The 144,179-nt window shown below is 45.9% G+C and overlaps 1 protein-coding gene and 1 long non-coding RNA gene across 6 annotated transcripts; one reads left to right on the top strand and one right to left on the bottom strand.

The window, feature by feature from the left end:
• Positions 1 to 40,709: 40,709 nt before the first annotated feature.
• LOC142563326 (anoctamin-4-like) lies at positions 40,710 to 106,889 on the bottom strand. Its single transcript, XM_075673885.1, has 17 exons — positions 106,879 to 106,889; positions 104,121 to 104,226; positions 99,142 to 99,202; positions 98,179 to 98,261; positions 96,802 to 96,864; positions 70,149 to 70,223; positions 67,875 to 68,033; positions 65,465 to 65,501; positions 64,219 to 64,330; positions 63,519 to 63,573; positions 61,364 to 61,458; positions 59,462 to 59,610; positions 57,258 to 57,410; positions 56,864 to 56,916; positions 52,752 to 52,936; positions 47,941 to 48,046; positions 40,710 to 40,902 (listed from the first exon to the last, which is right to left on the bottom strand). The coding sequence occupies exons 1-17, from the start codon at positions 106,887 to 106,889 to the stop codon at positions 40,720 to 40,722; spliced, it is 1,686 nt and encodes a 561-aa protein (XP_075530000.1). The 3' UTR covers positions 40,710 to 40,719.
• LOC142563156 (uncharacterized) lies at positions 73,031 to 87,843 on the top strand. 5 transcript variants are annotated; one of them, XR_012824317.1, is made up of 3 exons: positions 73,031 to 73,789; positions 74,747 to 74,811; positions 75,761 to 87,843. It is a non-coding gene; the product is annotated as an uncharacterized LOC142563156 (long non-coding RNA). The 5 variants fall into 5 exon arrangements; XR_012824315.1 differs by having other exon boundaries at positions 74,742 to 74,811; positions 75,908 to 87,843; XR_012824314.1 differs by having other exon boundaries at positions 74,742 to 74,811.
• Positions 106,890 to 144,179: the final 37,290 nt, after the last annotated feature.

The raw sequence follows: 144,179 nt of genomic DNA, 5'->3' as shown, positions 1-144,179 counted from the left end.
ATAACACAGATAACAAAAATGCAAATGCATTCATGGGTCATAGCATATAGTTCAGTTTACTCAGTTTTACAGATTTCACCGATTGTGCACATCCACGGAAACCTAAAATTTAAAAAACAAGAAAAGAAAACAAGGCAAAATAGAAATCACCAACACAGGGTTCCTGAGGGACCACAAAAGGAAGGGCAGACATGTCATGAACAAGAAATGCAGACACTTTTTCTTAAAATGCTTGAGATCGTCAGCGAGGGCCACATCTGCTGGCAAGTGATTCCACTCGAATGACGTAGTTAGAATGAAAGAATTTAAGCGAGCGGTAGTGTGACAAGGTGGAACGCCCACTTTGCGTGGATGGTCAATGCGCGATGAAACATAGGCGGGTGGAAGGAGCAAAGCGTTTTTAAAACACGATTCCGATTGTAGATCTTAAAAAAATACAGAGTCCTAAAATTTTTCTGCGCAATGAAAGTAATGGTAGTGACAAAGTGTTTTTCATTAGTGTGACACTTGATGTGCGGTCACAGTTGGGGAGGATAAAACGAGCGGCACGGTTCTCAACAGCTTCGAACGCAGATATAAGTAACTAAGCTTGAGGGTCCCATATCGACGCGGCGTATTCAAGCTTTGTACGAACCAGTGTTTTATAAAGAAGGAGTTTGACTGAAATGGGTGCATTAGAAAAGTTTCTTTTTATGTACCCGAGCATGCGGCTTGCGTTTCCAGTAATGTAGGTGATATGCTAGTTCCAGGATAAATTTAATGTCAGATGTACACCGAGGTATTTATACGAGGTAATCGGGGCTATCGAAGCATTGTTGATGCTGTAAGAGGCTGATGGCGAGACGCCTTGACGTGAAAAGCACACGGATTTGCATTTTGATGCGTTTAAACCATTTTCCATTTAGTACACCAATCAGTAACGCAGCTAAGATCAACTTGCAATAAGTGGACATCATTAGCGTTTTTAATTTCACGGCATAGTATTCAATCATCTGCGAACAGTTTGATAGAATATTTTATATTTTTTGGCAGATCATTAATGTACATAAGAAATAACGAGGGTCCGAGTACCAATACTTGTGGTACCCCAGACGTAACCGGCATTGAACATGATTGAAGATGGTTAACGTGGACAAACTGCGAGCGATTAGCTAAAAACAACGAATCCATGCTGGAACATTCGGGTCGAAATGAAGATGAGCGAGCTTATGCAACAGCAGACTATGGGACACTTTATCGAAAGCCCTGCAAAAATCTAAGAAGATGACGCCGACCTCTGAACCTTCATGAAGCATGCAATAAATTTCATTGCTGTAAGATAATAACTGTCTTTCACAGGAAAACTGTTTCCTGAAACCATGTTGTGTAGGCGTGAAAAACGAAAATGATTCAAGAAAACCAGATGACTGAGAAAATAATATATGCTCCATGTTTTTACAGGAAACGGAAGGTATTGATATGAGACGATAATTGAAGGGTGAATGCCTGTCGCCAGATTTATGGAGTGGAATCACTTTAGCCAGTTTCCATTCCTGCGGTATATCTCCTGTTTCAAGCGATTGTCACATATACTCAGTAAAAAAATTGCGTAGTACACTTTAGTATTCTTCAGGACTTTGGTTTTAATGTTATCAGGCCCGCAAGAAGAGGAGATTTTCAAATTGTTGATTATGTTGATAATTCCGTCATAACTAAACCTGACAGGGTCTATTGGAAAGCTTATGTCACATGCATAGTCTCAGACTTCTGCTAAGCTAGCCTCACTCGACATAGTTTGGGTGTTAAAGTTTGCCAAAATCAGTTGGGAAACGTTTATTGAGTGAGATATATGCGGTAGCATGTATGGGGCCTGCCCGGTGCATGTGTTCGCGGTGATACAATAGTGTGCGCTTGCTGCCGACACTATCCCTTAATGTCAACGCACATTCAGCGATTTCATCGGCTCCCATTTCGTTGTTTGTCACGTCCCTCCGTGTCGATTGATACAACGCCAGCCAAAGCTGTTAAAAACGCCGAATGTGTGTCCGCATTCCACAACCTTACACCGAAACGATGCACGTTCATAAATAGACACCGCTAACTGCGTGTACGCCGCGCCCTTCTAACCAATTCCATGCAAGATGCGGGACGCTGACATTTCACATCATGATGTACTCTGTGTGCTGTATCATATCTCGTTATGTTCGATGCCGAACATAACGAGTATGATCGATAAAGCCAGCAATGGTGCTATTCTTTATAAAAGTCCAATTCAGCCAAATTGGCGTATTATGCCGACCAGAGGAGCTGTTGGAAGAGTGCGGGTCTACTAAATCTGTCGCGATTGCAAATAAGAAAATGTAGCAGAATTTGAGTTTCCAGGATAACACTCTCATCACTTTACGTGCGCGAACCCACGCCCCCTGCCTCCACCGTGCCTGATAATTAGCGACATCATCACTCACGCCACGCCATCTATCAACGGCGGGAAGATAGACTGGCCTTCTGCTCATTGCGTGCATCCTTCTTCCTTTCCCCTTAGCGCTTTATAACGTCAGCACAAGCGCTAACCAGTCCGGGCGCTCCTTTGCTCGTGACTTCTTGTCACTAGTTGCCTCTCCTATGCTTCCTTCCCCTTACTCGCGGGAGTAATCGTATTACATACTCGTATGGCCGAATCCCGGTAATGTCTTGTACAATGCTGCCTCATCGAAGTAACCGAAAGCTTCCGCTTTGCTGTTGCCTATACTACATCACGTTGGTTACTTTACATGATTAAATGCGCCAATTCGACTAGGCTACCTTTTTGAGATCGAACTGGATTTACTAAAGATGTTTTTTTGTTTTCCTGCTGTCCGCTATCACCTCTCCGACGCAGGGAGTGCGTGCAGCAGTCAGAGAGGCTGTCCATGTACGACTACAAGGACGACCTGTTTGCACTGACCATTGGTGTGCGGATAGCGGCGAGTGTCGCAGCCACGAGCTCTGCTGGCGGGAATCTCGCAAGGACCGAGTGGTTCCGAATGAAATTCGCCTGGAGCCTGTACCGCATGTCCGAGGCGCAGTTCTTCTACGCCCGTTACGCCTACTTCCGATGCAGCAGAGACGACAGCCGCGGTTGGGTGAACGGGCCTACCAGGCACAGCGCCGACTTCTCAATGGCGTTCAAATGCCAGCCGATGAGCAACGTCGGGAATGAGAGCGGCTGCTCCGACTTTGCCACCACGCGCGGTACTTTCTGACATCCAAGTGTCGCTGATATCTTTTTTTTGTCAGCATCGTTTTGAGGACTGGCACAAGCCGCTTCTTCTAGCCGCCACCACGCGACGTTCCAAACTTGACGATATATGTTCGAGCTACTTAAACTTTCGATGTTTTGTTTTTTTTATGGTTCCGCTCAATCCAGCGAATCTATTTTCTGAGGACGCAAACTTCAATCGTCATTCGAAGATTACTCGTCCTTAACTCGTGATCTAACAGCCTAGTGACCTAACCTGTTTTTGCTACTCATTAAGTTTGACTGATAGGGTCTCCAACCATGTGTCGAACTTTGTCCCTTTGCCAAAGTGCTTCGGCAATCGGACATTTTGGCGACATCTAGGTCATTATGGTCACATTTCTGTACCATTTGCTTTAACGTTTTCGTAAACTTTCGAGAAAACTCTCGAATATATCCAATTACAGATTACACTCATTTGTGTAATTCGCCGAGTTTTGTTGATGTTTATTACTTCCTCTCTCTGTTCGACCCTGAGCAGAATTATGTTCTTGCACAGTTACTGTCTTTGGGAATTCAGACACCAAAAAAAGTACATAAAGTCGCAAACCGAAGCCCAACATGACGATAGCTTCAAAACAACAAAAATGACAACGTCGTGACAGCGGTGGCGACGCGACGACTACAATGATGACAACGAAACTACAATGACTCAATGAGCAGAGAAATAAAGACTATGCAATGGGACAAAGAACGAACACCACGGCTGGACGTATTATCTTGGTGTTCATGGATTTTAAGAGGGGCATAGTGAGTCGTCCCTGCACCAATTACACGATGAGTGAATCTATTTTGAAAACGAAAGCGCGCGACCAACTTGGGGGAAGGGAAGATGGGCTAAGAAAGGGGAGGAGAGAGGTGGCACTCTGGATCTACAACAAGAATTTCCTTGTATATTATTGTGATATCAATTACATGCACACTCCATGCACATTTTTGCCGTCGCCGTGATGTTCCGTGTAAACTGCAAGTCTAAAGACACCGTTGCCGCGCGTTGTTTGCTCTACGAGACAGCGAATGCATGCGGGGGAAGCGAACGATCGCGGCTCAATCTGGCTCGCGAGAAGGAGAGAGCGGAGTGCAAACGCGCCGTTTTCCGTCGCGCGATCAGTCGTGGGGGGATGAGAGGAAGGGAGGCAGAGCGGGCGGTGTTGTGCTCCGGCAGCAACTGCGCATATCGCGACCAGGAGCAAAGATCACTCACGATCGCGGCTCAATCTCGCGCGCCATATATGGAGGAAAGCGGGGACGCAGCACGGGAGAGGGGAGGTGTTCGAGTCCGCGAAAAGGCGCGTACTTTGCCCGGCCGGGCGCGGTCGCCCGCGCCGCATCTCGAAGAGCATCTGCTGGCGCCTCGTACCTTTCTGCGCGCTGTTCTCTCGTGGCTCTTGCGTTGAAGCAATAAACCGCACGAAGGTCACTTCTTTTGCTGCTGCTGCCGCGATTGCTCGCTACAGTGTCCAGCGTTTTCGACGGAGAGTGTCCGTGCTTATCGAGTATGATGTGTTCATGCTTGCGTGATCGCGTTAACATCATGCTTCTTGATACAGTTAGTAAAGGCATGTTTCCTAGTTTACACGGCCGATAAATCTAGTGTCCTTACTTGTCTACTAATTTGCTATCCCATTCGATGCTTTGCCTTTCGGGAGAAACTGCGACTTTTTTTATGGAGAATCGCAAATTCTTGGCCATACCGCAATAAAGCCAGTGACGTTTTAATGGCTTCGTTTTCTCCGAAAGATATTAATTTCTCATAGGAACATACGGTCATGCCGTGCGGCGCAGCCCGGCTGATTCGAGAAGGCTCTACAGTCCCAGACACGGTGACGGAAGCTGGGTGTGGTGTTTACGTGCCTGAAACCCTGATAGAGTCCTTGATCTTGGGGATACACAGGCGCCTCTGCGATGGAACTGTAGGTTTTCCACGTCATTACAATTTTACGAGTGAGCATAATACCTCAAGGCATCATGCTGCTGTCGGCGCGGTGGGTATACCCCGAATACGTTTCCCAGTGTGTTCTCAGGCGTCAGCAGTTTATTTAATTCGCTAACAGCTACATATGTTTTAGGCTGGCTAAGCTAATGTCGGCCGTCCGTCGTCATACCAGACTCTGTGCAATATAAATCAATGCCTTGTTGAGCGAGAAAATTTTGACTGCCAGAATAATTACCCACAGCAAACGCGCCGCACTTTCTCTTACGGCAGAATTCACCGAACCTGCTGGCATATACTCCAGAGAGACACCTGCGCCCCCCCCCCCTCTGACAGACGAGTAAAGATCGTGTTGTGCCAGCGTATGATGGCATCTCAGTCAACGAGATTGCTCATCTCGCGGCTCGAGGTTTCACTAACCAAGCCCCTGGCGCAACGCAGGAGCCCTGGCACCTTCAGCCTCTAGTTTCTCATCATACACTATAGGTGTATCACCATACACTATAGGTTGCGACACAGAAGATTCCCACCTCCGCATAGAAAGCTAACCAAAGGTCAAGACCACACTTCCAGGGATCTCAGAACCAACAGGTTCCCCGCGCACCCATCTATCGTTTCACCCACTAAATGTCCTCTCCACTTTGTCACATTTGTGGAGCACAGGGCACCCTATAACACACAGCATGAAGCTGTACGGTATCACTCCTTAGCACAGCCAATTTATACTACACACCTAAGATTTAGGAGAGAGCCTTATAAACAACTCCACCCTCGCAAGCAAGCGCCAGCTGGTGGCGAGGGCCGTCGACTCGGCGAAAGCCTATTGTTTCCTGGAAAGCGGAGACCACCCCGGAGATAACGCTTTAAGAATCCCTAAATACCGATGTTTATTCTCTCCCTCTCTAGGCTAATACCGCCTAAAGAAATAAACTATATATACCATGACAAACTATAATACCAATCAACTTTGTGTCATCTATATATACAATGATCACATTTTTCTAGTTTCTATTTACTTTTTCGCTTTCCTCCTCCTAGGGCTTTTGTGTTCCCGATCTCCTTCCTTATGCAGAGTAACACGTATACTACTTACAGACCCTTTTCACGACGATGTCATGGGTGCTGTTACGTTTGATCACGTGGTGACGCGTTTCAGTGCGTTTCAGTGACGCGTTTCATCACGTGGTATCAGTGCGTTTAGCTCTTCATTCTTTATTTAGCTAATACTTCTAAACTGCGGTTTGTAACGCTTTTGACTCGGTAAGTTCCCTGGGCCGTAACAATCTGTTTATTTTCTGCCTGGTCGCTCGCGGGTGGGCTAAGTAGCGACAGATCTACTCTTTCGGAGTACACGGCTTGCAACGTAGATGTTATATACTTTGTAATAGCTTGCAGCAAATACGTAATGTCCCTAGTCGCTCGCTTGCAGTGTGGACAGTTTCAGATACGGGACCTTTTCATGAGCCTCCTTCGAGTTCACCAGACCACATTGAATCGGGTCACACCTAATTAAGGAACGCAGAAGCACATCTATGACGTTTCCGAGGCCCAGCACGTCCAAACTAGTTGGCGTCCCCCATCTCATGCTCCGCATGTGGAGCCATTCTTTGCTTGACTCTTTCCAAAAGTATAGCGGGAGCATGGCACGGTTCCAGGTAACGTGGGTCCCGAGCAAAACTGCTTTGTAGCTCTGAAAGGTGGCTCGAAGACAATCCGTCTCCCCCCGTCCGCCTATTGTGACAGCGCTGGCAAGCCGCGAGGCAGGACGGCTATAATGCACCGTGAAGCCCTGGCAGCAACCCCCCCATCCGCCTTTGTAACGGCAGTTGCAGACCAGGAAGGCAATACCGCAGATAAGTAATCCCTCGGACAGGTGGAGACAATGGAGCGACCCTCTGCGCCAGGTGTGACCTACATTCGCACGGGCGCCTACCATTGGTCGAAAATGACACCACCTGAGCGGGCTCACCGGTTCGCCGAACTAGACGTCACCTCGAGACACCGAAGGGGTTCAAAGCCAGAGGCCGGGAGCAGCAAGAGACAATTCCTTCATTCATCTCTTTCAAGCTTCTTGCCACGGGCGGCAGCGTCCGAGTTGCTGCCGGACCGTAATGACTTTATGACTGTAAATTTCTTTGTACTATCACTGTAAATAATGTAACTAAAGCTCAAGTTTTAATCCCAAAGTCCTCCTCAACCTCGGCTAACTCCCGCACCCAACGGCAAGGTCCAAATATCTGGGGGAGAGCAATTGGGATTGTCCTCCAGATCCAAGAACAGTTACCAAACGTTCAGCTTTGAACATTGGTGTGCTGTCCGTGTAATTGCCGTCACCCACGCTTCGGCGCATTGATTCAATTATGTGCCCGTTCACTTATTCCTGACACGTTAGCGATAGAGTGAGCTAAGTTCGCGCGTCAATTGGAGTGGACGTGTCTAAATAACGTGCGAGAAACTTACTAAATGGCAAGAAACTGCGCTACTGCCTTTTTCACTGTGTAACGAGCGGTACTCACTCTTGCAGACGTTCTGGGATAGGAATCCTTTCCTTGAAGGTTAGCAATACAACTCTGGCGAATGAATTATTTTTTTTAGCCTCGAGGGAAGCCGTGCACCGCGAAGAGCGGCAACAGAGGCAGTCCTTATTTAGCAGCAGTCCGTGAAATTCGAAAAGCAGATTCATTCCATTTCTTAATAGGCCAGTCAATATTGGCAGCGAACTTCTGCGCACTTCTGCACTCCACCGATCCACATTTTGCGGCATGAATGGAGCACAGTGCGTAAGCGAAAAGTCAGTTGCATTTCCGGGCAGCTGATCATACAGAATCAGGGCTGAAGAGATAATGGTTTCGTATTCGTGCGCTTCCACTGAGGCAACGTGCGGTGCCTAATTTCTTTTATCTAGGGACCTTAGCAGCGAGCCGTCGAAACCGCCATCGCGCTTCTGTAGAGCAAACTGCTTTCCTGAAAGTGTAAGCATGCAAGCAGAATTCTTTATATCAGTAAAGTGTTCTCTATCGTCGCCGCGCCCGGTATGCTGTATCTGCGAGTGAAACCTGCCAGGATCCCCCGATGACTGCGGCTCAATCTCGCGCACGCAAGAGAGGAAAGCGGAGAGGAAGCGCACCGTCTTCCTTCACGCGCGAGGCACAAGGGGAGGGAAGCGGAGGGAGATGGCGGAGGGGATCTACTCCGGCGGCTACTGCGCACGGCGCGGCCGCGCATGAAAGCGACCGAAGATATGGACATGGAGAAAGCAAAATCTAAGGAGGGGCCCTGACGTCACTCTCTGTGAAGTTAAGTGACGCCAGATGTCGGCGTTACTCCGCCATCGTGTAGGGCCACATTCTCCTTTTTTGTTTCTATTTCTTGCCTTCGGCGCGCAACCTGACGAGCTACCACACGGGGCTGTGAGTAAGTAAGATAAATAAGCATGTTTTGAATAAAGCCCTCCGGGTGGAGCCAAACCACCTTTAAGATAGTTTGCCGCCTCAGCGTCATTCATTTATTCTGACGCATAAATCCTCAAACGCTTGTTTCTTCCAAATTGTATACGCCGAGACGTTGCAGCGTGACCTGAGCATGTTGCTTCAGGAACAACAGCTAGAAGCAAACTCCTCCGCTTCTTAGATGAGCACACTTGAATTGTGGGATAGTCTTGGCAGCGATGATCCTGAAGTTCGTGACGATCACTTGCTGACATTGGAGGAGCTGCTCCTGGATTCTAGCTGGGACCGAGCGCGCTGGTCGCTGTGCGGGCTGGCGATCAGATTCTGTGCCACGATCTGTTCCCGCCTTATCCGCTGCTGCACTGACTGGGGCACGTCCGGTATGAGAGCAGCCACGAGACCCGTTATGAAAAAGACCACGTGCTGCACATGCGCAATAAAATAAGAAAATGCGAGGGTCAAATGACGACAGCTGGTATTTATTTAAGGCTCTCGGATTTTAACGAACTGTATATTCTACTTTGATGTGGGCACTACGATAAGGAGTTGCGCAGATTTTCAGCAAATTAATCTTAAATATCAGTGCACGCACTCGGGATCCCTGACATCAAGTGGGTCATACCTATGAAATTTTGAAATTGGCCCATCGTGTACCGGTTGAACTTTGCCACAATACCCCACCTTAACTTACACAATACTATAGTTTACATAATTGAGCGCAGAATTTTAAAAATATATATATTGGATAAGATGCCCCGAGTTACAAGTTTCAAATAGCAACGTCGTGAAGGTTCTTCCTTTTAGTAACGTGCGCATTTACGGTGCATTGTCTGCACTTAGTGCTCCCGGTCGAATAAGTTTCGTAAGTGAGTATGATATCAGAAGACAGTACCCTGTCCATGTTGCTAGGGAAAACTTGCGGAAACGCTGCAGGAGTTCTGAAATATAATTTTTGAGAATGCCGCCTGTTCAGTTACGCTCGTGTATCGCGGTGAAGTTCAACAAATTGTGTAAGACGCAATGTCCGATATTCCTGGACATGGATCGTTGTGACCTATCCAGTTAGACGCATTAAACAGCAGAGTCGCTGGTGACACCTCGTTACGCTGTAGCAAACCATAATGCTAAATATTCTTGAGCTACAAGAATAAGGGGAAACGACCTATGAATCCGATATTTCGTTAGTCACGGCAACATGAAACCAGCAGGCAATAAAATCCTGAAGAGCGCTTATATATGAACCGTTATTTTAATTCAAAGGTATAAAGTTATTTTATATGAAAGAATTCACAAACATTTTGCTAGAAAAATCAGAAATTCGGATAAATTGGTTCTGACCTTTACTTTTCGCACGGTTATGGCAGCAGATAAATACAATAAGCAGTCGGTGATCGCTACAACACAAGTTCTGTGTGATTTCTTAAAATATAGCGTCGCAAGATATTGCCAGCCGCCCAAGCTCATCGGGGCCATTTTTTCCGGTAATCCTGCAAGTATGCGGTATATAGGATGCCTCCACTGGAGCTGTGCTGTGGTGAACCTGGAGCACTATGCGGCCCAACTTTCGTTGCCTGGGCCCAGCCCGCCATTTGAAGCCCAGGCCCAGCCCGTGCTCAACATCTGTATAAATGGACCTATCCTGGGTCCGCCGGAGGAATTCAGTGTACATTCAGTGCCTTAAAACTCCTTTTGCTTAGTTGGTGTATCCAAGGACATTACAATAAAAAGTGCAGTCACAATAAAGCGTTGCAAGAAAAAAAAATCCGGCAGAACACACCCTACGATGACGGTTGGCGGTAATGGGATCAGCATGCACCGTGTGTTGTAAACACCAATAATTACACGCACTCGCAAACGAAAGCGGCGGCTTCACCCGGAGGTGGAGCACTGACAGGTTTAGCATGGCGCTCGATCCCTCGCACGGTGTTCTGACTACGCAGGAAGGAAAATGGTAGGAGAGAGCATTGCGTCACACAGCCAGCCTTGTCAAACGAACGTTCTGTGAAGCCGGTACCTTTGCTCAATGGTGACCCAACACGTGAATTCGTGCGTCGAGATCACGGAGCAAGAATCGAGATCTGCGGAGACGTTTGGTTCCCAGTAGCTATGCCAGTAGTTTTACAGCGAAAGCTATGTATGAGAAACCTTGCGTAGTTTTTTCGCCGTCCGGCAAGTGAAAAAAAATCATCATGTGGGCCAATCCTGGTGAGAGTGCAGAAAGGGCGCATACCCCTGTGGGCTGGGGAACCCGTAACGCGCCCTTGAACTATTAATGTCACTCGTGGGACCCAGAGGGCCCTGTGTACGTGGCTCTGAGCCGATGCACGGAGGTGAATCGCCTCTTCTTCGTGAATTCGAAAGGAGACCACACGTTTCACCATGCAGACGAAAACTGGGACAGAAGCTCCGCAAGACGAGCTACACCACCTGCCTACGATAACCAAGACTTGCCAAGCACTATATACTGCAGGAGCCGCATACCATTGCAGTTGGGGCATTGAACGTTCGTTCACTGAATCTGCATACGGAAGATCTCAATCGCGATGCAATCCTAAACGAGACACCCGTCCTGTGTCTTTCGGAAACGCGGTCAGACTCGTTCGTCCAGATCAATGGCCACACGTGAGTCGTGTGGCTTGGCAGGGCAGAGTGGCGCGCTGCAGGTGTTGCTATATACGTAATGAACGACATTCAGGTGCAGCCGTTCGATCTTGGGATGAACAGAATCGTCACCGACTGTGCGGATGCTTGTGCTATACAAATGGAAGAAGGCATAGTGATCTCGACGGTGTACATCTCGCCCGCTACTTCTAAGTCCGAAATCAATGAGTTTATGAACACCTATTTCCAGTGGGTTAGAAAGGATGATACCACAGTTGTGATCATCAACTGAGAATTGCACGCGGACATTTCTAAGCCAGAGAAGAAATGATTCATGCAATGGTGCAATGTTACTCTTACCCCATGATACTTACCACGCATCACCGGATGTGCACTGATTCGATTCTAATCAAGAACCTCTCTAGGGTGCCAGTCGAACCACTCAGTGTATATCAAAGTGATCATAAAGCAGTCGTGACTACCCGGACAAAATAAAGAGTCTCAATCGAACATCACCCACTGTCTTTAGTAAATCATCCATTCAAACACGTCAACTCCCATGATCAGACACTTCAAACAAATGACAACCATTCCACTCTGTGAAGATGGAATGGAAGCGAAATCTGATGACAGTCAAAGCTCTCAAACGAAATGGAAGTGTTTTCCCTGCCATTCCATCTTCACAGAGTGGAATGGTAATATTTTTTATTCGGTGCGCGCTTGTTCGGCTACACTGCCGTGACGGCCTGCGGAGCGGGAATACTAAAACCAACCGCGCACTTTGACGTGCGATAATATGTTGGGCCGACAGGTTTGGCTTCAATCGCGTTGTGCGATTCTCCCTCCTAACTTTTTCCTTTCTCCATGGTTTTAACCACACGCCGAAGTGAGAAGGCGCGACGAAGCATGCAGGAACACTGCTGATGCGCAGCAATAACAGTGTGCTAACAAATAGAAGGCATGTCACACAACGCTACGAGGAATTTCGGCAACCCGCCTTACCGGAGTCGCGCATGAATGATGCACGAGGTGCGACCGATAGAGAACTGGGAAGAAGTGCGGTGCTTGGCCAGCGCTAGGCACAGCTTGACGTTTGCTGTCCTTTCCGCTCCGACCAGTGTATGCATCACGCTGTGCTAAGCAAACAGTTTCTCAGTGAATGGCGCTAATGTTGCTGCGCACAATGCCAGCAGTGGAAGCCCAGACGATGCTCTGGCTTCGGGCACAGCCGACGGAGCGGAGCGCGATCACTCTCGTTACAGAGTGCGGAAGAAGATGGAGCACCAGCTAGGCCGTTCTCACACCCTGGCTGAGAGTGGCTTTGCATGGCATGGCTCCGAAGCTTTTTTGCAGCTGAACGCACTGCTCATCTCTACGTTAAGCCAGCCTATCTACCTGACCCATTGTGTAATCCAACGTGACGGGGGCGCGTGCTTGTCGATGTAGTTGTAGTCGGACGGCGGTGGTATGAACGTGCCTTCAGTGAATAGTGATACTTGAAGACGAATCGAATACACATCGAATTGTGTGGAATCGAATCGAATATCAAATAAATTTCTATTAGTTTTGGAGTAATGAACAGCCGTTCTCACATTTACATAAATCAGTGTTTACGTAGTAGTATTTCTGAAGTTTATTATTATTATTATTATTATTATTATTATTATTATTATTATTATTATTATTATTATTATTATTATTATTATTATTATTATTATTAAGTTCATTAAAAGCGCAAATAGAGCATTAGGAGCAAAAAAAGTAGTTTCTTCGCATGCACAGAACTCTTCAGACAGTGCGAATGATCCCTACATATCCTGTAGAGTATGGCTACCTACACGACATGGCCTGCTGCACTACACAAGTTGTGATGTTTTACATCTGTACTACGCTCGTTACCGTACTCTTGCTCTATTTATGTTTCATTGGACGAAGCTGACGTTTGGAAATATTCGAAAACTATTGGAAAAATATTCGCATTTACGAATGCGGCTATTCGGTTCTACGATGCAATCGATTATGATACTATGTGATTTGTTATTCGAAATTTCGACTAGACGCACATCCCTGCTTTTACTTTCAAATTGTTATTGCAATAAATTAGTTCCTCTCAATAGTTATGGCAGCAAGAAATGCTTAAAATTATGCCATGTTCAAAATCAGCTGAACGTTAAAATGCCTATGTCCTAACTTGGGGGTGAAAATATCGTGGGAAGAAAATGAGCTGCCACACCAACCCTGTCGAGGGAGCAACGAAGCACATCCCATCTGTAAATTGAAAGTCCACAAAAAGAAAAACATCGCCAATGCTCTTCAGGTGGAAGCCATTCATGGGTACTGCAGCGACCATAAGCAATCGTCAATATACTGAAATAAATGAAAAGCACCAAATTAGGAAATTCCAATGAAATAATCGTATCGAGAACAATAAAATAGTGCGATCGCAAATACGCTAACAATGAGATCGCATCAAGAGCAGTTCTTAGTATGTAATTTTTTTCCTTACCGACAACAAAGCTTGCTTTTTGTTGAAACTAAAAAAATAATAATATTTGCAAGAAAACCATTAGAGTAGCTGTTTCGCTTTTTTTCTCTTTTAGTATAGCTAAGATATAATTAAGAGCCAGTTCTTACAACTAGTAACTTAGACATCACACCGAATGGCTTGCATAGACGAGCGTATGCACAGCCTCCACTTATGCTCGCTGGCCCAACCTAGGCCCATCTGCGAACGGGTCTGCCCAGAACGGAGCCGTGGCTTCCGAGCAGCGCATGAACTAGGAGCGCATCAGGTCCGGACCCGTACAGTGCTCTAGCGGAAACTTCGCTTCGCGTACTCTACCAGCTCTTCAAGTTAACCGAAAGAACTGCTTATTTTGTCGCCGCGCCATTTCAAAGGGGATGCCGATAAATTATAGCTATCACCATCAACGCCTCGTCGCCGTCGTCGTCGTCGTCATCATCATCATCATCATCATCATGATCATTGTAATTATTTGGGTTAGCTTGAAATGCAACGGTATGACAAAGTTTCTGCGTGGAAGTAACACAAAAGCAATAGGACGCACCCGGTCTCTGTTTGCGTCCTCGTGATTTCAGTTAAATTATGCACTGAAAGATTGCCTTGGGCACTGCAAAGCACCGTCAGCACAGCTCCTGCATCCAGGAATCGCATAATAAGAGACAGTGGTATGCACCCATTTTTGTTTAAAGGCATCGTAAACGCGCTTGGGATATTTTTTCAGAGCACACTGTAAAAACATTTACACCCTTAAGGGTGTTTTCTCCTCGCACAGGTAAGAACCCTACCGTTAGGGCCTTACAAAAATTTATAGAGCACGACAACGGGGTTCTAACGAGACGTGAGATGACAAAAGACGCAGTTGAAAACAATGTAATCATTCAAAAGCCTTTGGTGCACCGATATATCCGGCATGAAAGTTTCATATGTCTCCCTGTGAAATTCTCCTGTCGGATATCATACCTTCTGTGTGCAAGGCTGTCAGAACGACTACATATATTTCAACTACGTCTTTTGTCATCGCACGTGTAGTTAGAGTTCCGTTGTCGGCCTCTATAAATTTTTGTAAAGCCATAATGTTACGGGTGTTACCCGTGCGACAAGAAAACACCCATAAAGGTGTAAACATTTTTACGGTGCACAATGTACACCGGTGACCATGAGTACACGGTCTATGGCTGTCGCAAAAAGTCGATCTCGTGACAACCCAGGTACGTGAGAAGCCTCAAGGTGACAAAAACACTGCGTTGTGTTTTCATAACGTAACTCGGAGTGTAGGATTCGCAATTGCAGGTGACCATTAATAGACCAATCTCAAAACTAGTTCTGACATGCCACCTCTGCTGCAAGGGATACCGGTAGCTTTAGTCCTTAGCGGGCTGCAGGAAAATTTTTAACAAAAGTAATGTTGGTTACGCTGCGTTGCCTTTCGTAGCTGCGCACCAACCCACCCAACATAACACATGAAATTGCTAAAGAATTTTTTTCTATCTTTTTCTGGTGACAAACTTTGAGAGTTATGGGATTGTAAGGAGATGGGATTAAACAGTGAAGCTAGGTTATCCGCGCGGTTAGACGAGATGTGTACCCCCCTACCTGCCCTAATAATTCGTTAGGGAAATTCACCGACCCCATTCTGCTCGGCATTCCCGTCAATGTTGGCTTGAACCGAAATACAGCGAAAAACAAGCTCGTATGCATACGTCATGGCGCCAGCAGGGCTGGTGTGCACGAACTCTGAACGTGTTGAGAAAGGTCTACTGCACTCCTTCTTTTAGGCTATCACCGGGTTTTGTGACCGTGGGCGCTGCGGCCTGGGTGGTCACACGGTCTGGTCTATTCGTCCATTTCTGGCCGAATAGACCAACCAATCACAGCGGAATACGCGCGCGCCGCTGGGTTCCTTGCACCACCACCAGATGGAGCTCGCCTAAAGAGATACGTGGTGTCAATGCAACAGTAAGTGACACCTAAAGTCGGCGTAAGAAGTGCGGGGGAAGGAATAATATGCGTGCGTGCGTGCGTGTGCAGGCGTGTGTCTTTGAGTCTGTGCTCGTGTTTCGACTCTATATGCAATCACACAAAGCTTCGCTGTATATATATATATATATATATATATATATATATATATATATATATATATATATATATATTGTGCTGCACTTTCTTTGCGTAGCCTCTGATCTGCGTACCTTTGGTCACGGGCGTGGGCTTACCTCAAACACGACAAAGGTAAGCCTGGCGGCGAATATGTGCCAGTAGGTGTCGGTAAGCTGGTATTCGCTTTCCGAACCGGGTGGCTCGCGGTATCCGCGGTACCTGGACAAAGAAAGCAATGCGGCTTTATAGACATATATAAACCCGAACTCAGCGCATTCCTGTGACTGAACACACAGCTTGGGAAGCGTGGATTTAGACCTTTTTTATTACCATTGTTCTTTGTCATGAAGACAAGGCTTACAGAAGCGGGGCTTCATACAGTGCCACGTGGCCTGGGAGTTCGCGGGAGTGCCACCGCGTGGCATAGTGATCTTAACCTTTTCAAACTTCCAATGACGCAGTGGTGACGTCAAGGAAAAAGAAGAATTAAAATCTATCCCTGCACACTGAACTTCCCCACAAAGCTCATACTGCCGACATTACTAGTGTTCTTGAGAAACAGTGGCCGCTCGTCGGCTGGAAATTACTTGTCATTCTAAGAACGTTTAGTCGCGACAAGTCAAACCCAGCGGTGATTGATTTCAGGCTTTTCAGAGGCTTCTCGAAAGAGGACCACGGTTTTTCCTTTCTTTGATGCTGTGAAGTCAATGGGCTAGGAGAATCGTCAGAAGCACTTCGCGGTTGCTTTAGCTCGGGCAAAATGTCGCCTATGCATCATCATCATCATCATCATCATCCTCATCATCATAATCAGCTTGGTTACGCCCACTGCAAGGCAAATGCCTCTCTCATACTTCTCCAGCTACCCTAGTCATTGTGGCCATGTTGTCCCTGAACCCCCTCGCCAGCACTCATTGACGTAGGCCGCGAGTCGGAAGATTGACTCGTCGTCTAGGTTGCGGAGAGTCTTGTTGGTAACCCGGTCTAGGCGTGGCGCCGATCGAGTGTTCAGTTCGAACAGGACTAACCGAATTTCCGTTTCGCGAAATTCCGTGTCCAGTTTCTCGTTTGCGACGCCGTCGCATTCGGCGTGCTGGATGCGTTCGGCCTTCTTAAAGTAACGGTCACGTATTGCGTCGAGGAAGTTATTACCTTTAAAATCTATTACTAGTCTACGAGTCTTGTGGCCCTGAGCGGCCCGAGTCTCCTCCGGATCTAATAGGTGTCTAAAAAGGCGCCAAGCGCTCGCCCCGATCATCTGCCGTTGCACGTGTCTTCCCATTGTGCCCTGCATACCTGGAGTGCGTGTTCTTCGATGCCTCTGTCCAATTGTGCTATGCGCTTGCGCAACGCCTTATTATGTCTTTGGCATTTCTATTTCTTTAGGAGGGCTCGCTTTGCTTCCCACATGTGTAGGAGCCTGCTGTCAATTATTTCGAGGTTCGCCTCTGTCGGAACATCGCTCGCTGCTGCGCTTACGTCCCTTCTGAGTGTCTCGGTCCACTCGTCTATGTTCGTAATCGGCTCGTCGCGTCGCCCCGCTTCTTCTCGCTTCTTGCGGAACGTGTCCCACTTCACGAGTTTGAGCTTACGACCTTTGCCTTCAGGGTTAGTACCACGACCGCTCGGGCCCGTGCCTATCGTAATCTCGATCAGCGCGGGGTCGCTCCCCAAGTCTTCCTGCGTATTTTGCCAGTGCGCTGTTCTTACATTCGAAACGAACGCAAGGTCTGGTAACGTATCGGCACTCACGTTGTTCCCTCTGTGTGTAGGATCGGCGGGATTCGCGATCAGTTCAAGCTTTTGGTCTTGCGAGTCTTCCCAAAGGTGTTCGCCGTTGGGTGTTTCTCGGGTGTAGCCCCAGGCTCCGTGGGGTGCGTTAAAGTCGCAGAAAGCTTCAAATATCTCCAATCTACACTCATTTGAGGAATTCACCGCATGTTGTGTTTGTTGCTTGCCCTCTCTGTTCGACTCTGAGCAGAATTATGCTCTTGCGTAGTTACTATCCGTGAGAATTCCAACAGCAAAAAAAAAAAAGAAAACAGAGTATTTAAGGTCACAAACCAACGACATCAGAATAGACCGTAAAAGAAAAAGAATGGCAACAACGTCATGCGGCATTGACCACGCGACGCCTACAATGATGACAACACAGTGATATTAACAGTGTACGTTGATGCGGGGTTGTAACGCCTTTAAATTGTGTGAGTTTGACGTTTAGTCTAATCACAACCTGAAACCGAATCGCGCGCTTGATATCAACAATGTACTGGGGCAGAGGTGCCCTTTATCCCCACTGCGTTTCATGATGTACATGGCGAGGATGGAGAGGGCGCTAGAAGGAAGTAATGTCGGGTTTAATCTCTAATACAAACACGCGGGTATTTCAGTAGAGTAGCAGCTTCTAAATTTATTTGATGCTGACGACATTCTGTTGCTAGCTAACAAGCAAAGTGATTTGCAATGTCAGAAAAATATCTGTCGACAGGAAGGCCAGAAATTATATTTGAAATTCAGCGTTAGGAAATCAGGTATTATGGTTATCAATGAACACAGTGAACAGACAGTGGCAATACAGGGCCAGGAAATATCTCGAGCAAAAGATGAATACCTTGGTATAGGGATAAATGAGGGCAATAAATACATGGCAACACAGGAAAAAATAACTGTAAAGGGGAAGAGAAATACAGCGATACTAAAGCACGGAGTGCTATGGGGGTACAATAGGTACGAGGTGCTCCGGGATATTTGGAAAGGTGTAATGGTTCCAGGACTTACTTTTGGAAATGCGGTTGTTTGCTTGAAATCAGAGGCACAATCGGGACTCGATGGCAACCAAAGGTAAGTGGGAGGCCTCGAATTGGGCGCTCACGGGAAGTCTACAAATGAATCTGTGCAGGGTGATGTGGGCTGCACAAGATTTGAAGTGACGGAAGCTCACAGTAAAAATGATTTTGAAGAAAGACTGAGGAATATTGAATAAAGTAAATAGGCTGAAGTGTTTAGGTGTTTGTACAGGGAAAACATTGATTCACAGAGCAGGAAAAGAAGTAGGAAGCTTACCAACAAATATGAGGCCTGTGGGGTGAGCAATACCGCAACAAATGAGGTCAAGCCGAAAGTGAGAGAGGCTGAAATAATCTCATGGGAGGTAGCAATGGAAAACAAACCTGCCATGGGTCTACCTCAGGGGAAAAAACGAAATCAGGAAATAAACAATTTATGATAAATCAAAGAGAAACTCATTACTTTTCGACGTGAGATCGGGATGCCTTAGAACACGCATTTATAAAGCGAGATTTAAGAAGGAAGAAGAAGCATGGGCTTCCTACGGTAAAGCTAGGAAAACAATGGCACACGTTTTAACAGAATGTGAAGATATCTGCACAGTGGTCGATTTAGGCACCATTGGCCTCCTTGAAGCCCTTGGCTTCCGCGACAGCAGGAAGAAACTAAACATGTCGGCAATAGAGATTAGTAAAAGACAAATGGAAGATTGGTAGAAGAAAAGTAGGGAAACGAGAAAAAACGGAGACGTACAAATAGGAAGTTCACAATTGGCGTCAGAAAATTTCTCGTGCTTTCTTTTTTCTATATTTTCTTTTTGGACCTAGGTAAGGCATTACGCAGTATAATAGCAAGAGGTTGGTGGCGCAACCCACCGCCGCGTTCCAAAGGGGACGCTCATAACATCCATCCATCCAGTAGTGGCGCGGCTAGAAACTCTCTGCGGCAAGCATCCCCGCTACGAGGCTACCAAAAATATGGCCTGTATTCAGAGAAATATCCAGGGCACGGGTTAGGCTTAGGTTCCCCATGGCAGCAGAAATAGTTTTACGAATGTTTTTTTTGTTTTATTTTTCATTGAAAAGCGGGAAGAGTGGAACGTAACCCACAACACAAGTTTGTGTGAAAGAAATTCATTGAATATTTGCACAGACACAGTGTCAGAATGAGCCATGTTTGTGCGATCGCTGCTTTTCATCCACGTTTCCTCAGTACAGCCACCCTGTTCCTCCACTCATTAAACCCAGAACTACAGTGTGACCGCACGTGGCGTGAAAAATGTTAGCCCAGCAGAGATATACAGACAGGGAGGCAGCCCGCAAACTGATGAAGTTGCCCAAAGAATGCTAATCACATTAAAGCCAAAGACACAAGTATTGGAAATTTTCATCTCGACTAGTAGATATTCCCATGAATTCTCGAAATACTTCGACGATCAAGGCCTTTTGTTCGGCGTCAGCCATAGGGACTTTACACGAGCATTTATGAATACCGCTGCGACACAAGAATAGCGTGCTAATTTTTTAAAGAATATTCGGATCGTAATCATTGCAATTATTTTATACCTCCCAATTTACTGTCTGTTTGGAAATTATAGTCAATTTTTATGGCGATGGGAAATACATGGACACTAAAAGCTCATTTCTGTCATCAGCGTCACCGTCGCTAAGGTGTTCACAATGAAATACAAGTACGATAATATCGTCGCCGACGGTCGTGGCTTAATCGCGCTCAGGCAAGGGAGGAAAGCGAGGAGGAAAAGTGCCGTCTTCGATCTCCTCGTAGCTGCTGCCCCACTTCCTCACTCCAGCGTTATGACAGCGGGTGTCCGCGGTCGTCGAGTGAGATATGTTCATATCTATCTTTGTGCGCTTGACATCTTGCTTGTTAATTTAGTTAGGTAAGCAAATGCTTAGAAGTCCATACAGCCAATAAAACTACTGTCCTTACTTCATATAGCTGCCTGTTAACTTGCTATCGCAATCGATGCTTCTCCTTTCGGTCGAAACTCCAACATTTTTGTTTGTTTGCTTGCTTGTTTGTTTGTTTGTTTGTTTGTTTGTTTGTTTGTACAAGGATACACAGGTTCTAGTACGATTCCTTCCATAGCATGTCTTACCTTCTGTAAGTTTACTTCGCTCCTCCTTTTAACCGCCGGCTTCTTGGTTAGTACCCCATATCTGGTTTCAGGAACAAGACAGGAGACCAGCAATCAAACACGCAGCTCGATCGCTATTCTCCAGTATTTCGACATGAGTATGCGTCATAGATGTTTATGGTGCAGAAGTAGAAGACGAAGAGAAAGAAGTGCAATTATGGCCCGGAGCGAAGTAGCGCAGTCGCCACTTGAACAGCCCCCACAGGCCGGCTCTGGTGCGACCTCTCCAACGCCAGCGCCCCGAAGTAAATGCCCGCGTATAACCCGCGCCGTCTTCGGCATCTCCTGCACCCTCTCCATTTCCGTGGCCGCCTTCGTCATTATCTGGCTCTCGGTCCGGCTAGCCGCCGTGCGACGCCATGACACCGTCCTCCGGGACACGCCGTTTTGCTGCCCCCGCGAGGCGGCCGAACTGTTCGCCGTCATCGACAACCAGGCGGCGCCTTGCGAGGACTTCTTCGCGTACGTCTGCAGCAACGCCGTCGACCGAGACATAAGGCAGCGGAACGCGGCGCACGACATTTTGGTAAGTGTCGTTGAGCAGCCGAGCGCAGTGTCACTAAGGCTGGCATGTCCAAACCCAAGGGGGAGGCACGTTACAGATTCGTGATCCTTCAGACCTTAAAGTTTGGTCGACAACAATGAGCACTATATAATTTTAGCGATCGCTGATAAGCGCCCAGATTAACGTAGTCAAATAAAGATTACCAAAGCCTCGCTATTGGGAGTCTTATCGGCTGTTGTTCTCTAAAATCGGGCGGCTGTACGGCGCATTTCGCTGAGGGTGCATGGTACAAAAGTGGCCGCCGTGACATAGACGTGACATTTATTCCCGTATTACTAAGCTTACATGGTTTAACTTATGAAACAGCTAGTGAAGGTCGCACGGTCGACTCTCGCATCGACGCTCACTCCCTACTTATTGTGTCCCCACCGTATTCATGAGTGGCGCGCGCGAATGGACATTTCGCTGTCGTATTGCCTCAATGCCTTCACGCCATTTCTGGAAACAACCTATCGAACCAGGGCAGCGCCGTAGCCAAGCAACCGTCAAATTTCTGCATCAAATCAAACGCTTTTAAGCCTCCTCACTCCCGATAAGCATAGGGCCGACTTTAGGCGTGTCGTAGCTCTCAAACGTGACCACACTCGCATCATAAAAAGTACTGCCGAGGTATGCCTCGCTGAGGGTGTCGCAAGCGGCTAAATTTAGCTCTGATTACGCCATGAGTGACACGCCGACCACGTCTCTATGCATGCGACCCATGCATGACGCTTTCGTCCTCGACACAACGGTATCAAAGCAAGGCGCCTGGGTTGTACGGCTGCGATAACTTTATGGCGTGTTTTCGTTACATAGCGTTTTAGCAATGACGCCCCACGCTGACTGAAGTGAAAGAGTGCGCAATTTTTTTTCAATTTTTTTCTGATTTATGTTGAATTTCATCCTCAGTCGTCTGAGGACGTGAACCGGAAGTACTGCGCAAGAAACACGAGTGTCACCTGATGCTCGTGTCAATTAAGAAGCTCAGGTCTTCTGGACATTCGAAGGAATTATAGCGACAGCAGTTGGGGCTTCCCGGAAGCACGCTACCATAACTATTTCTTTCTTTTACTTCCTTTGTTTATTTCGTTGTTCCTTCATGCTTTAAAAGTCTGGATAATAATATCTAAACCCGCAGAAAAGATACGACGTAGTATACAATCGTGCAGCACGAAAGGCAACAACCATAGCGTGAGTACGTAGGCTATGCGACGTGGTTGAAAGTGCTTCATGTCGAGGACTGTTTGGGAATATGGTGGGAAACATTGTACTAGAGGAAGACTCGTTGATTTGATCGATCGAGAAACAGAAGCCCAAATAACATACCAGCACGAGAGAATCGTTAGTGCGAGCCTGTGTATTTAATTCATTAAGCTGTGCTCATGTAAACTAACGTTGTTGCCTTCCACCCCAATCGGAGCTTCACAGCGATCAATGGGAGTCGGACCCACGAACTCGTGCTGAGTAGCAGAAAGGTGTAACCACAGAGGCTACAACAGTAGCTTACAAGACTTAAAACGTGAGATCAACGTGTTTACTTCTATTCAGATAAACTAGCCCACTCTACCACTCTCACTGTATGAGTATTCCACATGAGGATAACTTGTTTGTAAATAATTGGTGAAACTTTTAACGCTTTTCGATGGAATCTACGCAAGGTATGCCACGGGGATGTCTTTCTCGCGCTGCTTATTGTAGAGGATCTGTGCAGTAAGTATAACTTTCGCTCGCTTCATTTTCTTGCTGTGACAAATCACCACAATAAGCAGATTATTTAAAGTTTTCATTATGTTTTACTATTGGCTTGCACGTATAGAGCAACAACAAACTTGAAGCTGATCAAATGTTTAAAAAGTGCCCCAGGTGTCCTTAGCTATCGCCTAAGAGATGCGAAGGAGAAAGCGTTGTAAAGTCTTCTGTAATTTGCCTTAATCCACCTTAACCCACCCTAATCCACCTTATTCTACTCTCATCAACTTTCATCATCATCATCAGCCTACGCCCACTGCAGGACGAAGATCTCTCTCTGCGATCTCCAATTGCCCCTGTCCTGCACCAACCCATTCCTACTAGCACCCGTGAATTTCCTCATTACATCGCACCACCTAGTCTTCTGCCGTCCTCGACTGCGCTTCCCTTCTCTTGGCACCCATTCTGTAACCCTAATGGTGCAGCGGTTATCTACGAGCCTTCAGAATACTCTTGGGGTTTTAATAAACCGCAGAGCAGCGGGCTCGTGGAAAGCGCGTCCGTCGAGGTTGGCTCGCGAGCAGGGAAGACGCGCGGTCTTCTTTGTTCTTTTGGGCTCGACCCACTTTTGGCCTCGACTTACGACCTACATGTGGCAGTGTCCTACTACGCCAACTAAAGGCCAACAAACCACCCGCTCTGGTGGTTTAGTGGCTTTGGCGTTCCGCTGCTTATAACGAGGTCGCCGAATCGAATCCCGGTCGCGGCGGTCGCATTCGGATGGGGGCGAAATGCAGGTACCTAAGTGTACCGTGAATTAGGTGCAGGTTAATGAGCCCCAGCTGGTCACATTTATTCCAGAGTCTCCCACTACGGCAATCCTCTTAATCAGATTCCTGTTTGGACCAATAAAGCCCTAGAATTAAATTTTGAAACATTAGCTGTGCTACTACCGTCGCCGACTCTGGTAAATCGGTCAGAAAAGTCAGTATGCAGGCGTGCCACTTTTCTCTATGAAAACACTGCAAAGACCTAAGCCTTTGGCAGAGTGCCATAAACTGGAACAGAGCTTAAGATATGCTAATCACACGTAATTCACATCGTTAGTGATTAGAAGCGGGACACGCACAGCGATATTCTAAGGGATGTCTGCAGTAAAACGTGGAATCGGGCATGTCATGTGATGGATAGATAACCAGTGGTCTGTTATGGTAGCGGAAAGGATTCCACGGCAAGTGAAGCGACACAAAAAAGAGCAAACCGGCGAGATCCTTATCGTAGCGTGCACTTTTGAGGGCGACGACGCAATAGGCGGGAGTATTGTTGTAATATAGGATCAACTCTAAAGCTGTACAATTTCTTATAGTGTCATACCTCCCTTTTTTTTCTTGGGCATCCTGTGTAAATTTTAATCTCAACCGCCGTCGATAAAATAGATATCGCACCTGATTCCAATCACGTCGCCAGCGCGACATTTAGGCTGCATTGAAAACAATTCGGTTCTGAACAATTCTCTAAAGAATTAGTTAGACAGCCTTTTTTTTTGTTCCCCTGAACTTTCTCTGGCTTAATCATGATATAAGGTGAACAAATTTGTAAAGATAAAAATTACTTCATCTTCTGTTTGAAAAAAGTGTCGCCTCAAAATCAACTACCATTATTTTGACGCTCACATTTAACGTCTAAGCAGTGCACCCACTTTTCTCGTCATAGCGATTTTATATTCGTTCTAAAGCACGATGTGTGAGAAGCACATTTATCCTGCAAAATTTGTAACTATGCCATCTTCGATGTGGTCTTAAGAATGAGGTTGATCACAACTTCTGTCTTTCTCATGGCTAACGTAACACCTAGCCTTGAATACATGACAGTAGGTAAGTTATAGAAGTCTTGTATATGTAAATCAGTTTAAGCCACTTCACAAGTTATATCCTGTTGTAGAAACAGAGGTATTGTTTCTTGCTTTACTTGATCCAAAGAACTCCAGTCTCGGGAAACACTACGCATTAGTTCTTAACCATTGCCAATTTTTTTCGAAACAAGTCTATTTTTGCTAATTAACTAGCACGAAAAATCATACAAGTGGGTGCCCCTACAGTACTATCTAGTTACGTGGTGCTTGGTACCAAATCATCGTCACTAGCCTAAGTAATGTCGATGGCAAAATAAAGGGCTTGAGTTTGAGCTCACCTATCACTCTTCTCCTTATCGAGGTTAAAATACCATACAGGTGCAGTGTTTCTTATTGTAAAACCGTACCAATTTTCTACCTTCGTTTATTAGGATTTCTTTTCAATTGCCGCATCTTCCATTGTAATCTACCACGTCATCACAAATCCCACCCAACTTGACGTCATCCCACCATTGTTGTAATCTCTACTATACCCAATATATGCTAATCCTTCTTGCTCATTGAATCTCTCAAAAGTAAGAGACAGCCTTTAAGTACTAATGACACCACGCCTCCCTCTTCGCAGTGGAACATCGATGCCCACATCATTACGGGCACCTCTAACTACGGTGTGAAAGCCGCTGCAGCACTTCAGGCGTTCTACAGATCGTGCGTCACTGAGATATGGCAGCCAGATCTGCGACTGAGAGACACCCTGGTGGCCGTTTTTGAAATCGCCAACACCACGAAGCGCATGAGCCACGCCCAACTTATGCGCTTTGCCTTGGAAGTCCAGACGCGGTACGATCTCCCATTCTACTTCACTGTTTACGACGACCACGGTGACATCTACTTCACAAGGAACTTGCTCCGGGTCGCGGCCTACAGACGTTTTTGCGACGACGCGTGTTATTCCACCGCCCTGTCCGCATTTAACGCGCACTTCGGCGCAAACTGCACGAAGGAGCAAATAGCTGCGTGGGAGCAGCTGTTTACTGACGACCACATTAAATCGGACGTCATCTCTTGGAACGAGCTTTCCGTGGTTTTCGGAGGCATGGAAGCTGAGCAGTTCAAGGCCATATTGCGCGAGTATTCAATCGACGTCGACACCAAGGACTTTGCAATTGTGTCATCCAAGCCGGAGCTGCTCGCCGACATAGCGCGGCTTTGGAACGTCGCGAATCAGCCCCTGTCGCTGTGTCACGCACTGATCATCGTATCACTTTGTGCCTTGCAATGGATCGTCTTGCGAGACGCAGACTTGAACTCGCCCGGGCTGCGTAGCGCAAAGGTCTGCCAGCTTCACCTCCGCGGAAACCAGCAGTTGTGGAGGGCCACTTATGTCGCCGCCCTCACGAGCCCCGACAAGGACCGCCAATTGCGCAAAATCTTCGAGGCGACACGGCAGAACTTCGTCGATTACGAGCCGCTTCGAAAACTCGTGGCAACCGGAAACGACACCGCGAACTTCGAGAAACTAACGCGGAGCTTCACTCTCATGCTTCCGGGTGACCTCGTTCTGCCGGAAATGGGCGTGCCCGTGTTGAACAACAGCGGTTTCGTGCGCAACATCTTCCGCACGACGAGCTTCGAGTACGACGCAACAGTTGAGAAGGAGCGACGAGGGATGCCCGCCCTCGCCGAGAGTTTCCTGGAATCTGCGGTAGAACGAATGCTGTTTGTAAACAAGAGCACTCTCTACGTCAGTGCGCCAGCGTACGCCTGGCTGAGCGCCGGTACTGCCAATCCTCTACTCGCGGATGCGCCGGTGATTGCGAGCCGCATGGCGTACTGGATGTGGACAAACGTCCGCGATTGGAGTGGCTGGTCGACAAGGACACAGAGGGCGCTACACTCCTTTCAGTAAGGTCCTTGCTGTTACCTGGCGTCAACCTAGAAATATCGATATCAATTCCTGCGTTTTGTCGAATTCGTCTTTTACGGTTGGATTGGCTTATAAATCAAACCATTTCAAATCTAATCTTTAGTTGCGTCACCATGATCACCACGATTACTAAAGACGAGTACGCTCTTTTGTACTCGGTAGATATATATACAACAGTGCGGAATTGAGCAAAATGCACAATGGTGGACCATGTTAGAGACGGGACAGTTCTTGCTCGGGTGTTTGTAGCTACGGGGTTGTGGGGGTCGACGTGTTTTGTTGAGTGTGTTGACGGTACGTATGAGCCATTCATTATTAATTTGCCTCGCTGCTTTGAGCTGTTGCGGCTCGGAATCCTCCAAGCACATCGATGGGTACGTCCGGTAGAAGCAATGAAGAAAACAAGCTTTGCTTTACATTATTTACAGTGGTTCCACGTAGGGACACCTACTCCGTGTAAGAGCACATTAAATATCTGACTTTACATCGGGACATTTCAGCACCCCTTTACTGCACCAAAGGAGTCAGCTTTTGAAACAGTCGTCTGCCTTAGCAGACCAAACTAGGGAATCTGATGAATTTATCTCGGCCAATCATAATCGTCGAACCGCTTGCAGTATCCCTCTCATGTTGCCGCACCGTTACGCCCTCGCATACGAGGCAACCACGTGACAATCTGGAATACTCAAGTCGACGCTGTTCCCACAGAAGTCCTCCACGTTGGCCCCTTTCAGTAATGAGTGAACTTGTCTGCGTCAGGTTCAAGTAGAGGGGTCTTCGCGGTAATTAAAGCCTTCACGGAGGACGGCAGCTCTGGTCGCCTCCAAGCGTGCTCCTTCACTTGCACGTCACAGTCTATGTCGGGCCTCGTCGTCATCTCTGCTCGCGCTGATGGAAGGACGGCCTTGTCAGAAACGTCCAAGCAATCCCGTATTGAGATGTAACAGGACCCGAACAATTTTCAGTGATTTCCAGCGCTGCATACGTGAAACTTTAGATCCACGTATGAAAAGAAACTCGACAGATGACGTTGATTCGAGGAAATTAATTTTTTCACAAAATCACTTCGAATTGAACCCATAAGGAAATATGAAGCGCGACGGATGAAAGCAAAATAAAGTTTCAAATTCATCATCATCAGCATCATCATCAGCTGCAGCCTATTTTATGTCTTCTGCAGGGCGAAAGCCTCTCCCTGCGTTCTCCAAATGCCCCTGTCCTGAGTCAACCGACTCCAACCACCGCCCGCGAATTTCCTAATTTCATCGGCCCACCTAGACTTTTGCCGTCCTCGACTACGCTTCCCTTCTCCTGGCACCCATTGTGTAACCCTAATGGTCCAAAGGTTATCTAACCTGCGCCATTACATGACCTGTCAATTAGAACATCGGCTATACCTCCTTGCTCTATGATCCATACCGCTCCCTTTCTGTCCCTTAACGTTCTGTCCCTCACTTGTTCCCAGGCTTATTTGTCAGTCTCCAAGTCTCTGCCCCGTATGTCAGCACCGGTAAAATGCACTGATTGTGATCACGATGGTAAGCTTCCAGTCAGGAGCTGACAATGTCTGTAGTATGCGATCCAACACATTTTTATTCTTCTATGAATTTCCTTCTCGTGATGACGTTTCCCTGTGAATAATTGGCCTAGGTAAACGTACTCCTTCACAGACTCTAGAGGCTGACTGGCGATCCTGAATTCTTGTTTCTTTACCCGGTTATTCATCTTTATCTTTGTCTTCTGCATATTAATCTTCAATCCCACTCTTACAATCTCTCTGTTAAGGTCTTCAATCATTTGTCATTAGGATAATGTGATCGACAAACCGAAGGTTGCTGAGATATTCGCTGTCGATCCTTACTCCTAAGCCTTCCCAGTTTATTAGCTTGAATACTTTTTCTAAGCACACAGTGTATACCATTGGAGAGATTGTTTCTGCTTTCTTTATAGGTCGTCCTACTTTTCTTGTGTAGAATTGGGCTAGCTGTGGAATCTCTCTAAGATTTTTTCCAAGATATGCACGTAAGCGGTCTGTAGCACTTAATTACATACTGCTTCTATGACTGCTGGTATCTCTACTGAATCAAATGCCTTTTTTGTAATATATGAAAGTCATATAGAGAGGCTGATTGTACTCTGCGGATTTCTCGATTACCTGTATAATGATATGGCTGTGATTCATTGTAGAGTATCCCTTCCTGAAGCCAGCCTGTTCCGTTGGTTGGCTGAAGTCCAGTGTTGCCTTTATTCTCTTGCAAGTTGTTTGGTGAATATTGATGAGCGGTGGCGTAGAGGTAGGGCGTCCGCCTCGCGTGCAAGAGGATCGTGGTTCGAATTCTGGTGCCGAGCAATTCTCGATAGGATGAAAAAAAATCCGCGCTTTTATAAAATTGCCTAAACAGGCCTGGAGTGGGGCTTGATCCCGGTGACCAGAACGGGTAACGCACGCCCTCACCAGAGCAAGATTGGCCCCATGGTGCAGTACTTGACCACAACCTCCTATACGAATGCAAAATTCAAACCCGCCCTCAGTCCCAAGCAGCTGCGAAGCAACTGACCACAGTGGTGGTCAGACCTGTGCCGCAGCAGAGGGTGCTAAGAATCTCTGCATCCGGACAGGCCGCCATTGTAATCTGAACCTGGCAACGTTTAACGCTAGAACGTTATCTAGTGAGGCGAGTCTAGCAGTGCTATTGGAGGAATTAGTGGGCTATAAATGGGATATAATAGGGCTCAGTGAGGTTAGGAGGACAAAAGAAGCATATAGAGTGCTAAAAAGTGGGCACGTCTTGTGCTACCGGGGCTTAGAGGAGAGACGAGAACTAGGAGTCGGATTCCTGATTAATAAGGATATAGGTGGTAACATACATTAATCCTATAGCATTAACGAAAAGGTGGCAGGTCTTGTGAAACTTAACGAGAGGCACAAATTGAAAGTCGTACAGTTTTACGCTCCTATATCCAGTCATGATGACCAGCAAGTCGAAAGCTTCTATGAAGACTTGGAATCGGCGATGGGTAAAGCCAAACAAAAATATAATATAGTGATGGGCGACTTCAATGTCAGGTTAGGCAAGAAGCGGGCTGGAGACAAGTCCGTCGCGGAATATGGCATAGGTTATAGGAATAGCAGGGGAGAGTTATTAGGTGAGTTCGCAGAACGGAATAATTTGCGGACGTGGAGGAGCCCGAATGGCGAGACTGGAAATGAAATAGACCTAATACTCTGCGCTAACCCTGACATCATGCAAGATGTGGACGGGCTCGGCAAGGTGCGCTGTAGTGACCATATGACGGTAAGATCTCGAATTAGCCTAGACTTGAGGAGGGAACGGAAGAAGCAGTACATAAGAAGCCGATCAATGAGTTAGCGGTAAGAGGCAAAATAGAGGAATTCCAGACCAAGCTACGGAACAGGTATTCGGCTTTAACTCAGGAAGAGTTAGTGTTGAAGCAACGAACAACAATCTTGTGAGCATCATTAAGAAGTGTGCAACAGAAGTCGGTGGAAACTTTGTTACACAGGATACTGCAAAGCTATCGCAGGAGACGAAAGTTCTAATTAAGAAACGCCAATGTATGAAGGCCTCTAACTCTATATTGAGAACTGGCAGGACTTTCAAAGTTAATCAACAAGCGTAAGACAGCTGACATAAAGAAGATTAATATGGATAGAATTGAGCATGCTCTCAGGAACGGAGGAAGCCTAACAGCAGTGAAGAAACTAGGAATAGGCACGAAACAGATGTAGGCGTTAAGAGACACAGCCGGCAATATCAGTACTAATATGGACAAGATAGTTCAAGTGGCTGAGGAGTTCTAAAGAGATTTATACAGTACCAGTGGCACCCACGAAGATAATGGAACAGGGAATATTCTAGAGGAATTTGACATCCCACAAGTACCGCCGGAAGAACTAAAGAAAGATTTGGGAGGTATGAAAGTGGGAAGGCAGCTGGGGAAGATCATGTTACAGCTGATTTGTTGAAGCATGGTGGGAAGATTGTTCTAGAAAAACTGGCCACCTTGTATACGCAACGCGTCATGACCTCGGGCATACCGGAATCTTCGAAGAACGCCAACATAATCTTAACCCATAAGAAAGGGGACGCCAAAGACATGGAAAATTATAGACCGATCAGCTTACTGTCCAGTGTCTACAAAGAATTTACGTAATCGCAAATGGGATCTGAATAGAATAGAATAGACGTCTGTCAAAAGAAGGGCCAGGCAGGATTTCTTTAAGGCTACTCAACAATAGACCATATTCACACTATCAATCAGGTGATAGAGAAATGTGCGGAATATAACGAACCTAATATATAGCTTTCAGTGATTACGTGGAGGCGTTCGATTCAGTAGAAACCTCAGCAGTCATGCAGGCATTACGGAATCAAGGTGTAGACGAGCCGCATGTAAAAATACTGAAAGATATCTACAGCGGCTCCATAGCCACCCTAGTCATCCATAAAGAAAGCAACAAAATCCCAATAAAGAAGGGCGTCAGGCAGGGAGATACGATCTCTCCATTGCTATCCACAGTGTGCTTACAGTGGGTGTTCAGTGATCTAGATTGGGAAGAACCGAGGATAAGAGTTAATGAAAAATACCTTAGTAACTTGCGATTCGCTGATGATGTTGCCTTGCTTAGTAACTCAGGGGACCAATTGCAATGCATGCTCACTGACCTGGACAGGCAAAGCAGAAGGGTGGGTGTAAAAATTAATCTGCAGAAAACTAAAGTAATGTTTAACAGTCTCGGAAGAGAACAGCAGTTTACGATAGGTGGCGAGGCACTGGAAGTCGTAAGGGAATACATCTGCTTAGGGCAGGCAGTGACCGCAGATCCGGATCATGAGATTGAAATAAGCAGAACAATAAGAATGGGGTGGGTGCGTTTGGCAGGCATTCTCAGATCATGAAGAGCAGGTTGCCGTTATCCCTCAAGAGAGAAGTGTATAATAGCTCATATAATAGTACTCACCTATGGTGCAGAAACCTGGAGGATTACTAAAAGGGTCCTACTTAAATTGAGGACGACGCAACGACCTAGGGAAATAGGAATGATGGGTGTAACATTAAGGGGGAATAAGAAGAGAGACGATTGGGTGAGGGAACAAAGGCGATTTATTGACATCTTAGTTGAAATCAAGAAAAAGAAATGGGGGGGGGCATGGGCAGGGCATGTAATGAGGAGGGAAGATAACCGGTGGTCATTAAGGGTTACGGAATGGATTCCATGAGAAAAGAAGCGTAACAGGGGGCGCCAGAAAGTTTGGTGGGCGGATGAGATTAAGAAGGTTGCAGGGACAACGTGACCACAATTAGCACATGACCGGGGTAGTTGGAGAAGTATGTGAGAGGCCTTTGCCCTGCAGTGGACATAGCCAGGCTAATGATTATGATTATATAATACTAGGGGTAAGCTAATGGGCCTATTATTTTTGAATGTCTTGACATCTCCTTTTTGAGGATTACTATAGTGTTTCAATTCTTCCAGTTTTCTGGGACCCTTGCAGTCGATAGACACTTCGTAGAGAGAGCCGCCTATTCTCCAAGCATTATACCTCCTCCATCATTGATTAAATCGACTGTTTTTCCATCTTCTCCTGCCATTCTTCTCCGTTTCATGTCTTGCAAGGCCATTCAGACCTCATAGCTAGTTGCCGGAGTAGTTTCTGTATGCTGTTTATTACTGTTTCGAATGGAGGTATAGTTTTCTTCTGCTGCGTTTACTATACCTTCGAGATTGCTGATGATGTTACCCTGCTTATCTTTCAGTGCATACATCTTGGTTTGTCCTATGCCAAGTTTTCTGCCCACGGTTTTAAGGCTGCGTCCATTCGTTACTGCTTCTTCAGTCTTTCTCACATTATAATTTCGAATATCACTTGTTTTCGCCTTGTTGATCATTTATGACAGTTCCGCGAAATCTATCTTATCTCATGAGTTGGACAGTTTCTTTCTTTGTCGTTTCTTTACTAGATCCTTTGTTAGTTGAGAGCTTGCCTACTGTTGCCTTGGAGCATTGCGTCCCGCTTCAATTGCTGCCTCTGAAGCCAGCCTAATTATGGCTTCATTCATTACCTCTGTGTCATTTTCATCTGTCTATTCGAAGGGTGCATACATGCTTGCTAGTACCAGCCTGAATTTGTTTTTAAGCCTTACTGCCTCTAGGTTGACCTGTTTATTCTTGGCAAAGTTTACTCTTTCTTGAAATTGTGGTGAATACTAGCCCTTAATAGCCTATGATAACTGAACTTTACCCTACCTATCACTTCTACATCCTGCATTATGCTCGGATAGGCAGAAAGTATGAAATCGATTTCATTTCTTGTTTCATCGTTAGGGCTTTTCCAGGTCCACTTTCTTTTGCAGAACTTCCTGAAAAAGGTGTTCATTATTCGCAGCTTCCTTTCTGCGCATTCCACCAGCACCTCCCCTCTAGCGTTTCTAGAATCGGCGGCATAGTTGCCAATTGCTTGTTCACCAGTCTGTGTTTTCCCCATTTTTTCATTTCTGCAGTATAATGAGTTGGCGGATTTTTCATCGATAATTCGACATCTCTATAAAACTTATCTACTTGATCATCATCGTGGCCGGATGTTGGAGCGTAGGCCTGTACTACCTTTAATCTATACCTATTATTAAGTTTGATTACGACTACTGCTACCCTCTCATTAATGCTGTAGAATTGATCAATGTTGCCCGCTATGTCCTTATGGATTAAAAATCGTACCACGCATTGCTTGTCTGGGAGACCCCTATAGCAGAGTCAGCACTGTAGAAGCTTCACCAGTTCTTCTAATCTCGCTAAGGCTAATGGTGTCCCACAGAATGTCTGATAGTTCCTCAAAGATTTTATTTATTTATTTATTTCAAGTACCCTCATGGCCCTGCGGGCATTATTGAGGGGAGTGGAACAAGACATACAATAACGCAGATAACAAAAAATGCAAATACATTCATGGGTCATAGCATTACATATAGCTCACTCATGGATTAGGATACCTACCCCGCATTGCTTCTTATCTGGGAGACCTCTATAGCAGAGGACATAGCCGTTATTCAGCACTGTATAAGCTTCATCAGTTCTCCTAATCTCGCTAAGGCCAATGATATCCCAAACAATATCTGATAGTTCCTCAAAGAGTCCTGCTAAGCCAGCCTCACTAGACACGGTTCGGCTGTTTCTCAGCGTCAGTTAGGAAACGTTTATTCAGTGAGATATATGCGGTAGCATGTATGCGGCCGGCCCGCTGCATGTGTTCACGGTGATACAATAGTGTGGGCTTGGAACCAACACTCTCCATTAAAGCCTACGCGCATTCAGCGATTTCATCGACTCCCATTTCGTCGTTTGTCACGTCCCTCCGTGTCGACTGATACAACGCCAGTCAAAGCTATTATAAACGCCGAATGTGTGTCGGCTTTCCGTAACTTTATGCCGAAACGGTGCACGTTCGTAAATAGCCACCGCTAACTGCGTCTGCGCTACGCCCTTCTAACCACTTCCATACGGTATGCGTGTTGCTGGCATTTCACGTCAGGGTGTACTCCGTCTGCTGTATTATACCTCGTTATGCTTAATCCACAATATAACGAGTATGATCGATGTAGCCAGCAGTGGTGCTATTCTTTATACAGTCAAATTCAGCCAAACTGGTGTATTATGCCAACCAGAGGAGCTGTTGGAAGAGTGTGGGTCTACTTAATCTGTCCCGATGGCAAATAAGAAAATGTGGCAGAATTTAACAGTGTCCAGGATAACACTGTCATCACGTTAAGTGCGCGAACCCACGCCCCCTGTGTCCACTGTGCCTGATAATTATTGACGTCATCACTCACGCCACGCCATCAACGGCGGGAAGATAGGCTGGCCTCCTGCTCATTGCGCGCACCCTTCTTCCCTTCCCCTTAGCGCTCAGTCAACGTCGGCACAAGTGCTAACCAATCCGGGGGCTGCTTTGCTCATGACTTGTTGTCATTAGTTTCCTGTACTACGCTTCCTTCCCCTTACTGGCGGCAGGAATCGTGTTACATACTCGTATGGCTGAATCCCGATAACGTCCTGTACACTGCTACCTCATTGAAGTAGCCGAAACCTTCCGCTTTGATGTTGCGTATACTAAATCACGTTGGTTACTTTACATGATTGAATGTGCCATTTCGACTAAGCTACCTTCTTGAAATTGAACTGGATTTACTAAAGATGTTTTTTTTTGTTTTGCTGCTGTCCGCCATCGCCTCTATCTGCGATGTAGGCAATGCGTGCAGCAGTCGGAGAGGCTGTCCATGTACGACGAGGAGGAGGACGTCCTGTTTGCACTGACCATTGGCCTGCGGATTGCAGCGAATGTCGCAGCCGCGAGCACTGCCGGCGGTGATCCCGCGAGGACCGAGTGGTTCCGAACGAAACGCGCCTGGAGTCTGTACCACATGTCCGAGGCGCAGTTCTTCTACGCTCGTTACGCCTATTTCCGATGCAGCGGCGACGACAGCCGTGGTTCGGTGAACGGACCTACCAGGCACAGCGTCGACTTCTCCGTCGCGTTCCAATGCCAGCCGATGAGCAACGTCGGGAACGAGAGCGGCTGCTCCGACTTCGCCACGACTCGCGGCACTTTGTGACATACAAGTGTCGTTGGTATATTGTTTGCCAGCGTCATTTTGACGACTAGCGCAAGCCGCTTCTTCTGGCTACCACCAGAAAACGTTACAAACTTCGTAATAGTTTTGAGCTACTCAAACTTTAGGACATGTTTTCGCCTCTTCTGGTTGCGCTCAATCCAGCGAATCCATTTCCTGAGGATGCGAAGTTCTATCGTCATTCGAAGATTCCTCGACTTTAACTCATTCAGCAGCGTAGCCTATTGACCTGACATTCTTTTGGTACTGATTAAGTTTGCATAATCAGTCTCCAACCATCTTTCGACATTTGTCCTTTTGCGAAAGTGCCTTGAGAATAGGACATTTTGGGGATATTTAAGTCATTTGGGCCACGTTTTATACCATTTGCTTTAGCGTTTTCGTAAGCTTCCGAGAAAACTCCCGAATATCTCCAATTCACACTCATTTGTGAAATTCACCGATTTCTGTTGATGTTGATTACTTGTTCTCTCTGTTCGACCTGAACAGAATTATGTTCTTGCATAGTTGCTGTCCTTGAGAATTCAGACAGCAAAAAATAAGTGCATAAAGTCGCAAACCAAAGCCCAACATGACGATAGCTTTCAAAACAACAAAAATGACGTCATGACAACAGTGACGACATGACGACTACAATGATGACAACAAAACTACAATGACTCTATGAGCACAGAAATAAAGACTATGCAATGGCACAAAGACAGAACGCACCCCGCGTCGTCACGTACTATCGTGGTGTTCATGGATTTTAAGAGAGACACAGAGAGTCGTCCCTGCACCAATTACACGATGAGTGAATCTATTTCGAACAGGACAGCACGCGACCAAATTGGGGAAAGGGAAGATGTGCTAAGAAAGGGGAAGATACAGCTGGCACTCTGGATCTGCAACAAATGTCCTCACATTATTGCGATAGAAATTAGGTGTACACTCCTCGCGCATTTTTGCCGTCGCCGTGATGTTCTGTATAAACTGCATGTCTAAAGATACCGTTGCCGCGTGTCGTTTACTGTACGAGACAGCGAAAACACGCCGGGGAAGCCGACGATCGCGGCTCAATCTGGCTGGCGAGAAGGAGAGAGCGGAGTGCAAACGTGCCGTTTTGCGTCGCGCGACAAGGCTGGGGGGGGGTGTATGAGAGAGAGGGAGAGGAGGCGGCGTTGTGCTCCGGCAGCAACTGCGCATTTTTGCGACCACGAGCAAGAGTTACGATCGCGGCTCAATCTCGCGCGCCATATATGGAGGAAAGCGGGGACGCAGCACGGGAGGGGGGAGGCCTTCGAGTCCGCGAAAAGGCGCGTACTTTGCACGGCCGCTTGCGGTCGCGAGCGCCGTATCTCGAAAAGCATCTGCAGGAGGCTCGTGCTTCTCTGCGCCCTGTGTTCTCGCGGCTCTTGCGTTGAAGCAATAAACCACACGAAGGTCACTTCTCTTGTTGCTGAGGCCGTGCTCACTCACACCAGCGTCCAGCGTTTTCGACAGCGAGTGTCCGCGCTTATCGGGTCTGATGTGTTCATGTTTGCTTGTTCACGTTAACCCCATGCTTCTTATTATAATCAGTAAAGGCATGTTTCCAAGTTTATACGGCCAATAAAACTACGGTCCTTACTTCGTGTAGCTGTCTATTAATTTGATATCCCAATCGATCCTTCCCCTTTCGGAAGAAACTGCGACTTTTTTTTTTATGGAGAACCGCAAATAATCTCGGCCATACCGCAGTAATGCCCCTGTCATTTTAACGGCTTCGTTGTCTCTGAAAGCGATTAATTTTTTATAGGAACATACGGTCATGCCGTGCGGCACAGCGCGGCTTTTTCTAGAAGGCTCTACAGTCCTAGACACGGTGGCCGAAGCTGGGTGTGGTGTTTACGTCCCTGAATCCACGACAGAGCCCTTTATCTTGGGAATAGACAGGCGCCTGTGTGATGGCAGTGTAGGGTTTCCACTTCATTATCTTACGAGTGAGCATAATAACTCAAGGCGTCATGCTGGTGTCGGCGCGGTCGGCATACCCAGAACGAGTTTCCCAGTATGTTCGCAGGCGGCAGCAGTTTCTTATTTAACCACTAACAGCTACATATCTTTTCAGCTGGATTAGCGACCTCAGCCGAAAGTCGTCGTCATACCAGATTCTGCGTAATAGTCATCAATGCCGTGATGAGAAAGAAAATTCATACTGCCAGAATAACAGACTCCCAGCAAGCGTGCCGCACCAGAGGGACAACCCCCCCCCCCCTCCCTCCCTCCTTCCTGAGAGACGAGTGAAGATGGTGTGGTACCAGCGCATCATGGCATCTCAGTCAACGAGATGGCGCATCTCGCGGCTCGAGGTTTCACCAACAAGCCCATGACGCAACGGAGCAGCCCTGGCACCTTCGCCCCCTAGTTTCTCATCATGCACTATAGGTTGCGTCATACAAGATTCACACCCTCGCATAAAAAGCTAACCAAATGTCAAGACAGCACTCTCAGGGCACTCCGAACCAACAGGTTCCCCGTGCGCCCATCTACCGCTTCACCCTCTAAATGTCCTCTCCGCTTTGCCACTTTTGTGGAGCACAAGGCACCCTTTACCACATAGTGTGGAGCTGTGCGGAATCACCCCTTAGCACAGCCAATTTATACTACACACCTAAGATTTGAATTGCTTGCCATATATTCTACATCTTCCTTCTATCGTCATCGTCACCCATCATGCACCTCTTTCTTCCCTCTTTCTTTCCCTCTTCCCCTTCCCCCAACGCCGAGTAGCTGGCTAGAGGAATATACCTCAGGCCGACCTCTCGGCATTTCGTGTCATTAAACTTCTCTCTCTCTCTCTCTCTCTCTCTCTCTCTCTCTCTCTCTCTCTCTCTCTCTCTCTCTCTCTAAGATTTGGGAAAGAGCCTTATAGACAGCTGCACCCTCGCAAGCCAGTGCCAGCTGGTAGCGAGGGCCGTCGACGCGGCGAAAGCCTATTGTTTCCTGGAAAGCGGAGACCACGCAAGGAAATAAAGCTTGCGGAATCCCTGAATACCGATGTTTATTCGCTCCCTCTCTAGGCTAATACCACCTAAAGCAACAAACTATATAGCTTGACAAACTATAATACCAATCAACTTTGTGTCATCCGTATATACAATGATCACATTTTTCTAGTTTCTATTCCCTTTCTCGCTTTCCTTCTCCTAGGGCTTCTGTGTCGCCGATCTCCTTCCTTATGCATAGTAGCATATGCTCCTACTTACAGTCCCTTTTCACGACGATATGCCATGGGCACTGCCACGTTTAATCAAGTGGTGATGTGTCCAATGCTTGCCTCAGCTGCCTCCGTTGCCTCTGTGTTTACAATCGATGTATATGACGATTGTGCGCCTCTGCAAACGTTTGTTTCGGTGGAAATCGTAGAGGATGACTAGATTGACGACACTCGAATCTTTGGCCACTGCTTTAAATGGCATGTAAGTGCTTCCGGAGCATATTGCGCTTTCCCCTAACGGCGCCAGCAGTATATACGGTACTTGTACTTTAAGCGGGGCTAAAAATGTATTCCAAGCTATCCGAATTTCCGCTTATGAACTGAATCTGCATCAGTGCATTTAACTCTTCGTTCTTTATTTAGCAAATACTTTTAAAGAGCGGCTTGCCACGTTTCTGGCTCAGTAAATTCCCTAGGCAGTCACAATCTATTTAGTATCTGCCTTATCGCTCTTGTGTGGGATCAGTTGGGATAGATTTGTTCTTGACGCGCACAAGGCTTGTAACGTAGACGTTCTGTACTTTGCAATAGCTTGTAGAAAATACGCAACATTAGTACTCACTTTCTTACTGTGTGGACAGTTACGAAACGTTCAGCTTCGAACATGAGTGTGCTGTCGGTGTATTTGCAGTCACCCACGCTTCGGCGCATTGATTCAAGTATGCGCCCGTTCACTTATTCTTGACACGTTAGCGATAGAGTGAGCTAAGTTCGCATGTGAGTTGGGGTGGACGTGTCTAAATAACGTGCAAGAAACTTACTATATGGCAAGAAACTGCGCTACTGCCTTTTTCACTGTGTAACGAGCGGTACTCACTCTTGCAGACATTCTGGGATAGGAATCCTTTCCTTGTAGGTTAGCAATACAACCCTGGCGGATGAATGTTTTTTTTATCTTCGAGGGAAGCTGTTCACAGCGAAGAGACGGCAACAGAGGCAGTCCTTATTTAGCAGCAGTCCGTGAAATTCGAAAGGCAGATTCATCCCATTCCTTAATAGGCCAGTCAATATTTGCAGCGAACTTCTGCGCACGTCTGCGCTCCACCGATCCACATATTGCGGCATGAATGGAGCACACTGCGTAAGCGACAAGTCAGTTGCATTTCCGGCAGCTGATCATACAGAATCAGGGCTGAAGAGGCAATGGTTTCGTCTTTGTGCGCTTTCGCTGAGGCAACGTCCTGTGCCTAATTTGTTTTATCTAGGACCTTAGCAGCGAGTTGTCGAAACCGCCATCTCGCTTCTCTAGAGCAAACTGCTTTGCTGAAAGCGTAAGTATGCCAGCAGAATTCTGTATATCAGTAAAGAGTTCTCTATCGTCGCCGCGCTCCGTATGCTGTATCCGCGAGTGAAACCTGCCAGGATGCCCCGATGATTGCGGCTCAATCTCGCGCACGCAAGAGAGGAAAGCGGAGAGGAAGCGCACCGTCTTCCTTCGCGCGCGAGGCACCAGGGGGAGGGAAGGGGAGTGAGATGGGGGAGGGGATTCTACCCCGGCGGCTACTGCGCACGGCGCGGCCGCGCATGAAAGCGACCGAAAATATGGACATGGAGAAAGCAAAATCTAAGGAGGGGCCCTGACGTCACTCTCTGTGAAGCTAAGTGACGCCAGAAGTCGGCGTTACTCCGCCATCGTGTAGGGCCAGATTCTCCTTTCTTGTTTCCATTTCTCGCCTAAAGTGGGCAACCAGACGAGCTACCACGCCGGGCTGTGCGCAAGTTTGCGAGGTTGTAAACCGCGCGAATAATAAATAATGTTTTCAACAAAGCCCTGCGGGTGGAGCCAAATAACCCTCAAGAATACTTTTGCCGGCTCAGTGTCCTTAATTTATTCTGACGCATAAATCCTCAAACGCTTGTTTCTTCGAAATTGTCTACGCCGAGACGTTGCAGCATGACCTGAGCATGTTGCTGCAGGAACAACAGTTCGAAGCGAACTCGTCTACTTCTTCTTAGATGAGCACACTTGTATTGCGGGATAGTCTTGGAAGCGATGATCCTGAAGTTGGTGACGATCACTTGCTGACATCGGAGGAGCTGCTCCTGGATCCTAGCTGGGACCGAGCGCGCTGGTCGCTGTGCAGGCTGGCGATCAGATTCTGTGCCACGATCTGTTCCCGCCTTATCCGCTGCTGCACTGACTGAGGCACGTCCGGTATGAGAGCGGCCACGAGACCCGTTATGGAAAAGACCACGTGCTGTGAATGCGCAAAAAAATAATAACAAAAAACAATTGCGAGTGTAAAATGACGACAGCTGGTATTTATTTCAGGTGCTCGGATTTTAGCGAAATGTATATTCTACGTTGATGTGGGCACTACGGTCACGTGGGCCTAACGGAACAGTAACGAGTCGCGTAGTTGTTCAGTAAATTGATTTTAAATATCAGTGCGCGCACTCGGGATCCCTGACCTGAAGTGGGTCATATCTGGGAAATATTGAAATTGGCACTTCGAGAATCACTTGGACTTCGCCGCAATACATTACCTTAACTTACGCAATACACTAGTTTACTTAATGGAGGGCAGAAATTTGAAATAAATATGTGTTTGATAAGATGCTCCGTGTTACAAGTTTCAAATAGCAACGTCGTCAGGGTACTTCCTTTTCCTAACGTGTGCATTTACGGTGCTTTGTCGGTACTTAGTGCTCCCTGTCGAATAAGTTTCGAGAGTATGATATCAGAAGACAGTGCCCTCACGACGTTGCGAAGGAAAAGTTGTGGAAACACAGCAGGCGTTCTGAAATATAATTTTTGAGAATCCGCCCGTTTAGTTACGCTCGTGTATCGCGGTGAAATTCAACAAATTGTGTAAGACGCAATGTCCGATATTCCTGGACATGGATCGTTGTGACCTATCCAGTTAGACGCATTAAACAGCAGAGTCGCTGGTGACACCTCGTTACGCTGTAACAAACTATAATGCTAAAATATTTTTGAGCTACAAGAATAAGGGGGAACGACCTATGAATTCGATATTTCGTTAGTTACGGCAATATGAAACCAACAGGCAATAAAATCCAGAAAAGCGCTTATATATGAACCGTTCTTTTAATTCAAAGGTATAAAGTACTTTTATATGAAAGAATTCACAAACTATTTGCTAGAAAAATGAGAAATTCGGATAAATTCGTTCTGACCTTTACTTTACTTTCCGCACGTTTATGGCAGCAGATAAATACAATAAGCAGTCGGTGATCGCTACAACACAAGTTCTGCGTGCTTTCTTGAAATATAGCGTCGCAAGATATTGCCAGCAGCCCAAGCTCATCGGGGCCATTTTTTCCGGTAATCCAGGAGGTATGCGGTATATAGGATGCCTCCACTGAGCTGTGCTGTGGTGAACCTGGAGCACTATGCGGCCCAACTTTCGTTGCCCGGGGCCAGCCCGCCGTTTGAAGCCCAGGCCCAGCCCGTGCTCAACATCTGTATTTAATGGACTTATCCCGGGTCCGCCGGAGGAATTCAGTGTACATGCCTTAAAACTCCTTTTGCTTAGTTAGGTTTATCCAAGGACATTACAATACAAACTGCAGTCACAATAAAGCATTAAAAAAAAAGATCACCGTGCACCGTGTGTTGTAAACGCCAATAATTATACGCACTTGTAAACGAAAGCGGCGGCTTCACCCGGAGGTGGAGCACTGACAGGTTTAGCATGGCGCTCGATCCCTCGCACGGTGTTCTAACTACGCAGGAAGGAAAATGGTAGGAGAGAGCATTGCGTCACACAGCCAGCCTTGTCAAGCGAACGTTCTGAGAAGCCGGTACCTTTGCTCAATGGTGACCAAACACGTGACTTCTTGCGTCGACATCACGTAGCAAGAATCGATTTGCTGAGACGTTTGTTTCCCAAGACCAATGCCAGTAGTATTACAGCGAAAGGTCTATATAACTAACCTTCAGTAGTTTTTTTGGCGTCCGGCAACACAAAAAATCATCATGTGGGCCGATCCTGGTGATGATCGCGCAGAAAGGGTACAAGCTCAATGACGCATACCCCTATGGGCTCGGGATCCTGTAACGCGACCTTGAACCATTCTTGTCACACGCGGGACCCAAAGAGGGCCTTTTGTACGTGGCTCTGAGCTGATGCACGGACGTGAACCGCCTCTCCCTCATGAATGCGAAGGGAGACCACACGTTTCACCATCCAGACGAAAACTAGGGCACAGCTCTGCAAGACCAGTTCAAGCGTTTGGAGAATCACCACCTGCCTACGAAAACCAAGACTTGCCAAGCACTGCCGCAGGAACTGCATACCATTGCAGTTGCGACATTGAACATTCGTTCGCTGAATGTGCATGCGGAAGTTCTCAATCGCGATGCAATCCTAAACGAGACACCCGTCCTGTGTCTTTTGGAAACGTGGTCAGACTCGTTCGTCCAGTTCGACGGCTACAGCTTAGTCGTGTGGGCTGGCCGGGCGGTTGGCCCGCAGCAGGTGTTGCTAAATACGCAATGAACGACACTCAAGCGCAACCGTTCTATCTTGGGATAAGCAGTAACATCACCGACTGTGCGGATGTTTGTGCTATACAAACAGAACAAGGATTCGTGATCTCGACGGTGTACATCTCGCCCGCTAATTGCAAGTCCGACATCGGGGAATATATGAACACGTATTTCCAGTGGGTTAGAAAAGATGATAGCACACCGGTTAGCATCAACGGAGACTTGAACGTGGTCATTTATAAGTCAGAGAAGGAATGATTCAATACATGGTGCAATGTTACTCTTACGCCATGAAGCCTACCACGCTTCACCGGATGGGCACTGATTCGATTCTAATCTAGAACCTCTTTAGGGTGCCAGTCGAACCACTCAGTGTATATCACAGTGATCATAAAGCAACCATGACTACCCGGACAAAATAAAGAGTCTCAATCGAACATCACCCACTGTCTTTAGTAAATCATCCATTCAAACACATTAACTCCCATCATCAGACACTTCAAACAAATGACAACCATTCCACTCTATGAAGATGGAATGGCAGTGAAATCTGATGATAGTCAAAGCTCTGAAACGAAAGGGAAGTGCTTTCGCTGCCATTCCATCTTCACAGAGTGGAATGGTTGTCATTTGTTTGAAGTGTCTAATGATGGGAGTTGATGTGTGCGTGCTTGTTCGGCTACACTGCCGTGACTCTGCCTGTAGAGCGGGAACACTAATAAACCAACCGCGCACTTTGACGTGCGATACCGTGTTTGGCCGACAGCTTTGGCTTCAATCGCGTTACGCGATACTCTCTCCAAAGTTTTTCCTTCCTCCATAATTCTAACCACAGGCGGAGGTGACATGGCGCGACGTAGCATGCCCGACAATTGCTGCTGCGCAAACACAGTGTGCTAACAAATAGAAGGCGTGTCCCACAACGCTACGAGGAACTTTGGCAACCCGCCTTACCGGAGTCGCGCATGAATGATGCACGAGATGCGACCGATAGAGAACTGGGAAGAAGTGCCGGCGTTTGGTCAGCGCTAGGCACAGCTTGACGTTAGCTGTCCTTTCCAGTAAGACCAGTGTATGCCTCACGCCGTGCTAAGCAAACAGTTTCTCAGTGGGTGGCGCTAATGTTGCTGCGCAAAACGCCAGCAGTGGAAGCCCAGACGATGCCCTGGCTTCGGGCACAGCCGACGAAGCGGAGCGGGATCCCTCTCGTTACAGAGTGCGGAACAAGATGGAGCACCAGCTAGTCCGTTCTCACACCCTGCCTGAGAGTGGCTTTGTATGGCATGGCTCCGAAGCTTTTTTTTTTTTTTGCGGCTGAACGCACTGCTCATCTCTACGTTAAGCCAGCCTATCTACATACCCCATTGTGTAATCCTACGCACCCGAGGTGCGTGCTCGTCGATGTAGTTGTAATCGAACGGCGGTGGCATGAACGTGCCTTTAGTAACTAGGAGTGATCCTTGAGCCCGAATCCAATACAAATCGAATAGTCTGGAATCGGATCGAATATCAAATAAACTTCTATTAATTTTGGAGTAATGGACAGCCTTTATTGCAATTACATAAAACAGCGTTTAAGTCCTAACATTTGTAAAGTCTCTTATAATATTATTATAATTATTTATAATTTTATATTTATAATATTTATAATATTATATTTATATAAACTTAATAAATAAAGTTTATTGAATATACAAATAGAGCACTAGAAGCAAAAAAAAAATTCTTGGCATGCACAAAACTATTCAGAATGTGCGAATGATCGCTGTAGAGCCTTTAAAGTATGGCTATCTGTATGACATGGCCTGCTTCACTATGCAAGTTCTGCTGTTTTATGTCTGTACTATGCTCGTGGGGGTGAACATTTACCGTACTTATGATCTATCTTTATGTTTAATTGGATGCAGCTGTCGTTTCGAAATATTCCAAAAGGTATTGGAAAAATATTCGCATTTACGAATAGCGACTATTCGGTTCCACGATCCAATAGAATAGGACACTATATGATTTGTTATTCGAAAGTTTCGGCTACACGCACACCCCTACTTTTATTTTCATATTGCTGTTCCAATAAAATGGTTCTTCTCATTAGTTCTGCCAGCAAGAAGAGCTTAAAATTATGCCTTGTGCAAAACCAGCTGAACGTTCAAACGCCTATATTCTAACTTTGGGGTGAAAATATTGTAGGAAGAAATGAGCTGCCACACCGACCCTGTCGAAGCAGCGACGAAGCACATCCCATTTATAAATTAGTTCACTAAAAGCATTGCGAATGCTCTTAAGGTGGAAACCATTCATGGGAACTGCACCGGCCATAAGGTAATCATGAATGTGGTGCAATAAATGAAAAGCAGCAATATGAGGAAATTCCACTAAAATAGTCGTATCGAGAACAGTAAAATAGTGCCATCGCAAATGCGCTAACAATGAGATCGCATCAAGAGCAGTGATTAGTATATAATTTGTTTCCTTACCGACAACAAACCTTGCTCTTTGTTGAAACTAAAAAAATAATAATCTTTACAAGAAAACCATTAAAATAGCCGTTTCGCTTTTTTTTCTCTTTTAGTATAGCTAAGATATAATTAAGAGCCAGTTTTTACAACCAGTAACTTAAGCACCACACAGAATGCCTTGGATATACGAGCGTGTACAAAGCTTCCACGAATGCTCGAAGGCTCAACCTAAGCCCATCAGCGAACGGGTCTATGCCCAAACCGGGGCCGTGGCTTTCCACTAGAGCCTGGCCTAGGAGGGCACTGGGTCCGGACCTATACAGTACTCTAGCTGAAACTCCACTTCGCGTCCTCAGCCAGCTCTTCAAGTTAACCGAAAGAAGTGCTTGCTTTTTTCGCCGTCCTATTTCAAAAGGGAAGCCAATGAATTATCACTATCATCGTCATCTCATCATCATCACCATCATTATCATCATCGTACAGATTTAGGCGAGCTTAAAATGCAAAGCTTTGGCAAAGTTTCTGCGCAGAAATAACACAAGAAGAATGGGACACACTCGGTCTATACTTTCGTCCACGTGATCTCAGTTTAATCATGCACCGAAAGACTGCCATGGCGCGACAGAGTACTATCAGCACAGCTTCTGCATTCAGGAATTGCATAATGAGGAACGGTGCTATGCAGACAATTTTGTGTAAACGCACTGTAAACGCGCTTAGCGATATTTTTGCAGGGTACACTGTAAACATGTTTACACCCTTAAGGCTATTTTCTTGTCGCACTCTACACACTCTAACACACACTCTACACTCTTAAGCAATATTACACCTATTGGGTCGTATCTTGCCACACAATAATCGTCATCTATCTTGTTCGCATTTCCTTTCTTTAATTAACGCAGCGAGCCCGGTACTTCCAAATCCCGAATTCCATGCACGTTATCAGCACGACAGAGCATTTTCGACAGGAAAGTAGCGAGCGCAGCGTTTTCAGGAAAGAAAACGCAGGCGAGGCTGATGACGATTATTGCTGTGCGGCAAGATACGACCCAAAAGGTGTACATTTGTTTAAGAGTATGCCGTTAGAGCCCTACAAAAATTTAAATAGGACGACAACGAAGTTCTATCTAGACGTGCGATGACAAAAGACGCAGTTAAAAACTACGCAATCATTGTGACAGCCTTGGGTGCACAGAAATATCCGACAGGAGAGCTTCATATATCTCCTTGTGAAAGTCTCCTGTCGGATATTTGCGTGTGCGCAAGGCTGTAAGAATGATTACATAGTTTTCAACTACGTCCTTTGTCATCCCACATCTAGTCAGAGATCCGTTGTCGTCCTCTACAAATTTTTTGTAAGGCCCTATCGGTAGGGGTGTTACCCTTTCGACAAGAAATCACCCATAAGGGCGTAAACATTTTTACGGTGCATCGTGGACACCGGTGACCACAAGTAGACGGTCTATTGCTGTCGCAAAAAGTCGATCTCTTGACAACCTAGATAGGTGAGAAGCGTGAAGGTGACAAATACAATGCGATGTGTCTTCATAACGTAACTCGGGCTGTAGGATTCGCAATTCCAGGTGACCAAGTAATAGACCAATCTCAAAACTAGTTCCGACATGCCACCGCTGCTGCAAGGGATACCGGTAGGTTTAGTCTTTAGCGGACTGCAGACGAAATGTTAACAAAGGTAACGTTGGTTACGCCACATTACCTTTGTTAGCTACACACTAACCCGCCCAACATAGTACCTTAAATTGCTAAAGAAAATTTTTGTTTTCGTTTTTTTTTCTTGTGACAAACCGTTCTATTTCACGGGTTATTGGATCATAAAGACAGGGGATTAAACAGTGAAAATACGATAGCATCGTCGTTAGACGAGACGTATACATCCCTACCTCCCCTAATAATTCGTTGGGAAAATTCACCAACCTCATTCTACTCGGCATTCCCGTGAATGTTCCATTGAACCGAAATGCAGTGAAAAACAACTTCGAATACATGCATCATGGGGCGGGCAGGGCTGGTGTGCACGACCTCTGAACGTGTTGAGATCGGTCTATTGGGCTTTTTTTTTTCTTCTTTGCTTAGCCCCTCAGCGGGTTTTGTGACCGTGGACGCTGCGGCCTGGCCGTTCTCTGGCTGAATAGACCAACCAATCACAGCGGAATGTGCGCGCGCCGGTGGGTTCCTTGCACCAGCAGAGGTAGCTCGCCTTAAGAGATACGCGCGTGTGTGTGCGTGTGCGTGTGTACTCGTGTTTAGACTCCATATGCCTCAGACAAAGCTTCACACACCTTTCCCCACGGATGTGTGCTTACCTCAAACACAACGACAAAGATAAGCCTGGCGGCGAATATGTGCCAGTAGGTGAGGGTGAGCTCGTATTCGTTTTCCGAACCGGGTGGCTCTCGGTATCCCCGGTACCTGGACAAAGGAATCAATACGGCTTTATGGAAACGTGTAAACCCGTACTCGGGGCATTCCTGTGACCGAACACATATCTTGTAAAACGCGGTTGTTGGAGACTTTTTTATTGTCATTGCTTCTTGTCATGAAGGCAAGGCTTACAGGGGCGGGGTTTTATGCAGCGCCACGTGACCTGGACAAGCATGGCGCAGCTTTCTTTTGGTTTCTATTGAGAAATTACCTGATTTATTTTACAGAGGCAGCAGATCCGTATTCAGCTTTTCTGGACATCAGGGTTTAGTTCGCGGAAGTGCCACCGCGTGGCGTATTGACCTTAACCTCTTCAACCTTTCGCCAGTGACGTAGTGATGGCGTCCACGAAAAAAAATGAAAAGCTGTTCCCGCGCACTGAACTTCACCACAAAGCTAATACAGCCGACACTATTAGTGTTCTTGATAAACAGGGGCCGCTCGTCGGCTGGATATTACTTGTCATCCTAAGAACATTTAGTCGCGACGAGGCGAACCCAGCGGTGAATGATTCGAGGCTTTTCAGAGGCTTCTCGAACGGCAACCGCTGTTTTTCATTTCTATTTTTTTCTTTTGTAAATGCTGCGAAGTCAACGGGCTAGGATAATCGTCGGAAGCACTTCGCGGCAGCTTTAGCTCGGGCCAAATGTCGCTCATTCAATACATGTAAAACGCAGTAACGCTTTTCTGAGATATCCACTGGCCCGATTTAATAAAAATCGTTGCAGCCGAAAGAGGATGTTAGATTATAGTGAATGTGAGAAGCAAAATTGCGAATTAATTTTGGATGTTTCATAAGGAATCTTCAAGAAACATAGAAGCACGAAGCTTACGAAGTCACAGCTCTGCTCGCAGTATAGATATCGCAGTTCTGTAAACTGCATACGTGACAGCATCCAAAGCGGACAAATTTGATATGTTGATTTCTATCTTACGTGAATTTGTTAGATCGCTTGCAATGGTCTCGCTATAATTGTACTCACAAATGAGTGTTTTTTTTTTCTTTAGAGTCAAGTGTAACATATCAATTTAGTCCGATATACATGTACGTTTAGATGCAAACGATGAACTTGTGATATACTTGTTGATTGGGGAGGAACAGGTAATTTCGTTTTTTGATGATATACAATTCTTGCCAATTTTTATTAAAAAATTGACGACCTAAATCAAAAGTTTGCAAGCAACAGTAACTATATTTTAAATTGTTCTTTTAAATGCGACAAACCTCATCAAATTTGGCGCTGTAGTCGCCCAGAAAAATGATTTCTCAATTTTCGTGTATCTAAAGAGGAAGCCCGAGCAAAATCATTCTCAACGTTGCGCAGCGTCCACGAGAAAGGCTGTTGTGGACGGCCTTTGCTTTTCACCTATCGGTTTCGTTAAGGTACCCTCCATTATTTCCCTTGCAATTTTTTTCCGTACTGATGGCCTAGAGCAGCAGCTGCAAATCGAGATAAGATGTGCTTAGGTATTAAGATGGAAGCACGAGCAAGTTCGTTTTGCTTTTTGGGGCAAAAGGCATGACACAATAATTGCGCGAACTGTTTCTTTGTCGTCGTCCATTAGCATGCTGTGGTCGAAGCTGCCCACAATATCACGCCACATTTACTGGTCACCGGGCCAGGTACACCTTTGGGCGTGACGTGTACAGTACTTGCATTTAGTTGTCAAAGCACTGCCCTGTCAGGGTTATTCACGTGCGTGAAAGACGACTACTATTTAAGATTATTGTGCAGTAATGCATGCAGGATTTCTCTGTTTTCCATATTCCCTATCATGTTGCCGTTCTGCCTTTTTAATATAGGCGCAATGCAGACAAGTAGGTATCGAACGACAAAAAGGGTGCCCGCGTACTCAAAGGCCTAGCGCACAAGTCCTTGCACTTACTTGCATTCAAGAGTTATGTGACTGTCGAGGACGTCATTAAGGGATGTCGGCAGTTCGAGTAAGCCTCACGTATTGGCAGAATTATGGGGCTGTACGTGCAAAAACCAGAACTGGATTATGAATCATACCGTACTGGCGGATTCCGGAAACTTGGACCACCTGAGGATGTTTAAGGGGCATCTAAATCTAAGTACACGGGTGTTTTCGCCTTTCGTCACCGACAAAACGCGGCCGCCGTGGCCGGGGTTCGATCCCGCAACATTGTGCTAACGACGCTATTTACGCAGCACTTTCTTCTCATGCGTAGTCGGGAATCGGAGTGAAGTGCAGGAGGATGACACGCCTTCCCGAAATGAAACATTCGGAATACCCCTTGTTTGACGGTTGGACATGTGTCAAGGGCCCACGATACGAACCACCTTCAAGTCGGTATCAGCTTGCAAAGTGAAAACTCAGATGCAGCGTTTTCAAGGGTATAGGCTTTTAATTATCATAAGGATATTCTTACTAAAATTTTCTTCCCTGCCATGAGGTGCAAGCTGACTAATAAGCATTTGAACTTTCTTGATTGTTAAGACCTCCTGTAATATAAGGTTGCTGACTTTTACAACCTCCTAAATTAAGAGGTTATGAATAAAATTATTGCGTTAAAAGTGTAAACGCACACACAAAAAAACGTCCTAGTTCATTGCCGAGTATTGACTCGATGAAAATGAAGCACGCCTATACCGTCGCGTAGTAGTGACGTGAAGATCAAGACAGCTCCGAAAGGGTGAATCACGAATCTAACTCACTATAAGGCAAGCTTGCGCTGGAAAAGAAAGTAACATTCTTAGCACAACTATCGCTGCGAGCAAAATAGCGCTTCCTCTGAATCTGATCTACAGATCAAGGCATCGGTTGATCAGATTGGAACGCTCATGTGCTGCAGAGGAATCTGGGGAGCTCATATGTGGTCGAGAATGTACGCCATTGTGGTCGAGAATGTACGCATAACGTGCGAAATCTGATTATATGACGCTAATTTGCTACTGAACCCGGGACGACCATTCCGGATATTAGAAATACACGCAGGCGCGTGTTGAGCTAACCGATAGCTTTGGAACAGTAGTTAAAGACTAAAGAAAGCTCACTCAAAAAGAAATAATGTACAGTTGCTTTAAATAATAACGGCTAAATAGTGCTCGTGGCAGAAACGGCCCCCAAGACTGCACAGCGGCGCCGCCATACCAAAAATTCAAGAGCTACACACCTTCCAAGTACTGGTATTCATCAAACCAGCATTCCGTCTGTCAGTATAGTACTGTAGTCCAGGGCCGATTTCCACCACGGGCACTGTGTCGGAGCTCACATTTCACGTGACCGAACGTATGTTAGCATTGATTGTCGCAAAATCAGTATTTTTTTTCTTTGGGTCTTAACATTAGATAGCCAGAATATATGCAGCAAAACCTCATCTTAATGCTTCAGTATTTTTCGTGCTAACATACAGGCGTGGCCACTGCTAGAGGCAACACGAGAGCCCGTCGCAGCGTTCCGTAGAGCGCCACCACCGACGCCTCGTGAAGTGTTGCCAGACAAACTCATCAAAGCAAAACACTTCTTAGGCCTTTCGCCAATCGCTACAAACGCGCCTGCGCCGCAAGACTTCGTGAGGAGCTGGTTGTGGGGGCATTCAGCAGAACCTGTGCTATGGGCTCCGTCTTCCGAATAGCAGTGTACAGCAGAATAATAATAGCAGTAGTGTAATAGCAGAATAGCAGAATAGCAGTAGCAGTACATGTCCCTGTACATGTCCGCGCTGCTCCATATGTTACAAGATACTGAAAATAAGTCCAGTGCGTTCCCCCGGGCAGCTGTTCTTATTCCCAATGGCGCCAGAACACCTAGCCTGATGCCAGCAACGCTAAGAAATCTAACTGGGAGCGTGCGCAAAGTTCTCGCCCACCTTGTATAATGTCCCGTAGCGCAGAGGTGCTTCTTGTATAATGCAGGAGAATCGATTGCAAAGACAGAAGAGCACGGTTGGGCAGATGCGTTTAAGTTCATGAACTTTATTTGCGCCAAGAAAACCTGTCCAAGCTTTCACACTTGCTTTATGAGAAGCCTACTGCACATTCAATATGCCGGCTGCTTTTAACTGCAGCATAAATAAACGAAGGAAATTACGGGACTATTGCGACCAGCGCTGCCACTGCGCGTTTTTAGTTTTCCTTTATAATACCTGACACCCTCCCCCCCCCCCAAATTACAAAATCCTACGCCTGCACGACTGCAAGAGCCACTGGGCGTTACTCAACTACTTACGACGCTACGCAATTGTATTCAACTCCATGAAAATATCTACTACTTTATACATTTGCTGCCACGCCAGGTACGACACGCTAATGCACAAGTTACGATGCTAAGCTTTAATTATAGTAAGTGCTTTGTTTTTTATTCTCTTCCACCCCCTCTAGCTGTCACACGCAATCTACACGCTCAAAATCGGATCGCGGCACCGACATACAACGCCCCCTGCACTCAGCCACACTAAACCACCACCCGCCGCTGAGTGCGAGGCAGTTGAATTATACATTTCACTACAGTCAAAGATACACGGGCACATCTAGGAGTTTGAATTCGTGTTCGTTATAAATTCGATCCACGGTCATCCCAGGAGCACCGCCTACATTTGGTGTACACACACACACACACACACACACACACAAAAGAGCTGTCAGTAATTTCAGCTATTACGGTTTCAAGCCCGGCTCATGAGTTACCTCCGGCCAAGGGCCCGGGTTCCCCGGCCTGCACCACCCACCTGCACTCTCGGACGACGATTCCGTCCAGCGTGGCGTTGTCCGGGCGCGTCTCGTTGTCGAAGTCGCTCGTGTCGAAGGCCGAGAGGCTGAAGTTGACGAATCCGCGCATGCTGAAGTCGCTGCTGTACGCGACGCGGTACACCAGTCGCGGAATGAAGTCGCTGGTGTACGCGATCTGGAACGCCTGGAACACGCGCGCGTCGCGCGTTTGTAGTCGCGCCGTGAATATTTTACTCCAATAAAGTAGCACTGGCGAGCAACAGTGAACCAGTTTACGTCAGGGAAGTGTGCTTATAGGAGCGTTCATTTTTTCACTCATCTGTCGGCAGATGCCTGCTTCACACGGGGTGTCGGGGATGCCTGCTTCATACGGGCTTCGCACGGGGCAGATGCCTGCTTCGCACGTTGTTAAAGCGGCGTGTGCAGAAAACCAATAACAACGTGCATTCTCTCTCGCGTTACAGCTGCCTGCCAGCCTGCCTATATTTCTTTTTTGGATTGGCAGAGGAGTTGTTATTGTTGATAGAGGAGTTCAAACAATAAAAAAAAAGATGTCGAGAGTAGGATATCGACAAGAAAGATACTGACTCAGGCAGCCGGCCTTGGCAAGCCAATTTTGCGCGATCCCATCCACTTCGCTTTTTCCCCTCAAACAGTCGGCCCAATGCGTGACCTCACAGGCTCAGCGTATTGGCTGAAAATCTCTCGGTTGCCGATAGCATTTAACGAACGTTGTGGAGATGCGCGACTCTCACGCGTCCCCTGATGTGTTCTTTTTCCGCGTGGCTTCCGTCTCCTGCAGTCCGGCATCGCCGCGTGGCCTGCGTGATGCCCGCGGCAGTCGGTCTGGTTGAGGCGCAGGACGAGAGATGGCGCAAGTGTTGCGCTGCTAACGCCGCCTACGGGCGGGGTTACTAGGGCGCGAAAAGGGGGAGGCGCTTCCTCTTTGGCTCGAGTTCGGCAAGCAGCGCGGACGTGCCGCGTGTGCGCCGATCCATGCGTCTGCGAGACCGTCTCGTGAGGCCTTGCGCGAACGCGCCACCGTTCGCGTTACCGTAAGCGCGAACGACCAGGCGTTAGGATCAAGCATGGGGCGAACATATTCGCTCGCTATCCGGTCGCGGTGAGTCGAACTTCTAGATTTGTCGCGCGCCCATCGGCATGTCTTGTGGATAGCAAGTCGGCTAGCAGGCATTGATCTATAAAAGGTGCAATAAATGCCCTTGCGATTGTTTGCACTACTGTGTTGTCGTTCCTTTGTCCCAAGAGCGCGGGAGGAGAATCCCACAACGTGCACCTGGCTGTTTTGCCGTGGCTCGCCCCGCTGAGATGGAGCACTGAAACATACCGCACGCTCTGACGTGAACAGCGAAAGCAGGAGCCATAAAATAATCTATTTTTTGCCATTCTGTAGCATCCCTGAATCCTGGCTTATGCACAAACCCGCATGTTGTACAGTGCAAAAATAAAAAAAAACATGATTTAACTACTTCGCGCGTGCGCTGGTGCCTTGTGATTACCAACGGGAATTTAAAACATGCAACCTCACGGGATATAATGACGCAACAGGTACTGCACGACACTACAATTTCTAAAGACTGACCAAGTTTTCCGCACCGAACATAAATGCAGCGACACGCCCGCTCGATAGAGGAACACTTTGCCACAGGCGCAAGTTAGGTTATGCACAATCCCGCTAGTCACACTAAGTGGACCTATTGACATCGTTGGCCATGTTCGGCCACTGACGCTCTTCCTTTCAACCTTTTGTCAACTGTTGCACACATATTTCCCGGGCCTTTTGCCCACAGATGTAGACAAGCTTATCGTAGCTGTAGTTCCCTGCAAATTCATTCAAACCGTACGAGATGCCATTGGCGACGGAATAACGAAATAGCCGCGAACGTCTCAAGCGCGCCCTGTGATGACCGTCGCTGTCGCACTGCCGGTGTCACTTTGATCGCTTGCGGCACCATGCAGGATAACAAACGAAGAATTCAAAATGGAAATGGACAGTTAAAAACACATGTCCTGACCCAGTTCATGTCTGCGAAATGACTGCATCATTCCCCATCAAGTTGGGAGCATCGAAATCAGCGCAGTGTCGGCAGTTTGGCAGCGCGAACCACTTCAAGTTTCTGCCTTTATTTCGTGACTTTGGCACCAGATTTAGAGTAGAAGCTATCGCGCTGCATGGTGATAAACCAAGGAAAATATCAACCCTTCTGTAGCAGCCTAGCTATGAGTATAGCTTCTTTGTCTTTCCGTAATTGTATGGGCGATCAAACTCTCGCAGAATTACTGGGTTCAGCGTTGTAAAGTAACACGGAAGCTGTGACACACATGACAGTGGCCCATTCCTGATTGATATGGTTCAATCTACTGGAGTTCTTTAACCCGCATTTAAATTTCAGCACCCGAGCCTACTTGCAGACTCTGCAGAGACCAGCTGTTTAGGGATAGGACAGAAATCACACCATGATCTGAAGAACAATGAACGTGGGCCAGTTTGATGGCATGCTTGCACTTGATGTGTGACAACTTGCCCTGCCTTGTCCAATGCGCGGAACTAACTAGGACAAACAATTTATCGGCCTTCGCCACCACGTCTTGTAGACATGCACGGCATGCACAGTTTTATGGTACCAGAACAGGAAAACTGAACGCGTACTGGATCCTACAAGACAGGCAGGGTCTATTCTCGCGGCAGCCGGAGGAATTTCTGAAACGAATTTCTCCCGGCACTTACCTCCTACTGGCTCACGCATGGTTAGGTTAGGTTAGCTAAGGTTAAAGCACACGTGCAAGCAGTTTTTCCAGGCTATTTGTCACGTGATTCAAAGCGCCAATAGGAGATGAGTGCCGGGAGAAATTCGTTTCAGAAATTCTCGCGTCTGCTGGAAGAATGGTCGCTGCCTGCAAGATATGCGTCCTGTACTGGCTAAGCTGTGTGGTCTGGCACTGCCGTCAGTTATAGAAAGCTTGAGCACACACATTTACGTACTTAAATTCTGTCATTGCGAAAGCTTGGTAATGAGTAATAGCGCAGTCTTTGATTGACATGTCACAGCGCTTAGCATGTGACTGTCGTTGAAGGCTTTCGTGTTGTTCATTGACGATATCCTAGAGTGCGTAGAACTACATGTTCAGCCATGACTGTGTACGCAATAAGGCACGCTGCCCTGTCGTCTGCATGCTACTGTGGACACGTGTGTTTACCTATTTTGTAGTGACAGGTTTACCGGGAATGAAAAAAAACTTCTTTTGGATATGTTGCTGCAAGCTATGACCAGGTGATAGGTGGTCTGCAGCCACTAAAAGTTTATTTTTATTTTTTGTCAGACCAGCGAAGTTGGGTGTCTGTGACTCTTCACACGGTATATACGTTTGCGCCTTCAAATAAAGTTGGTGCATGTTTGCACCCGCGTTGTCTAATCTTTTCTCTTTCTTTTTCGAGCTGTCCCGAAGCATACTGGCAAGCTTCTATTTTAAACTTCGTGTCAAAATTCTCAAATAATTTCTCAAATAAATTCTCCCAAATAATTTGAATTAATAAAATTCTGCTGTCACGGATTTTCTGGTATTTTTGTGACGCCGGGCTCTTTTCGCACGACAAAGTTTCACAATAGTTATTCAAGTTGATGATCAGATTAGCTGAAGATCAAACGAGAAGTACGGGTATTGAAAAGATACCTAACAAAAAAAAATTTTACTTTGTCGTAATAAAGAAAACGTGTTCCCAAATGAGAAATTGTATATGCTATTTGATAACCATATTTCTTCTACCATTTAGCACGGTAATACATGTCCCAGAATTCAAGTGTAGCCGACGTAATTTAAATTACGCAAATGAAATTACTAAGTGCACGCCGACCCATTTCTTCAGGTAGTTTTGAACACTGAGATCGTGCTAGCACCAAGTTTCATAAATGAACTTCTGATGAAGGACGTGTCTGGGAACACGTCCTGTTAACGACCGTAGGCTGTAAATGAACTTTCGGAAGATTAGCTTCTCACACACAGCGAACGCTTAGTACTCTTCCCTGCGCACACAAATGCAACTTAACACAGATGTCATTGACGTTGCGTATGCTACGGGAGGCGCACTTACGTTACAGATGACGGCGAAAATGGAAACTCCTTGCAGAATGACCTGCCATGCCCCTGCACCCAGAAAAAGAAAAAAAAATTGTACCATTGGTCACATGCACAAAACACTTCTTGTGAAAGCGGAAAATAAAGGGTGAAATACAAAGCGAAGCATCATCGTGATGGTAGATTTGAAACAGTCAGCTTAGCTGTTTCTCATTTACGATTCTTTCAATAGACTGGACGTTTGGTTCTTCTTGTAGCCTTAATATTTCACTTCATCCAAAAGAAAAAAATATATACTGTATTCGGTTCGATATTCGACGCTCGTCTTCCTCGATTATTGGTATCTGATTTGATTCCGAAATTGTTGTATTCGAACACCCCCGACGAGAATGGCATTGGGCGTTGCTCACCAATGTTTGGCACCCTCTCGGCAAGCGGCCGGCGCACCTGCGAGGTGTACTTGTAGGCGTCCAGGCGGATTTCCACGATGTTATTGAGGAGCGCGAACAGCGGAGCGAGTGGGAACGCGGCCACGAACAGAGTCACGAAGCCGAACTGGATGGCTGCGAAAGGGTTGCACAGGACGAGTTGGAACGTCTTAGAAGCTATGTGAATCAGCAGAGGACGCCATAAGGCAAAACGGCAGAAAACGTCAGGACGACATGTTGACTAAAAACGACTGACGTTATTGTCCGGAAAAATATAACGCATGATGTGACATGTATATATATATATATATATATATATATATATATATATATATATATATATATATGCGTTATATAGTTAATACTCGACCTAACGAAGCCCACGTTTACTAAGTTCCCGTTCTAACGAAGAAATTTCCATTCGCCAGCAAGCACCCGATGGAGTGCTTGCCGGGGAAAGCACTTATGGGGCAAACACCCATAAGTTTCAATGTGGTCACCAACCCGAATTCACGAAAGTATCTCCCATTCAAACCGGTTGAACGAAGCTTTCCAGAAATACACCAGTACGAAAAAGCTGTGATGTTTTTCCTAATTTTGAAGCGGACGGGTTTTTCTTCGAGCGTGCGCTGTAACTCTATCGCGTTGAATCATATATGCACCATAGTAACGGCCCTATAGCTTCATTTTGAGGATGCTGCACGCCGCGCCCATGCACGGCACAACGGACTCTGCAGTCGCTAGCGTTCTCGCGTACCAGATGGCGCTAGGGGCGGTGGCAGTTGGGGTGCCGGACTTGTTACAAGCGCAGGCGTGGGCTAGCGGCAAATACAATGACGCGCACTTTTTGGGTGTCGCTACGTTACTTCGTTACAATATTAGATTTCGAAGGACTGAAAATTCCCTTACTCCATTTTCCGAAGTTACAGATTTAACGAAATAATTTGATCATGTGCATCGCTTCGGTACACCCAGCTTCGAACATGTGTGTGTGTGTGTGTGTGTGTGTGTGTGTGTGTGTGTGTGTGTGTTTGTGTTTGTGTGTGTGTGTGTGTGTGTGTGTGTGTGTGTGTGTGTGTGTGTGTGTGTGTGTGTGTGTGTGTGTGTGTGTGTGTGTGTGTGTGTGTGCGTTTGTGTGTGTGTGTGTTAACAAAACGTTTCATTCACTGAAGCACACAAGTAACTGGAATCGCTCTTGCGACCTATGCCTCAATTACAAAAGACACCTCAGCGTTCTTTTTTTTACGATAACACTCCTTCATATTCACATGTCGTGGAATAATATTAAACTGATAGCCAACCCTGACGTCCCTCACCGCAACCATCCCGAACAAAAACTACTCTTTCGGTTTTTTGTTGTTCAAAGCGGTGGAAAGCATAGTGCAAACGTATTCATCTGAGAAAGAACAGTAAAGGAAAGCGAAGGGCTAGCAAACAATAAAGACAGTGATGTCCAGCATAGCATAGGAGAATATTACCCTCCTTTTAATTAAAATTTAGAAATAAAACGTAAAGTAAGTATGAAAGTGGACGAAGCAAGAGCTAGCTGTCGGCGCGATGTTTTACCTGCGATTGAGCTACTGCGACGTCTGGATGTTCCCCATTCCACATACTGGCTGTGAATGCCGCTGGCTAACACTGTCACGGCTAGAGCTGATGCGCGTAGTCAAAAGATGCAGGGAGTGGACGGGTCGACAGCCATCTGCGTAGCTGAATGTCACGTATCGTCGTACGTGTAATGGGGAAGGTGTGGGTTCGACTCCCGCTTGATTAGTCGAAAGAGGGGCAGGGGATTATGGACCACGATAATTCCGCTGCGCGCACTGCGTTGAAAGTACGTGAGGCCTTAGCACACATTTCCATCACTATGCTCGAACACCCTCCGTACGCACCGGATGTTGCCCCCGGCGACTTTTTCTTTCAGTCTCCAGATGTAAGCTGGCACTCTCGAGCAGCAATACGGCATGTGAGGACAAGTTGTCCTTTCGTCCACGTTCAATACTCTCTCCGTTATTATTTCTACATTTCAGAGAATAAAACAGTTCATTTCCCCCATGCTTTCTTGGCCTTCGTTGCCTGTTCGCATGATGCAGTTTTAACTTTGGCTACACCATTCCCCTTCATTTATAAGCGTGTATATCTCGGTGGTAGGGACTGGAACACAGGCACAAGACTAGCCCGCCCACCCATCTCGAGGTACTCGTCGAAGAGCGACAGCACGCTCCACTCCGCCAGCACGTAGTCCTCCTCCCAGCGGGGCAGCGGTCCACTGCACACGGCGCCGCCGCGCCTCACGTGGTCCCGTTGCCACGAGCGCCACCGGTTGGAGAGCCGCCTGCGTTGGTTTGCGCTTTAAGTCCGGGCGCGAGCATCGCGAAAAGCCCGCAAAATATGGCCGCTCTTGCTGCTCTGAGCTGCTCTAACGGGAACCAAAGCAGTCGTTTAAGGCATCTGCAGACCCCAAATATTGACCTTTAGGCATGTACAGGCTCGATTAATAAGAAGATCTGCTGTGCATCTGAGGATAAATTATAATTCTTGAAGGAGCAGAGCCCAGGAAACACCAGTTGCTTTTTTTGTAATACATTTTATTTTCCTGATAAAACAGAATGGGACGAGTTGCATCTGTAACAGTATATTAAATTAGAAGCAGGTACGCCAAAAGTTATGAAAGCCGTGGCAAAGAAAAAAAAAATCGACATCTCGACATTTTCTGGTTTCATGTTGTGCCTTTTTTCACTCATATTGTACGTACAGAAGGAGCGCTTACATACACCAAATTTAGGGGAAGTTATCATCTCCGAAGTATAGGCATTTATAGACCCCCCCAATAAGGTCACTGTTAAAAATGTCTCTAACCGCATAGTTCGTGCGTGTATGTCAATAGCGCGACAAGGACGTAAGAAATACATACTTCTGTTCTCTAATGATCACGTCACCAATGTTTCATGCGGCATGACCTCTTCGGCACGAAAAGAAAAAGTGAGGCCGAGTTCGCAAAGCTTTTTGTTTGTAAGTGCTTTTCGCCATCGACCGGCCGTCTTCACTAATAATACGACTATCTGCTGCATTGCAAGTGGCTGAATGACGTTCTTATGTGCAGTTTTATCGTAAGATAATTTCTGTGAAAACTGGTTTATAGAAACAAGTATTGTAAGTTATTTAAGGCCTTCTGACGCGTGCCAGTGTTTTTAGGTTTTGGATAGCTTGGACCTTCATTGAACTCAGTGAAAAAATTAATCATAATAAACAATGATAAAGGTTACTCCGAATCATGCCAGTACTCCTTCAAAATAGGCCAAACCGGTCAGCAGCCGCGCTACCACAAAGCCTCCAACCCACTTCAAGAAAGAAGGATGCGCTGGGTTAGCGAGCATAAAATTACGACTGTCAATGCCTTCCAATGCGACGCAAATTTATAACGACGACAAAGTAATCGCTCGTTATAATCGTTTTACTCGAAGTTCTTCTTTGCCCATATTGCAATGCACGCATTTCAGACTGGATTATTCTAAGTGCAGTCGCCCCGAACTCCGCTTAGTACGAAGCTGGAAATCCGCACGGGGAACTTAATGCACCATGCGCGATGACCCTTTCCTTTGTTTTTTTTATCAACATGGAAATGCAAGAAGCATTACGAAAGCCAGACTCAGCCAAGAGACGGCAGCTCCTTGGGACTAACTTTATCACTTGATAACCCACAAACGACTACGCTGCACGGAGGTGTCAAGAGATTCGGCATTGTCATGTCACCACTATGGTGCGCATATTTGCTTCAATATACGTTCTACGAAGTATCGCGCTGTTCTCGCTGCACTTATCCCGCGTTATTTTGAGACCCTTTTGGAGCGTCTCCGCTTCTTCTAACTAAATACCCGGTATCACAAATTTTTTTTTTGCTATCGTGATAACTTCGGTTTAACGAGGAACTTGCACATTTGCATGATCAAAGAAGAACGAACCATGACGACGAAAACGATCGAGGAAAAGAACAGCAAATTACGCAAAAGTAGGTGAAAGTTCCAAGAAAGACAAAGTAATGATTGTGCGAGGAACAGCTCTAAGGTAGAAGAAGCGTGGAATCTTACAATTGTGCAAACTCTCGGATGTTGTTGACGACCTGCTTGCCGACCATGACTATTGCCAGTTGGACGGTTACTTCGTAGAGGCAGACGCCGTCGCACTGAAAGACAACGCAGTGGTTCACTTGCAACAGGTTACAGAATGCGTTACTGAAGAAGAGGTGCGAAGTGGCTAGAACCTAAGGCGTAGAAGTGGGTTCGTGGTCTGATAAATACTTCACTGCTGTAAGTGCCAAGTGAGACAGAAGTAAGTCAAGGTATGGACAGCTGTGTGACTTCGTCTTGCTTTCTCTGTGTCCTGGTTCACTTGTTAAGCTAGTAAGCTTGTATCACTGAACATTGTTCCAAGATGGTTTGTGTTACTATAGTAGAATCAAACAAGTAGGACAAAATTAACCGTTCGAAATTGGCGCTTCCTTGCTGCTAAATTCTAACATATATGATGAATTGATGGCGAACTAGAATCCAGCAAATTGATTTAATTAGCCAGAAGGCCTAGAGCTTTTAATAACTTTCGACAAAGAGCGACTAATCTGCATTTGAGATTGTTCAAGCCAATTTGTAGTTCTCTAAGTTTTCGGCTAACAGATGCAAGTAAACAGCTTCTGTTTATATACGATGGCGATCCTTTTGCAAGGATTCTGGATTTCGAATTTGACACGCGAGAGTAACGACCACTTTGACGACAGTAATGGCCAGGAGTACCGGATTGACAAATGTGCAAGCACACGATGATGTACATTACCGTCGCAGAAATCACGGCAGCGCTTGCGTGTAAACGCGACGAATTTTATTTCTTTACAGCAGCTGTGACCCTGAAACGACAGCTCTGCAACTTCACAACACATCCTGAATCAGGAACAACAGCGTCTAGTATCGAACGACGTACAGGAATACATTAACAGCCCTGACTAACAATCAACTTTTGTTACCTATCGCCAAAAAGATTCGCCTTGCAAAGCGTCCAGTGCCACCAATGACCACAAAAGGGCACATCAGATAAGAACGGCTGAATTTAGAGGGAGGGTTGAGGTTTCTCGTCCTTGTTTTACGGAATAACGGGCACAACAGGAGATGAACATATGGCCGAAAGTTGTTCATTAAGAAGATAATTAGTAGTTCCTTTATTTGCTCGCTTTACATTGCGATTTCTCAAAGAGATCATTATGGCCAGGGGCAAATTATAAAATGTGTTCTAATAGCCGACAATTAAGAATTTAGTTCGAAATAAAACAAAATACCTTGCTTTGGTGCCAGTTGATAACTTATTGCATAGTTATGCACCAACCAGACCAACTCAGCACTTTACAGCGGTTCATTTGTAATCCTCTCCGTTTTCATACTCATCCGCTCTGCCTTTCGTTTTCCTGTGCAAAATTCAAATATTGAAAAAAAAAATAGACGAGTTTCCGCATTGCAGTGAGAAGACCATCTCTTCCTGGCCCCAGTGCCATAACTGTACAACATCCAATTTATTTCCGAGCGACAGTTAATTCTGACTTGTAGTGAATTTGAAGCCTGCGTGTTAATAAGCACCGTGAAAAAATATATTGTTGAATATTTAGCTTCATGTGAGATCTTCAACGTTTCGGCATTATTTTTCGAGCCGCGTGCTTTTGACCTAACATTCCGGTGTTGATGTACAAATCGCTGAAGTGTGGATGTCTTTCACACTGCACTAAAATGTGCACACAAAGAAAACATTTGAGAGCGCAGTTTCACATTCGCATTCGACATAGGACGTGTTTTAATGCGGTGTTCGATCTTCTGAAGTCCTAGCCTTGTGGTTCTAGAACATTTTGCGTTCACTTGCGATACGATTACTCAACTAATTGAATGTAATTGAGTGATTACGTAATTATTCAATTCAATGCAACAGCTGTTCTGTGTTTGCTCGTTTGTTTGTTTGTTTGTTTGTTTCGCATTTCAATCCCGACAAGATACCACATACGTTTCTCCTCTCGTGCGAATTCGTAAATGTGCCAAGTTCAATGTTTTCGGCCGTGCCGTGATTAGGCGAGCCAGAATCTTTATCGCCGACGTCACTCAACCTTGTGGCCTTGTGACACATTTACCTACCTTCACCCTCGGACACTGCGCGAGAGCTCAACAGAAATGTTATTCAGATGATCGTAAATTGGTGTGAACGAACCACACGCACCTTGTCCAAGCTGTACCCTAACAGAGTTCCGTGTTGTCCTGGGCGCGTCGCGAGCCTGGATCACAAAGGACATATGCGTATTTAGTTCGACTTCACTGCATGTTAGCTCGTATTCGGTAAGAACAACGTGTCTATCCTACATAGCCTGACTTCATTTTTGCCTACATTATTGCAGAACTAACATTACAATAACTAAACGCGTCATTAGAAGCGCGGCTAGCGTTAACTTAATTTCACTCCATACCTCCACCACAACCACTCCACAATTCTCACCACGATCCTACACCACACCACGAAGTTACACCACACCACGATACAACGTGACGATGTACACTGTAAAAATTCCTATTCGCTTTGAATCGCCGCTGTCACGATAAACCTCATTTTGCTGGTGTTCTATGCATCGGTGCTGCCATGAAATGCCTGTACTGGTATTCTGGACCCCATCACGCTCCAAATCCGGGTTTTAGCTTAGCTGACTATCCAGCCAATGTATGCATGGTCAAAAACACGGTGGTTGATCTATTGCGAGCATTTGTAGTCTTCAAAATAAGTACCTTGTTTATAGTGTGCGGGGTTGAGGTAGGTTTATTCGCACAACCTCGGAGCACAAGCAAAGCTCGCCGCAAAGTCTCGTCAGAACAAACAGCAACGAACTAATTAACGCGTCCTGTACAATCTTAGCTCTAGTAGCACGCACCTTCCTTTAAAGAACGCTATGTAGATAAGCGAAGAGTACGTATTGAGGAAAGTGAACAGGAACATCTTGAATGTGAAGCTGTCTTCGTATTCGTGTTGCGTCCTTGGACGTTCTGAAAAAAAAAAAAAACGAAGGATACCACGAATTTTTGTGACTTTAAGAAGTAACTGACTTCTCGTCCGCTGTTTTTTCTGCCTTCAACGTGCATGCTAAACGAAGTAACATTTCTTGAGGCGCCCATTCTGACCTTTTTCAAGTTAACCGGAGCTCTTTGCCCTGAATAATGCTAATCTGCCCCGAATAACACTAGCAACAGGCCTAAAGTTCAGATCATTCACGGTATACTTTACAAGAGTACTTCGCCAACATGTAATTGCGGCTCCATGTGCTTCGTTACACCATCTATAACGCGATGTCTGCTGCTGAAGTTAAATGTATTGTACTGTTGCCAACTTTATTACCACACATAACCCACCCAGACTTAACGTGAACATCGAACGTTGTGAGGCAATTGTTGCTATTTATGCTAAAGAGGGCTGCTTGACCGGCGAAAATCGGCAAACGTGTACACATCATTACTTCGGGGTGGCATGGCCCTGAGTGGCGAATGGCTAACACTCTCAGGGCCAGATCCAGTGCGCATAGTCAGACGAGCAGGAAAGCGGAGAGAAGGACATCCGCCGCCGTAGCTGAATTGGCAGAGCGATATGGGTTCGGCTCCCACCGGCGTCAAAGCGTATTTGCGGCCACTTTCCCTTCCATTTTAATCATTATTTTCATGTTTCAACCAAAACTACAGTTAATTTTGCCTGTGCTCTTCTTGTTCGTTGCTGCGCTTAAGTGTAAGGCAAGACTAAAACAAAGAGTAGACGCATCTCCATCTTTATACGAGGCACATCATGTGAAAGAGTGCCAACAGAATTGATGACAAAGAAAACGTTAGTGACACGTGAGCGCTGTCAGACAACAACAGGTAAGTCATGTAAACGGCAGTCAATATATGCGGAAGTGATTAAATAATTCAGTAGAAACGAGAAAGGAAACGGGCAATAAAGTAATACCAGCAGCCGTAAATGTTTTCGAGAAACAACCTTTAAACCGCGGAGGCAAAGTTGCTAGCCCTTTACATTTCAATTAGCTTCGCAGTTCAAGTTCTTCCACCATATATTTCATTCGACGCAGCCAAGCATCACCTACTTTAGCTTAAAGGGTATGAAAAAAAAATTTAGACAATGGGATAGCCTACCTATTTCAGTCAGTCGTATGGCAAGCTTCCTGTACACCTGTGGAACAAAAACACATTACGCTGCCATTTGGAAATTACTGCAAGCGACACATGTAGAATCCGGCAGAAATTCCTGGCTGAGAGCCTAACACCGTAGCGTTACTATAAGAGCCATTAACTATCTTGGCTTTCGCACCGGGGGGAATTTGCATATGCGGGACGTATAGTGTCATGCAAGCGAACACCACCGTGAACAATAGGCAGACACGCACAGACAGGCAGAGAGTAAGTCATCGCCATGTCCGCTTAACTCCGCGGCTGCGCTAGCACGCGCAGAGCGGGCGGGTGCAGTAACTATGTCGACAGAGCGATAAGTTATATATGCTAAAACTCTTTAACTATATAATTTTTTCGTAAGAGCTAGACACACGCTTATTATACCCTGCGCAGGCTCCCGACGCTTTAAGTTCTCCTAGACGGGATGGCTGACCTGACACCCGCGGTATACTGTTAAGAGTCCAGGAATTGGGTAGTGGTGATGGCGATGATGATTATTATTTGTGCCTGATCCCTATGAAGCGCGATGGTGACAAAGTCCCCTAGCCTGCTTGAGTCATCAGGTATGCTATACATTTGTTTTATTCTAACATTTTCCTTAATAATTTTTCTCTTAATCAAAACTTCTCTACCTTGTGGTTGATGATTATGATGATGATGATTTATTGGTATTCCCTTTCAGACGGGGCGATGAGACAGTCACCTAGCCTACTTGAGTTAGGTATCTCAAACATGCTTTTTATTCTAACGTTTTTTAGCATGCATCGCTTTCATGTTTTTTATTCTCTTCCTCAAAACTCCTCAAGCTACCTTGTACCGCTACTTATGCCTGTAACGGATCCGGTGGTATCAATCTCTGCCCTGCTTTTTTTTTCCATCAATACTTTAAATGGTTCTTCCTTATCTCGACTGCTTCACCGGTTGACGATTGCGCCCACTTTAAACTCAAACACTTCTGGAAGGCGTACGTTACCCACGGGTCTCACTCGGTGAATTCCTTGGTATTTCTTTAGGATGTGATGACTGATCGCTGAATTTTTGTTGCAGCATAGAGATGCCTCACCTAGTTGCGAATATTTGCTCCGGTATGTTTTTTCTTCTTGGGCAACCAGCTCCAGCCTCAAATAGCAAGCCACTTCCATTTGTATTATTGTACAAAGTTTATAATTTCCTTTTTTTATATTCTTGTAAATCTTCATGGTTTTTGTTTCCATTATTTGTATTCCATTCACTGTCTTTGTTTCACTCACTCACTTTCTTTGACTCCTGGTTGTCTGTTTACACTTTCAATTACCCTGTACTTGACTGCCAAATTTCTTGACTTCTTACTCGATTCTGTGTCCACACTTTGCATGTACGGATACTTGTGCACTTTAGCCGCCTAATGATTTTGATCCAGGTTCCTGAGTCTTTCTCCAAAAGTACGCTTCTCTGAAGTACGCTTCTCATATTCATACGAGCCTCTACCCATGTCACCCTGCACTGCTTCATTGGTGGTTTTCCCGTGGACCCCCGAAGCAGACCGGCCTACCGATCTTTGGTTAACTTCCAACCCCGACAAGATATCCGATTTGAAGCACGGCATCGCATTTACGAACGTTAGCGCTAGCTCCATTACTATTTTCGAGATTACGCGCATGACGTGAAATTTATGACGGCGCCGAAGTGGTCTATACGTTTCATTATTGCTGCATTCCGCTTCCCCTTTATTTTCTGATTATCTTGGTGGGTGCTAGAGTTGTCTTTTCCTTCGTTTATGTATACGCAGAGAAGAACATGTGAAATATTCTTCTCTGAAATTACCTTTGTTGGAAGGTCTTGTCGGAAATAAAGCTGAATATGCGGCTTCTAGGTTGAACGTATTTTCATTAAGCTTGTTACCATAATTTACCTTGTTCAGAGGAGCACTTTCAGATTTATTACAATTACAACTGCACCGCTAGTTCCACACCCGTAAAAAATCCCCGCTGACCTTCCTTGACTTGGATCCCGACGCCAACACTGCGGGCTTCCAGCATTTCACGAAATATATTGTCACATCCCCACGGTGCCGCCTTCATCTAATTTACCCAGCCTCACATTTTTTCACGCATCGATCGTAGAAATAAGATCGGTATTAGCAAATGTATCACAAACCCTTCCCCGTAATTATTTATACCACGGATTTCTGAGGACTGGAATCGCCTTCCCAGATCTATCAATTCCTAGCTTGTAGGACATTGCTGCTTTTCGTGGATTACCGGCTAGTACTGCATAACGAGAAATTTTCAGTTCTTACGTACTCTATGAGATCTACTGGCCACTCCCCTTGTAAATGCTTGGTGTCCTCAGGATACTAGGAAATTAAAATGAAAACGGAACGAAGCAAACACACCTTGTTCATGAGTAAGATGACGACGAGATTGAGCAGCGAAGCGGACACAGCGGTCGCCATGTGGGCGAGGGGGCGCAGCTGGGGCTTCCGCGATAACCAGCCGAGTGTGATGATGCGATAGGCGATGATGGCGAACACCGAGCACACCACCAGGCACAGCTGCAACGCGGGTGGGGACGACGACGTGAGCTGCTCTAAAGCGGCAACCGCATGCCTCTTATCTCGATCGTATTTATTCTTCCGTACTCAAGAAAAGCCGGCATTAGCATGTGAAGCAACACCAGGGCTGCGAAGTTTGCGCAATTGCGATTTCTCTTTTTTCGACGAACGGCTACAGCAGTCGCAAATCTTGTGCTTCGGATTTATTTTTCTCGTGAAATCAACCCACTTTGGGCAATTTTACGTAATATAATTTACGTCCGAAGTTTTGCTCCCTACAGTTTTGTAGTTTTGCTTCCTACAATCGGTAGGATTTAGCTTTATATCTTTCAAAACAAACAAATTACCAGCAATTCGTTTTAATCGGTGAATGAGATTTTGCTTTATACTAATAAGCCGTAGCAATACTCCAACATTTTTTTACAACCTTTGGGGCTTATCATCTGTTCAACATTGATTGTCATCAACCTAGCGTACAGCTCCTTTATTTTTCCTCTTCGTTCGCTAATTTCCTGTCAAGAACGTCATGCCACGCTCACGAGCGTATGCCATTCGCGACCGGAAAATATCAAGGGCGCCTCATTCAAGAAAGGCACCCAAGCTGGATGGCCACTATTGTTTGGGGACAACCACAACGTTCAAAGGTGAAAGATTCTTGATTTCAGTGAGGGATACCTTGCCCCCTTATATTCGTCTGCGCGAATAACTGCGTGTCCCATTTATTTTACCTAATTTCTGAAGGCTCTCGTACACCTCAAGCACCAACACGTTGACCCTGTTTCGAGCTAAGTAATCCTAGAGTGCGTGGGCTCTCGAAAGTGAAGTTTGACGAGGCACAGGGATTTGCTCCCTCAAAAGGAGTGGCCAGTATGCGTTATTCTTAGCGTTCGGGAGAGCGTTATGGCCATGATACCTGCAACTTGTTATGACGCAGATTGAAGTAGACGCGCCGTCGTCCGTCAATGCCACGACGAAAATACACGGGAAATATTAGGCATGTGGTCACCTCTGAGTAAAGACACAAAGATCTCGTGTTCTGCATTCTTCTTCTTCTTTTGTTGTTGTTGTTTAGGAAGCTGTTCACACAACATTTACAGTGAAAAGTTTTAATTCCATCCGAGAGCCGCAAGTAATTATTCATAGCACATTTTGTGCAATCCATTGAGAACTCGCGCCGAGGGCAGGATGCGTAAAAAAATGCAAGCTACGCGCTTTAGATGTGTCAATGCACTTAGGTATCCACAGCAAGGCAATAGCGTGTGTTTACTTTTCAGTGATATCCGCTGCCACTAGACCCCATATGAGGTTTTGCTGACGTGCCGAATGCTCAGCCTCCTTTCCACCCCTTAGTAGCACTGGTCACATTTAAACGTGACGTAATGCGTTATTTGCTGTGATCTCGGGGAGTTGATTGCTCTATAGCGTAAATACTGAGTCGACAACAATCCAGCAAAAAAAAAAAATTAAAATCCTGCACCACATTTTTTTCTCGGTACTCCGTTAACGGGCCACTAATGAGGTATATTGCTTTCAGCTGCATATTAAGCAACTTACTTAGCGCGACAGCAATGTGGTCAGTCACATAATCAAAGGAGGCCCACAAATGCACCAGACACAAGAGCAACATAGAAGCTCGCGCTCCAACTTCAACCGGACGTCAAGATTTAGAACTTAGTCAAATCTGGCCTAGCAGACTTCCTATCAGCATTGCATTACAATAGCATCAGAGACTCTACCTAGCAGGTCTAGAGCTCTCATGTGCCGAAGCGGTCCGAAATTGAAAAAAAAAATGCTTCCAAATTCGTAACGTCACATTGGCGTTCCCACGTCGAAATATTCGCGCAAAATTCAGAAAGTGAAATCTGTCATTTTATTATTTACTGCTATATCAACTTTCTTTCTCACAATGAACGAAAAGAAAGTTCTGGAAGAATGTGTTACCGGTCGGAACTGATTTCGTGTGCCTCCTCTTTGTCCATTTAAACGTTACTTTAAAAGTTGTGGTAATAGTTATTTCACTAACCTACGAGCTATCAGGCTCAACAACGATTCATCACAGTCAGTTCCAAGTTGCTTACGTAATTTGTTCTTAGATTATTGTACACTTGTACTAACCATAACCAAAACGACGGAGTTAGCGGCTGCAATCCGCGCCACTTTCTCCCAGGCGGGCACATAAGGTTCGTATATCTGCACAAAAGAAAAATGCAAATGGGTTCGTCTTAGTGATATTGATCGCGCTATCCCAGTGCAAGGTAGCAATAACTGATAAGAGAGAAGTGCATATTCCATGGTGTGACCTGAAATGTTTATCAAGCCTCTTCAATTGAGACAAAGTGCGCTACGTAGTCCAAGACGAAGATGTAATTCCGCAAGGCGAAGGGCTTGGGTACGGACAAGCTGCAAAGTAAGTATTCGAAACTTTCAAATAACCGGTTATTGTCCTAGCCAATTCGGTCCTACGATCAAGAAGTCGCTATTCGTGAATTCGAATATTTCACATTGCCACTAGAATGTGCCACTAGAATGAGCCACAGTTCTTACTTACATGTTCAATGGGCCCGATAAGTATGCAAGGAAAAGCTAGGCATATTACTTGAAGTTCAGCGTCCCTTCCGAAGGTTACGTGCCCTGTACGGAAGAGCGCAGGTAAGAACTCCGAGAATTTTGCCAAAATTTCCTATGTGGCTTGGTGAGGGGCGCTTTAAAAGAACAATTCTTCCAAAAACCGGCCCATATATTAGGTTATAAAACTACTTTTCTTCTCAGTATTCTACGTCAAATAAGATTTGGTGCATCTTGTCTGAACTTGTCTAACGTCTTTCTATTACACAAAAAAATATTCGCAGTTCCGCACGAAAGGCGAAGCTCGGATGGCGATAGCAAATTAGTAGATATCTGTACGAAGTAATGATAGTTGCTTTATCTGCCGTACAAACGTGTAAACGTTTGCTTACTAACTAAATATCAATGTTAGAATATGTAAGTGTGAATCAGCGGTTGTGTCCTGAAAGCAATCTGGGACGTTGCCAAAGTGCCCGCCCGCGCGGGCCTCATCTTCAAAGCGGTCTGCGATGTTTGCAGAGAACGTGTAGCTCCGGTAGCTTCGTATGTGCTGTGCTTTCGACGTTTCGTTTGCGTTGAAGCGACAGATGCACCAAGGTCAATTAGGCTCGCGGCTCCTGCCGCCATTCCTAACTCCAGCGTTTTCACAGACAGTTCCCACTGTGATCGAGTGAGATGTGTTCATGTTTACCTGTGTGCGCGTGATACCGTGCTGGTTAATTTAGTTAAAACACGTTGACGGTCTAGTTGGTTTCCATCCATGATAGAATGCGTAAGCGCGACTGAACAAGGACGTAGAAAGAAACAGACACACAGACTGCGCTGTCTTTGTATGTCGGCTTCTTTCTACGTCCTTTTTCAGTGCTGGACAGGTGTGTGTAAATCACACCGCGATCCATACACTGGCCTGAGCTGACGAGACATTAAACGTAAAGGCAAATATTCTCATTCTTATGCGCTGACGAACATCGGTGGTTTTCCTTTCGTCTCATTTCATGCGCCACCGCCATGCGCCTCCTGCAACGCTGTTAACTTTGCGAGCTCCTTTCAGCGCAATGCTAAATCTTGTCACTCTCGCTTTCGATGCTTCGCCTTGAGCCGAAATTGCCTGTGCTTATATTTGGTTGGTGGAGCGACAGCTATTCGGCGGGCGAATAAAGCAGACGACAGAAATCGCGGGGGTATGTATCTTGCTGGAATGGCCAAACGCTTCCCACTTTTTTCTCGAAAGCTTCGCCAGTTAGCGCCACCCGCTCGACCAAGGCAGCGGTCCGGCCACAACTTGCACGTTGCTGCTTTAAACAAAAAAAAAATGAGATTGGAGTACGCCTAAGCATCGTCTTTTAGTGGAACGCGCTAGCATTAAAGATCCCAGACTGCTTCTCGCGCTTCTTTGCAGCGGCATCTAATGTAACCGTAATGTGTGCAGGGAAACGCTGGCGGCGAACGCTGTACACGAAGGGGAGCTTTCTGGTAGAAACGCGGCCTCTTGCGTGGGCCGCGGTGCGGCGGATGCAAGTACCATCTGGAGGTATTGCAAGGAACCGGGCGGCGCATTTACATTCGCTCGCCTGTGCAGCCGGTCGACTCCAGCGCCGCCCCCGCGGCACCAACGGGAACTATATATCTAGGTAACTTTTCGCCCTAGGGGAGCGTAGGTCCCTAGGTGTCGTGTAAAAAACGCACCTAGCTCCTGAAACGCCCTAGTCCCCATGCGCTCGCTCGCGCGGGGCCCATAGAAATATACCCATAGCGCAGATAGTATGTGGTAGTATCAGCATGTATCAGTGGTAGTATTGTTTGTGTCAACTCGCCGGAGTAGCAGAGTAGGCGGTTCATTGTGCGTGCACGCAAGCAGCACGACCACGAACGAAGCGATATAAGGTGGAACGGCGCGTTTTACGGCAATTGAAGTTGTGTGTGTGTGACGCGCTTGGTGTGTGCAAAGAGCAATTTAGTTGCGCGTGTGACGAATGTGTATGCGCAAATAGCACGACCACGAACGAAGATGGAACATCGCGTTTTAGCGTGCGCAAACAGCAATCGAGTTGCGTGTATGACGCGTTCGTTCGCGCAAACAGCACGACCACGAACGAAGCGATGCAACGTGGAACAGCGCGTTTTGCGCAATCTAGTTGTGTGTGTGTGTGTGCGTGGCGCGTTTGTGGTGTGCAAAGACCACGACGACGATCGTCTTCTAACTGCGCCAGAGCAAACCGATTGTTGGATTCTACATAGGTATTGAACGGGCGTTAAACCTAGAGAAACACGGGATTGCGACGCTACTAGCCGCGATGTATAGCACTGTACACGTACGTACGTAAGTTTACAGCACAGACTTAATTCGGAGTGAAGGGACACGCCACGAGTGATTTGTATGTGGAGGTTAACTCATACGTGCATTAATTAGCGGCGGTATAGGGAAAAAAAGGGGGGGGGCGGGAGCGGAGGGAGGCGGGATTGCTGAGACAGGTGCTCGAAAGCGTTTCCACGCATGTTTTGTCGGTGTACTCGATGAACTAAATGCCGCTTTAAAGAAATTGTGACGAAATGTTGGCATGTGCGTAGTGGCACAGTTTAAAATGTGTCGGAGAGTAAATCCGAAAAGAACCGAAGCATACCATGTGTAAAAAATGTGTGAAAACTACAGCTGCAAGCTTATGTTATGCAGCATTGACCGATGTCGAGATATTGTTCTCATGAACGTAGCATCCATCGCCTTTGCACGCATGTGCTGGCTTCGGCGCACTATCATCAAGGCATTGATCAAGGTTAATAAAACTGTACCCGCAAAGAGTGCGTCGCCCTGGTTTCGGTTTCGGTTCCCAACAGTTTGTAAATTGTGCTTTTTGTTGGCGATTCTCTAGACAAGGGATGAAAACGAAAAGTGGCAATTAAAATAAGCAACACGTAGAATATTTTAAACGAAAAACTGTTTCAACATTTCTTTATGTAACTAATTCTAAGGCTCTAAGCGCCACCTATTTCCGGTAGTCAAAATGTGCCATGGCGGCTTCCTGTCAATTGGATGTGAGCGTAGCATGGGAGCTTCAATGGTACATCTCAGCTTTTTTGGTTATCCCCAGCTGTTCCTTATATTTCCTCGTAATAACTCTTTCTTGTACCCAATAGAATACCGAATATGAATCGTATAGAAGCTCAGAGGCTGCACCTGTCATTCACATAGACAGGTAAGGTAGCTGTTCGCGACCACTTTCAACTCATCTGGGACGTACATAATTTTTTTGTTATTTATGCATGCTTAGGCATCATTTTTCACGCCGCCTGAAGTTCTCGCTAAAAGTACGCTTTAAATGCACTGCACGCCTTAAATTGACACCCATCTGTAACGTGTTTGAGCCGTTATTTATAGCCCATATTTTGCGGACTACGATTTTAACCACATGCGCACTACCGCCCGTTTGTTCTGTTGCGCTCGCGATATCAATGTTTTTAGATCCAGAAGGCTGCTTCCGCATGAAAAAAGAGACTCGCCGTGTTAGATTGTACACATGGAAAGCGAACGCTGTGACACATTCTTTAAATTGGCCGACTTTGCAAGCGGTGGCATCATTGCCGTCGTCGAAGTGTGTATACAGGCACGCTATAATAGAGACATACGTATTTACAGTGCCAAATGAACAATTTGGTGTTTCGTCCCTTGGCGCTCTCCTGCTCGGTCTGACAGGCAGGTGTCACGCAGTGCGTTGCACTGAAAGCGCATGAGCATACCGCGAAATCTACGCGAGCGTTTTTATAGACAAATGCTCGAAGATTTCTATCACCAGCTGCCACTTGAAAGTGCGTTTAGCTAGCAGGCCAGCAGTGTAGTGTCTGCGCTTTCAAGCATACACTTGATCATACGAAGATAATGAGACAAAGTGTAAACACATGAATGACAGATTCACTATTTCTTGACACTCGTAAATCCTCAAACCTGCCAATTGTTCGTTAGTGCGTGAAAAAGTGGAATTTTGTGATGTTTAAAAGCAGACATTGGTTCATCCAAACGTGGCTTTGCCTAGGCCGTCGCATTGTATGAATGAATTATCAAATGCATGGGCATTGGAGCAATGAGGTGATGTAGCTGAAAAATGCACCTTTGTTCTCTTTTCACTTTGCCTCATGGTATTCTGTCTCAAGTTTAGCCATTGTCAAAGCAGCAATTTCGACTGGCACAGCAACACTCATCTGAATGGCATCTGTCAATGTCGTAAGTTGTCATTGCACCTTTCAGCACATATGTAACATGGTCTTTGACATCTTCAGTACGACCTAAATGTGTTTCACAGCTGTGATTGCCGCAGTGCATATAGAAGCAACGAAGTGATCCCAAATACTTTTGCAGAATAACTGAAATGTGGGCAAGTTCATTCGGATTCATGATTGTGGCAGATTTGAACCCAACACTGTGTAACACTACTACACAGACTGGCGTTTCGGGTAGTTGAGACACGAGTCTTATTAAAACCTCGTTGAGATTTGACAAACTGTTAGCTAGGTGGGATAAAGTAATTGTGATTCAGAATGGTAGCCTCAACATTGAGCACAAGGCAAGAGGTGAGTTTTTTATTGTGATCATTTTCTACAAGCATGCACATTAGCGTTACAGTAGTACAAGCATCTTTGTAGCACATCCTTCCCTGTATAAAAAGGGTCATGTTGCTTACTGCTTAGCTGGTGTTATGCATTGTCCACTTCTATGGTGTTGATGCCCAGGATCTCTACAAAATGGAACCTCTTCGGTACAGTCGTGTGGCTGCTTGTGTTAGTCTCCCCTAGCCAGAGGCATGAAGGGCGGTCACTGACCAAGTCTGATGTATAACCCGACGTTTTGGAACTACACACGGGTTCCTTGTTCACTGAGTAGGACAGGAAATCGTCGTCACTTATGTAGCCAGCATGTGACGTAATGAACATGTGTAAATGGCAGGCATAGTCCCTGGTGTCCGGTTCATCGTAGCTGGCGTCAATTGAACGATTAGCAATTCTAGCAGCCGCCAGGATGACATGTTCTTTTCTTTGGCAACAACAGTGGCATTGTCCCAGTCAATCTTGTGACTATGTTCCTGCGCATGCTCGGCAAATAATAGTCGTGTGACTATTATTTCTTAGATCACGTTTTTTTTTTTTTTTTTTTTTTCGTTTCCATGCCTGACCAGCCGAACTTTCATCGAACCCTTGATTATGCAGCCAGAGGCAGTGGCACTCGTTGTGTCCTGTTTGAGATGAATGGTCTTTTTGTCCGTGTCTATCCACTATCACCTGGGCTTATCTCCTGGCTGCTGAAGTGTGCCTGCATTTTCCAGGTCAACTACTCGGACATTAATGTCTGGATACAAATTGGGTAGATCTTGTATGCCATGCCCAACATCAGAGTAAGTTTTCTGTTTCTGCTTGCACTTTTGCTCATGCACTTTCATTTTCCTCGGGTCCGGGAGTTGTGGAAAGAAGCTGTTTGCAGTAGCTGGAAGTGTAGTCCTAAGCCTTTGGCTCGTAAGCATTTGCACTAGCGAGGAGCTATTTTTCAGAAGGCTCAGTCTATAATCGTGTGTCTTGTAGGCATCACCTGACGTCTCAAGGGAGTTCTTGGATAAGTTTATGGTGGCTTCTGTGAGATCATTGCGCTGTTGGTAGCGTGGACTGCACGCCATTTGTTGGAATTCTTATGAATTCTGCAAACAGCGAGCTGCGCCCTTTTGGAAGCTACAGTTTGTTGCGGTTCACGACCACTACACTATTGCACGCCTTGTGAAAACAAAGAGGCATTGAGTCGCAACCACAGGTCCTGTCAAACTAGCCAGTACTAGCTCAGGATACCCTTACTAGTATTTTGTGACGATGAGCCACCACACCCCTCCAATAGAAAATATGTCCATAGTGAACTTCTGTAACAGCTTTTCTCGGAATCCCAATTGCAGGAGTGTCACCCTTCTCTTAGCCCTGTGGTACTAGCATGTACGACATGACTTGAAGACATTTGCTGTTTGTATGTATTTATGATGCAGCACTTTGTCATCTTGATAGGCATTTTTTGATTTCAAAGTGGCCTTCAAGTGAGAAGTGCTGGGTGGGTAAGCTCCTGTAGCTTCTTGGGCGCGATGGTTTTATTGCCAAAATATCAACATGTCTTGGACTACATTGTCCTTGTAAAGCCAGAATTCTTTCAGTTTGCAACACCTTGTCCAGCTCTTTCGAGTGAAAATGCAAAGTTGGCAGCAGCATTAATCTAGCACTTGTTCTTTCTTCAATTGTTGTAAAGAAGGTGGGGAGAGGCAGCATGCATAGCCTTCAATCTTGGTAGGCCCTTGTGGTGCCTGTTATTCTCCTTCACATGAGAACTTCACAGTGTATCAGCTGCGGGAAAGTCTTTGCCTAAGATGTACATTATGCCTCGTAATGCATCAATCATGTGCTCATTTTATAGATTGGGAAACAGATTGTTGCCCCATTTATAGAATTTATCTCGAGCTTGCAAGAAAGAAAGCACTTCTTTCTATATCTGGGCATAGCCAGGCATTCTGTCTCTGCAAAATATCTTGAGGCGTATCTAGTAACATGTTGCCCATCGTCTTGCTTTTGGCTGAGCACTGCAACTAGACCACAGCACAAAGCATCAGCTGTGATTAGCAGCTGGTCTCTCATTTTGAGGAGCACCAGCCAAGCACTGGATCTGAAGAAAGTATTTCTTTCCATTTTGAGAATTCTGGAACCTGTGTGGGTTCCAGACAAACCATGCTTTGAAAACAGCATGCTGGACAATGGGTGTAGTGTTTGCATGTTAGGAGCGAATAAACCTAGATAGGTGGTCATGCCCATTAGCAGCAGTATTTCTGGAGGATGGTCTTGGCATGTCTGTGACAGCTTTGAGCTTGTTTTCGTTCATGTGCCCCAAGTAGGATGTTATTGTGATGCCAAACTTACATTTCTCTTTGTGGATGGCAGCTCTTGCACAGTGGGTGCCCTCAAATGTACTGCAGAGTTCGTTGTGTTCATGTTTAGTTGAGCACCAACTGATAACCTCTACCATATGACAAGCAACACATATAAGTTCTGGATGAATATCATTCATATACCAGTGTGTTTGATCTGGGGCACACCAGATACCAAATCGCATGAGCAGTTAAAGCGAAACCAACGGAACGGTGCTGTAAAGGTGGTCAAGAACTTTCTGTAATTTTGAGGGATTTGCCAAAACCCTGAATTTGGGCATCAATTTTTCATACACCAAGCTGTGACTTGTAGTATCTGAAGGGTATGGTCTACTGCAGGAATTGGCTCATAGGGCTTGCTTGTTCAGTTTTTGTGTAATCCATAAAAGTGTGGAGTGCTCCTGATGGCTTCGTCACCATAAGCATGCACCAAGGAGTTGGCTCTGTCATAGCTGTCGTAAAACCAGTCTTAAACCTGGAGAAGTTTGGCTTTCGTCTTCTATAAAAGCAGCCATACAAAACAGTGAAATATTAGTGCACAGGACACAGGCTCCAGTTTCAACATTGTCATGCAAGCTGCGCAAAGTATTTGAGGATGCGGCTTTGAATCTCCACAACCATTAACATTCTCAATCTGTCTAAGCACTCGACTTCAGCTTCACAATCACCTCTGTGACCTATTTAGCAAATTTATTTGGAAATAGCAGCATTCTGCCTGATGCACGAGATGGAACTTTATGTTGTGCTAGTTGCCTTACACACTGACCACAGTAACTTGGAGATCACCACCTTCTCGAAATGTCACGAACCACATTGTTTTCAGGGTGAGACAAGCAATCGTGTCTAATTATCATCTGTGACAAAAAATAACTGATGCCTGTGGCAAGGTGCCATTCAAGTGGTTGAGTTCCTCCAGGAGGTAGGGGGTGATACGAGTGAGAACCCTCAAAAGCCAATTATGGCCTTAGCCAAGCAGCCCCAGGTGACATAGTAAAGCTTTTTGGGCACAATGTCATTAGGCACCACCCTATATAATTTATTTGCTTCCACAACATCTGCATGGCTCGCGAGTGTCCGGTGGTAAATTTCTGAAGCCACATCAACCTCGATGTAGTATCCCTAGTTCCAAATACTTCAATCTGCATGCCACTATGTATGGTGGGGGTTACTGGGAAAGAGAATAACGAACAATAAAGAGAATAATAATAATAAAGAGAATAACGAACAGCTACACATAGATAAAAACTCCCTAAAGGCTGTTATTGTGGAAGGACTGCCCAACATCAACACACGCTATATGATACAAGAATGTTGCTGCTATCAAAGATGAATTCAGTCAGTAATTGAGGATGAAGATAGTTTTACTCAATAGCCTTATAAAAAATGGTAAAAGAAAGCTAATAAATTTGTAACATGTTTTGAATCTTGTCTGAAAAAAAAATCATTAGTATGTCTTCAAATATCTCGCGCAGCCGGTAATCCTGTTCTACTTCTTCATGACCTTCAGGTACGCTAGAGAAGTCTTTCTCATCATTGGGCTAAAAAATGTAGTTGAGCAAAAGGAGTAGACCTAGGTGGCTGACAGGATGGCTCTTCTTTAAGTGCTGTGCGTAGAAGAAAAAAACATGCAAACATCTTCAACACTGTAATGGGCACTAACTGTTAGGGATGAAACATGAAAAACCCTAAGGAAAACATTTAGGTTTGGTGGATATGTAGAAAATACACAGAGACTAAAGACAATGAAGGACAACGAAAAATGTTTGTGTAAGCTTCTTCAACAATGCGTTTGTTGCCTGTAGACAACACCAGGCAGAACTCGGAAAGCGACCTTCACCCCAAGTCGACGTCAATTCTGCGTGCAATTTGTGCATATTGACACAAAGGTGTGGGGCTCCTGCACTGCAGAACAGCGCGCGCAAAGGTCGGCGTCAAGAAAGATAATAAAGTGCGTAAGCTGCACGCTCTTGTTCTGCCCCACCATTAAAGAGAAGCATACATTTTGCAAGACTCTGTCTCCAATCTACGTTACATTTTTCGGCGGAGGTGTGGGGTACGTGCTACCACTCGCAGATCGAACGCCGTCTACAAGCCCAGTACGAAATCCGGTCAAGCTGACTCCCGTGCAGGTACGGAAAGCTGTCGACTTCAAGGACTGCCACCTGAGCACGAGCCTCTACGCAATCAAGTCAGAAGGATGAATACATTGGTTCCACCTTCTTCATCGGCCGCCCCGACCGAGGTCGTCCTCAACCAGCCACGAATCCCCACGTCCTTCCATGGGGACACCTTTGAGGATGTAGAGGACTGGCTCGATCACTTTGAGCGTGTCGCAGAATTCAACGTCTGGACTACAGAGCGCAAACTACGCAACACCTACTTTGCCCTCGAGGACTATGCACGGACCTGGTTTGAGAACCGTGAGGCAGGGCCCTATCGACATGGGACGAATTCCGACGGCAGCTAATCAGCACATACGCCAGCTTCGATCGCAAGGAGTGAGCTGAATCTGCAATGCAGGCGAGAGTACAGAGGCCGAACGAAAGCGTCGCAATGTTTCTCAAAGGTATGTGCCGACTTTTCCGACACGCAGATCCGTCCATGCCAGAAGAAAAGAAGCTAAGGAATTTGATACGCAGTGTCGAGCAAGAGTTATTCTGTGCCCTAATACGCAACCCACCAAATATTGTTGCAGAGTTTCTCGCGGAAGCCGTATCGATGGAAAAGGCACTGCAGCAGCGAACAAGGCAGAACCGCGACGTGTCGACCCTATCGCGTGATTCTCTCGCTATATCCCTGGACAATATTAATCCCTTGTGGGAGCTCCTTAGGCTTATCGTTCGAGAGGAGCTTCAAAAGCTTCAGGTGGCTCCAGCATCGGTACAGCGACCTGCTCTGTCTGAGGTCGTCCGGGAGGAAATCAGGCAGGCAGTCCAAGTCCCAGAGCGAAGCGAGACACCACAGCACAAGGTACGGCAGCCACAACCTCGCATGTCGTATACAGAAGCTGCACGATGTTCGTTGTCCCCGATTTTTCGCGATGTGAGCGACGTCCTGGACCTTCTTGGTGTGCGCGCCGTTGAACAAGACACTCGCCTCGTTGCACGCCATTCATGGCTGAAACACACCCACCCCACAAGAGCGACGTATGGCGCTCCGCAGACCGGAGGCCCTTGTGTTTTCATTGCGGTGAAGCCGATCACCTCTACAGGGCGTGTCCCTACCAATGAGCTGGGCTCCGTGAATTTTCACTGAATGCGCCGTGCCCGTGCAATGGTGAATGCGCCCTGGAGATTGACGCATACCTCGTTTGCTTTGCCCCACGATTCCGTGAACCCCGGTCACCGTCACCCGCTCGAAACAGGTCTTCCAGCCCCCTATTCAAGCTGAGAGCAACGAGATGTCGCTCACTCAGCCCAGCCTCCCGGGAAAACCGAGTCCAACGACCTGCGGAGGAAGAGGTCGCTGATGTTGCGAACGCTGAAGATCCTCCACTGCAAGGACCGCGATATGACGTAATTGAGACGCAAAGAAAGCAGTGTAGTTCCGTACCAGTTACCACAGATGACCACGAGGTCATGGCGTTAATCGAAACGGGTGCGGACACATCTGTTATGAGCCAGAATCTCGCGCGTAGTATACTGAACAAAGTTTCGACGCAATGGACCGAAACTCAGATTCGTACTGCAGGAGGTCATCTCATAACTCCAATGGTCCGGTGCACGGCACGAGTCAACATTCGGGGCTTCACGTACATCGGCGACTTCGTCAGTCTTCCTGAATGTTCAAAGGACCTTATACTCGGCATGGATTTCCTTCAGGCGAACGGTCCATCATCGACCTGCAAGAGTCTAGAGTCAGCTTCACTACTACGCAAGCCATAGCGAACAGTAATGACAACGACCGTGACATCGCGCTTCACGTAACTGACGATCACATCACGTTGCGACCCAAGAGCAGCATGCTTACCCTTGTCCAATGCGACATGGAGGACGCCGCCGAAGCAATTGCTGAGGCAAACATGCCCCTGCTTCTTGAGCGCCACATTTGTATAGCCAGAGGGCTTCTTCAGGTGCAAAACAAATGTTCAGTCGTTTTGCTAACAAACTTTAGCAACGATTATCGGCATGTACCGCGAGGAACAACATGGCCGAACTGAGCTCATTTCTTCACGAAATCACTAACGTTACTGACATTTCCACATTGGAAACCGCATCGTCTCAGCAGTCTGGGTTCCCCAGCCTAAAAGAACGGATTCACGTTAACGCCGCTCTGCCAGACCATCAGAAAGACCGTCTACTGAGTCTCGCGAATGAATTTGTGGACTGTTTTTCAACGTCATCCAAAGTGCGGCGCAAGTGTATCACAAAACACCGCATTATTACGGACGAGTCTGCATGTCCTGTCCGTCAGCATCCTTACAGAGATGCTCCAAGACGACGTGATCCAGCCATCCACCAGCCCGTGGGCCTCCCCTGTAGTGTTAGAAAGAAAGACAACACACTATGCTTCTGTGAAGATTACAGAAAGTTGAACCGTGTCACCAAGCGTGATGTTTATTCATTGCCACGCATCGACGACGCATCGGATCGTCTACAACATGCCAAGTTTCTTTCTTTGTTGGATCTTAAATCAGGATATTGGCTAATCGAAGTTGATGAACAGGATCGTGAAAAAACAGCATTTGTGACGCCTGATAGGCTGTATGAGTTCAAAAATTCTCCCCTTCGGTCTCTGTTCCGCACCTGCCACCTTTCAGCGGACGATGGATACCGTGCTTGCTGAACTCAAATGGCAAACCTGCGTCGTATACTTAAACAATGTCGTTGTGTTCTCGAGCACGTTTGACGAACATCTCGCATGACTCGAGGGTGTCCTGCGATCCATACTGCCAGCCTCACCATCAAGCCTGAAAAACGCTACTTCGGGTTCCAAGAGCTCAAATTTTTTGGCCATGTCGTTGGTCCTCAAGGCGTCCGACCAGACCCCGACAAGTTAGCTGCCGTCGCTGAGTTTTCACCACTCACAGACAAGAAGGCTGTCCAACGCTTCCTTAGTTTGTGCGCATATTATGGGCGCTTCGTCAAGGGCTTCTCGAGAATTGCTGAGCCTCTAACAGGGCTTACATGCGATGATGCGCCTTTCATTTGGGCGGACGAGCAGCAGCAATCGTTCAATGAAATGCGCAAGCGTTTGCAAGAGGCCCCGATACTTGCTCATTTCAACGAAGACGCTGACACTGAAATCCATACTGATGCCAGCAATGAGAGTCTCGGTGCTTGTGCAGTGGCAAGCTGGTGCGGAACGACCCGTTGCTTATGCAAGCCGCAGTCTCACCAAGTCTTGAGAAAAACTACTCAACCACTGAAAAAGAATGCTTAACGGTTGTGTGGGCAATTGGTAAATTCCGACCCTACTTGTACGGTAGACCCTTTAACGCTGTGAGCGATCAACCACGCCCTGTGCTGGCTTGCCAACCTCAAGGATCCTTCAGGCAAACTAGCCCATTGGAGCCCTCACTTACAAGAGTATGATATTACAGTTGTCTACCGATCTGGCAGGAAGCACAGTGACGCCGACTGTTTGTCACTTGCACCACTCCCTACGACTTCATTGGACCCTGACCATGACTTGCCATTTGTCGCCGTTATCGACGCCATAAAGATGGTTGAGCACCAGCACGCTGACGCTGAGCTGCTGCCGTGGATCAAACACCTCCAAGGAGTTGAAGGTGTTTTACCCTGCTTGCTCATGTGCGGCTTATCATCATACTACTTGCACAACAACGTCCTTTACAGGAAAAACTGCGGAAGCGGCCCCAATACGTACCTCCTTGTCGTGCCGTCGGCGCTACGCCACAACATTTTGCGAGCCTGCCATCATGAGCCATGCGCGGGACACCTGGGATTCGCCAAGACTTTAGGCAAGGATACGACAAATATTACTGGCCCCGGCCATATTCTTCTGTGCAACGGTACATGAAGACCTGCCATGATTGTCAGTGCCGCAAGAAAGCACCAGTTAAACCGACTGGCTTTCTCCATCTGTGGACCTTCCTCAAGCACCGTTCCAACAAATAGGAATGGATCTACTTGGGCCATTCCCAGTGACCTCTTCGCGCAACAGATGGATAGTCGTCGCTACCGACTACTTAACCCGGTACGCCGAAACCGAAGCTATTTCGCAAGTAAATTTATATGAAGTGGCCAAGTTCTTTGTACGCCGCATCGTCCTACGACATGGTGCACCGTCTGTTCTCATCACTGACCACGTTACAGCATTTACAGCGGAACTTATGCAGGATGTTCTCCAGCTGACGCATAGCTCTCACCGCAAGAACACTGCATATCACCCTCAAACCAATGGATTAATGGAATGTCTGAACAGAACACTGGCTGATATGCTCTCCACGTATGTCGACGAAGAGCACAAGACGTGGGACACGATCTTACCCTATGCGACTTTCGGGTATAACGCTGCTGTACAGGAGACTACATAGCTTACGCTGTTCGAACTTGTGTAGGCGCCACGTCAGGTCAACACTTGACGCCATGCTACCTATGGCTGATAATAGCCCGACCAGCGAACACGTAGAAGAGTTCGTACAAAGAGCCGAAGAGGCACGCCAGCTTGCTCGGCATCGTATCCGGAGCCAACAGCATACCGCCACCCTTCGATACAACCAGGGTCGTTGCGACATCCATTACAATACCGGCGGCTGCGTGTGGGTCTGGACGCCCGTCCGCCACCATGGACTCTCAGAAAAGTTGATCCGCTAGTATTTTGGTCCCTACAAGGTTACACACCGCCTCAGTGACGTGACCTACGAAGTGGTCCCCTGCAGTTCTGAGCCCAGTTCACTACGTCGTCGTCCTCCCGCTGAAGTTGTTCGTGTAGTGCGCATGAAACCCTACTATACGCATACCTGAATGCTGAGATGCACCTGAGGAGCTCCATTTCTTATGTAGCTGAAAGAGCTTTTTGAACCGAGACGGTCGCTCTTCTCATGGGAGGCAATTGACACAAAGATGTGGGGCTCCCGCACCGCAGGACGGCGCACGCAAAGGTCGGTGCCACTAAAGACGATGAAGTACGTAAGCTGCACGCTCTTGTTCTGGCCCGCCATTAAAGAGAAGCGTATATCTTGCAAGACTCTTGTCTCCAATCTACGTTACAATGTAATCGTTGTCGGGTGTAAAATTAAGCTTTATATTGCATGTTTTACACATTACTCATCTGATGCCTTAGCAGCGAAGGTTTTTCCTCTGCCTTTCTTGTAAAAAAATTTTGGGAAGTGCCCACGTGCATCTACTTTTATTTTTTTTTTTTTGTGCATGGCACATGTGCTGTTGGCCTGGAACTGATTCACAATGGTATTAACAGCCATAGCGTTCAGGGCACCGTGTCGCTGAAAATCCAGCAGTGGTGTTGGCGACCTTTTCCATATGAGAAAATTTATCCCGAACCATGCATCCTGATTCGTGCAGGCCCTCCACGTGGCATATAGGCGTTACTGAACTAATTAAAATTCTCAAAGTATAATGTGTCAAAATTTCATAAAGTATGGCTTGCACACAACTTTGAGACATGATAGCGTTGGATTGTAATTTGAATATGCGAGAAAACATCATTCTGTTGCGCGGAAACTCAAACACAAACCCCTTTTCCAGCTGCCATTTCAGGTATGTCTTAGGAGTGGCATGCCCCAGAAAGCTCGCCTTCGCGCATAGCGGGGCGAAACGCGAAAACACCCGTGTGCTTAGATTTAGGTGCACGTTAAAGAACCCCAGGTGGTCAAAATTTCCGGAGTCCTCCACTACGGCGTGCCTCATAATCAGAAAGTGGTTTTGGCACGTAAAACCCCAAATATTATTATTATTATTATTCGCGCATAGCGTTTGCCACCGGCATTTCAAGGGAAACATTACAGAAGCATAAGCTGCAGTTGCCCGGAAGCGTGAGAAGCAGCCAGGGATCTTTTAATGCTATCGTGTTCCACTCTTAAAGGCGCAGCTTAAGTGTCCTCCAACCTTTTTTTTTTTTTTTTTCGCTGTTTGGGGACTGCCTTCTCGAAGGTGTTGCTTCGTTTCCTTTCTGCTGTAGGGTGAATGCAATATCTGCTTTGAACAACAGCAAAGCCACGTTTTGATTGCACTTGATGCTGGCCGCACTAGCGCGGCATCTCTCCTATCCAACAGTTCACTATGATGTTATCACTGAAATAGAATACACAGGACACCTTCGTGTACCACTTCATCTACCTCGAAGTAATATGCCATAGCTCTATGATCATATCCTTAACATCCACTACTTTCTTGGATTCATTTCAGATAGCTGGAATGTACAGACTAAAAAAGCTCGGAAGCACTTGCACTCTTTGGAGAATTTTGTATGAGCATTTTCAGGCTGTTCTGGTGACAATAAAAAATACTGGCTCTCCTGTAATCGAGAATAGATGTAAGCATGAAATGGCTGCCGACAAAGCAGATTGATTGTAGATGTTACTAGCCACAATCTTAAAATGGGTGTAGCGCACATTCGCAATGGCACACCCCACCCCCTCCCCCGCATCACGCAACTGTACACTGGTCCATATGGAAGCAAGTTCCCTGTCAAAGACAGAACCCCATTGCAAGTCTCGTCTCGGTCCACCATATGCGCCGTGGACCTCGCGGACTGCTGGCATTGAAAAGAGCACAAGCAACTGTGTCTCAGTGCCAAAAAATGACAAGTGTACAGTGCCTTGTATCTGCCTCTGAACGTTGCTATTAGAAGTGACAAATAAAACTTCAGCATACTAGAAGTTACAGCTTGAGTGATATTGTGAGCAAATATTTAGATCTCAAAAGCAATATTTTTTTAACATGTTTGGGAAGTAACTAGCATATGTATTGCAGTCTTGACTGTTTGCCCGGATGAGCTGGTTTGAGTGCCAGGATAATGGCTCTGGCTTTTGGTTCATTGAAGGTGGCTGACAACAGGAGCTAAAAGCATTTCATGCTTAAAATGACTGCAGCAGCGGCACTGTTCGGTTAGTCAAGGACCTCATTTCATGGCCCTCATTCTGACACCTTCGAACACTGTTTCTGCCTTTGTAACGCTTCCTAGAATTTGTCCTTCAAATTCTTATGTGAAAGAACCATGCATCAATTTTGGCATATTTCTCAAACTGTACGAGCAGAATTGCTGCTGATTTCATAAATACAACCTGTAAATCAATACAGCAGAATTGTTAGTTGAAATATGTAATCCAAATCAAGGAGCCATTCTCAAGACGATGTTCCCGCTGGCACTAATGCGTGTCATTCCTGGCGTTGGTGAAATCTTTATTCTACATTATAAAGCATGAAACGTTCGCACATGCTCTTATTTCCTTGTTTTTTGGGCTTTGCTCTTTCAAGGAGCTTTGCCCTTTGAGTGGCAGCAGCCTGATTGACATAACTTCTGACTCGCGTATTTAACATTTTTGCACGGATTGGTCAAGGAGTAGCCAGATTTTGAGAAGTACATCTTTAGCAGAGTCTATAGGTGCTGGCTTTTGGTGTGGAGAGAAAAGCAGCTTCATAGCTTCCCTCCTGTCTCTTGTCATTGTGTCAGCAAACTGAAATGAAAACTCTCGAAACAGTATATTTGTTAATGAGGAATCTTTGCAAGGCACATTGTGAAGCACATGCCGATGAATTGCTTCAACCTTTTACATTAAACAAATTATGCCATGTGCTGTCAAGAGGCAAATAAAGCTGTTTGCTTTAAAAATTAACAATAATCTCCACAGTTTGTGAAGTGATTGAGATATTGTTACCCAGTACCTTCAACAAAGATGTTATGGGAAACAGTGCAAGGAACTAGCATACTTACACTAATTGCATGTATTTGGCGGAGTTGTGTGGGAGACAAGATAGCCAACCAATTTTCCTTTAATACATGTGAGCTTTGTCATCTTCATGGTGTAATGTAATCTTTTCAGGTAGCAGATAAAGAATGTGTGGCAACATGAAATGGCCTTTGATGACACAGGCGAGTAGTGGATGCCACACTTCAGTTCTAATTAAAGTTACATCAGCACAGAGCATGTATGCTACGACCAAGTTGGGTCCATACTTTGGATTACCGTGTACAGTGTCACTCTCTTCTGCATTGCAGAAGATGGAAGCCAGTGTTTCTTTGCTGTTGCTATTTCAATTTAGTATATTTTCATGTTTTCATGCTCTGCAATATACAGCCAGAGGTTGCACGGTCTTGAAATGAAGACTACTTTTTGTGTTTTCAAGATAAAATTTTAGCTATAATAAACGGAATTTCCAAAAAACAAATTTTATGTTTGGCCTGCCTTCTTTTGGGTGATCAGACATGGGAGCTATTGAGGCATCATGGCTCATACGTGCTGCCTTTATGCTTGAGAGGTGTGTGCACAATGCTCCTTACATGTTGAAAAAAAAAAAAATGGAGACCATCCATAATTGGTCTTGGGTTGCTTTCTTAGCCACAAGTGCTATCTGAATATATAGCTGCTTTTTGTTACTCTTTCTGGCGGTGCGTTTTAGATACATAAAAATTATGATGGACGTGCATGTTCAGTGTGATTGCAGGAACGAAAAACTTTACTGAAAGATCCTTTGCAAGAGATGCAAGTGCTTGCCCATTTCATGAAAAAAAAAAGGCTTTGTTTTCATTGTATACAGTAATCTAATGGTCAGGCAGACTTGATCACAAAAGCAAAGAGAGAAATTCAAAGCCTGCTGACCACATCGTAACTGTCTAGTGCATAGACAACACTTGCACGTTGGCCAACAGCATGGGAAAGGAGAAAGAGATTGCCATGAAGCACATGTGGTGAAAAGGAGAATGAAGCAAAAATTGGTAGCATTCAGAAAAAGCTAGATATTCTTGATGAGAAAACTGAAACATTGGACAAATAAATAATAGCAAACTTTATCAAGTCTTACCACCGTATTCAGCAATACATATTAAAGCTCATGCTTGACTTGATATAAATGACGCATGGTGTGAACGCGCCCAAGATGCTCATTGTGTTTCTTTTGGTGTGTTCATGACAGGCGTCATTTAAATCGAGTCAAGCATGGGCTTCAAGTTAAGATGCATTTATGAATACGGGGGTTCGTGTTCCGGCATGGTGAGGCTCTCTGGAATGAAGACTTCATGAACTAGAGAATAGATGTGCCCGTGAGAACCTACTTTTACGTGTTACCGCAGACATCTGAACCACAGGAGCAGTCTGAAGCATGTGATAGGTTTGTGAAGACTTTCCGAGAAACGTGCATGGGTTTTCTCTGCAACAGTTTGCTACAATCGGGGGTATGACTCATTTTACATTTCCTGATCACCTTGCATATTTCCGCACAATGCTTTCGTCATTACTGTTCAGTGGTTCAGTGGCACTGAAAAGGCAATACAAGCATGAATGTCAAAAGAGGCACTTGTAGGCAGGGTAAATGCAAAATTACCTTGTTTACATGTCCATAGTTTGTGCTTACAAAGAAGGCAGAAGAAGGATGCCAGGAAAAAAAGCATTTCGTCTGAGGTTCCTCTCATTATGAAGATGTTTACAATGATGAGAGCTAAAGACAAAAAGTGTGGTCCTAATGAATGGACACATTCTCCCAGTTGCAATTCATAGTTTAAGATATTGAGGGACTTCAATCGCACTTCAAAAAGAAGTCCATGATCAATAAACAGTGCAGGAAGCCAGTATAACAGTTTTCATTGACAGTGAATTGGCCCTAGGATATGATCCAGTTTGCATCTTCAATAAAATGGCTATTGATTGGCTACTATTGATCTGTACAATAAGTGCAGCACGCAGTACCATTTATGCCTTGGGCCTCACTTATGCCATGTCAAAATTGTGGAAATACAACAGATTCATAAAACCAGCTCTCTTTATCACCTTATCTTAGGGAGGTACTTGTCAATGTTACAGTGCAGAGCAGGAACATTTCCTTAGGAGAAACCTTCCAGTTATTTATGAATTATATGGGAGAGGTTCATTACCTCTGGAAAACTGTTCTGCATAACACTCTTGCTTCTTCACACATCTATCATGATCCGTCAAATACGGGATAAGTTGGGTGCTGCAGATAAATGGTTCCTGCAGAGCCTAAAGCTACAGCATCAATAGGTAGCTAAATTTTCATTCTTCAAGTTTGGTCCAGTTCTCTGAAACATAGACATAGAACTGAAACTGTTCAATCTGAGTACCAATATTAAATGTGTTATTTTGGAGCTTCAATGATTTGCTGAAGTTGATGGAAAGTGAAGGACTGTATAAAAAACATGGCTGTAAGGTCAGCTATCATCTTCTGCGCATAAACTTTCAGATACTGCACTAAATATAATCTAAAACACATGAAAAGTTTTTATACATTAAAGTACAGCCACACTGGATCACGCTAGCATCATTATCATATGTCACTGGTGTGGCACTCAACACAATGTGGGAACTACCATGGCTCGTACAATGCTCCGAAGGATACATTGCAATAGCGCAACTATGCTCAATGGCATTTGAACTGTTTCTTGCAATTTACAACTTCTAGCCATGCACTTATTCATTTATGACTTGGATGGTCGTGAAGCCTAAGTGCTTTTCTACCTAGCAATACTGCAAGCTTGTCTGCTGACACTAGCTGCACAAAAGAGCAACAGTAGCTTGTGCTCCAGCAGAACTTGAGGGCGGATTACAAGTTCTTGCCACACTATAGATGAGAAATATGAACATACTCCCAAGCTTCAATATCTTAGCCGGTGTAAAGCTGCAATACAGGTACTGCACTCCCTTAATTGCACTGCTTACAGCTGTCAAACTATACCTCTGGTGCTATGCACATTTTGGGGATGGCAAGAAGTTCCACTAGACAAGGTATCAACCACACAGGCATTTAAAACATTGAGTTAAGGGTGTTTAAGACTGACTAAACACAATTTGCCACTTGGCTTGGATCTCGATTCCTTTCCCCTCTAGTGTCATTGACTGAAGAGCCACAACAGGAGTAGAGTAGCAATGCTTTGTTGTCTTGCCTGTTTACTAATAGCAAGAAACTACGCTCTAGCACTGTAGCATAATCAAAGAACAAAAGGTTAAGTGCAAGCTTGATCAACCAGCTCTCCAGTAGTCTGGGCCCCACGTCAGAGGGTATCGTCGTATGGTGTCAGGACTACAAAAGTGCATGAAGACTACTGGAGGCTGCAGTTTCAGTAGAAGGTAGGGGATAACCCCTAATTAAGGGTAAGCCTTTGCTTTTGACAATGATCGGCCAAATTTAATCACGATTTCCCACTTCTCCGCCGGTGCAGAAATGCCATCGTCCTTTTAAGATTGACCACATTACAAAAACGTACGTACGTACGTACAGTCCTATACACTGCGGCTGGTCGCGTCGCAATCCCGTGTTTCTCTAGTTTTAACGCCCGCGCAGTACGTATGTAGTACTCAACAATCGGTTTGCTCTGGCGCAGTTTTAGAAGACGATCGTCGTCGTGCTCTTTGCGCATCACAAACGCGTCACACACACGCACGCACACACACAACTCGATTGTGCAACACGCGCTGTTCCACCTTGCATCGCTTCGTTCGTGGTCGTGCTGTTTGCGCGAACAAACGCGTCACACACGCAACTCGACTGCTCTGCGCACACCAAACGCCAAAACGCGATATTCCACCTTCGTTCGTGGTCGTGCTATTTTGAGCATACACATTCGTCACACACGCAACTTAATTGCTCTTTGCACACACCAAGCGCGTCACAAACACACCACCCACCCACAAACACACACACAGCTTCGATTGCCGTAAAATCCGCTGTTCCACCTTGGTATCGCTTCGTTCGTGGTCGCGCTGCTTGCGTGCACGCGCAATGAAACTCCCACCCTGTTGCTCCGGCGAGTTCGCACAAACCCTGCGCTAGCGCATATTTCTATGGGCCCCGTGGCGCGCGCATGGGGACTAGGGCGTTTCAGGAGCTAGGCGCGTTTTTTACACAACAACTAGGGACCTAGACTCCCCTAGGGCGAAAAGTTACCTAGATATATAGTTCCCTTTGGTGCCGCGGGGGCGGCGCTGCAGTCGACCGGCTGCACAGGCGAGCGAATGTAAATGCGCAACCGGGCGCGCCTCCTTATGGCCTCTGAGATTTGCGCGCGTAGTCGCGCGCGAATCTCGGAGGTAATGGCTGCTCTATTAATTTTAGAAATGCTGGAAAATGGGTTTGTGTTTGAGTTTCCACGTTAACAGAAAAATGTTTTCTCATATGTGCAAATTACAGACCGACGCTATCATGTCTGCTGGTTGTGTACAAGTGGTACTTTACGACTTTTCTGAAGTATTTTACTTTGAGAACTTCAATTAGCTCAGTAACTTTGCGCTACATGGCGGGCCTGCGTAGTTCGACATGCCGGACGGCGATACAGGGCCCTTAACGCTTTCGCGTTAAAATTATCTGGTTTTTCGAGCCCTTACCACAATCTGATTATGAAGCACGCCGTAGTGGGGGACTCCGGAATTTTTTGGAGTACCAGGGGCTCTTTACCGTGCACTTAAATCTAATGGCGTTTTTCACTGGTCGATCTGGAGCGGCCGCCGAAATCCTCGAGCGAGCGCTCGGGTTTCACAAATCCGAATCGGCCAGTGGAGCGCAAGAACGCTCCGCGGCGGATCACACAGGAAGTCTGCGTACACGTCGCACGAACCGGTTCCGAAAACCATGCCCTACTTCCGTTCCGTACGTTTCCACGGCAACCAAACTCGCCGTTCCCCGTGTGTAATTTGACCGTGGCAGTCGCATAGTCCGTCATTTCCATGTCGCGCCCGCAAGGATTGTGCATGGACAACGTGCACAGAAGTCTTCGTACAGCACCTGCGTCCCTTCGTAATCGCTGTCGTCTGGGCTCTCATCGCTCGCGAGCGCTACAGCAGCACCGAACGCAGCCATTTTGCGAAGCAACACAATGTTGTGCGTACCAAGCGGGTACCGATTTCGCTTGAAGACGGAAGTGACGCGAGCTATTTCCGCCCGAATCCGCGCCTCGGCGGCGGAGCAAGTGAGAGCGATCCGGCGCGGAGCGAGTTGATCCGAAACGACCAGTGGAACGCGCGAACCCGCTCCAGATCGACCAGTGAAATTCGGATTCGTTGCCGCGGAGCAAGAAATACTGCTCCGAATCGACCAGTGAAAAACGCCATAAGTATGCGGGTGTTATGCGCGTTGGAGCTTTACAGAATGCGATAATGGATGCAAAATTATATATGTGTATTTGTGAGGATACAGTGCGGCCTCTGCTAAAAATTATTAGACAGTTTTAGTTTAGCGTCCGCAACTATAGCGTACGCTATACGCTATAATAGACAGTTTTAGTTTAGCGTCCGCAACTATAGCGTACGCTATACGCTATAATATAGCGTACGCTAAGCAGCGCACGTTTTCTACAATTTTAGTTGGCCGGCGATATCTTCGGATCTCAGAGGCCATATGCCGTCGTTGCGGCTATTTCGCGCCTTTAGCGACAGGTGGCGCTGACATCTCGAACGTTTCTTTCGTTAGGCTTCGACTCGTTCGAAACGAGAAGCGATCTCGAAAACACCACGAGGTTATCCATAATACTCTGTCGTCGAAGCGGCCTGAGACTAAGCGAAAGCCGTTTACACAGTCATTTTCTACGAACGAAGTGCATTTTACAAAAGCAACGCCAAATTCAATTCGAAGTGGGCAGCCGGGACCGCCGCCATGTTTCCCGCAAGCTCCGCAAACCCCGCAAAAACGCTAACGCTAACTCGTTTGCGTTGCGTACGCCCGCTATACCCGCTATTTCGTTTAGCGTTCAGAGCATGCGCAGTGACGACCCGCTATTTTTTAGCGTACGCAATGGAATAGCGTACGCTATACTAAAACTGTCTAATAGAGAGTATTAGTATAGCGTAAAGCAGCAAACGCAAAGAGTTAGCGTTAGCGTTAGCGTTGCGTGCACCACACTGCGCATGCGCTATACGTAAACGCTGCTGGAGCTGTTACGTACGTACGCTATTTTCAGGATTTAGCGTTGAACGCTAACGCACGCAAGAGGAGCCTTACGTACGGCAAGATGGCGGCGCCAGTCGAAGTGAGAGCAGCCCGCTTCGGATCTATCGAGTCGTCTGCCTGCACTGCTAGGCTCTATCCTTCCCCACTAATGCTCGTGTTCGCCTTAGGTTTGTGTGATGATGCTTCGGCAGCGGCGCACAGGTGAAAAATGGGCGTTGTTTGCGATATACGTCCTCGATTAGCCGGGCAGTAGGCTTAACTAGAGAGTTTGCTAATGTTTGCTCATGTTTGCTGTATCCGCCTCGAGATGGCGCCCAAGTGTATTTCGCTCGTTCGCTTGGTGTAAAGCCGCATGTGAAGCCGATGCATGTCATGTTTTCCGCGGCAAAACACAGTGGTGTGGTCGGTGCTGTGGTCACAATACATGTGCGTTTTACCAACGACGACGATATGAACCTCGTGAAGGAGGTTTTCGCCTTGAACCCGTTCGGATGGACGTCAAGGTGGGCGTCCGTTGCAAAAAATTGGAAAGAAGTGGGAAATCCGCTTTCTGGAAGCGAAATTGCCGGCGAAACGTCCCCTCCGGTACAGCTTCGACGTTGAGTGGATCTTGAGGACACGTAAAACCTGCGCGGTCGCTCTCATTCCCGAAGCATAAGGGCGTCTATGTCATCCCAACTTAAAAAGGACACGTAATATGGGTCCCACAGAACACTCGATCGCGGCACGCCAAGATTAATCGGTGTGTTTCGCGACTCTCGACAAAACAACGCTCAAACCAAACACCTACATTCGTAATTAACGCAGCGACTGTGGCTTTCGATAAGCTTGACTTAGGGACACACTTGGGGATTCGGCATTGGATAAGCTCGACATATCGTGTGGATTTGGCTTTCCAGTACTTTGTGTTTTTACATCTAGATGGCGGTGTATTTGTTTGCGTTAACGTTAACGCTTTTCTCCGTTCCGCTATTCTAAAACACTACCTTGTGCCGCGCTGTGCAGTCTTTCTTTGCGTTAGCGTTGCGTCGCACGCTAACGCTAACGCAAGGATTTTACGCTATACTAAAACTCTCTAATATAGCGTACGCTAAGCAGCGCACGTTTTCTACAACGTTAGTTGGCCGGCGATATCTTCGGATCTCAGAGGCCACATGCCGTCGGTGCGGCTATTTCGCGCTTTTAGCGACAGGTGGCGTTGACATCTCGAACGTTTCTTTCGTTAGGCTTCGACTCGTTCGAGACGAGAAGGGATCTCGAAAACACCACGATGGTATCCATAATACTCTGTCATCGAAGCGGCCTGAGACTAAGCGAAAGCCGTTTACACTGTCATTTGCTAAGAACGAAGTGCATTTTACAAAAGCAACGCCAAATTCAATTCGAAGTGGGCAGCCGGGACCGCCGCCATGTTTCCCGCAAGCTCCGCAAACCCCGCAGAAACACTAACGCTAACTCGTTTGTGTTGCGTACGCCCGCTATACCCGCTATTTCGTTTAGCGTTCAGCGCATGCGCAGTGACGATCCGCTATTTTTTAGCGTACGCAATGGTATAGCGTACGCTATACTAAAACTGTCTATTGACAAAAGACCTCGGCAGTGTTATATGCGGGCTGCATTCCTAACGGGTGAGTCATTCATGGGCAATGCTTTACAGTGTGGTGCAATTACGGGCAACTGAAGAAGAAGAAGAAGTATTTTAATGATTGGAAAATGTAGAGAGGTCGGCCGCATAATGGAGCATCTGGCCTGCTACTCTACGTAAGGGAAGGGGAAGAGGGGAAGGAAAAGGGTCACAATGGGGGATGATAATGGGAGGAACGAGGTGAATGACACATTACACAACTCTCCAGACCGGACATCACATGCCTCCTGTCGGAATTAATGAGGAGTGCGACGAGAAGATACTGGGCCCAGCCAGACGCTCGTCACGTCCGCCTTAAAAGCCTGGATCCCGATATGAAATTTCCCATTCTGCGTGGAATTCCACGCCCTCATACATGCCTGATACACAGACTGCGCTTAGGCGTCGCCTTCACGCGCAAATATTTGCACATTATTGGACGGACAGACTCCCCGGACTGTTCAGTGTGTGGCGCTGTAGAGACTATAGAACATGTGCTCGTGGTGTGCCCTGAGTATGCGCGAGAAAGACTGACATTAGCAGATACATTGAGACATTTACACAATGGACCACTGTCGGAGGACCTCTTGCTAGGCGCGTGGCCACAGAGTTGGCAGACGACAGAGACAATGCGTGCACTTTCACGTTTCCTAGGTGACACGGGCGTGGACTCACGGGCAACTGAAGTTCGGTATGCAACAACTCGGAATAAACAGCTTTGCTTTTTATGGGGCTGTCATTCTACAAGGTCACACACCGTCTTATCTTTCAAAGTGACACCTTTGTTTATCTACCTCGTCCACTTTGTATGGACGTCGGCCGATTTCGCACAATAAAAACCGGTAGGATTATGTACTAAGGTAGCTATTTGGGCCTTTTGGTATGCCATAAGTAGGTACACTGTCGCGCATAACCAACAAGCACACAAGAAACAACGATGGGACACAAATACGCCTTGCGCGTCCCATCGTTCTTTTTTGTAACCCTGTCCTTTGTACGCAACAGTCTACATGTACAATGTACAGCAGTGTACAGTGTACACCAGTGTAGTCAAATTGGGTCACTAAGTATACACTGGTTGTTGCACTGCCGACCAGACATGGGCCACGGGGTACGTACCAGGATAGAAAATTCGCACAAGCCCCGATCGCACAGGCGAAAAAATTCCCGCCAGTATAAGTTGTAAAATTTCACTTTTGTGTCGCACCTAATGTGAGAGGAGCGCCACTGCAAAGTTACTTCCACGTTTCGTAGCTTATCTATAATTCTAGAGGCGTCACCACCTTGAAACCTTTAGGAGAAGTTGGGAGTACTGAACTGCTGAAAACACAAATCCGGCGCACTTAAGACCAGTCATTCGAAAACAGTAGTGAATAAGCTGCGTAATTCTCTGCAGTAGTCAATAAGCTGCGCTTATTCTGGTTGGACCAAATGAGATCTGCCAGTATCGCGCATATAAGAATTTGGATAAATATTATTATAAGGCGTGGAATGAGCTTCCATGTATAAACGTTCAGGGACATTTCGCTCTTGCTAATACACCTTTTGCCCAAAGGTAGTAACACAGCGGTTGTTGTCATATCATGTCTCTCTTCCTTTGACAAGGTTCTTACCATAGTCACCGGATTCAGCTTGTATAACGTCGCTTTGGCCTCGTAGTCCGGATACACAACGTCCTGCGAAAGGAAAGTTATGGTAAAGGAGAGTTCCAAGTACTTCTACGTGAGTAGTTTGAAAGGCGAAAGTACTTTACATGAGTACTTCTAAGCGAATTGGGGAGCAAACGCGGAAGCTCCACGGCACGTTAAGAGGAAATGTGCACACTTCGGCAGGCCATGAACTGCGTCCGTTTAACTCAGTAGTGTTCTAATGAAATAACGTAGCGAACGCCGCAGTAAGGGAAAGGCAGTATGGGGCGGCATAGCTTCAGGTAAAGTGATCAGACGAGGAAATTTGCATGCATACACGCGCACATGCATGCACACACACAAACTCGTATGCACACAAGCTGACGCAAAACGAGGCTCAATGCACATAGCATAAAGCGGTGCTTGTCTTGCGAGTGGGCCTAAACTGCGATGAATAAGACGACGTTGCTTAAAAACTAGCACCTATTTAGGTTAATGTGCCTCAAAAATTAGGGCTGTAAATATGCTCGCTGCGTAATAAACACGTTAGTGATGTGTGCCTCCTTCACGGCGCACTTTATAGTCCTTTCTATTTTTCAGTACTGTTCCATTCTTCAGTATGCTGTTGATCTATACCTTACTTTCACCGGATTCGTTTTGTCTTCAGAATTATAAGAAAGGATGCAGTTAGAAAATAGATTAAAGATTTCAAACTGTTTAGTTAGTTTTGTGAAGTTTACAGAATGTGGATACCATACAAAAACTCACTACTGGAGCATCAGATATGTGCACATCAACTAATTCTTCCCTAGCAGGCTTGAAAAGCACAAATCTGACCACTTGAAAAATAAGTATGTTGCAAAATATTGTGAAAAAGAATGGGAAGTAAAATCAAAGAAGCTGCATCTAGCAGAAACACCTAACCATCTACTTTTCCACTCGTTTTACTGAAATACCTTGCAAATTTTATTCATATTTGCAGCACAATTCCAAACAGACGTTTTTTTCAGGACGTATGGAGCACATCTGAAATACATTTAAATTCGTCAATGCATTGGCTGTTGATGCACATCTTGGCATACGCAATTGTGAACACAGCGCCTGAAAAGGTTCAGGCAGGAATGTCTATGCGACAAGTGAATAGGTGTCACAACATCTACGAGCAGTCTATGTATGAACCTACAATGCGATGATTGATCTGATGCGGAGGGTGTAAGTTAAGGTGCATAAGGTGGATATTTTTTATGACAAGAGAAAAAAAGTTTTCAAATGACTTTGTTCATACTTTCCTTTTATAATGTTAAAGTTGACTTGCTGCGCCTATGTGAGAAAAATTATGTGCACTGGCACTGTAGTTCTCACCGGCCGCCTGTCGACGTCATTCAGGTTCCACTGCAATGCCAAGACACTTTGACGACGCTTCCAGAGCTCCATGAAAATAGTTGCTGCGAACATTATAAATACGACGATAAAGGTTAATATTTTTGTTTTCCTCGAACGCTTTCTACAGAATGCGCACCATGCTGGCAGACTCTGTAAACTGTTTCTATTTTTGGTGGTATTGTGTCTAAGCACTGTCTCGCTTTAATGATGGCGATGGAAAAGATGGTTTAGCGAACAATAACGAGTGCGCTAGCATTCACGAAGATACTTATACATAATATTTGTCGTCGACTTGCCTGCTGCATATCCGACTTTTTGGAATCCGCAGTTACTGCCGCATATGCGATAGTAGTGCATATGTGCTAGAGTCGGCGTGTGCTCCACTATTTAAGCACCTATAGTGAACAGAACCCATGCAAGCACTGAAAGCTGTTGGGCGCCCTGGCTATTAATTATGTAAAATAACGGTATACAGTACTTACTGCAACAAGTATTCGACGCCGCACAAAACTAGCGACTATAGTCAGCAATGTCACGAAACATTAAGATTATTTGCATAATGACTTTCAGTCACCAGATTCTTTAGGCCTGCTTTATATTCATAAGTGCAAGTCATGCGATGACTTGGGCGCCGATTGGATCGAAAAAAAAACACGTTCCATTTCTGTTGCTTTAACAAGGCATCCATCTGTAACTGTTTAGTGACATAGTACTCTCGCGGTCGCAAATAAGAATAAATATTATTAATTATCATAGTAACAGTACTCAGCTTTGCGTAGTTAGCAAAAAAAAATCCAGCTTCTTTTCACACGTCCAAATGATATGAACTGTGACAGGCCCGTTCTCAAACCCTCAGACTGTAATATTTCATTCTATCTTTACACAGACAAGCAACAACCGTGCTATTGGGAGAACAAAGAAAGCCCAAATAGTCGTACTTACCCCACAAGGCCATAAATATTGCAAAGCCCACTGTGGCTCCATTGTCGACAACATACTTGATCTGCAATAGAAATCTGCAACAGTTTACCTTGAAGATTGCGGCGTTCGCTACTTTTTTATAGACGCTTGTGTATGCGTTTGCAAGTTTGCTCAACGATTCGTCACTGCAACACACACTCGCCACGCTGCGTGGGAAGCACAGAAGCTCGCCATATTATAAGCGCGAAAGATTCTGTAACAATTTGATATTTCAGTGGACGAATTCAATGTATTACTCTCTTTCGGCTTCGTCAGAAAATCAATGTATCGCACGAAATTAGTAACTTGAACTGATTAACAGTGGGTAAACCAGCCAACCTTTTCACAAGAAATTTGTCTCCGTCAGGGCCTTGACGATGCCGCGTCTCTATATCAAAGTTTTTGTTACCGGGTTTAAGCTTTCTTAGTAGTAATCGGTTACTAAATCAAAAATTGGAGGACGCTTAAGCTTCGCCTTCAAGAGTGGAACGCGACAGCGTTCCCGTCGACCCGCCAAGGGGTGTAAGACAATGGGCTACGGCGCAGCGACTACGCGCCCCGCATCGGACGCGGTGAGCGTCGAGCAACGCAGCGTTCGGCGCGACAACGAAATGCGCGCCTGAGCAAGCGACGCACGCCTGAGCCTTAGAAACAGCTCGTTTCTAAGGCAACACTGCGTTCACTAGAGGCGCTTTTGTACCGCTTTGAAGCATCGAACTCGTGGCTCAGTGCACGGTATACGCACTTTCAAGGTGATTCCCATGCGAGGCTTGATAGAATATACGTACCGGCGAAGTTTGTACCACTGTGTTTCTCTTATGAAACACAATATCTCAGTTTTAGCGATCATAGTTTGGTCTCGATTACGATTGGCGAAAAACAAAAGAGTGTCAAGTTTAATTGGTTCCTGTGGAAGTTCAATGAAAAACTGCTGCAAGATGAATTGTTTGTCACGAGAGCCAAGGAGTATCTTTCAAATGCCCTGCATACGGAAACCAACTGTTTCATATCAGTGTGGGAGCAGTTTAAATGCGACATTAAAATTGCTGCCATCGATAGAGCATGCGTATTGCGTCACAAGGAAAGGCAACAAGAGAAACAGTTACACAGTGAACTGGTGTACATGTTAGGGGTAGAACATGAAGTGCCTGGAGCGTTTAAAAAAGAAATACGAGAGGTGAAAGCGAAACTCGAGTTGATCGACGAAGATAAGTACCGCGGCGCAATGATAAGGGCGCGCACTGACAAGTTGTGGCTGGGCGAAACGCCCACTAAGCGTGTGCTAAGTGAAGAAAAGAAGCATGCGGCAAATAAGGAGATAAATGAAATTCGATATTACAACAAAATTACACGAGAAAGCGAAGATATAAAACGTGCATTTGTTGAATTTTATACCGAACTTCTTGGAGGAAGAATTTATGACCCCGAGTACTTCAAAGCCCACTTTCTAACTCTTATGCCAAGATTAGAGGACACGGTTAGAGAATCACTGGAATCTGAAATTACCGTGGCCGAAATTGAAGCGGCAATCGATGACTTGGGTAATGGCAAGTCACCTGGGCCAGATGGACTGGGTGCAGCCGTATACAAATTTTTTAAGGCAGAAATGGCAGTGGCTTTACACCGAGTGATCGCTGAATGCTATGAAAAAAAGCAAGCGCCTCTCTCGTTCAGGACAGCGCACGTAGTAATGATCCCCAAAACTGACGATCCTGCAAAATTACTTTCAGTTGAGTCCTACCGTCCCATTAGTTTGACCAATACAGATTATAAAATATACATGAAAGTGTTAGCTAGAAGGCTCCAAAACGTTATTAAGTCCCTCGTTGGCCCGCATCAAACCTGTGGCATTAAAGGTAGAACAATTTTTACGAACATACACATAGCAAGAAGTATTCTGGAATGTTGTGACGCAATGCATGACCGCGTAGCTATGATTCAGCTAGATTTACATAAAGCGTTCGACAGAGTTGTACATGAAGTTCTGTTTTTATTGCTGGAGCACGTAAATGTTGGATCTGTAATTACTGAAGGTGTTAAAATGGTGTATCATGATTGCACAGCCAAATTAGTGATCAACAAAGAATTAAGTATGTCAATTCCTGTGCGGTCGAGTGTGAAACAAGGATGTGCGTTGTCCCCTCTACTTTTTGCGATATACTTGGAGCCGTTTTGTTTACGTTTGTTTGCAACACCATGTATTCGAGGCTTCACTTTTTTCAGCAGTGAAGTTAAGGTCTTAGCGTACGCGGACGACATAGCCGTGCTTTGCACTGATGCTAGAAGCGTGCAGGAAGTTGTCAGTGTTGCTAAGGCGTTCTGCACAGCAACTGGTAGCGTGATCAGTTGGCCGAAATGCCTTGGATTTTGGCATGGCAACTGGCAGAGCACACCCGAGGTGTACTGTAACATGAATTGGACCGTCTCCCCCGGAAAGTACCTCGGTGTCCCGCTAAATAACTACCTCAATGCTGATGAATATTGGTCTGAGGAAAATAAACGCGTCAAAAATGCTACCGATAAATGGGGTGGCCATAACTTTTCAATGTTCGCAAGAGCTTCCGTTTGTAATATGTTTTTAATTGCAAAAGTGTTCTACGTGTTGCAAGTGATGGCCATGGCAAGAACTTCGGTTCAAAAAATCCACCGAGTGTTTGCGACCTTTATTTGGGGATCGCAATGGGAGCGCACAAGCCGGTGCAATTTGTTTCACAAGGTGAAAAATGGTGGGCTAGGGCTCTCACACCTGTTTTTCAAGCAGCTGGTAAGCAGATTCTTCTTTGTGTGGGACCAAACTGATGTGTTTTTGAGAACTGTGATCCAAGCACGAGTGCATGATTATCTATCTGACTTTGTCGTGTCATCTGTTTCGTTCGGAGCTGGACCGCTCAGTCCTTATTTGCGTGAAGTGGTTACTTCTGTACGCCTGCTCAAGGCAAGGTTCTCATATGAATACTTGTGTGATGTCACGAAAAAGCGTTTGTATTCTGATATTCTCGATGTATTTTTACCATTACCCGTTTACCGAGCTGCCTACAGGCTAGGTCCTGAGCGCGATGTGCTAAAGCGCGTTAAAAAAATGCCAGTGAGACCCTCTGCTAAAACGTTCTTTTTTCAATTACATACTGACACTCTCCCTGTAAAGCCATGGTTACAAAGCAAAGGTCTTTTTGTACCTTGGTTGGTAAACTGCTTAATCTGTAATAAGCCAGAATCAATTGAGCATACTTTTATTGACTGCCATGACGCCGTATTTCTGTGGGACGTCCTACAAAGAACACTTAAAAAAGAATTGCCGATAAACCCTTTTGGAATCCGGTTTCTTCCACGTGCAGAAACAGGGGAAGCGCCGAGTGATATGCTAATGCTGCTTTGCATGCACAGCGTATGGAAGACGAGAATGGACATCAGGCATTGTCATATACAGGCTCACTCAGCAAGACACTATTTTGTTGAGAGCATTATATACACGCGCGACTTGTTCAGAGCACTATGTGAACCCCCGGAATGGCTTCCTGTACTAGACCAATTGGCTTCTGTGAAGCCCTTTTAAACACCTTACACTGGCCGAGCTGTGGCTGGTGTTTTTAGAATATGTACATGTCGTGTATTTGATCTTTTTCTTTGCGTTTGTGAAAAGGCAATAAAGAAAAAAAAACTCGTGGCTCAGTGGTAACCTCCCCGTCTCACACTCCGGAGACCGTGGTTCGATTCCCACCCAGCCCATCTTGCAAGTTGTTTTTATTCATGAAGTGCCTGCTGGGATTTATCGCTCACGGCCAACGCCGCCGACGCCGACACCGACGCCGACGACACCGGCTTTTCTGCGACACGAGCTCCTTAACGCTGTCGCGTTAAAATAAATAAAGAGAATAAAGGGAAGGAACTTATTGCTGACTGCACTGCAACTGTCTAGAGCTGCCTGCGGACATCTGAACGGCGGTCAACAGTGGAGAGATCGAAGAAGCGGAATAAAAGAACTGCGTGAGAGGATAACAAAGATAATAGAGTAAAAGAAGGGAACTATTCCCTTATATGCAATAATACGACGACTAGGTAAAAGTGGATCCTCCTAGTTCGCCTGCGGAGCTACTTACTCAAAGGATCTTGTCACCCGGCCTCGCACATAGGTACTGTAAGGTTTTCTTCGAAGATTTTAAATCAATGTTAGAATTTTTTTTGTTAGCACCACAGCACAAAAAATGGTCAGTGGCTTAGCTCGGCTATGCCAGGTTATACGTAGCGAAAGTCAAGGCATATATAGCATGGATAGCCTTGGTTAATCTTGATTGCAAGTCCAGGTTAGTCTGGTTGTCTAGCTATGTTTCGGCGTTTAGCCAGTCGTTCGGCGCGCTGTTCGTCTGTTTCCTGGGCGATTCGTTTGCTCTTCATCTCGTTCCGATGTCGATTCCAGGCCTCCTCCTGCTTATCAGAATTGTTGCCGTCCACACTGACGCCTCAGCTGTGGTTGCGGCGCATGGGACTCTCCTTTTCAATCCTACGACATGTTATCAGGCATGCGACGCAGTTGGCGAAGCGAGTCGAGGCGACTGCAACGACGAGGAACGCGGTGTGACGTCATACCAAACGGCCACGGCGAAAAGGCGCGGCGCTGCGCAGCGGCGGAACACCTGTGGCTCGGTGCTACTAGTGGCGCATGCGCAGTAGTGACTAGGGAGCGAGCGAGAGAGAGAATATCCGCGGCGAGGCGCGCGTTATGACGTCATGTACCTCCTCGGAGCACCGCCACGGCGAAATCGCAAATTCGTTGCCAGTAAAGCTTTCGCTTTAAAAGTGACAACACACACACAGACATAGCGTAGCATGAGGACATTCGTACTGAGTTAAGGCACACCTTCATAATGTCACGCCTCTACACACTCGCCATTTAGAATGACTGTAATAAACTAACATTCGGCCACTGGCTTTACTTTTTTCTTTTATGTCAGAGAGATACTTGCCCTGCTATTTGTGCATTTGTTGTACAGGTACTCGTAAGGGCAGGTTTTGTTACAGGCTGGGCACATCATGAAGTCACCGGCGATGCTGCGGTCGCAGACCTCAGTACTGCAAAGTATTTAGAAGAGGCACAGGCTCGGAATGTAAGCAAGCTATTAGAAAAAGGAGGATATACTATAGAAGGCTAGATGGTGTTTGCTTGCGTTTACGCTATACGTTTATCTCGCCCGGAATACATAATCCATAGTTTCATAAGGCTTAACTACGTGGTGTTCATCAGAGATACGAACAACTGCTGTTGGCCCTTACGAAAACTGGTGATTATTAGCTTCAAATACAGTTGGTTATTCAACGCTCATGCTTAAACAAATATGTGGTGAACGTTTAGTCGCAAGAAAACTATAATACATGCTGATTCTGCCACTTTCTTTGTAGTCTTTAGCACAACAGGTTTCCCCTGAAAATTTATCTCAGGCGCAACACCGATGCCGCGTTTTGAAATGCATATAAAACGCCGGAATGCTTTTCTGAGATACCCTGGGCCAATGTTAATGAAATTTGTTGCATTTAAGCGAAAAGGTTAAATCTATTGACTGCCGGAAACGCAAATTTTATTTAGGACCTGAATGTTTTTACAAACATTGCCAATAATTGGTAAATGGTAAGAACAGGAACACGACATTTAAATATCCGTAACTCTGCATGAGTAAAAGACTACAGTTCCCCAAACTGTTCCCGTTAGAACATGCAAACCCGACAACTTTGATGCAATAATTTTTATCTTACGTATATTTTTACAGTGTTTGCAAGGGTTCTGCTAAAGACCTAACCACATACTAATGGTTTACTTAAGAGGCATGTATAATTATTCCTTTAGTCCGCTATAAATACATTTAGTCCGCTATAAATCGGCTACACTTTTAATTTACAGAATTGCGATATAATTTACATCGCTAAGGTACAGTTACAGGTAGAGGTACACTTTATAGTTTTGTTTCCTCAAAACTTGCAATCTTTTTTTTAAAGACCTAGCCACATATTAACGGTTTACTTACGAGGCATGCATAATATATCCATATTGTCCGCTATAAATTGGCTAAACTTTCAATTTACAGAATTGCGATATAATTTACATCGCTGAGGTACAGCTACAGGTACAGGTACACTTGATAGTTAACTTGACTACCGGTAAACTTGATAGTTTTGTTTTTTTTAAACTTGCAATTTTAGACAATTATTATATTAGAAATCGACGGCCTAAATAAAGAATACACTTCCAACAGTCGCCACCTATTAACTTATTCTTTCAAATGCAGCAAAAGTGATCAAATTTGGTGAAGTGGTTGCCGACTAAAAAGAATAATACTTTCCCATGTATTAGATAAGTGATCCGAAGCTGAAACTTCTTCTTCAGAGAATTTGAAAATTTTGCCCACAGAAGTGATCAAGAACTATATTTACGAATATCACTTACTTTGTAACTGTTCGTAAGAGGATATTCCAGCCAATTATGATGCTGGACAAATTATTGCGAAGCGGGTCAGCCAATAAATAGCAAATTGTACGCAAGCACAAAAATATTCGTGAATTCATCCCCAGCGGTCCAGAAATTATTTTTGAGCATTATTTGCCAAGTACCCTACGCTATAAGTAGCGAAACTACACTATGGTCAAGGCTTAAAGAGAACGTGTCCTCCGCTATCGGTTACAGCTGAGATAAAATGCGAAGCTTCATAGGAATACTTTTTTAATGCGTTAGCATCCTTAAAGTACTTCACGCACTTTCCGGAAGTTTTGTGCCTGTCTATGCTTGTACGTATGCATGTATCTACCGATGTTTCTCTTTATCTAACCGGTTTTCCCGCCTGCCTTGGTCCCTCAGTAGTCAGTGGTCGAATGGTAAGCGCATGGGTATGCTGTGCTCCCATTTACAGTAGACTTGTCCTACTAGAGGACGTTGCGTTGTCGCTCAGAGAGCCAGAGTTTTCCAAATAAACCCGATCAGTAGCCATAAAGTGTTGTTTAGACCTGGCCGTTTCGGCAGTGGGTATTGTTTGCCACCACTTGTAGACGCAGAGCCTGCATCTGCCCTCTCACCAGATTAAATATGACAACGTTTCATTGCGACATACTTTATACGATAGCTGCGCCCTCTGCTACGACCATTCGAACTAAACAAAAGGCGCCCTTCGTTCGGCCTGCCATTGCCGTACATGGCACACATTTATGGATAATTTCGAAAATATACACTGATAGCACCTGGCGAATAAAGACGCCTTTCTATGCAGTGTATAATAATACATGACCTTACATGTTCCGAAGAGCCTTCAGTTTTCGAAGAAGCTGTTTTGCTAGTTGTTCCTAATGCTACCTTTCTGCTTTTAATAATACATACACTTATTGTTGGCATTCTTTTTTCTTGAAAACATTAACTATGAGCTTGTGACCTAAATTTGCCTGGTGCTCAGCGCCAAGGTAGGCACGCAACCTAGATAATGATCATTGTTTAAGGACACGACAAACCCCAAAGGGTTCAGAATTTTGTTAAAGTGTTCATTGCCCGAATTTGCCCCTACTACTACTACTTCTGCTGCTACTACTACTACTACTACTACTACTACTACTACTACTACTACTACTACTACTACTACTACTACTACTACTACTGCTACTACTACTACTATTACTACTACTACTACTACTAATAGTGCACCCCAAACTGCACTGCAAACCATGCAAGCTGTCACGTTCAATTCCCACCTTCCACCCATGCTTACGTGGGCGTATTCGTGGTCATTCCGAGGACGCCGACGAATGTGGTCAGTAGTCCTAGTGCCGCTGGGAGGAATAGCATGGACGTGTAGAAGCCTAGCCAGGCAAAATAAAGGCCGGTCTTCTCGCCAAAATATCGTCTGCAAGACAAGATCCCGAAAGCAATGAGCGAGAGGGGCATCTCTTTGTATAAAGGAGTAAGGACTGCAGAATATAAGGCATTCGCAGTTTACCGTTAAGAATGGCATCATTGCTCAGCGTAATTATTCAATGTAATACAATATTATATAGAAAGCACACCGTTTTACTGTCGAAAACCGCTACATATATCGAGTCGTTGCGGGTACGACTTTTGAGATTTCGTCGTTCAGCATGATGATTTCAGCATGATTTCGTCGTGCATGATGAAAAAAGAACAGGAGGCACCACGATGTCATGCATTCAGCCATCGCTAGGCAACCTCTTCTCATGACGTCGTTCTGTCCTTGCTTTCACGAGCGGAATCATGCCAAACGCGCAAATCGCGCGTTGAATTCTGGGAAGAAATGCCGTACGTGTAGCACGCGGCCTAGTTCGTTGTAGGTTTCAGTGGGATAACATGATCTTGGATTGTAGCGTGAAGTGACACGGACAGAGACTAGAGCCAGACAGGTCGAGCGCTAACTCTCAACTACATATTTATTGAAACTAAACCCATACATCATCATCATCATCATCATCATCATCATCATCATCATCATCATCATCATCATCATCATCATCAGCCTGCTTACGCCCACTGCAGGGCAAATGCCTCTCCCATACTTCTCCAACTACCCCGGTCATGTGCTAATTGTGCCCATGTTGTCCGTAACCCGTAATAACCATCGGTTATCTTCCCTCCTGATTACATGTCCTGCCCATTCCCCCCCCCCATTTCCTTTTCTTCATTTCAACTAAGATATCATTAACTCCCGTTTATTCCCTCACCCAATCTGCTCTTTTCTTATCCCTTAACGTTACACCCATCATTCTTCTTTCCATGGCTCATTGCATCATCCTCAATTTAGGTAGAGCGCTTCTCGTAAGCCTCCAGGTTTTTGCCCGTACGTGAGTACTGGTAACACACTGCTGTTATAAACTTTTCTCTTGAGGGATAATGGCAACCTGCTGTTCATGATCTGAGAATGCCTGCCAAACGCACCCCAGCTCATTCTTATTCTTCTGATTTTTTAGTCTCATGATCCGGATCCGCCGTCCCTACCTGCCCTAAGTAGATGTATTTCCTTATCACTTCCAGTGCCTCGCTACCTATCGTAAACTGCTGTTATCTTCCGAGACTGTTAAACATTACTATAGTTTTCTGCAGATTAACTTTTAGACCCACCCTTCGGCTTTGCCTCTTCATGCCAGTGAGCATGCATTGCAATTGATCACCTGAGTTACTAAGCAAGGCAATACCATCAGCGAAACGCAAGTTACTAAGGTATTCTCCATTACCTCTTAACCCCAATTCTTCCGAATCCAGGTTTCTGAATACGTCTTCTAAACACGTTGTGAATATCACTGGAGAAATCTTCCCTCCGTGCCTGATGCATTTATTTATTGGGATTTTGTTGCTTTCTTTATGTCGGGCTACTGTGGCTGTGGAGCAGCTATAGCGATCTTTCAGTGTTTTTAAAATGGGTCGTCTACACCCTGATCCTGTAATGCTTCCATGACTGCTGAGGTTTCGACTGAATCAAACGCTTTCTCGTAATGAATGAAAGCTATATATAAGGGTTGGTCATATACCGCACATTTCTCTATCACCTGATTGATAGTGTGAATATGGTCTATTGTTGAGTAGCCTTTACGAAATCCTGCCTGGTCCTTTCGTTGATAGAAGTCTAAGGTGTTCCTGATTATATTTGCGATTACCTTAGTAAATACTTTGTAGGCAACGGGCAGTAAGCTGATCGGTCTATAATTTTCAAGTCTTTGGCGTCCCCTTTCTTATGAATTAGGATTATGTTACCGTTCTTCCAAGGTTCCGGTACGCTCGAGGTCATGAGGCATTGCGTATACAGGGTGGCCAGTTTCTCTAGAACAATCTGACCACCATCCTTCAACAAATCTGCTGTTACCTGATCCTCCTCAGCTACCTTCCCCCTTTGCACAGCTTCCATGGCTTCCTTTACTTCTTCCAGCGTTACTTGTGGGATGTAAAATTCCTCTAGACTAACCACTGGTATTGTACAAATTACTATAGAACTCCTCAGCCAGTTGAACTATCTCATCCATATTAGTAATGATATTGCCGGCTTTGTCTCTTAACGCATACATCTGATCCTTGCCTATTCCTAGTTTCTTCTTTACTGTTTTTAGGCTTCCTCCGTTCCTGAGAGCATGTTCAATTCTATCCATATTGTACTTCCCTACGTCAGCTGTCTTACGCTTGTTGATTAACTTCGAAAGTTCTCCCAGTTCTATTCTAGCTGTAGGGTTAGAGGCTTTCATACATTGGCGTTTCTTGATCAGATCTTCCGTCTCCTGCGATAGTTTACTGGTATCCTGCCTAACAGAGTTACCACCGACTTCTATTGTACACTCCTTAGTGATCCCCATATGATTGTCTTTCATTGCTGCAATACTAAGGTCCTCTTTCGGAGTTAAATCCGAATATCTGTTCTGTAGCTTGACCAGTTATTGCTCTATTCTCCCTCTTACCGCTCATTCATTGATCGACTTCTAATGTACCAGTTTCTTGCGCTCCCTCCTCAAGTCTAGGCTAATTCGAGTTCTTGCCACCCTATGGTCACTGCAGCGCACCTTGCCGAGCACGTCCACATCTTGTGTTATGCCAGGGTTAGCGCAGAGTACAAAGTCTATCTCAATTCTAGTCTCATCATTCGGGCTCCTCCATGTCCACTTTTCGGCTATTCCGTTGGTAGAAGAAGGTATTCATTACCCGCATATTATTCTGTTCTGGAAGGTCTACTAATAACTCTCTTCTGCTATTCCTAGAGCCTATGCCATGTTCCCCCCTGAGTTTTCTCCAGCCTGCTTCTTGCCTACCTTGGCATTGAAGTCGCCCATCAGTACAGTGTATTTTGTTTCGACCTTACCCATCGCCGATTCCACGTCTTCATAGAAGCTTTGGACTTCCTGGACATCATGACTGGATGTAGGGGCGTACACCTGTACGACCTTCAGTTAAGTTTCACAACAACACCTGCCACCCTCTCGTTAATGCTACAGGATTCCTGTATGTTGCCAGCTATGTCCTTATTAATAAAAATTCTGACTCCCAATTCTCGTCTCTCCGCTAAGCCCCGGTAGGACAGGACGTGCTCGCTTTTTAGCACTGTATATGCTTTTTTTGTCCTCCTAACCTCACTGAGCCCTACTATATCTCATTTGCTGAACGCCGTTAATTTCTCCAATAGCACTTCTAGACTCGCCTCACCAGATAACGTTCTAGCGTTAAACATTGCCAGATTCAGATGGTGGCCTGTCCGGACCCAGGTATTCTTAACATCCTCTGCTGCGTCACAAGTCTGATCGCCGCCGTCATCAGTTGTTTCACAACTGCTGGAGACTGAGGGCCGGGGTTTGATTGTTGTACTCATTTTGGAGGTTGTGGCCAAGTACTGCACCAGGGTGGCCAATCCTGCTCAGGTGAAGGAGTGCATTAACGGTTCTGGTCACCGGGATCAGGCCGCACTTCAGGCCTGTTGATGCAAATTTATTAATACGCGGATTTTTTAATCCGGTAGAAAACTGCGCGACACCGGGATTCGAACCAGGGTTCTCTTGCATGCGAGGCGGATGTTCTACCTCTGCACCACCGCTGCACCGCAACATATATTAAGGTGATTGCAAATACCACAGCATATGAACATGACAAGGTCTAAAGCATCAGTTAAACATATCAAGAGGTAATGAAGCCGAAATCCAAACAACAAGCAGACACTACTTGAGACTAACACACGTGCTGTGAAGATACTGAAACTGGCATTCTAACAGAGACAATGATGCGTGGCTAACGCAAGTCTCTCCTAATCTTTTGATGCGAAATGCCTCGATTATTTCCCGCGTGGTTTGGCATTTGTGTCTTGAAAGGATTTTTGTGTCTTCAAACAAACGTTTGCAACCGCAGTTGAAACAATGAGACGCTAGATGTGAAGCATTAGGGTTGGGAAGTGATTGCTTGTGTTTTTTCAGTCTAATAGCATTACACCTGCCGCTCTGTCCAATGTAAGTTTTCCAGCGCTTAAGTGGAATTTGATAAACTATACCAATGTTAGAAGGCCCAAAAGGGGGACACATGTATAACGCCGCAATCATTTTTTTTTTCTTTTTTTGCCACCCTGTTTAAGTTTCCTATTTATCATAAGGCACATGACAGACAATTTGCAGGGGGCCGAGAAAACTGTATTGACGTCATATCTATTGGTCACGTTCCGTAGACCATGTCGCCTTTGTTCATAGTTGGTTTTTTATGTTTATATGGCTTTGTTGTTTAGAAACACGGTTGAGGGAGCTGCAATACAGACACGGAAGCGTGCACTGATGTCATTTCTATATATTTCGTGGACATTCCGAGCTTAGAAAAAAAAAACAGTCACGAAAATTCTGACCACATGGAATCAACTTCATTTGTGTGCTTATGAGCGGGATTTACAACTTGTCAAATGTAATTTATGCCCTAAAATTAATACTGAAAACTTTGCATAATTTAACGCAATTAATCGCACTTCAATGAGCAACTCAAGACGGATACGAAAGATACGGCGTTGATCTCACTTGTTCAAGCTGTACCACTTTATTTCTAATGTTTGGTTCTAACTACGTGATAAGCACACAGAATAGGCAACACAGCATGGAGGAGCTTCATGGTGAAACCAAGGAATGCTCGGCTGTTCATTTAAGCATGACTCCCAAGGGAGTCTCATCACCACGTTCCCGAAAAAAAGGCTTATTATTTTGTCGCAGCAGGGCACGAGGCTATACTTGCGCAGTGTTTCCCCATTTATGATGTAATTTCGTGAGTGGTGACAGCGTAAAGGCGGTGCAGCGAATGTAGAGTGTCACAACACGAAGACCGCACATCCGTAATCAATGCAGATTCCCTCTGATGCCTGTAAAAATTAGAGGTGAGTGTATTCCAGAGCATCAGATGACCAATGCTGAAGCGTCACGCAAAGCCCAAAATCGCCAGAAAATGCCAAACCTGATGAGTCCCAACGGCTGTTGTTTGTACCATGCTGCCGCGCGGGCCCATTCACTGTAAAGCAGCTGTATTGGAAAGGGAGAAAAGATACGTGAAATTTATTGCACAGAAGCATATCTACAAACGAATATTTTTTTTTTCGGGATGAAAGCCCTAACTTGGGAGGAAAGTGTACTACCTGATGGTTTACGATAATAACTTAGTGTGCAACAATAAAATTACACACCAGAGCGACAAGACATTGTCACTTTGTGGAATGAAGGGGGAAAGTCAAACGCGGCCTCAATAGTGAGCTGAGAATTTACCGGTTTATTAGGCGCGCTTGTGCCCAGAAATATGAGCTTTCGCTCAAACTACAACGACAGCTGTGGGCACATCCATCGATCCTTACCCGTCGTGGTTGCTTAGTGGCTATGGTGTTGGGCTGTTAAGCACGAGGTCGCGGGATCGAAACCCGGCCACGGTGGCTGCATTTCGATGGGGCCGAATTGCCAAAACACCCGTGTGCTTAGATTACGGCACACGTTAAAGAATCCCAGGTTGTCCAAATTATTCCGGAGTCCCCGCTACGGCGTACCTCATAATCAGATGGTGGTTTTGCAAGTAAAAGCTCATCTTTATTTTATTGATCGTCGAATCTCATGGGAAAAGGGCGTCCGTCATTTATACATTAATCGCTCTACATTCTAGAGTGACCCTGGTGATTCCGTACACCAGAGAATGTCTAACACTCTTCGCGATGTCCGTACAGTCTGATAAGGATCCTCGCTGTAGATTTGGCAACGACGTTCAAATAAATTTATGACACTGTAGGCTCGCTTTTCTTCGGCTGACAAGTAGATAACTGCGCTTATTCGATAAAAACGAAATTGACAAGAAGCAAAACCAACGCGTGATAATACAGTACATCTTTATAGCGGAGAGACAGAGGAGCCAAATACGCAACATAGCCGCGAAAGTTTGTGACGACTGAGACTGACGTCATCTATATGTCATGTCTTCGAAGAATCAGGAATTCAGCAATAAAAGATCTGACTTTTAATTTGGGCTGAATTCCCTGTCAGAGTATACTGCTGTATACACCCTCAAAAAAGAAAGCTCCTAAATAGCAATTCCTAGAGCCAAGCTTGATTCTGTGCTTCGTTGAATTGTCTATTACTGTAGCAAGTTGAGCGAACTTACCCTCCTATCTGTGGGAACTTCTTTGAGAGGATCGAAGGTTCCTGTCCCGATGGGACCCTGTGCAATTAGTGCAAATGTATGCCAGGATATATGGCGTGCAAAGACGTGACACACACCTGCTGCCACTCCCCTTCTGCAATCAAGTGCACGCTCCCAGCCGCCCTCCCCAGAAAGAAATTCCTGGCTACACCAAAGGTGCCTATATCTGGTGTACGATAATTAAGGTATTTTTCAAGTAAGTTGTTGCGGAAGGCGCGTTATTGAGTTGAAAAGAGAGAGTGAAGTTTCACTAACTCGATGCTGCGTCGTTCAGAAGGAGCAGCGCAATCAAAAGATACTCGTTGAGAAGATGGTGAAAAATCAGCGCTGGAAGTATTGCAACGAAGTACCTTCAGAACACGGTTAATATCGCATGTCCGGAAGAATAAAAGTCATTTCAAGATGCAGGAGCGTTTGCTGGGATCACTGATTTCGGGGCCGTGTTCTCGACCACCAACTTCCATTCTCGCGTAACGAAATGTCCTGTAACACGACTCACTGCTGGAATGGCGGCAACGCAACTCCGCGAGAACTAGTCGCCGCGAATATCACCAGCTTAGAGTCCGAATTCCCGCACTCCAGTTCTTATACGAAAGAAGAAGGCAGAGGTTTACAAGAGAAAATGCAGCTTCACGTTTCACCGACTTCACATGCCTCACCTACCCAACATTGGCAGTACTAAAACAATATGAGGGAGCACGGTCAAAGCTGGATATTAAATATGACGTAGCATGTAGACTAGTGATATAATATATATAGTGATAATATATATATATATATATATATATATATATATATATATATATATATATATATATATATATATATATATATATATATATAGTGATATATAGTGATATATAACAAGGAGATATAATAAACAAACTACTTGTGTATTTTACGACGGTTAGAGATATTTCCTTTATTTTATGTATATCTTACCCCTTATGTAACCCCCCCCCCTTCTGGTCCTAAAAGGTGATACAAAAGAAATGAAAAATGAAAATGAAAAAATAAAAACCAAGTTGCTTAGCGAAGCTTTCTTGCCGCGCATAATATTATCACAAAACTTTCGCATTTCACAGTCAAGCCTGTAACAATAAATGTTAATGTCACAAAAGGAACGAAAGCGTAACAGAAGTGTAACTTAATTCCACAAAGTTACTCATGCAGGTTAGATGAGCATTCTACTTGGAAGAGTAGTGGTTTAGGCTAGTTGGTGTCCCATAACGTTAAGTGGTGCAGCGCGAAGCAGGAGACAGGAACACAGAAGCACTCCTCCTCGTCTCTTGTGTGTCCCTCCGTCCTGCTTCGCCCTGAAACAGTTTGCCTTAATAAAACACTACATTATATGTGCAATAATATCCAGATACACTACATTTCGTACACGTATTTATAAAGAAAAGGTGAGAGTAATACAAAGAACAAAAAATAGCCCGCAAATGTACAGAGCCTATGCATGTTCAGGTTCTAAGATGTCCTCCTCTTACGTCATGCAAAGGGTAGGCTTGCAAGTAGACGTCGTCGTTGAGTAGCTTGTGTATGCCTGTGGCCATAAAACAAAAAGAAAAGACATTCGGCTTAAACACTGGTTAATTTCTGGAATTAAAAGTCCAGTACCAACTGGTTACGAGAAAGAAAAAATACACTCGCCTAAAACATTGTCTACTGAAGCTGTGAGGTGCCATCCCTCTCCTAACACTGTTGTCGCTGGTAGACAAATAACAAAATTCAAAAGTTTTTGCTTTACGATTACTGACAAAAGGCTTGGTGTCGGTGTCCGTTACGATTTATATAAGCGCACAATTTCACGACTTCCCATTTTCATGAAGCACATAGCAGGTGCTTCATTTTCGTCTTTACAGTGTTTACCATTTCACAGTTTACCTTTACAGTTTACCATTTACAGTGTTTTGCTTTTAAGTATGGGTCCATGTTTTTCGTGTATATTTATGCCCATGAAATGCTGCAATAAGAAATACTGACGTCACTCTCCGTGAAACCTCCTGACCGGTGCCTCCCAATTATGATAGCAACTGATACTCCGTAAACAAAAACTGCAAAGCCTGAAGTGACACCTGACTTCCATCACACTTCTCCCAATGCATCTGGCATTGTTCGGCCTTCTCAAGTTTCTTTAAAATTAGGTTTTCTGACAAAACATACTAGTGGAAATTTTGGCGCTACACTCTTAGGCAAAGTTACACCCTTTGGCTTGCCCCTTCTGCCACACAACAATAATCGTTATCTGCCTTGATGCGTTTCCTTTCTCTAACGCTGCGAGCCCGGAACTTTCCAGTAAGGAACGGCACGCGCGTTATCAGAAGGGGCACTCCAAAGGGTGTAAACTGTTCTATGCTGATAACGCGCCTGCCGTTCGTTACTGGAAAGTACTGGGCTCGCAGCGTTAAAGAAAGGAAACGCATCAACGCAGATAACGATTATTGTTGTGTGGCAGAAGGGGCAAGCCAAAGGGTGTAACTTTGCCTAAGAGTGTAGTGTCCAGGAAGGTGGAAGCATTGCCGCTCAGTCAGAACGGGAACGATGGTCAACGCGTGGATTTGCCTAAACTTTGTCTTTCTGGCTTCAAAGTAATCTATCAGTTAACAGATTTTCAACAAAATTTAACGAAATTTCAACATTATGTTGCGTTATATATGCAGCAATGTGCATCTGGATTGGCAGGTGCAATGGCTACTGACATGGGCAATGGTTTGGCAATGGATTATAGATGCGAGCAGAGTCCTATTGTTTCCTGCGTTTATAAGAATATGATCGCGTTTCACTTTCAGATAATGCAGCCAGACACATCGTAGCAAATACAGTCACAAGGACATCGCGATGAAGCAACAAGCATCAAGACACATCCAAACACTGACCATCCTTGCTATGATACTTTAACGATAGCACCTCCAGAGTAAGTTTAATAGGTTACTCCATGGTTTATTTTTTCCGCTTTGATTAGGTATGCTTGCCGAAACAGCACGTAGGGTCTTCTGAATCCTCCTGCAATCAACCGGAAGCTTGCATGCGCGGCTTTATGGGAAGTTTTTATAACCTCTTTGACTTTCTTTGTCTTCGTATGCAGTCCTCATGAGCACCTCCCACGCTATCCGGCTTCGAATGGCTTGTGAGAAGAAGGTCTCCTTGTATTCCATCAGGTACCTGCACAGACGCGGGGGCAGGATTGATCGGTTCTGCCACTAATATATCGGAGTTATACTAAACCGTTTAAAGGGACACTGAATATATACACTAAATCAATTTATACTGGTAAAGCACAGTTCCTTAACTTTGCCGCAATATGTTGTTCATTAAAAAAATGAAAGTCACGTTTAATTTAAAATTTAGCGCCGGAAGCACAGCGCTGTCAGGTAGGTGCAATTTCATGACTTATAAACGAATCGTCTTTTTTTTACTAATTGGGCGGTTGTCGCTCAGTAAAAACTCTTGAAAGTTGCCGACTTCAGCCTTCGCCTGTTTTAGCATATGATGTAATGAATTTTTTCCAGTAACAGAATTAACTAGGAGCAAGTAGACACCGTCAAAGTACATGACGTCACGGCCTACTGGCGCAGTAACATTACAACGGCGTCGCCACCCGTCTATCATTTTCATTCTTTTTTCTGGCTTACCAAGTCCCTCACGAAGGTAACCAACTTGGTGTTTCTGAGCGGTAACATGCAAATGCCGCTCAAATAATTTTCTATTTGGTGTCAATTTCTGAGCTGAACATAAGCCGAAAGCAAACTGTACTCAGGGACGTGGGAGATAAATCCTTCCCCGCATTCAAAAATGCACCTCGACTCGATCGCAACCCCGTCAACTATGCGGAGTGCAGCACTGGGTTTCTATGTCACTCCGAAAAGGGGATGCCCAAGAATAATAATAAAACTGTTTAGACAGGTAAACTACTCATGTCCAAACTTTGACTCGGCGAAGAAAGGTTGGTTATTGCTAAAGCGAATGAATGCCAAGTTTTTCAGGTTTGAATTTCTGGCCGAAACGTAACTATAAGTGTGACATCACGGATTTTAGTGCGCTTGGTCGGTTTTAGGCCATTGTGGCGCATTATATGATTTCGTAGGTTCCTAGGTTGAGTTCTTAGTTTAGCTATCTTACTACATCGTCCTTCTTACCAACAAACAAGTCATTACACCAGAGCAGACGGTGTCAGTTTCAATTATGTCACGGCGCGTTACTGCTGGAACATAGGGGGGGGCATGGGCACCCGTCTTTCGTCTATGCGCTTTTTATGGCTCTCCTACCCACTATCACGGTAAAATGGTAATTTTTCTGTTACAGAAGCAAAATTTACCAATGCAGCTGAGCTCAGTAAGGCTTTCTATCTTCCTTTTAATGTTTCTGAGATGCGAGACTTGTTGAAGAACGTCGGTTTAGACTGTGCCTTTCAAGTAGCCTCTGAAATAACCGATACGAAAAAAGTATACATCAGAAGTCTCAGGTCGAAAAGCTTCATAGAATATCGATCACTAAATTGTCCTGGAGACGGCGTTGTTTCATGATGTCAACCCCTTCCATCTTTTGTGGGCAGGTTATGGGGGGTCGTTGCGGTCGAGCGCTTGCTGTTGCAGTGTCACGGCCAATAAAGCAGTTCTCACATGATATTTTTTAAACTTCTTATTTGTCTTTCCTTAAACAAGGCTCATAACATCGAAAGTCTCGAACAAATAGTCACTAGCGCCTCAGGGCAGCCCAAATAATTTAGTGTATAATAGCTTTTCTACGGCGAGTTTCGGTTTGATTTCTCAGGAGGCGCCTGTTTCATGACGCCAGGATGCAGAAGGTTATCACGTGGGAGCAGCACATCGGTCCCTTCCTACGCCACCATTTGTCACGAGGTCCGGCGCATAACCGACGGCCGAGCGACCCGGAGAGAGTGCCGAAACGTCACCATGTCCAGATCCCACGTGACGTTTTGCGTCACGAGATCACAATACACTCACTTTGAGGGATACGAAACCAAACCTCGCCCTAGAAAAGCTAATATATTAAATTTTTTAGAACGGTCCTCTGAGGTTCGCCACTATCTTTTTCTAGAGTTCTTAGGTCCGAGGCCTCCATTTAGCGCAAAAGTGCAGTCCACAATTTCATGTCACCACTCCTTAAAGCAGACGAGCTCAGGGTTGGGTTGGTATGCTCAGCTGCAGCGATGCACGGAGTTCCTGTGACTGGCAGAAGTATCACTACGGTCTACAAGCCTTCTCGAACCCGGCGGCGTGTCACCCATTGTGGGTGGGAGGAGGAGGAGCGCAAGCAACTTGTCGACAAGCATCTCTATACCCTGACTACTCACATGGGCTCTCGCTCGCACACAAACTCGGCCGTGAAGAACTGCTTGTCGTCCGGTATGAGTTTCTTGTCGTAGGGGAACGGTGTCCACAGCTTGGCCCACAGGGTGTGCAGTTTGGTTGGCTTTGCTTCAACTTCTAGTTCTGTCGAGCCTTCTTCGAGCTGCGGACATCGAAAGGTGTGTTAGGGGCCCGGATACGTGATACGTATGGAGCCGTTTGCAGTCGATGGTAGCTAGAAATGTTTTCAAGACTGCAATGATTCGAGCCTTGTTCGAAGACAGTAATGTTAAGCACTCCTCCAACCTAGACAGTGACTGCTATTACAAAGAAAGTTTAACCTTCGCAGCGTCTCTCCCTCTAGCGGCGTCATATTAAGGCAAGTGAAAACAACCGCAATAGGTAAGCGCTTGCTGCCGATGGCCAACGCACAGTTTCAAAGAGGCTACCCCTACCATTGTTCGAAATCACGGCGCAAAGTGACGACGCAGAAAACACTGAAGAAGCACAGGGGACGAGAGCTCCACCCACCCATCCATCCATTCGATCCATTCGGTCCGTTCCTTCATCGGTCCATTCGTTTATTCATCCACAGAGTGAGCAAGTCAGCCGGAAATACTGGATGTGCAGTATGTATTCCTCAGGTTCGAGTTGCAGAACAATTCCGTACGCTGTCTAATGGCCGCTTCAAAAAAGATGTTAACAGCGCAAAACGTAGACGGGACACGAGAGGAGAAGACGACACCACAAGCGCTTGTGGTGTCGTCTTCCCGTCTCGTGTCCCGTCTAGGTTTTGCGCTGTTAACACCAGGCTGGAAAACCAACAAGCCCAAGCTGCTATTCTTCTGAAAAGGCGTTGGTCCCAGATTGAATTCTAAGATCAAGGCGATTTTTCTACGCACAAGCGTAAATGGCTAGGGGCACTTAGAGCCGTCGAGGGGTTGTGTGAAGCCGGGAAGGAAGCAGAGGAGGAAGGCACCTGGCCGAGGAGAAGGGAATCGCGCGCTGGGGCAAATACGAAGGAGCGCGCGATAAACCAACGCCGCCGAAAGTCTAGGTGGCGTTGAGCGAAGCGGGGAAGGAGAAAAGAGGCGAAGCTTCGCAGAGGTGGAGGGTACGCGAAGTGCGCTGAGTTGGCCTCCTCTTGCGGTTGCTGCGGGTTGTGCTCGCGCTACGGAGGTACCGGGTTACTCTTGTGCACGAGTTGCCGAGCGCCTTGCGAGAAGAACGAAGCAGCAGTGCAAGCGGCGGCACGCCAACCACGATTCGACCGAGCCCGAAGTCGCTGCAGAGAGCCGGGCACGAGCTGAACAAGTACTGGCGCGATGAAGCGCACCAGCAGCAGCGAGCGAAGACCTTCGTGCTGTCTATCGCTTCAACGCAAACTGAGCGGCACGAACACGGGATGCACAATGGTATGAGCCATCTGCAGATCGCTTTCAAGATACGTCCTTGTATTATTTTGTCACGTTCTTAAGCCGTAAGGAAAGTATTTTGTTCTTCATTCTGTATTGTCGCAGGAGCTATGGCCGGCGCAATTATTGGCACATTTCATAGTCCTAACACGTGCGTTGCGTGTGTTAGTGGACTTGTCACCTCCATACTGTGGACAGATAAGATGACTGTACCAACTTGGAGAGTAAAGAATGCAACTTCAAAAGCTATTCTAACAAAACTTGTATTGTGTGGCCTGTTCCACAGATCCAGAGAAAAGACGGGGAATGCGGGAGATGCAAATTCAAGACGATGAACAAAACGTGAACAAGGTGAATGCAGGAGCCAACGTTTCGACAAGTTGACTTGTCTTCTTCAAGTCTTGAAGAAGACAAGTCCACTTGTCGGAACGTTGGCTCCTGCATTCACCTTGTTCACGTTTTGCTCATCTTCTGTTACACAGATGTATTTCAAGAACCTCTGTGATACTTGATGTGTTACTCACGTCTTTGACGTCTGGCAGTGCCGGACAGTCGCCCTCGCCAACTTTAAGCGTCGGAAAAGGCACCATTCGGCCCCTCTTCTGCGAGAGCCAAGCAACAGAGTTAGCGAACAAGTTTATTTCTCGCATGTCAAAACTGCATAGTGGGATGTGGAAGGTGGCGCCACCTTGCCAAAAACTTAGCAGCAACTGACGGCAAGCGACTTGCATATCTAAGATAATCAAACGGTAGCGCTACACATTGCGATACACTTGTCCATGCCTCCGCATTGTACAAACCTCGGCACACATTGCGCCACATCAAAATTCAAATCAGACATGCATTGATGACGCTTGTCGTATGTGACGTGTGATATCAAGCAGTTACATTACGCAAAAGCCATATGATATAAAACGTCTAAAATGGCTAAACGTGGGGGAAGAGAAATAAAGAAGCACAATACACAAACTCTGAAAACCTGACATCGCCTTCTATGTGCCATTGTCTCACTCTATGACGCACAAAACTGCAGCCGAAGGTTCCGCTTCTACTCCTTAATTTGAACCGGCCACGCCAGTACAGACGAGTTTAGGTATGCCCCAGGTGACATTTATCTGTGCCGTTTTGTCAATCAGCCAGTAGTGACGTCACAAGGAAGGTACCTTTTTCCACGACAGGCGGCGGTACTCCGATTTTCCATTTTCCCAATTTTCTCTTTTGCAAAAGCTCTGCTCTCCCTACGAATGACGAATTCGTTATTACAGAAGCCTAGTCTTTAAATCTATTTCGACCAATTATTGAACTTTAGCGTCCTTTTAAGAGCAGAAAGAAAACAGTCGGACTATTCTACGCAGCGGCCAACACTTGGGCCTGTTACTAAGCTTCTCGAATACTTATGCAGCTCGGATGGACGAAGAAAAAGGAAATAATAGACTCTCTGTCTCACATTCAGTTCTTAGTCACTCGCCTATCTGCACCAAAAAAAGGAAGCTTTAAGACGTTACATAGAGCACACGGCACGAGACGTAAAATACGCACATTATTACTTGTTACTGTATTATTACTGTATGTATATTACTGTATGTTACTGTATTACTGTATTATTATTACTGTATGCTTCGTGCTCCGTCGTTGCTTAGCTTTCTTTTTCCTCTTTTTCTTGGCACGTCCTTTTCGCTGGACACACCGAAATGAAATTTACAACCACGTTTTCTCTCCTAGTGAAAAAACGCGTAAGTGGCCTCAGTTAGGGAAAACTGACAAGCACCAGACGCACTATTGTTGTTGTTGTTGTTGTGGTTGTTCCATATCGGTCATACATTAAACGCAATATCACATGTTCTGTAACTGCTAGTCGCAGCTCAACTCCATGCCTCTCTTCTTCAAAGTTCCATACCCCACGCTGCGTATTATAACTACTCACCTAACCCAGCTTGCTCGACACTCGCCCTCATTCCTACAGATTTACTTTTTGACCTGACTGTATTACTGACCTGAATTTAGTTATTAAACTAAACATTCAGGCAATCTTTCTACTATGTAGATGATACTATCGTTTAAAGTGACAGGTCCATCTATACCTTCACTAGCAAATTGACCACTGACCTTGGGAATATTCACGACTTCTCCGACGTTATTGCATTAATAATTAACGCGAAAAAGCACAGTTTGACAGTTCGTTGTTTTCCACTTGAGTCAGAACTCTAGTTCATGTGCCCCTGTCACTAACACAAAAATTTCCACAGCAACCTCAGTACTCAGAGCACATTTCTGCGAGTTGTTCTTGATGGCAACATCAAATATTCCCTTCCCAATTCTCATATAGAACGGCGGATAGTTGTCGGTATCAGAATACCAAAGCCGTTATACCGCTTTCGAAGCTCGACATTCAAGCGATGGCCTAAAGGATGAAGCAAAGACGAGTACCGCCCTTTCTTTTCCCTTATATATATATATTTTTAGTAGCTGCTGAGAGAAACGCTGTATAGAAAAGCTGACGAGGGGGCGGTTTCCGGACAGCAGTGTAGCCTTTTTTTTTTAAGTATTTGGCGATATACATATCGAAGAATTGTTGTAAATAACCTGAGCCGGTGGTGCTCCTCACGTTTCGAGAAATGCTTTATCTTCAAGTATGTTGTGTTTAAAATTTGGCTTCCACGCGGACGTGCTTTACGCGTCAGTTCCCTCGGCTATCGTGGACGCACCTTTAGAGGCAGTGAGACTATGAATCATCAACAGCCTTGCGTACCTTGATGGGCATGCGAAGGTGCAGCTTCTCTGCGTAACATATAAGTACCTCCCATGGAGCGTGGACCTTGAGGAAGTTCGTCTTGCCGTCACGGGATGCCTGCATAGAGCGACGCAAGAACGAATCAAGCATGCGCTTTCTAGTTCGTTTGATTGCGTTAGCAATTATACGGACACTCCAAGCGAATTTTTTCCGTCATCGGCGCCGTCGTCGTCGCCGTGAGGTTACATATACAGTGTGTCCCACATACCTTAGGCCAAGAACTTAAAAATGAAAGGCGCGCCGCAAGCGAATGGAACCGAATGCACACTATTCGCAATATCCTACAGTAACTCATACAATTTTTTGTTTCCCCATAGCTCACTAAATTATTAAGTTTTGTAACCCAACTTTTTAATTATTCGCTTGGCACTCCAAGTACGATACGCAGACTTGTAGAGCACTTTCCGAATCCACCGATCGAATAGTTTCCTTTACGATACCTCTCACATAGTCCTTTTGCCGGGTTGCAAAGAAAGACCGCGAAATATGAAAACAGCCGCGTGATGGAGCGCTTGCGCAGGGATATCGTGCTGCTATCAAGCGTGATTTCGGTGAACAAGGTCTGCTCCCCTCGGATGACGGCGAAAATGCATGCTGCTATCCGAGTGCTGCCGATGAGATAAAGAACGCCCTGCCGCTTCCTCGTCACCGGTCACGATTTCAACGAGCTGAGGATGTCTAACGTACACGTAAATCGCGGTGCAGGGAAATTTCTTGGATTGTGCTGATATCGGAATGCGGCCGCCGTGGTCGGCAAATCGTGTCGGTGACTCCTGCTTAGGTGCGGAACGCCAAGGACACTGAGCTGTCACAATCTGCACATCCAACTTTTCATGGGAGGTTAAGCTTTATTATATTTTACGCTGATCCCATGCCTAAATTTTAGTATCCACACAAGGAATACGCCTTTGCATTCATGGGTACCATATGAAGTCGAAAGAATTCAAACTATGAACGTTATAGTTTTCTTAAATTGGCACTATTTGCTTTCCTGACAGATCATCATCGCAACGAATTGCCTAATTTATGCCCACTGCATGACGATGACTGCTCCCAACCATCTCCAATTATGCATGTCGTCTTTCTAATTTAATTGCGCCAACTAGCATTTTGCCATCGTCGTATATTACTTTGGACGTTATCAAATTCCGCGATACTGCCGCATTGTATTGAAGTTTGTTTTCCATTCGGTGACAGATTGGCTTCGCCGCCTCGGAGTAGCCCAAAAAGCCAACATGGCGGAATCTGACAATGTCTGGTATATGCAGAAAGAATTGACGTTTATTATTGGTCCCAACTGCCCAGGCCTTAGCTAACTAGTTGGTCTCATTCAAGAATTTGCTGGGTGATGTCGACCACAGATTTGTAGAGCTGCGGCTTAGCACCACATCGGGGAGCAATCCACTATTCCAAGGAGTTTGGTTGAAGGGTCGCGGGTCTCTTGTTGATATATTGTGTTTGCATGTGTTGCATTTCTGGTCATTCTCAGAAAGCGTGTACGATATTGGGTTATGTTTTACGTTTCGAGCACTTGGGTATACCTTGCAGTTTATAGAAATAGTGCTTGTAGTCTTCTCTGAAGTGTGTACTGATTTTTGCTATCCTTATGATAAGCGCCTCTGGATTGTGTCTCCCTTCACTTCTCTTGACATAAATTCGGTTGCTCTATCAGATTACCGATTACCGGTTCTAGTCATTGGAGAATCAGAAAGCGTACCGCGGCATCCTCGAGTTCCAGTTCCAGTCCTTCTTTGAGCAGGTTCTTTTCGAAGGTGACACGACGGTTTTCCAGCACGCGGTCATCGAGCTTCTCATAGGCGAGCACAAAATCGATGCGTCGCTTGCCGTCTCGAAAGTATAGGGTGCTCAATGAATCGTCGTGATTCGGCGCGACCGTATCTTTGACTTCGGCTGCGGCTTCAGACACCGACGTGGCGGAAGCTGGGGTGAAAGCACCGGTTCCATGTGTCGAGCTCTGGAGAACAAGTTAGCATTGATTGTGACGCACGAGGAAATATCTATAACTCAACGTCACTTGACTTATTCACTGAATAAGTGACTGCTTGGCTAGTTGGTTGATTGATAGTTTCTGGCGCAGCGTAGGGGCTATCGAGGGACACAAGAGGGGTTGGCTGCGGAAATATGAACCCTCTCTGAGTTTTTATGTGTTTATTTACACTTACTTATTCGGACGGCGATCATCATCAGCAGCAACAGCCCATTTTATGTCCACTGCAAGATGAAGGCCTCTCCCTGCGATCTCCAATTTCCCGGGTCCTGTGCCAACTGATTCCAACTAGCGCCTGCAAATTTCTTAATTTCATCACCCCACCTAGTCTTCTGCCGTCCTCGACTGCGCTTCCCTTCTCTTGGCACCCATTCTGCAACCCTAATGGTCCACCAGTTATCTAACCTACGCATTGCATAACCTGCCCAGCTCCATTTCTTTCTCTTAGTGTCAACTAGCATTTCGGCTATCCCCGTTTGGTCTCTGATCCACACCGCCCTCTTCCTGTCCGTTAAAGTTGCGCCTAATATTCTTCGTTCCATCGCTCTCTGCGCGGTCCTTAACTTGTTATCCAGCTTCTTTGTCAGTCTCCAAGCTTCTGACCCATCTGTTAGCAACGGTAGAATGCACTGATTGTACACCTTCGTTTTAAATGATAATGGTAAAGCTTCGAGTGAGGAGCTGACAATGTCTCCTGTATGTGCCCCAGCCATTGTTTTTCATTGGTGAATTTCCTTCTCATGATCAGGGTTCCTTGTGTCTAATTGACCTAGGTAAACGTGCTCCTTACAGAGGCTGACTGGCGATCGTGAACTCTTGTTGCCTTGCCCGGCTATTCATTATAATCTTTGTCTTCTGCATAATAATCTTCAACCGCACTCTTAAACTGTCTATCTTAAGGTCCTCAACCATTTATTGTAACTCGTCTGCACCATTGCTCAACAGAACAATGCCATCTGTACACTGAAGGTTTCTGAGATATTCGCCGTCGATCCTTACTCCTAAGCCTTCGCAGTTTAATAGCTTCAATACTCCTTCCAAGCACGCAGTGAATAGCATTGGAGAGGTTGTGTCTCCTTGTCTGACCTCTTTCTTTGAAGGTATCTTCCTACTCTTCTTGTGGAGAATTAAAGTAGGTGTGGAATTTCTGTAGACATTTGCTAAGATATTTACGTAAGCCTCTTGTACTCCATGATTACGTCGTGCCTCTATGACGGCCGGTATCTCTACTGAATCGAATGCCTTTTCATAATCTATGAAAGCCATATAGAGAGATTGATTGTACTCTGCAGACTTATTCTACAATGGATGTGATCCATTGTAGAATATCCCTTCCTGAAGCCTGCCTTGGTTGAATGAAGTCACGTGTTGCCCTTGTTCTACTTGAAATTATCTTGATGAGTATTTTGAACAATACTAAAAGTAAGCTTTTGGGCCTATAATCTCTTCAGTTCTCTAACGTCTCCCTTTTAATGGATTAGTATAATGTTGCCATTCTTCCAGTTCTCTGGAACCCTTGAAGTTGTGAGACATTTCGTTTAAAAAGCCGCAAGCTTTCCAAGCATGATATTGTAATTGAATTATGGCATTTTACATGCCAGAACCGCGATCTGACTATGAGGGTCGTCGTAGTGGTGGATTCCGGATATTTAGACCACCGGGGGTTCTTTAACGTGCACGTAAATCTCAATACACTCGTGTTTTCGCATTTCGCCCCCGTCGAAATGCCGAAATGCCGTCGAATGTTAAACAGTCTCGGAAGAGAACAGCAGTTTACGATAAGTAGCGAGGCACTGGAAGTGGTAAGGGAATACATCTACTTAGGACAGGTAGTGACTGCGGATCCGGATCATGAGACTGAAATAATCAGAAGAATAAGAATGGACTGGGTTGCGTTTGGCAGGCATTCTCAGATCATGAACAGTAGGTTGCCATTATCCCTCAAGAGAAAAGTATATAACCCAGCTGTGTCTTACCAATACTCACGTACGGGGCAGAAACCTGGAGGTTGACGAAAAGGGTTCTGCTTAAATTGAGGACGGCGCAACGGACTATGGAAAGAAGAATGATAGGTGTAACGTTAAGGGATAAGAGCAGATTGGGAAGGGATTCGTTTCATGTCTTGCAAGCCCCTTCTAACTTCGCCGCTAGTTATATAATGAGCCGCAAATTTGTTCTTTACTTAATGGAGGTATCGTGGCTGCCCTGTGTATTCTACAGGTCAGTACAGAATTATTCTTCTGCTTTTACTCTATCTTCGAAATTGCTGATGATATTACCCTGCTTATCTTTCAGTGCATAAATCTTGGCTTGTCCTACGCCAAGTTTTTTCTAATTTCATGCTGCGTCCATATTTTACTGCTTGCGCAGTTCTTCTTATGTAATAATTTCGAATATCCCTTCTTTTCTCCTTCTTGATCAGTTTTGAGAATTCCGCGAATTCTGTCAGATCCTTTGAGTCGGCCACTTTATTTCTTTGCCGTTTCTTTATTAGGTCCTTCGTTACTTGGGAGAGCTTGCCTGCTGGTTGCCTTGGTGCCTTGCCTCCTACTTCAATTGCTACCTCTAAAGCCAGCATAGTAACGGTTTCATTCACTGCCTATTATGTCACCTTCATCGTAAGGCTGCATAACTGTTTACAAATAATAGCCTGAATTTGTATGCTTTTACCCTTACTGCCTCTAGGTTGGCCTGTTTCTTCTTCATCAATCTTAGTCTTCCTCTCTTCAAATTCAGGTGAATCGTATACCTCACTAACCTATGGTCACTGCACTTTACCGTACCTAACACTTCTACCTACCCTACCCTACCCTTTACCCTGGCTACATAACAAATGCAAACAACCAGTCTGAGCTGAAGGAAGTACGATAAGATTTCTCGCAAATATGTCAACTCGTATTTAAAAAGCCCTGTACACAGCTCCGGTATTTTTATATGCCGACGAACATATGTCATCTGCCATGGTCCTGCTACTGTGCATATATCGAATGAAATTGTCGAAAATGGCCGTTCGGTACGCAGGCCTGAACGTGAGAGTCAATCAGTCAGTCAGTCAATCAGTCAATCAGGCGGCGATTCATTGACGAATCAATCATGTCCTCGCCGCAGATCTCAACACACAGCTCGCCAGATACGATATACTTGAGGATAAAATAATTGGCATTGGGAAACGATCCCGACTTTTCTCATCGGAACTGTCGCAACTGCTCTCTTCTTGTTGGCAGTCACCCCGATTCGCTAGAGATATAGGGTTTCGTCTTTACCTGGGTGTGCTTGGGCAAAGTGCGGTGACTAAGAAACTCACCTGCCCTGCACTTCTCGCGGGGTTATCAGCCGCGCTGGGAGCAAGGTCTGAGGCAGACGTGCCTGCGTGGTTATTCGTCTGCTTGACTGTGAAGAAAGAGGCAGGCCATATTACACCGATTGTTTCGTACAATCGCAAGGATACAAGCGGTTTAAGCAATGAAAGTAAAGCGCAGGAAGTTCTCAGCAGCACATTCAAATGCTATCCAGTTATGTGTATAGTAATTCGTAGTAGTTTAGGCTCCAATGCAATATGAGTGCTCTCAAATACAAAAAGTCATGTTAAAGCGAAGTTGCCTACGCGTACCTCCCTGGTGTTTGGCCTCTCGTCGTCGCCGTCACCTGTCTTGCCGTGTAGAAGCTGTCGCTTAATAAACAAAAATGAAAATTACGCATCCGATGGTGAGCTTCGAAGCCCGTCCCACAGCGCAGCAACCTGACGCGTTACGTATTTCATTGACCCTCTTTCTTTCTTTCTTTATTGCGGGCGTATTTGCAGCTCAAAACACACAGGACGCAGGCATAAGAAAATTATGTACAAATAACGAATATTTTTGTAACCTACGTGAAGTGGAGCTTTCGTAAACCGGTTATATAAATGACATAAAAACCATCAATTTTCTGCAACACCTGTTGCGTAGCGATTGTGTACCTGTTTGGCAAATCTTTGCGGACAGGCTGATATCAGCATATCATATTGACCGCAAAAAAGACGGGTACAGAGGGAGAGAACACATAAACAGCACGGGCGGTAACTTTCAACTGTTTTATTCACGGCAGCCTGTGGGCAGGATGGTAACGTCAGTGGTGGAAACCCTCCTGCAGAAGGTAAAAGGATCTAGGGGCAAAGCAAGGGTGAGGACGAATACTATGGCCATAAGACCTGAAGTAGTGCCGTATATTCATAGGGTCGCTCGAAACCTAAGGAAGGTGGCAGGCAGGTTAGGAGTCCCCCTTGTCTTTTCAGCCCCTTTTAAGCTGGCGCGGCTCTGCCCCCGCACCTCTCGTGATCCTAAAGGAAGGCAAGGTTGTGGTAAGAACCACACCAAACCGTATGCAAAATGAAATGTAGGAGTTGTGTAAGAAATCCCCCTGGCGTGTGGCAAGTCCTACATAGGGCATACTGGACGGTGCCTAAATGATCGAGCCAGGGAACATGAACAAAAGTTAACGAAAGATGAATTGGCGCACTTACCTGCGCACTGCAATGCCTGTCGCTGTGCACCTCTTTTTGAGGAGATAAAGATTCTGGGGAAAAGCCATGACCAGACTGCAAGTGAACTGATGGAGGCTTATCACATAAACAAAAAAGGCGAAGACTGTGTTAGCGATACCTCCATTAGGTTGTTTCAATCGGAAATAGATTTTTTTGATAATTGGTTGCCACGCTAAGCTGATGTGTATTCTTGTTTGCTGCGATCTGCGCATGTTCTTTTTGCCTATATATGCCCACGGGCTGCCGTGAATAAAAGAGTTGAAAGTTACCGCCCGTGCTGTTTATGTGTCCTCTCCCTCTGTCCCCGTCTTTATTGCGGTCAATATGATATGCAGTAAATACCGAGTAGGCCGAAGTGAAGTTCTTCTGAGGCTGATATCAATTATGTAATTGCAACGTGTCCCCTAAATTAAAGAAATAATGAATAATTAAGAAATTTCGGTTATTGCCCAAATACACCGCTTCGGCACCGCTACGGCACTTGATCAGCAAAGAGCACATTATATAGATATCAGGTTCCTCTAATGTTCTAGGATGGTCGGCGGAGAAACATGGTAGAAGAAGGCTTTCTTTTGCTTTCTTGAGAATATCGGCAAGGTGCCTTCCACAGTCTGAGACTGCCTGCTGTGCGGCACATTTGGGCTCATTTTTATTCCTCTGCAGATTTCGTTCCTTCATTTCAGGTTCTCTGACTATACATTGGGAAAGCGAAAGCCGTTAAAATAAAGATTCAGCGACAAAAAGCTTCGCCTTCTACTCTACAGCTTCCGTCATGGCTCTCAAGAACACTGTAGCTTTGTGCTGTAAAAAATGTAAACCATAAACTCACAGCATTCTTCATACTCGAGGGATGGAACAGAAGAATATGTGGTTTCCAAGCTTCCGCAATTTTCCTTCAGCTCCATAGCAATTTCTCTCCAACCCTAAATCAAGGTGTGTGCGAATATTTGACAGTCGCAATACCGATTGCATTGTAACTGCCGCTCTGTTCTATAGTTTCCTACCCGAAATTATTTAATGTTCGCCTCTGTTAAAACGTAAGGAATAACAACATCACTGGAGTCTGGCGGTGACAAAGGCCAACGCAAACGTCGCCGCTTTGGAATGACTTTGCTGCAGGACAGCTGCATATACTTGAGACAGGCACGTATTTTTTCGATGAGCGCACAGTGCAGCCAAGAAGTTATTCGTGGGCTGTATGACGTGAAATTATTGACGTAAAATTACGACGTGAAATTCCAATCTCTTGACCTCTAATTTAAGTAACAGCCGACACAAGCACCGGGCGGTGACCTGCAGCGTCGTTAGAACAGGCCATTGAAATGCTCTGCTGATTGCAGGTCACTTTTGTCTGTTTTAAAGCGAATAGCATCGCCTTACTTGACCGCTTTCTCTTATCTTATTGGCTGAAAAGGGGCGAGGAGCATGTAGAAGTGAAGAGGGTTTAGGTGGGGACGGGCTAGCGCAGTGATAGTAGATAACCAGATGAGGAAAAGTGGCGCTAGCGTCCGCGATTGGCCGCTTCTTCTTGCTTAGCTTTCGGCGTCTGGCGGAAAATCGAGGCGACGTGCCGTGTACGAACTAGAAGAGCTCGAAAGCATCATACAGCTACGCGAAAAAGAAATAATTATACGCCAATATATCCATTCTCCCTGGCAGCTCCGAGTAGCCAGTGTACCAGAGTGATCGGTGGGCAGCCATCTTCTATTCATTTCGGAATGAAACAGCATCCGGCTACTCCGAAAAAAAAAACTGTTTTATTCGGCGTATTGATGCTCCTTTACTGCGTACACATCCCTTTGACATGGTGAGCTTTGACGGTTCTGTGACGTCGAGTGACGGACAGGTGATGTGGGCGCAGCCCGAAAACGCTTGACCATTTGCGGAGGGCTAATGGTGAAAAAAAACTGTAAACAATCCCTTTTTTTTTAACCTGACCAATTCCACTCAAACTTTACCACTTCATGTTTAGATTCCAGACTCAATATTCGATTCGATGTGCGAAAGTTGTTTTCCTGAAATATTCTGACTTGATATGATTGGGGCATTTTAGTAATCGATCGCCCCCTGCCTAAATTTGACTTAGGATATGTTAGTCCTGGGTTCAGCAGCGCAGCGTTCCCTCTTTCTAGATGAAACGAGGGTGGGTTGCGCACGACACGGAGGTAAGCATCTCAGCGAGCTTAACCAGTCGCCGCTACCGCGATCATGCTCCGCACTCGGGGTTGGTATTCCAGCACCGTACTCGCATTGCGTAACACGTACCCGTGGGCGCGTTCGCGTCGCTCGCAGGTCGCTTCCCTGGACGGAAGGAAACGTGCAAGTCATCGTCCATGGTGCCCTCTTGTTCTCGAGTCCTGCCTATGCCACTTATCCACTACCGGGAACTGCCGAAGAAGAAGCAGGCTACGCAAGAGAAAAAAAAAAGAATGTCGAATTAGGGAGGAATGACTGTGCTGCCGACATTGCTATACTGACTAGAAATTGGTATTGTTAACAGAACAAGACGTAACATATAATTTATAATATGCCGAGTTTCATACCTCAACATTCGGATTTAAACGCGATAACTTTAACACACATCCAATAGTTTATTTTAAAGTTTCAGAAAGTTTAGCAAATCAATTACTAAGTGATTAACCACACACAAATGAATTTTTACTATAACAACATTGCATTCTTTTTGTTGGTAGGCATGTATATTCTCCGCGGTCAGAAAAGAAAACTGAAAAAGCTTTTTCTAACTTTTTTCGATGTGGAACGGTGTTGGGGCTTCTTGGTGTTCAGGAGGATTGTCTAATTTAGAGAGCGGCAGAGATGGCAGCCTCATGCTGTGCACTCTATTCAGCCATTTCTGCGCAGGTCAAGAACAGAAGAGGTGGGATGCTGATGATGATAATGATGCTGGTACGATTAACGCTGGTCCTTAATACAGCTGCGTACTTGAAAGCTTGAGTTTAGTCCCGCGTCATGAAGACCTTATATCATGACCCGTACTGCTTGTGTAGTAGATTTCGGGCTGACCCCAATAGCTCGAACAAAAAGAAGTCCTGCAGAAGTGGTCCTAGAGTGGGTGGCTGCCAGAAAAGAGGCTAAAGCCTGTCTACCTGTAGGTTGGGCAGATGTGAAATGTGTGCATTCCAGTGTGCCTGGTACGTTGCGGTGGTGGCAACCTGGACTGCTCTCGTAACGGACGAGGTGCGCATACTGTCATGCGAATCGAACAGCAAGACGTCTTATGCGCACCAAACTTGTGTTCCCAGCGTTTCACATCAGGCTGCATGCGAAACGTCCCTTTAATTTGGGATCGGGCAGACGAAGGTGCTGACGGTGTGGTTGCTCCCAGTGAGCAGATGCGAAGCTCCGCATGACATGAGCAGCTAGAGAGTTTGTACTGAAGTCTTGAAAAAAAGCGACTAACTAGAGCAGAAGTTGGGCATGCTATAGTACGAAGGTTAAGAAAAGACAAAGAAGGCTGATGACAGTAGCCCTCTCACCTAAACTTGGTTTATTTCCTTATTCTCTGCAGTGAGGTACATCTCGTAGTGAACAAAAATCATCGTTATCATCCTCATCTTCATTGCCATCATCGCTAAACCGCAGCCAATTGATGTGGGCGCCTAGCCAGGCATACTAGCGTGTGAATGAAATGGCCGACAGCCAGACGCGAGTGCCTGTTAGCGACGCCTGCCTTCTTCCAAGTGTCTCGCCAAGCCTTTATATCTTCTGCTATGTAGCCTCGGAGGAATCGATTAATGCTTTTCACCTCCGAACCCACAATGACTAATTTCTCTGATGTTTGCACGGCTGATTTCTAGGATACATCACATCACATCACATATACATCACACTGGGCCCGGCAGCAACAGCACGATGCGGATTCTTAATCCTTTTTTCTATCTTGCGCAGCTGATGAAAACAGTGGTTGGCGTTCGAGAAGCCTCTGAAAAGCCTCGAATCATTCACCGCTCGGTTTGCCTCGTCGCGACTAAATGTTATTTAGAATGGCAAGTAATATCCAGCCCTTGTTTATCAAGAACACTAATAATGTCGGCAGTATTAGCTTTGTGGTGAAGTTCAGTGTGCAGGAACAGCTTTTCATTTTTGTTTCGTTGACGTCATCACTACGTCACCGGGGGAAGATTGAAAATTTTAAATTCACTACTCCATGAGGTGGCACTCCCGCGAACTAAATCCTCATGTCCTGAAAAGCTGAATACGGATCTCCTACCTTTGTAAAATGAATCAGTTCTCAACAGAAACCGAAAGCTGCGCCATGCTTGTCCAGGCCACGTGACGCTGTATGAAGCCCCGCCCCTGTAAACCTTGCCTTCATGAGAAAGAACAATGATAATAAAAAAATCTCAAATATCCGCGTTTTCCAAGCTGCGTGTTCAGTCACAGAAATGCAATGAGTACGCGTTTGTACGTCTCTATAAAGCCGTATTGATTCCTTTGTCCAGGTACCGGGGATACCGAGAACCACCCGGTTCGGAAAACGAATACCAGCTCACCCTCCCCTACTGGCACATATTCGCCGCCAGGCTTATCTTCGTCGTTGTGTTTGAGGTAAACGCACAGCGGTGAGCAAAGGTACGCCAGGTCAGGGGTTCCGCAAAGAAAGTGCAGCATATCAAATATATATACAGTGAAGCTTTGCGTGAGACATATGTGAGGCATACACGCACACACTTGCACACAAACACACACCCACACGAACACACACGCACACGTACACATGTACACACATGTGCACATACGCGCGCACACACACACACACACACACACACACACAGAGAGAGAGAGAGAGAGACACACGCACGCGCACACACACGCATACACACACAGAGAGTCAAACAGACACACGCATGCAATTCTTCCCCCGCACGGCCGGCGCCGACTTTATGTATGACTTACTGTTGAATTGACACCACGTATGTCTTTAAGGCGAGCTCCATCTGGTGGTGGTGCAAAGAAACCAGTGGCGCGCGCGTACTCCGCTGTGATTGGTTGGTCTACTCGGCCAGAGGACAGCCAGGACGAAGCACCCATGGTCACAAAACCCGGTGAGAGCCTAAAAAAGAAGACGAAAGAAAGCCCAGTAGACCTTTCTCAACACGTTCAGAGGTCGTGCACACCAGCCCTGCTGGCATCATTATGTATGCATACGAATTTTGGTCTTCACTGTACTTCGGCTCAAGGCAACATTGACGGGAATGCCGAGTAGAACGAGATTGGTGAACTTCCCCAACGAACTATTAGGGAGGTAGGGGGTATACGTCTGGTCGAAACACGTGGCTGTCGTATGTTCGCTGTTTAATCCCATTTCCTTATAATCCCATAACCGTAGAAATAGAGCGGCTTGTCACTAGAAAAAGAAAGAAAAAAGTTTCTTTAGCAATTCAAGGTACTGTGTTGGGTGGGTTGATGCGTAGCTAACAAAGGCAATGTGGCGTAATCAACTTTACCTTTGTTAAAAATTTTCCTGCAGCCCGCTAAGAATTAGATCTACCGGTATTCCTTGCAGCAGCGGTGGCATGTCGGAACTAGTTATGAGGTTGGTCTATTAATTGGTCACCTGGAATTGCGAATCCTACAGCCCGAGTTACGTTATGAAAATACATCGCATTGCTTTTGTCACCTTCACGCTTCTCACCTATCTAGGTTGTCAAGAGATCGACTTTTCATGATAGCAACAGACCGTGTACTCGTGGTCACCGGTGTACACTGTGCACCGTAAAAAATATGTGCACCCTTGTGGGTGTTTTCTTGTCGTACGGGCAATATCCCTACCGTTAGGGCCTTACCAAAATTTATAGAGGACGACAACGGAGGTCTAACTAGACGGGCGATGACAAAAGACAGTTGAAAATTATGTAATCATTCTGACGGCCTTGCGCACACACAAATAAAGGACGCGAGAATTTGACAGGTAGAGATATGAAACTCTGCTGTCGGATATTTCTGTGCGTCCAAGGCAGCTGGAATGATTATGTAGTTTTCAACTACGTCTTTTGTCATCGCAGAAACGAAAAAAATTGGAGGACGCTTAAGCTTCGCCTTCAAGAGTGGAACGCGACAGCGTTCCCGTCGACCCGCCAAGGGGTGGAAGACAATGGGCTACGGCGCAGCGACTACGCGCCCCGCATCGGACGCGGTGAGCGTCGAGCAACGCAGCGTTCGGCGCGACAACGAAATGTGCGCCTGAGCAAGCGACGGACGCCTGAGCCTTAGAAACAGCTCGTTTCTAAGGCAACACCGCGTTCACTAGAGGCGCTTTTGTACCGCTTTGAAGCATCGAAGTCGTGGATCAGTGGTAACGTCTCCGTCTCACACTCCGGAGACCCTGGTTCGATTCCCACCCAGCCCATCTTGGAAGTTGCTTTTTATTTATGAAGTGCCTGCCGTGATTTATCGCTCACGGCCAACGCCGCGGACGCCGACGCCGACGACACCGGCTTTTCTGCGACACGAGCTCCTTAACGCTATCGCGTTAAAAAGTTAGGAGGGAGAATCGCGCAGCGTGATTGAAGGCAAACCTGTCGGCCCAACACGTGATCGCACATCACAGCGCACGGTTGGTTTTAGTGTTCCCGCTCTGCAGGCAATCACGGCAGTGTAGCCGAACAAGCGCGCACAGAATAAAAAAAAATGACAACCATTCCACTATGTGTGAAGATGGAATGGTAGCGAAAGCACTTCGCTTTTCGTTAGAGTGCTTTCACTGTCGTCAGCTTTCGCTGCCATTCCATCTTCACACAATGGAATGGTTGTCATTTGTTTGAAGCGTCTGATGATGGGAGTTGATGTGTTTGAATGGGTGATTTAGTAAAGACAGTGGTGGATGTTCGATTGAGACTTTATTTTGTCAGGGTAGTCACGATTGCTTTATGATCACTGCGATATACACTCAGTGGTTCGACTTCCACCCTAGAGAGGTTCTTGATCAGAATCAAATCAATGCATGTTTGGTGATGCGTGGTAGGTATCGTGGTGTAAAAGTAACATTGCAGGCCAAACTCATCCACCATTGCATGAATGATTTCTTCTCTGGCTTAGAAATGTCCGCGTGCAATTCTCAGTTGATGATCACAAGTGGGGTATCATCCTTTCTAACCCACTGGAAATAGGTGTTCATAAACTCATTGATTTCGGACTTAGAAGTAGCGGGCGAGATGTACACCGTTGAGATCACTATTCCTTCTTCCATTTGTATAGCACAATCATCCGCACAGTCAGTGATGATTCTGTTCATCCCAAGATAGAACGGCTGCACTTGAATGTCGTTCATTACGTATTTAGCAACACCTGCTGCGGGCCAACCGCACGGCCAGCCCACACGACTAAGCTGTAGCCGTTGAGCTGGGCGAATGAGTCTGACCACGTTTCTGAAAGACACAGGACGGGTATCCCGTTTAGGATTGCATCGTGATTGAGATCTTCCGCATGCAGATTCAGTGAACGAACGTTCAATGCCGCAACTGCAATCGTATGCGGTTCCTGCAGTATATGGTGCTTGGCAAGTCTTGGTTATCGTAGGCAGGTGGTGATTTTCCAAACGCTTGAACTCGTCCAGCAGAGCTCTGTACAAGTTTTTGTTTGCATGCGATCTCCCTTCGCAGACGTGGAGAAGAGGCGGTTCACATCTGTGCATCGGCCCAGAGCCTCGTACACAGAGCCCTCTTTGGTTCGCACGTGTGACAAGAGTGGTTCAAGGGCGCGTTACAGGTTTCCGAGCACACAGAGGTGTGTGCCATTGAGCTTGGACCCTTTCTGCACTATCACCAGGATCGGCCCACATGATGATTTTTTCTGTTGCCGGACGCCGAAAAAACGACGGAATGCTATTCATATGCAGCTGTCGCTGTAACTCTACTTGCATGGCCACTGAGAACCAAACGTCTCAGCAAATCTCGATTCTTGCTCCGTGATCTCGACGGACGAATTGACGTGTTGTGTCACCATTGAGCAAAGGTACTGGCCTCAGGGAACGTTCGCTTCACAAAGCTGGCTATGTGACGTAATGCCCTCTCCTAACTTTTTTCTTCCTCCATGCTTAGAAGACCGCGCGAGGGATCTTGAGCGCCATGCTAAACCTTGTCAGTGCTACCCATCCGGGCAAAACCGCCGCTTTCGTTTGCAATTACTTATAAGTATTGGTGTGTACAACACAAGAATGCTGTAGCGTATGCTGCAATGCAATGCAGTATGCTGCTCGCATTACCGCCGACCATGTTCGTGGCGTGAGTCCTGTCGGACTTCTTTTGCAATGCTTTATTGTGACTGCAGTTTTTATTGTAATGTCCTAGGATACACCAACTAAGTACACGTAGTTTTAAGGCATGTACACCGAGTTCCTCCGGGGGGGTCCGGGCTAGGCCCGTTCATACAGGTTGTGAGCCCGTGCCGGGCCTGGGCTTCAAACGACGGGCCTGGCCACAACGAAAGTTGGGCTGCATAGTGCTCTAGGTTCAGCACAGCACAGCTCAGTGGAGACGTGCTACCGCTTACCTGCTGGATTACCGGAAGAAATGGACCCGATGAGCTTGGAATGCTGGAAACATCTTGCGACGCTAGATTTTAAGAAAGCACGCGGAACTCGGAACTCGTATTGCAGTGATCGCTGGCTGCTTATTGTATAAATCTGCTGCTATAGACGTGCGGAAAGTAAAGGTCACAAAGAATTTATCTGAATTTCTCATTTTTCTAGCAAAATATTTGTACATTCTTTCAAATAAAGTTACTTCATACCTTCGATTTAAGAGAAGGGGTCATATATACGCGCTTTCAGGATTTTAAATCCTGTTCGTTCCATGTGGCCGTATATAAAGAAATATCGAATTCAAAGCTCGCTTTCCCGCAGTCTTGTAGCTCAATTAGCGTTATGATTTGTTGCGGCGTAACAAGGTGTCCCCACCGACTCTGCTGTTTAATGCGTTTTACTGCGTAAGTCACAAATATCCATGTTCAGGAATATCGGACACTGCGTCTTACAACATTTGTTGAACTTCACCGCGATACACGAGTGTAACTGAACGGGCAGAATTTTCAAAAATTATATTTCAGAACGTCTGCCTAGTTTCCCCAACTTTTTCTTAGCAACGTCGAGAGGGTACTGCCTTCTGATATCATACCCACTTACGACACCTATTCGACAGGGAGCACTAAGTGCCAACTAAGCGCCGTAAATGCGTACGTTGCAAAAAGGATGCACCCTCTCGACGTTGCTATTTGAAACTTGTAACTCGGAGAATCTTATCAAATACATATATTTTTAAAATGCTGCCCTCCATTAAGTAAACTATTGTATTGCGTAAGTTATGGTAGCGTATTGCGGCGAAGTCCAATCGATTCCCAAGAAGCCAAATGCCAAATTTCCTAGGTATGACCCGCTTCAGGTCAAGGATCCCGAGTGCGCGCACTGATATTTAAAATAATTTCCAGAAAAACTACGTAACTGCTTACCGCTCGGTTAGGTGCACGTGATACTAGCTCCCACGTCAATGTAGGATACACATTTCGTTCAAATCCGAGCACCTAAAATAAATGCCCGCTGTCGTCATTTGACCCTCGCAATCGTTTCTTTTTTTCTTATTTTTTGCGCATGCGCAGCACGTGGTCTTTTTCATAACGGGTCTCGTGGCCGCTCTCATACCCGGCATGCCTCAGTCAGTGCAGCAGCGGATAAGGCGGGAACAGATCGTGGCACAGAATCTGATCGCCGGCCTGAATAGCGGCCAGCGCGCTAGGTCCCAGCTAGGATCCAGGAGCAGCTCCTCCAGTGTCAGCAAGTGATCGTCACCAACTTCAGGATCATCGCTGCCAACACTATCCCGCAATACAAGTGTGCTCATCAAAGAAGGAGTCTGTTGTTATGGCAGTCAGAATTTTCCCACTCATCACGGCATTGATGAATATCACGCAGAATCTGGCATGGCGACGACTTAAGGGCGACGTCGCTTATCGAGCTGAAAACATATGTAGCTGTTAGCGGTTAAATAAGGAACTGCTGCCGCCTGAGAACACACTGGGAAGCGCGTTCGGGGTATACCGACCGCGCCGACAGCAGCATGATGCCTTGAGGTATTATGCTCACCCGTAACATTATAATGAAGTGGAAAACCTACACTGCCATCACAGAGGCGCCTCTGTATCGCCAAGATCAAGGACGCTATCAGGGGTTCAGGGACGTAAACACCATACCCAGTTTCTGTCACCGTGTGTGGGAATGTAGAGCCTTCTCGAATCAGCCGGGCTGCGCCGCACGGCATCACCGTATGTTTCCATGAGAAATTAATATATTTCAGAGAAAACAAAGTCTTTAAAATGGCACTGGCATTATAGCGGAATGGCCGAGAATTTGCGGTTCTCCAAAAAAAGCGTCGCAGTTTCTTCCGAAAGGCGAAGCATCGATTGGCATAGCAAATTAGTAGACAACTATGCGAAGTGAGGACAGGAGATTTATCGGCCGTATAAACTTGGAAACGTGCCCTTACTAACTATAATAAGCATGGTGTTAACGCGAACAAGCAAGCATGGACACATCACACTCGATAAGCGCGGACACTCGCCGTCGAAAACGCTGGACGCTGGTGCCAGCAATCGCGGTAGCAGCAGCAGCAAAAGAAGTAACCTCATTGCGATTTATTGCTTCAAGGCAAGAGCCGCGAGAACAGTGCGAAGAAAAGTACGAGCCACCTGCAGATCCTTCCCGAGGTACTGGGCACGCGACCACGCGCGGCCGGGCAGAGTACGCGCTTGTCCGCGGAGTCGAACCCCCCATCGGCCCGCACAGCACCCCCCCCCCTCCTTCGACCCGGGCTGCGTCCCCGCTTTCCTCCATATATGGCCCACAGTAAACGACGCGCGGCAAAGGTGTCTTTAGACATGCAGTTTATACGGAACATCACGACGACGGCGACGGTAAACATACGCGTCGAGTATACATATAGTTGTAATGTGCGAGGAAATTATTCTTGTGGATCCAGAGCCTTTCTTAGCCCATCTTCCCTTTCCATAATTTGGTCGCGCGCTGTCCTTTTCGAAATAAATTAATTCCATCATCGCGTAATTGCTGCAGGGACGACTCACTATGTCACTCAAAATCCGTGAACGCCGCGAAAATACGTGAAGCCGTGGTGTGCGTTCTTTGTCCCATTGCATAGTCTTTATTTCTGTGCTCATTTAGTCATTGAAGTTTTGTTGTCATAACTGTAGTCGTCGCGTCGTCACTGCTGCCATGACGTTGTCATTTTTGTTGTTTTGAACGCTATCGTCATGTTGAGCTTTGGTTTGCGACTTTATGTGCTTTTTTTGCTGTCTGAATTCGCAAGGACAGTAACTATGCAAGAACATAATTCTGTTCAGAGCCGAACGCAGAGAGGAAGTAATAAACATCAACAAATCCCGGCGAATTACACAACTCAGTGTGAATTAGAGATATTGGGGATTTTTCTCGAAAGTTTACGAAAACGTTAAAACAAATGGTACAGAAATGTGACCCAAACGACCAAAATGTCCTATTGTCAAAGCACTCTGGCTAAGGTACAAAGGTCGACAGATGATTGGAAACCATATCGGTGAAATCTAATGCATAAAAGAAAAAATTTATTTCACTACGCTGAGCTGCTGAACGAGTCCAAGTCGAGTAATCTTCGAATGACGATAAATGTTCGCGTCCTCAGGCAAGAGATTCGCTGGATTGAGCGCAACCATAAAAAATAAAACATCTTCTAAAACTTCAGTAGCGTCAAGTTTGTGATGTCGCGTGGTGGAACCTAGAAGAAGCGGCTTGTGCCCGTCCTAAAAACGATGCTGACAAACATGGTATCAGCGACACTTGATGTCAGAAAGTTCCGCGTGTCGTGGCAAAGTCGGAGCAGCCGCTCTCATTCCCGACGTTTCTCATCGGCTGGCATTGGAACGCGACTGAGAAGTCGGCGCTGTGCATGGTAGGCCCGTTCACCGAACCGCGGCTGCCGTCTCTGCTGCATCGGAAGTAGGCATAACGGGCGTAGAAGAACTGCGCCTCGGACATGCGGTACAGGCTCCAGGCGAGTCTCGTTCGAAACCACTCGGTCCTTGCGAGATCCCCGCTGGCATAGCTCGCGGTTGCTACATTCGCCGCTATCCGCAGGCCCATGGTCAGCGCAAACAGGTACTCCTCGTTGTCGTACAAGGACAGCCTCTCCGACTGCTGCACGCATTCCCTACGACGGAGATAGAGATGATAGGGAACAGCAGGAAGACAGAAGCACCTTCAGTAAATGCAGTTCAGTTTCAAAAAGGTAACTTAGTCCAACGTTATTTAGTACCAACGTTATTTACCAAGTAGTACCAAGTAACCATTGTTATTTAGTACAGGAAACAGCAAAGCGGAAGCTTCCGGATATTTCGATGAGGTAGCATTGTACAGGACATACGTTACCGGGATTCAGCCTTACGAGTATCTAATACGATTCCTCCCTCTAGCAAGGGGAAGGAAGCGTTGGAGGGGAAACTAGTGACAAGTCATGAGCAAAGCAGCTCCCGGATTGTTTACCGCGTGTGCTGACATCGATTCAGCGCTAAGGTGAAAGGAATAAGGTTGCACTCAATGAGCAGGAGGGAAGCCTATATTCCCGCCGTTGATAGATGGCGTGGTGTGATTGATGACGTCACTGATTATGAGGCACTTTGGACATAGGGGGAAGGGGGGGGGGGTCAAGCACGTAAAGTGATGAGAAGCTTATCCTGGACACTGTAAAATTCTGCCGCATTTTCTTATTCGGCGTCGTGACCGATTTAGTAGACTCACACTCTTCCAACAGCTCCTCTGGTTGGCTCCAAACGCCATTTTGGCTGAATTGGACTGCGTAAAGAATAGCACCACTGCTGGCTTGATCGATCACACTCGTTATATTCGGGAGCGAACATAACGAGGTGTGATATAGCCCACGGAGGTCACCATGATGTGAAATGCCAGCAACATGCATCCCGTATGGAAGTGGTTAGAAGGGCGCGGCGCAAACACAGTTAGCGGTGGCTATGTATGAACGTGCACCGTTTCGGCGTAACGTAGTGGAATGCTGACACACATTCGGCGTTTCTAACAGCTTTCGCTAGCGTTGTATCAGTCGACGCAGAGGGACGTGACAGACGACGAAATGGGAGCCGATCAAATGGCTAAGTGTGCGCAGGCTTTAAGGGACAGTGCGGGCACTAAGCCCACACTATTGCATCACCGTGAACAGATGCAGGGGGCCGGCCCCATACATGCTACCGCATATATCTCATTGAATAAACGCTTTCTAGCTGACGCTGGCAAACTTTAACAGCCGAACTATCTCCAGTGAGGCCAGCTTAGCAGGAATCGTTGAGGAACTATCAGATATTGTTTGGGATATCATTGCCCTTAGCGACATAAGAAGAACTGCTGAAGCCTATACTATGCTTACTAACGGCTATATCCTCTGCTATAGAGGACTCCCAGATAGAAGCAATACGGGGTAGGATTCGGAATCCTTCAGGACGCAGCGGACGAAATTGACCAATTCTACAGCATTAATGAGAGGGTAGTAGTAGGCGTAATCAAACTGAATAAGAGTTATAGATTACCTGTAGTTCAGGCCTACTCTACGACGTCCGACCACGATGATGATCAAGTAGATCAATTTGATGAAGATGTTGCATTATCGATGACAAAACCGCTAACTCACTATACTGCAGTAATATAAAAGTGTGGGAAAGCATACCGGTGAAGAAGCAATTGGCAACTATAGAAACGTTAGAGGAGAGATGCTGGTAGGATTCGCTGAAAGGAATAAGCATTCAATAATGAACACCTTCTTCAGAAAGCGTAGCAACAGAAAGTGGACCTAGACAAGCCCTAATGGTGAAACAAGAAGTTAAATTGATTCATACTTTATGCTGACCCAGCATAGTGCAGGATGTAGAAGTGATAGGTAGGGTAAAGTGCAGTGATCATAGGTTAGTGAGGGCTAGGATTCACCTCAATTTGAAGAGAGCAAGAGCTAAATGGGTCAAGAATAAACAGGTCAACCTAGATACAGTAAAGGTAAAAGCAGACAAATTCAGGCTGGAACTTGCAAACAAATATGCAGCCTTAGAACAGATAGCTGATGATGACAGATGCTTGAAGACCTTAACAGAGAGAGTGTAAGAGTGGGGTTGAAGATTAATACGCAGAAGACAAAGACAAAGATGAATAACTGGGTAAAGAAACAAGACTTCAGGATCACCAGTCAGCCTCTAGAGTCTGTGAAGGAGTACGTTTACCTAGGACAATTATTCACAGGGAAACCTCATCAGGAGAAAGAAATTCATAGAAGAATAAAAATGGGTTGGATCACATACGGCAGACATTGTCAGCTCGTGACTGGAAGCTTACCATCATCACCACAATGAGTGCATTTTACGGGTGCTGACATATGGGGCAGAGGCTTGGAGACTAACAAAGAAACACGAGAACAAGTTAAGGACAGCGCAAAGAGCGATGAATGAAGAATGCTAGACGTAACGTTAAGAGGCACAAAGAGAGCGGTTTGGATCATGGAGAAAATTGGTATAGCTGATATTGTAATTGACATTAGGAGAAAAAAATGGAGCTGGGCAGGTCATGTAATGACACAGATTAGACAACCGTTGGGCCATTAGGTTAACAGAATGAGTACCAGGAGAAGGGAAGTGTCGATGAGGGCGGCGGAAGACTAGGCGGGCCGATGAAATCAGCTAATCCACGGGCGCTAGTCGGAATTGGTTGGCTCAGGACAGGGGCAATTGGAGATCGTAAGCAGAAGCTTTCGTCCTGGCAGTGGACATAAAATAGGC

The sequence above is a fragment of the Dermacentor variabilis genome, chromosome 11, assembly GCF_050947875.1.
Source record: "Dermacentor variabilis isolate Ectoservices chromosome 11, ASM5094787v1, whole genome shotgun sequence".
Taxonomy (NCBI): domain Eukaryota; kingdom Metazoa; phylum Arthropoda; class Arachnida; order Ixodida; family Ixodidae; genus Dermacentor; species Dermacentor variabilis.
This window is presented reverse-complemented; position numbering and strand designations above follow the sequence as displayed.

What these genes read in the sequence shown, in the direction of transcription:
- LOC142563326 (XM_075673885.1), bottom strand. An exon ending in ATGACGTCGACAGGCGGCCG is followed by an intron (nt 96,865 to 98,178) that starts GTGAGAACTACA and finishes TTCCTTTCGCAG; the next exon opens with GACGTTGTGTATCCGGACTA. An exon ending in ACTCCGTCGTTTTGGTTATG is followed by an intron (nt 68,034 to 70,148) that starts GTTAGTACAAGT and finishes CCCGCGTTGCAG; the next exon opens with CTGTGCCTGGTGGTGTGCTC.